Source organism: Meles meles, chromosome 5, assembly GCF_922984935.1.
Source record: "Meles meles chromosome 5, mMelMel3.1 paternal haplotype, whole genome shotgun sequence".
NCBI lineage: Eukaryota > Metazoa > Chordata > Mammalia > Carnivora > Mustelidae > Meles > Meles meles.
In genome coordinates, this window is record NC_060070.1 from 46,731,980 (window position 1) to 46,876,158 (window position 144,179).

The window sequence follows — 144,179 nt, forward strand, 5'->3', positions numbered from 1 at the left end:
TCAGGGAAATACAAATCAAAACCACAATGAGATACCACCTCACACCAGTCAGAATGGCTAAAATGAACAAGTCAGGAAATGACAGATGCTGGCGAGGATGCGGAGAAAGGGGAACCCTCCTACATTATTGGTGGGAATGCAAGCTGGTGCAACCACTCTGGAAAACAGCATGGAGGTTCCTCAAAATGTTGAAAATAGATCTACCCTATGACCCAGCAATTGCACTACTGGGTATTTACCCTAAAGATACAAACGTAGTGATCCGAAGGGGCACGTGCACCCGAATGTTTATAGCAGGAATGTCTACAATAGCCAAACTATGGAAAGAACCTAGATGTCCATCAACAGATGACTGGAAAAAGAAGATGTGGTATATATATATACAATGGAATACTATGCAGCCATCAAAAGAAATAAAATCTTGCCATTTGTGATGACGTGGATGGAACTAGAGGGTATTATGCTTAGCGAACTAAGTCAATCGGAGAAAGACAACTATCATATGATCTCCCTGATATGAGAAAGTGGAGAAGCAATGTGGGGGGTTTGAGGGGTAGGAAAAGAATAAATGCAACAAGATGGGATTGGGAGGGAGACAAACCATAAGAGACTCTTAATGTCACAAAACAAACTGAGGGTGGCTGGGGGGAGGGAGGGACGGAGAGAGGGTGGTGGGGTTATGGACATTGTGGAGGGTATGTGCTATGGTGAGTGCTGTGAAGTGTGCAAAGCTGGTGATTCACAGACCTGTACCCCTGGGAATAATAATATATTATATGTTTATAAAAAAATTAAAAAGTTAAAAAATACAATAAGAAGAGGAATAAGGAAGAGATACATATAGAGAGTAATAAAGGGTTTTGTGGGCTTAAAGTGATTAGAAGAGGATTGAAGAGAAAAACGTTTAGAAAAGATGAGAAAACTTTTGGCTGGGGTGGAAATGACTGATATATTCACTAATAAACTACAGAAAGGTCATGCCCAGAGAGTTTACAATCTCTCTGAGGAGAAACAGGAGGTGGCAGGGAGTTACAGAATGTTCCCGTTAACCACCAGGGAGTGCTGGCAGCCAGGACAACTCAGTGGGCAACCAGGCCCAGGGAATGACGGAGGCGGGTAGAATGGGCTGCAGGAGCAGGAGGCCCAGGAGATGAGTCCCCAGCCACCAGAACACGTGCAGCCATATCAGCTAGGGGTGTGTCATTTCAGGAATGTTAATACTGGGAAGTACCTCATTCAGTGAAGATGTAGCTATTTGTAACATTTTCAGGGAAATTGGAGACACCTCCCACCCCTCCCTTATCTGAGAAAACCGGGCTGCCGTACTGAGTAAGAGGGAAAATCTCAGTTCCTGCAGCAGCCACCTATGCATGCAACGGTTTCCTCATGGAAAGCTCACAGTGACTTTTCTGGATGTCCTTTGCTAAATCCCAGTCTGGGAAGGTACTTGGAGGCTGCAGGCAGCACGGGGCGGGGAAGAGAATGAATTGCCCACACACCAGAGCACCAAAGGGCTCCCTGCTGAACTGCCAGGTGTGCAGGAAGCAGCCAGCCAGGGAAGGCAGCATTTAGGACACAGTGTGCCTCTGGATGGGCTCAGAGAGAATTACAGTTTAACCCATCCCCAAGCACCAAATGATTATTTTAGGTCATGGGACCAGATGCCAAACTTTCATGATCTTTCCTGACACCTCTAATTTTGGTTAGGAATCAAAAAAGTTGTTAAGAGTCTCTTCCACTCTCTGACACATCTAATTCAAAACTGCATATGTGAAGTGTCTCCAGAATCTTCTATCGTTGCCTTTTAAATGCCCCTTAGACACAGACTGGATATTGCTGCATTCAAACACATTTCCACCACAACAATTAAAAAGTACTAAGTATAATTTTATTCTACTCTGTATCAATGCCACACACACACAAAGACACACACACACACACACACACAAATGTTTGGATCACTTAATAAGTTGTAACATTCCAAGTTTTAATAGTATTACAAGGACATAAATGATCATTTCCTGAGTTAACAGTGCAATGTAAAATTTAATCTGTATTGCTAAGAAGACATTTTACGGCATAGAAACATGATCAAAATGATCATTTACTTTATCATGTCATAAAACACAAGAGCTTACTGTAAAACAGTGATACACTTTAAATGGTAAGGAAGTTTGTGACTCATCACAAAAGACTCCTGTATGGACTTGTTGCCATGATTGATTCCAGGTCAGAGATCAGTAGTAAAATAAGTTATGGTACAAAATAAAGTCAACAAGTCATCTGTACGGAAGGAACGGTTGATTTCATTGAAGAAACTGAAACCTGGATTCTAGTTGACCTTTTAGTTAGTATGTACAAAAACGTGCTCTTAAAAAATTCTAAGTAATCACAAATTTAGACAAAAACAGTTGAATAAAGGACAATAACAGCTCTTCATTATGCTGTAAAACTATGGACCTCATCTTTGGAAAAGTTCAGCTCATGCAGCAACCTGAAAAACAAATACAGAGTACACGTTTCTTTGGGAAAATGTTTAAAAATAAGTAAGATCAAATTTTATCATCTTAACCATAGTATTTTTTTCATTTTCCCTACTTAGTATATATTTTCTAGAAAAAAAACCCGACAATTAACACTTCTAAAAAAATTAACTATCATTTTTTGGTATCACCAAATATCTAGTCAGTGTTCAAATTTTAGATTATCTAATAAGTGCCATAATTTTTAAGTTTGTTTACTGCCAATTTAAGTCTACTCATTGTGATTGGCTAATGTCTTTTAGGTACCTTTTGATCTACAATATCTCTTCTCTGTCTCTTTGTTCTGCAGTTTCTCTGTTGACAAAACCAGGTTTTTATGTGGTGAGCCTCCCAAAGTCTTCATTTTGCCTCATCTTTGTGGTGTACTTTAATGATATGTTCTGATGCCCTCTTTTTAAAAAATATGTTCTGGGATGCCTGGGTGGCTCAGTGGGTTAAGCCTCTGCCTTTGGCTCGGGTCTTGATCTCGGGGTCCTGGGATCAAGCCTCACATCAGGCTCTCTGCTGGGCAGGGAGTCTGCTTCCCACCCCCCACCCCCGGCCTGCTGCTCTGCTTACTTGTGATCTCTTTCTCTCTGTCAAATAAGTTAAAAAAAAAAACAAAAACAAACAAAAAAATAAAAAAAAAAACAAACAAATTTAAAAAAATATGTTCCTAAGTCCTCTTATTTCCTACAATTTAATAACCAGATCCAGAGGCTTGATTAAATACAGGTTCCATTCTTTTTTGATAAGACTACATCATAAAGGGGCGCCTGGGTGGCTCAGTGGATTAAGCCACTGCCTTCGGCTCGGGTCATGATCTCAGGGTCCTGGGATCAAGCCCCGCATCGGGCTCTCTGCTCCACAGGGAGCCTGCTTCCTCCTCTCTCTCTGCCTCTCTCTCTCTGCCTGCCTCTCTGCCTACTTGTGATCTCTCTCTCTGTCAAATAAATAAATAAAAAATCTTTAAAAAAAAAAAAGACTACATCATAGGTGGTGTTTTTCCATCAGAAGGCACATAATACCTGACTGCCTCTCTTTTTGGATGCTAACAACCATTGGTGATCTACGTACACATCCATTAATTCATTAGGGACAGAAGTTGGTGACACATACTACAATTCTTTCTTCATTTATCACCTAAGGAATTCTACAGAGAAAAACAAAACTTCTGCAAATTTATTATGTAGTTACTCATTAGGAGAGCTCATACAGAAAAGGCAAATAATTGCACATTTTCTCCCCTTTATTCACCAGTTTTCAAAGTAAGGAGCTGATCCTCCTGGCATTCTAATCTTCATTCTCCCAAACTGAACAAGACAAGCAGAAATACTGCTCAATTGTGTTATAATTCAACTTGGAAAACATTATAAATAGAGACTGAAATCTTAGAAGTAGCTCTGTTTAAAATGCTGCTGGAAACAGAGAAAGACAACGACCATAGGGCTTCACTCATGTGGAGTTTAAGAAACAAAAATGAACAAACAAAGAAAAAAGACCAAAAAAGAAAAAAAAGACTCTTGAATACAGAGAACAAACCAGGGGGTTGTCAGTGGGGATGGATGACATAGATAAAGGGCTCAAGAGTCCACTTATTGTGATGAACACTAAGTAATCTACAGAAATACTGAATCATTATCGTATATGCGTGAAACTAACATAGCACTGTATGTTATAAAAAAGAAAAAAATGTTGCTGAAAATAAAAACATTTATTTAGTAATCACTGTATGTAGTCCCTGTGCTAATCATTTCACATACCTAAGTTTATTAGGCATGTGAAATAACTTATGCCTAAGTTATTATTATTCATTCCCTTGCACAGATGAGTGTACTAGCTTGGGAAGGCTGAGTAATTGGCTCTAGGACACCCACTTAGTGATTTCAAGATCACTGTAAGTGGTAGAGCTGGGATTCAGACTCAAGTTAGCAGCTTCTAGACATACACACATATTGAGGCAAAGTAACAGTCTGGCACAGGAGCCATAGGGCCAACGGGGAACAACAGTCAAGCCTCTCACTGGCTGAACTCATCCAACCCTTCCAGCCACACTCGCTGTCCCTCACTGGCTAGTGGCTTCCCACTGGCCATGCCAGTCTTATTTTTGGAATATCTGAGTCCTCAGTGTGTCTGCTTGTTCCTCTGCCTACCATACCCTTCTCCACCTCCTCTGACCGGCAACATTTTGGCCATCACTCAAAGAACGGGTCTTCCTCCTCTCTCTCTCCAATACATACCCCTAGGTGAAAGTAAATTGCCTCTTCCTGAATTTTCAGAACACTTTGTTTTTACCTCTTGTAAGAGTATTTATGATATTCTGAGTCCTATTTTAGTTATCAGTATGTGCATCTGTTTCTACCACTAGACAGTGTGGACCTCAAAAGCAGAGATGGTTTTATTTATCTATGTACTCTACAAGTGGGTACTGCATAGATGAAAGCACACTCACTGAGCAAGTAGTTATCTTGCTCTTTATCTATATTACAGTAAGATCCGTTTCTGAGTCTTTCTCTGTTATCATATCACACAAATTTAACCAATTTTCACCAACATGGAGAGCATGTTTGATATGGTTACACATACGTAGCAGACATGAGATTAACTTTGGAGGGCCTCAGGGAGGGGGCCTCAGAGTCACTTTTCAGGACAGCAAAAACTATGATAGAATAAGGGACCCAAGTAACTGCCAGGTAAGAGATACAGCACATCCATTAAGATGGTTAAGGCGAGGAAGTCAAAGAAATGAGAGACCTAAATGAGAAGCCACAAGGGCAGGTGCTACGAACTGCAGGTACAGGCACTCTTCAGAGATACTGTGGACTCGGTTCCAGATGACTGCAATAAAGCAAATATTGCCAAAATGGCAAGGCAAATGAATTTTTGTTTTCCAGTGCATACCAAAGTTATCTTTGCACTACAGTCTAGTAAGTGTGCAGCAGCACTGTCGAAAAAAACAATGTACATATTTTAATTAAAAAAATTCTCTCCTGCTAAAAAACGCTAGCCATCATCTGAGCTCTCAGAAAGCTGTAATCACTGATCACAGATCACTGTAACACACATAATAATAATGAAGAAGTGCGAAATATTATGAGAATTACCAAAACAGAGACACAAAGTGAGCAAATGCTGTTGGGAAAACAGCACCGACAGACTTGCTCGCTGCAGGGTTGTCACCAACCTTCAATATGTTTTAAAAAAAAAAAAGGCAGTATCGGCGAAGCACAATCAAGTGAAGAGGAGCGATGAAACGAGATGTGCCTGTACTGATGTGAATCAGGCCACATCTCACAAGCAAGTCCATGCAGCATGCTTGAAGGTGAGCAAAAGCAGGGACCCATAGATGACCATCAGTGACAGTCCCGAGCAATCCTAGGCAAGCCAGCTGGGGAAGCACAGAAAGATTAGCTCAGAGGTAAAGTTGAGAAACTAAAACTGGAGAATTACAGTCAATTTAAAAAATGTAGGTATACGAGGATCTTGGCTACCTTCTATTTAATTCCACACCCACCGAGGCTCCAATGTACAAGGAAGTGGGCTAAGCCTTGCATACACGGCAGAAGAATGAGAGGGAAGAGTCTGCAAATAGCCTGTCATTGAGGGGAGAAAACAACCCACTTCGTTAGGAGGCTGGACAAGGGATTCTTCCTCAGTCAGTTAACTGTACTAAGTGGTCTAAAAGACAGTCTCTTTCAATGCTGAGAAGTTTATGATTCCCATCATTTAAAAGGATTATTATGCTGCAATCTATAAAGTAAGCCTTAAGATACATCTAAAATAGCAGTGCCGATAAAGTTGAAGAATGTATCTCTTAACCTTTTTCTTCTGGAAAATTATTTTACTTCAAATCATATAGTCCGTCTTCACTATAATTTTAATAGTTTTAACTCTAAAAGATTAAAAAGTTTAAATTATAATATTTTAAAAAATTTAAGTTGAGAGTGCTAAAGAACATTTTCTGAAGGTATTAAAATCCACAAACACACTTAAATTTAATTAAAATACTTTTAAAATGCAACATGAAAAGAAACAGTTCTCAATGTCTTTATTTATTGAGGTTAATCTTTTTCTTAATTAAAATTAAAAATAAGATAGCAAGAGAGGAAACTATCCAGAAAATGTTAGGGGTAGCCATATTTCAAAAACAAGGAAAAACCGGGCATTTAAGGCAGTCCTATTTTAAAATCACCTAGACATTCAATAGTAGCTACATTTAACGAAATATTTTAAGTTGTCATTTTAGATTTAAATCAGGGCAAGGTGAATTTCAGATAAGACGAACACCACCACTGATGTTTCATTATCCAGACTCAATGCTTGGTCTTTGCTTATTTATGTTCTAGTCTCTCCTGTCTTGCTGTCTGGCTTTCAGTTCACTAGCTTTTGCCTAATTGCAGAGAATGAAAAAAAGCCAAAAGCTACAATAAGCCAAACAATGCTTATTAATTACTCTATGTTCTGAAGCTGTGGTGTAAGAAGAGGTTGAATCCAATGTCCCACCTAAGACTGTGGCACCAAACTCATGAGTATGTATCCATACTGCCTGTCATTAGCAGAGATCTTCACTCCTATCTAACTCCATGCATAAACCTGGCCTCCAACCTCCCCGCTGCATGACAGTTAAAAACTTTCCTATTTTCTTAGGCTGTAAAAGACTGTTGCAGTGCCACTGTGTATGAATGAGAAGAACAGAGAGCTAAGTCAATTGCTTTTTATAGAAGATGTGCATTTCAGAGTTTTGGATATTCTTTTTTTTTTTTTTTTTTTTAAGATTTTGTTTATTTGATGGATAGAAATCACAAGTAGGCAGAGAAGCAGGCAGAGAGAGAGAGGGAGAAGCAAGCCCCTGCTGAGCAGAGAGCCTGATGCGGGGCTTGATCCCAGCACCCTAGGATCATGACCTGAGCTGAAGGCAGAGGCTTTAACCCACTGAGCCACCCAGGTGCCCTGACTGTTGGATATTCTTTTCCCTACCACAGTACTACTCACCTTATCCCTTGTTCTGTGAATGGTGTTGGTCCACAAATGCAGATGAGGACTTTGGATTTGTCTAAACTTCTTTTCAAAAATTCAGAAAGAAGAGCTGGTGAAATGTGTCCCCGCTTGCCATTCCATTCAGAAGTAGGTGCTGAGAGAACAAATTCCACATCAAATCTAGAGAAAAGAAACATTTTTAAAAAATCTATTATTTTAAACATATTATTAGCATGTTTAAAGTTCATGAAAATGTTTTCTTTTTCCCCCTTGAGGACAACTTAATGCAAGAAGAGTGAAAAACACTAGAATACATTGGAAGCAAAGATTTAACAGAAACATATAGGTAAATGCATATTTACTGAGGATTAGCTTTTGCTACGGATAAGAAGAGTAGTCTGGCATTATTTACTAGATTCACTAGAAAGAGACTTCCAAGGGATCTCAGAGAACTCCACATTTCTATTAATAATCTGCTTATATAACCATTAGAGACTCTTAATGTCACAAAACAAACTGAGGGGGGCCAGGGGGAGCAGGGTAGGTACAGGGCGGTGCGGTTATGGACATTGGGGAGGGTATGTGCTATGGTAAGTGCTATGAAGTGTGTAAACCTGGCGATTCACAGACCTGTACGCCTGGGGCTAATACATTATGTTTATAAAAAAATTTAAAAATTTTTAAAAATCTGCTTGTATAAATCATAGCACAGAGCAATTACCAATGACATGTGCATTTTAACTCCAACTTGAACCTCTCCAATGAATTCCAGACTCAAGGGCCTATTTGACTTCTTACTATTGCTGTCTAAATCGCTTCAACCTCAATTTACGACCTCGCTACCACACACCTGATGTTATCCTTTGAGTGGTGCCATTGAACTTGGTTGCCAAAGCCAGGGATTTATCCTGGAGACCTTTTCCTGCCTCACCCCTCACAGGCACACCCTCGCCAAGTCCTCGCTCCTAACCGTGTGTCTGATTCTGTCTTCACATGCTGCCCATCCTCTTTCTTTCTGCCAATGCTCCTACCATGCCCCACTCTTCAGTTCTTAGCTTAAGCATCATTTCCACAAGGGGAAGCATTGCAGCCCATCAGCCCTTTGTTACATGTGGTAGGGAAATGTCTCCCTTTCCCTTTTCTTCAGCTTGTAAATATGTGGTCATCAAGATGACTAGTCCATGAAGTCCACCTTCCCCATTAGATCATGAGCTCCATGAGAATAATGCTTTGGCTGTCAATGCACCCCTAGTGGCTAACACCCAGGAGGTGTTCAAACACTAAGAAATGATACACAGGAAAAAGGAAAGGTACAGAATTAAAGTCAGAAAGAAGAACATCAAGCTAAGTCTCACCACGTAACTAGAGACCATTTTCCCCCGTAGTTCTGTAATCTGTTGAGTGAGCTGCTGGTAAAGAATCACAGTAAATTCAACATTTTATGTTGTACCTGCTCTCCAATGTAGCAAACGCCAATTAATTCTTCCCACTTTTAGTAGCATCAGATCAAATGATTTTCTACCATTTCCAGTGAATAACTGAGATATTTTCTCAAGACTAGCAGAAATGGATCATCCATTAATGTCAATCTTAAGAAAAAGCGGAAAGGAACAGTTTCCCTTGTGAGGGGGCTGGGGGAGCCAAGGATCACAAGAGAAACGAGAGGGACCTGGTGCTGCTCTCCCTCACATTGCTCTGCTGCCGCTGAGTTACAGGTCCCCAAAACGGACTGGCACGACAGACCAACTCAGAGTGTCTGCTGGGGGTGAGAAAACCAGTCCTAGTTTTCATCCAGACCCCAGCCTCTAGGTCTTATTTGCCCATGTGTAGGACAAGGTGGGAGAACTCTATGATCCTTATTCTAGTATTCTGATTTTATATTTAAGAACCCTACAGAATTACCTTCTATTTTTTACCTCTGAGGCTCCCAGGTCATTTTAGCAGCACTCTAATCTACTCTGTACAAAAGAGCTTCCTAAAGACTTCCTTTTACTAACCGATTTTTTTCCTTGCTAGCATGTAAAATTAAGATAGTTTTAGATAATTCTAGAATGTTGTATTTGTTTACTGCTCCATGAGGGCAGGATCCTTGCCTGCCTTATTTAATACTGGATCTAGGCTTGGCTTGAGGAAAGTGTGCAAAAATGCCTAATGAATGAATAAAGAAATGTATTTACAAAGCAGCCATATTGGTCAAAAATAAAAACTGTACTTATTTTTTTTTTTTACCTTGGGATCATGATCTGAGCCGAAGGCAGAGTCTTTAACCCACTGAGCCACCCAGGCGCTCTGAAACTGTACTTATGTTTAAAAATATTTTATTTATTTATTTGACAGAAGAGAGAGAAAGCACAAACAGGGGCAACAGGAGAGGGAGAAGCAGGCTTCTGGCTCAGCAGGGAGCCTGATGAGGGGCTCAAGCCCTGGACCCTGGGATCATGGACCTGAGCCCAAGGCAGACCCTTCACCAAATGAGCCAACCAGGCACCCCTAAAAACTGTACTTAGAAGAACAAAGTCGTGTGTTGGCATCTATGAAATCACATTAAAAAATGTACATGAACTCGTAAGTGCATTTTTCTGGGAAGACAACCCTTCATCAGATTATCAAAGGAGACCCAAAACAGCTGCTGAACTACTATCTTAAGATATTCCCAATTACACATAGACAACTGGATAAAAGATAGCAACTGCCTTGCTAAATTAAAGATAAAAAAGTGTCTCCTCCAGCTCTATTTCCAACAAGTCTGTCACTGGAACAAAACTGCGAAGATATATAAATCAATAGTGGTGTCCCTCTCACTTGAAAAAACAACTCACAATTTTCTTTTACTGAGATGTTTAAAAAAAAAAAACCAGTCTATCATTAGCATACTTTTCTGCCGGTGTCCACTGAAGGGTGGTAAATAACTGAGATCCTTACATAAATGGTGTAAACTTCTCATGCATTTCATATTTATTCACACAATGGTCCCTTGACTATAACTTTTGGGCACTCAATGGAAAAAGTGAACGGCCACATGGATGCAATTTTTAGGGATATTTTAAAAGGCTGCTATCTTGCTTATCCCCTTCATAGGACTAGAAGAGCTTACACTGGAGTAGGAGCCATGTCAAGTTAAGACTCAAGAACACTTAAAAGAGGGACTCCTTTTTACCCTATCAAGACACAGATGGTTACTATGGAATCCTCTCTTCTGGTTTATTCTGGAAGAAGGCCAAATTGACATCTGAAACAATTAGTCTTGAGGCATAAGAATAAAAGTTCGGAAATTCCTTCCTGCCCTACGATTTCAAAAGGCAGGAAAGGACTAGAACACTTGAAGACGTTACCTGAAAATAAATTTAGATAATCCATAAAGTGCAAAGCAACATAAAAAGAGAATGAAGAGAGAAAAGAGACCTGCTCCTAGAAAATGCCTGTGTGTTCTAAATGTCAATGGCAGTAAATAAGCTTGTGAAAAAAATTCTTTTAGAGTATGTGGATAATGATCTGAGATGAAATATCTTGACATACAAATGTATTCATTCAGTCTAAATCCTATGCAGAGCCCGTAGTCATCCAATAACCAAGTCCCTTCTCCAGGCAGTCAGCTTCTGAAACCTACCTCCTTCACATTTCTTACATGCGTCCCCTACCTTTCCATGTTACTACCACAACTTCACATGAAGCCCTTAGACCTCTTATCTAAAATACTGCCCTAGGGGTGCCTGGGTGGCTCAGTCATTAAGCATCTGCCTTCCGCTCAGGTCATGACCCTCAGAGTCCTGGGATCGAGCCTCACATCTGGCTCCCTTCTTGGCGGGAAGCCTGCTTCTCCCTCTCCCACTTCTGCTGCTTCTGTTCCCTCTCTCGCTTGTGTGTCTCTCTCTGTCAAATAAATAAATAAGATCTTTAAAAAAATGAAAAAGTAAAATAAAATACTGCCCTAATACCCTCATCCCAAATCTATCTGACACATCATTGCTATTAGTTCTCCTAAAAACCCTGATCCCATCTTACAACTTTGTGCTTTTGAAGCTTCCGTGATTGGTAACTGCCCAGAGAATAGTATTTTAGGGTATCCAGGGCCTAAAAGAAAACTGGATCATATGGTATCTGTCTTTCTCATTTTCTCTATTCCCCTTACTATTATACTCTCTCGCTCCATCCATGTTGTTGCAAATGGCAAGATTTCACTTTTTTTTTTTTTTGTGGCTGAATAATACCATATGATTTCACTCACACATGAAATTTAAGAAACAAAACAAATGAGCAAAGGAAAAAAGAAGAGAGAGTGAAACAAACCAAGAAGCCAACACTTAACTATAGAGAACAAACAGGTGGTTACCAGAGGGCAGGTGGGTGGGGGATGGGTGAAAAAGGCAATGAGGAATAAAGAGTGTACTTATCATGATGAGCACTGAGTAATGTACAGAATTGTTGAATCACTATAGTCTATACCTAAAACTAACAGAACATGTTAACTATACTGGAATCAAAATTTAAAACTTAATAAAAAATACCAGGAACAAGAAGACTTGTTATTTGCACACAGGAAAAAAAACTCACAAAATAAATAGCTAGGGATTAAAATTTGATAAAATATATACATTATGGAAACACTTCTCAAAATTAATCTGATGAAATACTGTGTGCTTCCTGATGTTGAATGGTAATCTATGAGAAAAGGCTAACCTATCAAATTGAGTTTGGGACTACTGGATTAAGAAAACTTAAATAGATTTCTTCAGAATTTCTCAAAACCTTGAATATGATAATTTCCCAGCAATTCTTCAAGGAGGTAATATGATGTATATCTTTCTCAAATTTATTTATTCACAGAGCCCTTTAGTGGGGAACACATGAACATTCCAAAAAACACATTCAAGAAACACACCATTTGAGGACCATCTGGGAGGAACAGAGTGCTTAAGGGTCCAGATTAGGGGTCCACATATCTGAACACATCATAGGCTGGAGAAAAAGAAAGGAGCTCGGGCACATTTTCCATTTACTTTTGACTCTGAAATCATCGGCTTTTGCTAGATCAACTGGACTGAAACATTGCTAGTCCTAATGCAGACACCAGAGTACAGAAACAGAGCCAGTCATTACCGACAGAGACTGTGGGTAATAAAGGGAGACAAGCTTCCTTCCCTTGTGGCCAGAGCTTCCCATGCCCACTTTGTACACACTTACTTAATATATGAATTACACTTAAGGTCTTCCATTCCCTGATTTTAACCTACCCTGTTTCTTTGGCTGCAAAAGGAGAGGATTTGAAGTGATCGCCACTAAGATTCCTTCTAAATAGATCTAATTAATGGTTTTATTTTTTCACAAAGTTATTTCACATTGTTCTCCACTATGCAATGTGTATAGTTCAACAAAACTGGACCGGGCTCTTTTGCTAAATGCTAAATCACTCAACATACTAGCCCTTATGGTTTTTTGCTCCTAAAATCCTAACACCCAAATTTCTTCCAGTGTTCACAGAAATGCTAATTGCTTCCCAAAGCTCAGCTCCAGAGCCCCTTCTTCCATTGAAGTTTTGTCATCCCCACCCTCACAAAAACAGAATCACTCTATAATCTTTGTAACATAGGATTTGTACCTCTCAAAAGTACGGACTTTACCGATACTACTGACCTTCAGGACTTTTCCACCACTAGGTCCTCTTACTCGCTCTGTATCTTTCCCAACATTAAGAACGCTTTGCAAATGGTGAGCGCACAGACATGTGAAGTGAGGCACGTGATCCACTGGTGCCTATAATGGGGTACACAACCCCGTCCTTTGTGCCCCATTCCTTTGCTGCTTGGAATCCCTTTCCTTTTCTCTTTCCCATATGTCCTAAACATTAATCTCATCCTTTCCAAAGGGAAAATAAGGACACTAACATATTGAGTGTGTGGGGTGCAATATTCTGAGCTGGGTATTTTATCTTTCTAGAGCCTATTTGCCAAAATATATCAATAGTCTTGGTATTCTCTGACCTGATGATTCTTCTGATGAATTTTTATCCTGCATAGAGAGGTACAGAACAACTTCTAATCTCTACACCAAACAGCAGGGGTTAAATAAATCATGGTATGCTTACATGATCAAATACAATGCAGCTATGAAAAATCATGGTATAGTGCAGGTTTTCCCAACTGGCACTACTGGCCTTTGGGGATGGGATTTCTTTGTAGTGAGAAGCTGTCCTGTGTGCTGTAGGAAGTTAGCAGCCTTCCTGGCCTCTACCAACTAGATGTCCTCAATGGTGATGATAAAAATGTTTTCAGACATAAATGTCCCCTGAAGTCATGGTGGCAGACAAAAATTACTCCAGATGGAGAACCACTGCTTAAAAGTAGTCTATGCACAGAACAGGCATAATACACTAAGTAGGAAATGTAGTTATAAAACATACAGTCAGTATGACATTATTTAAAAAATACAAAACAAAAAGATGAGTGTGTGTCCGTGCACACGTGTTTGTGTGTCAGAAAGAGAAAGAGCGCTTTACTAAAAGAAGGTTATTTTCTCCAAAAATGACTGCTCTGAAAGTGAAGGAAAACATTTGTTACTACAAAATGTTGTCCAGAAGTCAATCTCCTTGTCAAGCTATCCTACCCCTCAAAGATCATTCTGCAAAAGCCGAGAACTCACAGAGCTAGGGCATTCTGCTGGGATGGGACCTCATGCATAACACTGTTCAGTAGTCAAGAGAAAGATAAGTGAAGTTCAATTTGCATTCCAGTTTACATGGTAATTAGCTACATCTACTACCATACATATTTGCTGTTTTCTCTCAGAAAACATTCTTAGAAAAATAAATATGTGAGATTTTGCTAGATCTGAATTTTTTTTTTTTAAGATTTTATTTATTTACTTGACAGACAGAGATCACAAGCAGGCAGAGAGGTGGGGGCGGGGGGGGAATCAGGCTCCCCATTGAGCAGAGAGCCCGATGCAGGGCTCGATCCCAGGACCCCAGGATCATGACCCAAGCCGAAGGCAGAGGCTTCAACCCACTGAGCCACCCAGGCGCCCCAGATCTGAAATTTTTTGAATGGAGTCTTAACCACTGGAGTTAAGAGTCAAGTGTAAAAACATATTTGGATAAAATTCAAGTAAGCTGTTTTATGTTCAAATTCTACACTTACTGGAACTTGATTGAAATAGAAATATCCAAAAAAGTATTTATGATATACCTGTGTTCTGCAATTCTGTGAAGTTTAGCAATGTGGGTCAATGAAGAGATATATCCCCTGGATTGCATGGGAAAAGAAGCCAACACAGTATGTTGTTCACTGTTATGCCCCTGTATACAGGGGCACATGGTAGAAGCTCCCATGTATTTAATGAATGAATGAATGCAACACATATGCTAATTCTGGGTGAGGCACCTACATATACAGTACCTCATTGACCTCCATACCCAAACAATATGATGTAGGTATTGATATTCCTATTCTACAAATGGAAAAACTGAGGCCTTAAATGCTAACAGAAACACAGATGTGAGTAACTAAAATAACCTTATATCAAATCTGAACTTTTACTTTCCTTTTTCGTATGGGACTTAACAATCAACAGTGCTACAAAACCCATCAATAAGCTTCTAAGTTTAGCTTTCTCATAAAGCTTCAGAATATGGTAACATTGCAGAAAGACATTCCACAGCCATCTATACAAGCACAGCCTTTATGTCTCCAGGGACCATAAATCATACAACGCTAGAGGTCAGTGCCTCAAGCAAGGACAGCTGTGTCTCTAGGAAGAAGAAGGAGGAAGTACGTGAGCAGAGAGAGAGTGAGAGCACAAGCAAGAGCAGAGAGCAAGAAGGAGAAGGAGCAGAAGAGGAAGGGTAAAGGCAGGCCAGAAGTCAGAACACTAGCACTTCTCTCTGCAAGGTGGAGAGGAGCACAAGCCTGGTGAGTGCCATTAGCCCAGTCACCCAGATGTGAGAAAACAGAAGTGGGGCCTTTCCTCATCCTCAACACTCCAGCCTAGGCAATCTACCAACCCAGATTCTGATCATGTACACCAAAACAAAACAGAATGAAAGGAAACACACTGTATATTCAGAGGCTGTCAACAGATTTCTTTATACCAAATACTTCTTAAATCAAGTTTAACTCCTACTGAAAGACTATCTATGCTATTTAAATATTTGGTTAGGAAAACAGGAGCTCAAACAGTTAATACAGAAACAAAACACAGTAGGTAGAGTTCTTCGAAACCAAAATCCACATATCTGAGGTAGGGCTTCCCAGTTTTCAAGGCACTTATACAATCTTCTCTAGTCCTTGCATTATAGCCTTATGAAGTAAGTAGGAAATACGTCATTATTTTATTTTGAAGAGACAGGCTCAAAGAGCTAAGTAATTTTTGAATAAGTCCCAAATCACTGAAGGGTAGAATGAAAACTCAAAATTAGGGCTTAAGGCTTTTTGATATGTACTCTTCTAATTTTCCACTTTGAAAATCGTGAAAAAGACACTTGTGAACCCACGAACTGGTATTTCTTTAAACCATGATTTAAACTGCCATAGAGCTACCCGAATCATAGTAAATATTCTTAGGTTTATGGCGTAAGTTTGTAAGAAGACTAAATACTTAAGGATAAGTAAGTTCAGGTCATCCTTAATTTGTGAATGTTACTTATGAAGAGAGAAAGATGGAGGGCAGAAGGAGGAAAAGCGAGGAGGCCAAGGCTTCCCTTAGCTAGGACACTCAGAAAGTATTCTATGAGAAATGGAGCCCCAGAATAGCTGAGTTTCTGATGTCTTTAACTCTAACTTTCAAAAGGGCCTAGAATTTTATCTGTACTGCACGATCCTCAACATATTTACTTCAGATATTTTGTGTGAAGTCCTTTCAAAGGACTGAATTTCTTACAAATAGCTTCAGAAATGCTTTAGAAAGTATGACAGCTAGTCCGATCCACTCTTCTAAAAAATTCCTTTAAAATTTCCTACCACTTTTAAATCTGTTTAGGGGACTTGGGGATATGCCCGTTTCAAAAATCTTATTTCAGCTGACAGTGCTAGGGCTTTTTTTCAATGAAACAGATTTTCATGTTCTCTCGTTTTACCAGTTTGGCCTGACTCAAACTTTTCTCTATTGCCTATCCCAGCATTTCCCAAGGTGTATACTGAGAACCACAGCCATTAATAAGCATTAATGAAAATAGACAAAAATGAAGAAAATCTTAACAATGTATAAAGAAGCCCCCATCTTGAAAAGTCACAGTGGACATTAGCATATTAAAGGCTCTAAGAAATTCTGTACTAAAGAAAAATACTTATTTTTGCTTGGTCCATCTCATCGCATTTATTTGATTTGCACCCACTATAACAAGAATATCTTGAAATATCAAGTTGGGTACACTATGTCATTTTCAATGAAACCCAACTCAGTATAAGTCACACAATGTAAAGCCCAGTATATATTTTATTGACACATATATGATGTCATGTTAATCTTATTGAACAGTACTTCTTTGGGGGAAGGGTATTAACATTACTTACATTGAGAGAATTATTGATTAGCTTATTTTGTTTTTGAAGGAGCTTCCTGGCCAATTAAAAACTCCAATCAAAGGAGATAAGGCCTAGACTGACTACATACTTTTGAATATTGAAATGCAGAGCTAATACCAGTTTAATACCTTTTATCTTTAAATGCTAATTTCTCCAACTGGCTTCTCCAAATTATATCATCCTCTGTTTTATTGAAGAACATCAGCTTCACTTTCCTTAAAAGAAAAAACAACAACAACTCAAAAAGAACTATTTCGATTACATTTAAAATACGCATGAATGGCAAAGTCTTAACATAAAGTGGCATGAAATGTTTTCTTTAATGCCAATTAGGTAACCCAAAGTACCCAAAATAAAAGAATCAAGTTAGTAAAACAGCTAGGACTGGAGGACATAGGGTAAGAAATGATAAATGAGGGAATGAGCATATGTCTATTAAGGTCCACTGAGTAATTAATTTAGAAGACCTTATACTAATCTAACAGCCTCACAAAGGATAGTAATTAAAGATAAAATTACATACCTGAGACTGGGTATGTTAGTCAAAGCATAATTCAGTATTTTAACCATTGGTGTGAAGCCTGTTCCAGCTGCCAATAAAAAGAGATCTTCTAATTCTTGGAACTGGGATGTTTTAAAATTGCCCTCAGGATTGCTTACAGAAACAGAATCTCCTAAACAATGAAATATAAACTAAATCAGAAAAAAAAAAATCAGAGAAACTGAAGTTAAGCTACTTGCATTTTGAACACTGATGAGTAAAAGGGTGAAAGCATAACTTTCAGACTATTAATCTTAAGCCTTTTAAAATGTATAAGGAGTTTTGAGAATATGCATTAATGTCCCCAAGTATACTTGGATTATATCATTCTAACCAAATTAATAATGCTCATTTCCCATCATTATTTTCCCAAACCATCTGGAGTATCCAATTTACAAACTACTGACAAGCATTTAAATATAATTTATCAGCAGAAATTTTATCACTAAATAAACTATAAGCACCTTAAAAAAGCAAAGTCCAAGTATACCTGCTTTGTACACTACAAGGTGGAGAATATATACTCAACTACTTTCATATTGATTCTTAGCCAGAGCAATAAAACTAGGAGAGAAATGGAAATAGAAATGTATTCTACAGTCATACTTCAGTAAATGGGCTAACTTCACCTCCATCAAATCTTTGAAAAGACCTATTGATTAGAACAACAGCTCTTCTGAATTTAATACCTATAAAAACAAAGGCCAGAAACCATACTTAGAGCATGCTACTTCACAATCTAGAATAAGTATATTCGAGAAAAATTATTTGCAGTGAATTTGATATAATCACTATGTACCACTCATAGAAGAGAACTGCCTTTAGGACATTTCAGAAATTTCCAATGTAATTTTAAAAATAAAAAGAACAAAGTTAAACATTTTAAAAACATTTAAAAAATTTCAAGTATTTTTCTCCTCTCCCCATGCTCATAAATCTTCCTTCTCGTCCATAGCAGGATAGTAAGAATCCTGCAGTAACTGATGAATTAAGTATTATAAAGGAACAGAAGCTCCCTGTTCTAGTTTAAAAGGACCGTAAGATCAGAATATCTTCAGGAAAAAGTCAGTCGGTTTTTTACTAAAGATGCCTCAAAGAATGATGCTAGCTTGAGAACTTTTGTCAGCACGCCAGTCCTCCCAATGTCAGAAAACTGATTAGACTCAGGCAAGGGGCCCGATTTTAATCAAGTTCACAAGATATTAAAGTAGACCTGCCAGAACAGTGACTGATTTACGGAAGGCTCTCTGCACCCAGCGACCTGAACCTTACACACCCCAACCAGGGCATCGCATTCCCAGGAGCAGGGGCATTTGGAGGGCCAAAATCATCATTAAAGAGCTGCCTGGTGAAATGCAATTGAAACAAAGAAGTGGATAATTTCATAGGGGAGTTCATTTAGGCCGTGATGAGGCTTCGTGAGTGATCACTACCCTCTAAGTGGCACAAGTATTTGTGCTATGTCTAGCTCCCCTGGATGAAGCTGAAAAAACCACTGACCTTATTCTTTGGGCTTTCCCCTTCCATGCTCTAGGCTACTTCTGCATCCTGCTCCGTTTACACAGTCTCTATAATTAGGGTATGATAACACGGGTTCCCTTTCCACAGGCTGTGTTACAGTCATGTGTCCATCTACCACAAGAGGAGAGTCACTTTCGCTAGATTTGCAGGCATTCCAACATTCTTTAGGCTCACATTTGACTTATGTAATCAAAGAGGACTAACCACACCCACTAAGTAAAGACTGGCTTAACTTTCACAACAAAACAGATTTTCTTTATTTCCAAATTTTAGTGAGCTACTTCACTGGTACCTCGATGTTACTGGTAATGTTGTGTTAGAAACGAGAAGAGCACTTTTACTATTAAACAAAAGGCAGTGAAAAGTTGCAGATGCAGAAAAAGGAACAGAAAAAGGAACAGGGGGTCTTGAAATCTTACTATATTTCATGATAGTCTTTTTTATTAATTCTTTCAAAGTACATTTATTGAGAGTTTATGCGCGAATTGCCATGCTAGGTATAGGAACTACAAAGACAAGTTAGGACAATCTTTACCCTCAAATCCATTCTGTAAAGAAGGAATGTTATTTTTTTCTTATCCTAGAGCTATGAACACAGTGTTAGTTACTGAGGGGTTCAGGAGAAAGGAAGATTCATAAAGGACGTGATATTTTGTTTGGGTCTTTAAAGAAAAGGCTACCCGACAGGTAGAGAAAGGGGTGATGGGCATCCTATGTGGGGTACTTGCATGTACCTACGAATGAGGATGATGAACTTGTGGAACTCTGAGTAACATTCACATGAGTAGTTACGGCAAGAGATGAAGCTGGACAGATCATGAAAGTCTGTGCTGAGAGATCATGATGTGCAGAGGACTTCGTCAGTCAAGTAGTGATCACCCATGAGAAGCTTCAAAGCTGGAGAGCAACCTGATTAAATCTATCCTCAGGACAGTTTGGAAAGGCAGACAAACAAAGAGAAAGATACCGTTAAAGGCAACTGAGAGAGAACAGTTGTAGGTCATGAGAAAGATGATGAAGGATTGATCTGAGAGGGTGGCAGAAGCGATAGAAAAGACAGAGTAAAAAGTCACTGCGAGGTGGACTCCCCAAAACTTAGTGGTGGACTGGACTGGGAGGGAGAAAATGGGAGTCAAGGATGACTCCAGCCTGCAGATGGGTCAAGGCTGACCCAGTTATGCTGAAGAATGCGGGAGTAAGGATAGGCTGGGTGGGACCAAGAGAACATGACTTTGGTCGTAAACATGTTGAGTTTCATTATTTCATGGACTCCCACATGAGGTAACTAGAGGACAGTGTGACACATGCTCCCATCTAGAACACATATGAGGTTTACAAAAGAATACTAACCAATCTGAAGATGATCAAGCTCTGGTGTGAAGAGTCCATCAGGATAGATTTTGATCAAAAAGTAGATGTATTTATTGTTGAGAAGAACTGGTTCCTTGTACTCTGAGAGTAAGAAATCAGATACAGGTGTATATGGCTTCACAATTTCAGTACCTATAAAAAGTCATGACAAAGAAATTCAATTCTAAAAATCTCAAAAGCTCTGAAAAAAGATGAAACATACTGATTTTATGATGCTATCAGTACAAACTTAATCTAATGTGTATATAATTCTATATATATTATATATATATGTATATGTGTGTATGTATGAGTGTGTGTGTGTGTGTATCCCAAGCCTAAGCACGCTGAAATAATTTACACAAATCAATACTTTACCCATCATATAAACACTGTATGTTTATTAAGCAGGGTATAAGATGATAGGGGTTTATGGTAATAAACTTAGACAACCATCTGTTCTACCAGGATATAAACGTTATAATAGGCTATGAATAAAAAGGCATCAAAAGTTTACACAGAGATGTAAGAAAGTACTCACATAATAACTTTAATCATGCACCAAATTTTAACAATGGTTACTGATGGCCACAGGGATCATTTGGGTTGAGAAAGGGAAGAATTTCACTTTTTACTTTATATATTTTGAATTGTTTTAATGTTTTAATACACAATATGTTACTTTGGTAACTGAAGGAAAAAGATATTAATCCAATTACCTCTAAGAATATAATATTTTTAAAAAAACAGGGTAATTTTAGTAAGAATTCATGTTATATTTTAACTAGCCAAATTCCATACAAAGAGGAGTCACCACACATTGACAAGACCATTTTTTTTATGTGACTCCTTAACATATATAGAATTAATCTGCGTGTAAATTCTAATCCATCATACCAGTTATGGAATGACACCTTGGCACTGGTGATGACGACGGGAGGAACATCCTAGCGCCATGGTAATATGGTGTACCGACCAAGTCAGCTAGACTGACTGAGACTGATGTGAGAATGTGACCTTCTGCAGCTCCAAAAGGCCAAGAAAACGTTAGGCATGGTTAAGGGCATTTAAAACAAGTACACAAGGTAACTTCAGGATGAAAATGAGGGGAAAATTTCCCAGTGAAATCTTTACAGAGCTTCTTATCCCAGGGGCACATGTAAGGACATCATTTATAATCATGCACTCATTTTGAATTTCACAGATTCAGCTCCATAAATGACCCAAGCAGACATGGTTACTAAGAGATACTGGCATGTGTTTCTAGTAGTTTCCCCCCACAGGACCACTGGGCACTGCCTCACCTCTTCCCTTGAGGGTTCTGTGAGGAATATATCCCAGTGCTGATGGAACCCTCTCTCCCTGACTAGCGGCAGTGTCTTTGTTCTCCACATTGCATGGTGTGGCTATGGCTCCCACACATTGGAACATTGCACTGGATTGGACTATCACTCAATCAGCTGCCAGAAACACATATTAATAACCTAAGCGGTTATTTCCTAAAAGATAAGTACTGATTTGGAACTGCTTACCAATAAATAAAATGTTTCCCCAAAGCCTCTATTTACCTTACCTGTAATAGTTAGCTTGAGGTAAACATGTTGCCCAATTGGCACCTGGAGATGAGCGCTTGGTGGTAGCATCAAGCAGAAGAGCTTCGTATCATGAGTAACACCTTCCTTGGAAATTAACTGGCACTTTCTATAGTACAAACCTAGAAAGCGATTCATTTTCTCTTATTGATGAATAAATTAAGTAAGAAGTAACACCAGACCCACTAAATGAAAGCCCAGATTCAGCTTCTATGCTTTTGCAAACTTGAATTTCACTAAAATGCCTATGTACTTTAAAAATTCATCAGGAATCTGAAAATCTTACAGTTAGAACTTCATTTTATTTCCTGAGATAATCTATTTTCTAAAACCTGTTAATACTTCAGTAGGTTGAAAAACAAATCTACTGAGTCTTATTTCCTCATGTCTAATTACAGCATATTATAAGCATTACATTCTAAGAAATTAAAACCTAACTTATTTCTTCATAAATTCACTTTTTACATAATTTCATCTTTTAAGCCTCATGTTCATAGTTACATAAATATATTACAGATGTAAAAAATATTTGATAATCAACAAATTTACATTCTAAAGTCTTTTCTTACAGAGTGGTCTTGAAATTTAAGTATTTAACATTTAACAATAGTAAGACTATTAAATTTAGAAACACTTCTTTGATAAATCCAGGAAAAATAAACAGTCTATTTCTCTATGTTTGTGTATGAATTATAGAACATTTTAACAGTCAAGAAATGATTAAAATTTAAAAATGAACTTTTATGTTTAAGGCTGTATATTCTCATTACCTGGAAAATTAATTTTTTAAAAGATTTTATTAATTTGAGAGAGAGAGAGCACACAGACAGAGAGGGAGAGGAAAAAGCAGATTCCCCATTGAGCAGGGAGCCCAATGTGGGGCTCGACCCCAAGACCCTGAGATCATGACCCGAGCTGATGCCCCACTGACTGAGCCACACAGACATCCCTACCTGGAAAATTAAGTGAAAAATGAAAATTCCCGATTTGTGCTACTAATATACAAATAAACAAAAAGGAACAAAGTGTTTCTATTAATACTGAAAATACTTGAAATTAATATCCCAAGCTCGAGAAATATATACTATTTTTATACAGAGAAAAATAATACCATTTAGGTTAGAAGAACTTGTTATAGAAATTCTGAAAGCATTAATAGTTTCACTTACAGAATTCCTGTAGACCTAAAGAGCATGTCAGACTACGCTGATAATATTGGTTTGTTATTTCCTGTCTTATAAAACAGCATTTATAGAGATGGAAAGGGATTAACTCTGATAATGTATTTCTTTTCTTTTTGGGGGGGGGCACATCCACGTTTTTATTTCGTTTCTAACCTCCATTAACACTAAGTTAATACTGCAGAAAATAGATACATTTGGAAATTGGTCTGAAAAAACAGAACCCATTGGAATAGAAACATGGAAAGTCCCAATGAGAACGACTGTGATACTTCATATTTGAAAGGCACTTCTCCCTTATCTAATTAGTGTTCATGATTAGCCAACTATTCCACGTTTCTCGTCTGTCCTCTGTACAGTCCACGTAACAAGCAGGAAGGGTCCTAGCTCTGGCTGTGAGCACCCAGGAATTCTCTAGAAACTTTGTTCTGCATCCAAGCCCACTGGAGAGCTGGCAATGGCAATGTCCTCACAGGACAGATTCTCAGGAAGCCTTGACCATCCGTGGTGGGGCTCCCGGGAGCAAAAAACAGATGCAGCGGCCCCACAGCAGGAATTCCAGTGAAGGTGAAAATATGGGCTCCATCGCTCACATAATAAAAAGAAACAGTGCCAAGATTCATGTCCAAGAAAATCCCTAGTCGGTGTAAGTGGGGGCTCACCGAGAGAACAGTCACGGGCTTGGTGCTGGCTTGGAAGAGATCTCCTTTTCTCAAGCCCACCATCCAGAAGCCAAGTTCTGCCGATAGCAGAATGGGCCCTTGTCTGTCAGTGGAGTCTCTGCAAACACCCATGTCCCATTTCTTGCTCGTCCCCACATCCACCTCCCAGTAGTGGTGGCCAGAGGGGAACCCAGGGGAGCCTAGGACACAGAGGGCATAATATAATCTCTTGGCTCTGGCCCTCCGGTTCTGTCTGGAATACCCACAGCGGACACTCCTCAGGTCCTCAGAAACGATGAGGTAGTAGTTGATGGTGTTGACATCCAGGGTCACCTCCATGTGACCTTGTGCATGTTTGGGTTCTTGTGCAGAATGGCTTTCTGCTGGGGTTCCAACTCTCTGATCCTCAAAACCAGCCTCGCAAGATGGGTGCCGGGCCAACGGTCCTTCTTCCAAGAGAGCCCGGAGGAGGAGGGGCACCAGAAACCCTCCTCGCCGAGCTCCCTCTGCAGTGAGTCGAAGCAGCAGAGGCAGCAGGTGAAACCACACTTCAGGTACACAGGCCTCTCCAGGTAAGTCAGGCACACAGGATACCTGCTTGTCTCTTGCAAGTGTGCGGCCATGACCACTCAGCCCTGCCCTGGCCCCAGATCTCCCCCTGATTGCAGTTCTCTGATAATGTATTTCCTATCTTAATTATTCCCTCTTTTTTTATTTAATTAAAAATATTTAAGTAGGTAAAGATTGACTCCAGATCTTAGGAAGTGAATGCCTAACACCTAATAATGGTTTGTGGAAAAATTAAATTCACTTATAATCCTAAGAAATCATTTTGGGCATAGTTTCATCTAATTTCTCTTCTTCCCTTGTCCCTTTGGATCTTAAAGACCCTGGTCACTAAATCTTTCCACCTGCCCCCTTGGTAGCTCAGTATGCAGATGCATTTAGAGTGCAGCATTACACATTACACGAAATGGAGGAGCATTACTGAAGTCACCTCATTCCAGGGCCAGGGCATAGCTCAGACCAAATTAAAGCTAAAGGAACGACTGTAACATTATCCTAAAACACCTAATCCAGTATTAGACTGACAATGGGATCAGTGGACACAGGCTCACCTAGAAGGACAAATGAAGGTTCAAATGATCTTGTCCCTTCCTTTCTGGGACAAAGAGTGAGAACACAATCAGAGACCCACATACTATATGTCTGAACATTTAAAAGTTACAAGTCAGATGAAAAACTGTTAAATAAAATATGTTCTATGCTGTATCTTGAAATAGACCTTTGAGGGTTAGGTTCAAATTCAGGATTCCTGAACTCCTGAGTTCTATACAGGAAGATGGCAGAAGGATGAGAGCTGTACCCCCAAATGTCTGGCGATGGCTTTCCCCCCACCCCTTCTTCTCTCACCTCAGGCTCTCTCTGATACTGAGTGGAGACTTAATGTGGGTGTGGACACTCTAGCTCATGTTTAAGCTCATCCTTTTGCTTTCCTCATAAACAGCCTTGGCCACTCCTTGAATGCAAGTGGATTTGGGGCCATCTGAGCAGGAATTCTGGGTTCCAGATAACTAGAGTACAGCTGCTGAAGGAGAGGGTGAACTGAGGTAGACATTTCTTGGCCTTACATACTTCTCATCCTGTGGGAGGGGGTGGGACCAGTAGCTCTCTTACAATGATATTTAACACATGCCCTTCTGAAAAACACTACTGCTACATGAAAGGTTCATCTTCTGACCTTCAACTCTAGCATTTGTCAGAAAGGATTTGCTACACGAGGTATGCATCTTTTTATTTACATTTCAAACACAATGAAAGCCTAGGTTACAGTAATTTACTGACACTTCTTGTTAAGTTCATAGAGTATCCTTGCTATTTAACAAACAAGAGATAATTTCAACATCTTGCCTATTAGTTTGCCATAATTTTAAAGAACATCCAGGTTCTAAAAGTTTAGGAAACACTGAAGAAAGTTTTCATCTTTTAATTACACCGAGGAGAGAGATGGCACAGACAGACAGCTGTGAAACATATGAGGAGAAAAGACCAGGGAGGAGACACGCTGACTACTTCAGGCCACATGGTGCCATTACTTAAGTGTCAAGTTTCTGGCTTGGTAAGCATAAATAATTATATAAGAAAATAAGAAACTGAAATAAATATAAGATGGTGAAACAGAAGCATAAGACAAAAAAATTTGTGTTCCAAACACCTAACTTCTCTTAATAACACACATACGATATTACTCACGGTAATAAATATTAAGGATAACATGATTAATTTGGGCATACTCTTTTCTTCTGGTTGAAAAGAGATGGTATTTTTCCTTCTAAAGAATAGAATTTCACAAGGCTCAAGTCTAGACAAAGTCTTCAGTGGGAGAGAGAACACAAAAAGAACCCTGGTTATGAGTCCACACTGCCTTCCATCTGGTCTTCCACTCCTACTTGAACTTAGTACACTTTTAAAGCACCTGTACACTCTACTTTCCCTACTAGAAAAAGAGGCTTAGAGAAGTTAAATAGCTTGTGCAGAGCTTGAGCTCTGCTCTCACAAAGCAGCTGGAGAAGATGTGGGAAGAGGCAAGATGTGATTAAGAGTTTCTTGCTCCAGTTCATAGGCTTTGTTCAAAAAATATGAGAAGCCACTGTTCTAGACTAGCTTATGGTTTGGTGTCTTCCTCCCTGCTCTAACCACATCAGTTCAAGCATAAATATTTACAGACTATCCCTCCACCCTTTACAACCCAAGGAATCAGTTCAGCAAGTCAAAATTCATCCCAGGTATTTCTCTTCTTGAACATTTCCATTCTCTACTGTTCTCATCAACTGTACTTCTTCTTAGCACTCATTACTACTTTCCATCACCTAAATGTCATTTACTTACCTCCTAATTTGCAATCCACCTTTATTCATTTATTCCTCCAAGATCTTCCAGAACCAATGCAGGGCAACCAATTAGTGGGATTACACACTTAAAAATGCAATCCATAGAAAAGAAACAACCCCAAACATACTAACGTCTATAATAGTTAAAAATGTATTTACGTACATACCTAGATATATCCACATAGGAAAAAAAACAATCTATAACCATTCAATAAAATACACATTCCACTTAGAATCTGTCACAATTCACATAGCAGGGGCCAGGCTGATTTAGTCTTGCTAGCTATTTCTGCCAAGACAGTGATCTTGAGGAGCAATGAAGCTGACTGCAGGGATGATGTCCAGAACACTTAAGTATAAACTATTTCCAAGCACTGTAAAATGTTTAACATTTTGACTACTGATAAAATAGTTCAAACTTATGATGTTATTAGAATATCTTCCTATGCTGAAGATGCAACAAAGTTGGAATATTACTCTTAAAATAATTACATAAGTGCACTTATTTTGTTGTTTTTAAAAAATTATTGAGGCTTTTCACTAATTCTGATAAAGCTTCCACTTAATCTCTAGTAGTTTAGTTTTAATATCCTCACTCAAACCACTTTGTATATATGAATAAGAACACATAGGCTTCCTGGCTGGTTCAGTCAGTTAAGCATTTGACTCTTGATTCGGCTCAGGTCATGATCTCAGGGTCATGAGATCGAGCCCCACACTGGGCTCTGTGCTAGGCATAAAGTCTGCTCAAGATTGTCTCTCTCAAAAAAAAAAAAAAAAAAAAAAGAATACATCCACAACTTGTTGTCAAATACTAAGGATGATAAATAACTGTGGACACATGTCTATTCATATATTAGAATAAAACACAATGAAACAGAATGCTCAAATACTGAGAATTTTCATACATAATTGTTAAATTAGTATTATCAAATCAACAGGAAAGCACAGATTCCTTCTTGTTTCATATTAAGATGTTTTACTACCTCAAACTGATGGGAACTGAACCTTCCAAGGTGAGGATTTTGTGGAGTTAAACTAGAAGAAAGGCAGCTCTTTCTCCAAGACTAGATTCAGTGGAGTTTTAGAGCACACACCATTTAGCAAGATTGTCACGAAATCTGAACACCGCTATACCTAACACCTTTCGTCTCTTGTTCCATAACTAATAATGCAGCCAACACTGTATACTCGAGTGCCGAATCCCCTGCATTCTAAGGTTTTAAACCTTTTCCATTTTATTTTTTAATACAGTAAATATTTCTTACTCAGTTAGAGCCTGCCCCATCTAGTCTGTGTTTCTTCAGATATCACATTTGGGCCATTCTAACAGAGATGAAAAAAGACAGCAAGATGCCAAAGCACTGTATGGTTACCACTGTATGGACAACTCCATGAGTGCTGGGCAGAGGAGATAACTGAAGAGAAAGAAGCACACGGAAGTTTTTCTTTGCTACTTACAAAACTTCTTCATTTCTCGTAATTTTGAATGCTTATTTTGGGCAGCAAAGAAACATGGATGTACAGGCAAAGACTGGGGAGAGGTGTGAGGGTGGCTCTTCTGACCCCAGCAAGAAAATCTGTTCCATAGCGGGCAAGCAGCTTGCCTGCAGAGTCACAGGCCCCACAAAAAGACTCAATTAAACGATTGCTTATAGTGTGTGTCCACAAGCACATTTATGAGTACAGATAGTACCTCAGTGTGTGAGTGCACCCATGTGTGTGATATCTGCAGCTAAGAAGCCATTAAGACAGTATACGTCAAACCATGTGAAACTGTCAGCTTTTTAGGTTAAAAATAGTAAAATATGAATAATTTCACATAGTTCAAATTAGATTAAAAAGACTAAAGTTACAGATTCAATGCATATATTTAACACAAAGGTTTATAAGTGGCTGCTGACATCAAAATTATGACAAAATTTTTTAAACTCTTCTTTACAATTTTGTATCCTGATGTTCATTTACTGAGGTGTTGTTGGCAAATCTATAAAACTAACTCTGTCTCGTGATCAAAGGCCCCACACTAAAGGCAATTACAACTAAAATAAAATTTTAGGTTGGCTATAGAAATAGTAACCCAATTACCTATCAGTTGCGTGCATGCACACACATACAGACACACACGCACACACACAACTTTTCACTTATAATTGTCACTTCTGGGCGGGGGGGAATGAGAAGCAAACAACTTAAAAATGGTAATCTAATTCCACTGATATAGTTTATGTTATCACCTGTTACATTTGGATTAAAGGTAAAAATGAAGTAGTTTCTCTTCTCTAATTATGTTCTTTGTTTTATTTTAAATCTTTAGTGTAAGTAAATTCTGAATTTGACATGAGAAGGTATCGCATTGTAAGTTTTAGATTTAAATGTTTATTTTCAAAACTTCATTTAGCTAAGAAATTTTAATAAGAGGAAGCCAGCATGCTAGTATTGTAAGACTCAGTAATTTTAACATACTGAAAACCTAGGACCACGTGACAGACTATAAACATTTGACATTACTGACAGCAAGTTAATCATAATAATTTGATAGAAGTATTCAGCTTTACTAGTGACTAATCGACAATTTCTGTCATGATTTAAGGAATGGAAAGAACAAGGAAGAAATTACCTTTGCTAATTCAGTCACATACATAAATGCCTCCCCTAAACTCCAAGTCATTTTCCAAAATGGAAAACCCAATTCAATGAAAAATACCCACATTGCTCCAATTTCAGACAAGAAAGATAAAACTTAACTGTGGGGGTTCGTGACTCAAGAAGAAATTTATGGCAAAGATAAAGAGTTCATGGGAAGCCTCGGGAAATTACTGAGAAAACCTGAGTGATGCCCATTCTAACAATTTCCAAATGGAGGTCACCCTTCATTCTTAGTATCATTTATTTCTTGGACTTCACTTTTATCTGGTTTGCTATGATTTTTCAATCACTAGATAGATACTATCAGGGCAAGAGATTTCACTTTAATAATACTTCTTTTCATTGCCATGGTCTTCTATCTATTTTCTTCTGATCTGCTGGATCACACTATTATTTCTCTATGTTCTCTCTCTCTTGCTAATACCACAAAATTCAGACCTCTGCTCCTATAAAAGAATTCCATTTGGCCTATAACCACTTGTGGCTTACATTTTTCTTTCTCTACAACTTGCAAAATGCCTGGCATAATAACTACCTAGTAACAACCTGAAGCTCTTCCTGGAAAACCATTCTTAGTTCTTGTTATTTGTTTGAAAGTTATTTTCACAACATTGCTGGAAATTCACCTCTTTCGAGGAGTGGCTCCCAATGAAACTCATCTGCATCTGTTTGCTTGGGGTTACCTTGGAATATGCTCAGTCTGTATTACAGAACTTGCTCTTGTTGGTCTGCTGCTTTATAAAAAAGTATTCTTCAATCTCATGTCAGTGTGTGTTCTTTCACTTGGGAAAATAATTAGCACAGTGCCTAAAATAGCTTTCTACTCACCGTGGCTATGCAAATTAATGCTACCTGATAACTTCTCTGAAATTAAATATCCACAAATATAACTTTGTAATTTTTAAAGTATTTATAATAATTTTAAATATTTAAAGATACTAAAGTGAATACATGTAGTTAATTCCTTTTAACTCCCCTAAAATAATAACAAAGGGGTGTGTGTGGGTGTGTGTGTGTGTGTGTGTGTTTGGTTATTTTTTAAGGCATAAGCCTGCAAGGACATAAAGAATGGAAATAAGAAAAAGCAGCAAAACTTTAAGAGCTGACAAGGCAAAGAAATGACTGGTAACTGACTCATCAGACTCAATAATGCTGATCTTAAATTAGAAGTAAAGAAAGCCAAGATTTGACTCACTTGTAACAAAAAATCCCTGAAGGCTCAGAAATTGGCAGGACCAATTATATCTGAAATAAGAGTGAAGCTGGAGCTGAAACCACTTTCTGGGTGAAAGTTCATTTAAGAAATCTAGATGCCAAGATGCCCTTCAACGGATGAATGGATAAGGAAGATGTGGTCCATATACACGATGGAGTATTATGCCTCCATCAGAAAGGATGAATACCCAACTTTTGTAGCAACATGGATGGGACTGGAAGAGATTATGCTGAGCGAAATAAGTCAAGCAGAGAGAGTCAAGTATCATATGATCTCACTTATTTGTGGAGCATAACAAAGAACATGGAGGACATGGGGAGATGGAGAGGAGAAGGAAGTTGAGGGAAACTGGAAGGGGAGATGAACCATGAGAGACTATGGACTCTGAAAAACAACTAGAGGGTTTTGAAGGGGCGGGGGAGTGGGAGGTTGAGGAACCAGGTGGTGGGTAATAGGGAGGGCAGGTACTGCATGGAGCACTGGGTGTGGTGCAAAAACAATGAACACTGTTACGCTGAAAATAAACAAATAAAAAAAATAATTAAAAAAAAAAAAAAATCTAGATGCTCCCACCTCTACCTTTGCTCAAGTCTTCCCCTATTTAGCATAGCCACATGACTAAACTTCTCCTATTCTGGGAAAATATTAGAAGTGTACTCTCTAGAGTGGGTAAAACAAAGGGTCTTTGGATTGGGTATATGTTATAGGCTGAATTGTGTCCCCCTCAATTTTCCTATGTGGAAGTTATAACACCCCATACCTCACAACGAGACTAGTTGGAGACAGGTTCTTTTGAAACATGAATTAAGTGAAAATGAGGTCATTAGAGGGGGTGATCCCTAATCCAGTGTGATTGATATCCTTGTAAAAAGAGGCAATCAGGGCACAGACACACAGAAGGAAGATCATGTGAAGATGGCCACCTACAAGCCAAGGACAGAAGCATCAGGAAGAACTGACTCTGCCAACACCTTGATCTTGGACTTCTGGCCTCTGGACAGAGAAAATAAATTTCTGTTATCAGGCCACTCAGTCTGGTACTTTTGTTATGGCAGCATTAGCAACTAATACAGTATTCTAGGCAACAAACAAACAAAAGAAATTAAGTTTACAGATACCTAGCCTTCTTTCCCCATAAGACTTCTGAAATTCTGGATGCAAAGTAGGAGACTGTCCATTCTCAAGTCTCTGACAAAATACAGTCATTGAACTTGGGAACAAGAAAGCAATCCACCCATACAGTTAATATAACTGTCAATAAGTCACACCTACAGTCACAATGTTTCTGCGTACCTTTTAGAGTGACACCCCCAGAAATATGAGCACTTAATCAAGGATCAGCAGACCTTCAAAGAAAGCATCTAACATGAAAGATAGACTAAAACAAACAAATGAACTTTGGGGGCACAGGTTACATGGGAAGAGGGAAACTCAAAAACTCTATCAAAATATAAGAGATGCTATTAAGAATAGGATACTAGGGGCACCTAGGTGGTTCAGCTGGTTAAGGGTCCAACACTTGATTTCACCCCAGGTCATGATCTCAGGGTTCTAAGATGGAAGACCTGTGTCGGGCTCCATGCTGGGCGTAGCACCTGCTTGAGATTCTTTCTCTCCCTCCGCCCCTGCCTACACCTCTCTTCCTCTCTTAAGGAGAGGGAAAAAAAAAGGATGCTAAAACAAAGGAACAGAAATCAAGAGTTCTTAGAAGTTAAAAATAGGACAGTAGAAATGAGTAACTCAGTAGAAGAGCTGAAAGATACAGCTAAAGAAATCACTCAAAAAATAGAGCAAAAGGGCAAAATTGAAAATAAGAGACAAAAAATGAGCTATTTATAAGTTTAAAAGGTTTAAAGTAAGAATACTTCTAGACAGCAAAAACAGACTATGAAGAGAAGGAAAATCAGTATTTCTCAGAACTGAAGGTCATAAGTTTCCATAATGAAAACACAGCACAAAGGAGAAAGAGCCAGCATGAGAAATGAAAACAGACCCATATTAAGGCATATCAAATTGTGAAATTTCTTAGAACAAGGATTTTCAAAAAGAAAATATAGTGCCCACTTACTATGTGAAAATTCATCAGGTAGAACACTTAAAAATATTCAACCCTGTCTATAAATGTTATACTAACATTAAAAACCTAAAAAAAAAATAAAGGAAAAAGGGAAATGAATGAAGAAGGAAATGAATTATATCCTTCTAAACTGAGACAATGGTTTAGATAATCAGAAAGACAATAAACATATCTTCCTTAATATAAAAAAATGAGATGTGTATACAAGGTATAAACTTAAACTTGGCTATACACCTTTTATAAAAAGGAACCTGAAAGAGTAAATGGTTGAACAATAGTCTAATCACAAGTTTGCTTCCCCATTCAGGTATCACTATCTAATAACTTTGTAATGCCTAAATATTAGGTAGTAGAGGCTAAAATTTAATCTCTATTAAAAAAAAAAGAGTTTTGGGGGCGCCTGGGTGGCTCAGTGGGTTAAGCCTCTGCCTTCGGCTCAGGTCATTGTCTCGGGGTCCCGGGATCGAGCACCACATCGGGCTCTCCGCTCGGCAGGGAGCCTGCTTCCTCCTCTCTCTCTGCCTGCTGTTCTGCCTCCTTGTGATCTCTCTCTCTCTCTGTCAAATAAATAAAATTTAAAAAAAAAAAAAAAAGAGTTTTGCAAACAAGTAAAAGCTAAAGGAGTTCATCACCACTAAACTAGTCTTAAAAGAAATGCATGAGGTACTTCATTAAGCTGAAAAGAGAGAGCACTAATCAGTAACAAGAAAATATATGAAAGTATAATTTCATTGGTAAAGGTAAATATATAGTAAAGGTAGTAGATTAATCACTTACAAAGCTAGTATGAAGGTTAATGACAAAATTGATAAAAACTAATTATAATAATTATTAAAGTTTACATAAGAAAAGGTTCTTATTAAATGTAACATCAAAAACATAAAACGTGGGTGTGGGGAAAGAGTAAAAATGTAGAGCTATCGAATGCATTCAAACTTAAGTTGCTATCAACCTAAAGCAGACCATTACAAATATAGATTTTTATATGTATGGCCTCATGGTAATCATAAAGCAAAAGCCCACAGTACATATATTAAAGGTAACAAAAAAAATCTGAAGTGTAACACTAAAGAAAGTCGTCAACTCTTAAAGGAAGAGAGCAAGAGAAGAAAGGAACAGAAAACTACAAAACAGCCAGAAAAGAATTAATAAGATGGCAAAAAGTATATACCTATCAATAATTACATTAAAAGTAAATGGACTAAATCCAGTAATCAAAAGATATAGAATGGCTGAATGAATTAAAAAACAGGACCCATCTATATAGTGCCTACAAGGGACTCACTTCAAATGTAAGGAGACACACAAATAGAAAGCAAAGGGATGAAAAAAGATGTTTCATGAGAATGGAAACCCAAAGAAAGCTGGGGTGGCTATATCATATCACACAAAATAGACTTTAAAATAAAGACTATAATCAGAGACAAGAAGGATTATTATATAATGATAAAGGGGTCAATCCAGGGGAGCCTGGGTGGCTCAGCAGATTAAAGCCTCTGCTTTCGGCTCAGGTCATGATCCCAGGGTTCTGGGATGGAGCTCTGCATCGGGCTCTTTGCTCAGTGGGGAGCCTGCTTCCTCCTTTCTTCTGCCTGCCTCTCTGCCTACTTGTGATCTCTGTCTGGCAAATAAATAAATAAAATCTTTTTTTAAAAAACGGGTCAATCCAACAAGAGGAAATAACATTTGTAGACACCTATGTATCTAACAGAAGTTAGAGTACCTAAATATATCAACCAAATATTAACAGACCTAATGGGAGAAACTGACAATACAGTAATAGTAAAGGACTTTAATATCCCACTTATACCAGATAGGAAATCAATAAGGAAACATTGGCCTGAAATGACACATGAGACCATATTGACTTAATAGATAAACATGGAACATTCTAACCAAAAGTAAGTAACAGAAAACACATTCTTCTCAAGTAAACATGGAACATTCTCCAGGACAGATCATATGTTAGGTCACAAAACAAGTTTAATACATTGAAGAAGATTAAAATCGTATCAAACATCTTTTCCTGCTATAATGGTATGAAACTAGAAATCAATTACAAGAAAAGTGAAAAATTCACAAATGTGTGGAGATTAAACAGTGCACTTGAACAACCAATGGATCAACAAAGAAATCAAAGGAGAAATCAAAAAAACTTCCGGACTTCAAGCTCTATTACAAAGCTGTCATCATCAAGACAGCATGGTACTGGCACAAAAACAGACACATAGACCAGTGGAACAGAATAGAGAGCCCAGAAATCGACCCTCAACTCTATGGTCAACTAATCTTCGACAAAGCAGGAAAGAATGTCCAATGGAAAAAAGACAGCCTCTTCAATAAATGGTGCTGGGAAAATTGGACAGCCACATGCAGAAAAATGAAATTGGACCACTTCCTTACACCACACACGAAAATAGACTCCAAATGGATGAAGGACCTCAATGTGAGAAAGGAATCCATCAAAATCCTTGAGGAGAACGCAGGCAGCAACCTCTTCAACCTCAGCCGCAGCAACATCTTCCTAGGAACAACGGCAAAGGCAAGGGAAGCAAGGGCAAAAATGAACTATTGGGATTTCATCAAGATCAAAAGCTTTTGCACAGCAAAGGAAACAGTTAACAAAACCAAAAGACAGCTGACAGAATGGGAGAAGATATTTGCAAACGACATATCAGATAAAGGGCTAGTATCCAAAATCTATAAGGAACTTAGCAAACTCAACACCCAAAGAACAAACAATCCAATCAAGAAATGGGCAGAGGACATGAACAGACATTTCTGCAAAGAAGACATCCAGATGGCCAACAGACACATGAAAAAGTGCTCCACGTCACTCGGCATCAGGGAAATACAAATCAAAACCACAATGAGATATCACCTCACACCAGTCAGAATGGCTAAAATTAACAAGTCAGGAAATGACAGATGCTGGAGAGGATGTGGAGAAAGGGGGACCCTCCTCCACTGTTGGTGGGAATGCAAGCTGGTCCAACCACTCTGGAAAACAGCATGGAGGTTCCTCAAAATGTTGAAAATAGAACTACCCTATGACCCAGCAATTGTACTACTGGGTATTTACCCTAAAGATACAAACATAGTGATCCGAAGGAGCACGTGTACCTGAATGTTTATAGCAGCAATGTCTACAATAGCCAGACTATGGAAAGAACCTAGATGTCCATCAACAGATGAATGGATCAAGAAGATGTGGTATATATACACAATGGAATACTATGCAGCCATCAAAAGAAATGAAATCTTGCCATTTGCGACGACGTGGATGGAACTAGAGCGTATCATGCTTAGTGAAATAAGTCAATCGGAGAAAGACAACTATCATATGATCTCCCTGATATGAGGACATGGAGAAGCAACATGGGGGGGTAGGGGGATAGGAGAAGAATAAATGAAACAAGATGGGATTGGGAGGGAGACAAACCATAAATGACTCTTAATCTCACAAAACAAACTGGGGGTTGCTGGGGGGAGGTGGGATTGGGAGAGGGGGAGCGGGCTATGGACATTGGGGAGGGGAGGCGAACCATAAGAGACTATGGACTCTGAAAAACAACCTGAGGGTTTTGAAGGGTCAGGGGTGGGAGGTTGGGGGAACAGGTGGTGGGTGATGGGGAGGGCACGTTTTGCATGGAGCACTGGGTGTTGTGCAAAAAGAATGAATACTGTTACGCTGAAAAAATAAATAAAAAGGGAAAAAAAAAAAAACTTTGAGACAAATGAAAAGTAAATACAACATATCAAAATTTATGGGATGCAGCAAAAGCAGTTCTAAGAGGAAGTTCACAGTGCTAAACCTTACCTCAATAAACAAAAAAATCTCAAATAAACAAACTAGCTTCACATCTCAAGTAACCAGAAAAAGAAGAACAAATGAAGCACTAAATTAGTAGAAGGAAGAAAATATTAAAGATCAGAGTGGAAATAAATGAAACAGAGACTAAAAAGACTAAGAGCTGGTACTCCAATTAGATAAATATAATTGACTTTTAGCTAGACTTACCAAGAAAAAAAAAATAGGGCTCAAATAAACAAAATCAGAAACAAAAGAGAAGATGTTATAACTGGTACCACAGAAATATAAAGGATCTTAAGAGAGTTCTATGAACAATTATATACTAACAAATTAAACAACCTAGAGGAAGGAAATAAATTCCTAGAAACATACAATCTTTCAAGATCAAATCATGGAAAAATAGAAAATCTCAATGAACCAATTACTCGAAAGGATTGAAATCAGTAAGTAAAACCTCACAACAAACAAAAGTCCAGGACCAGATGTCTTCACTAGTGAATTCTACAAAACATTCAAAGTAAAGTTACAGGCTAATACCTTGATGAACATAAATGTAAAAATCTTCAACAAAATATCAACAAACTGGACTCAACAATACATTAAAAGGATCATATATAATGATCAAGAAGGATTTATACTAGGGACACAAGAATGGTTCAACACCCACAAATAAATGAATGTAAATTAATTAATAGAAATCATATGATCATCTCAATAGATGCAGAAAAAGCATTTGACAAAACTCAACACCTATTTATGATGGAAACTTCTAACAAAATGGGTAGAGAGGGAACACACCTCAATGTAATAAAGGTTGTGAATGACAAGTCCACAGCTAACATCATCCTCAACAGTAAAAAGCTGATCAGGAACAAGACAAGGATGCCCCTCTCACCACTTTCATTCAACATAATACTAAAAGTCCCAGTTACAGTAAGCAGGCAAGAGAAAGAAATAAAAACCATCAAATTAGAGAGGAAGAAATAAAACTATCACTATTTGCAGATGACATAAAATTACACAGGAAAAAACCCTGAGGACTCCACCAAAAAGCTGTTAGAAATAATAAATGAAGTTGCAGGATATGAAATCAATATACAAAAATCTGCATTTCTAAAAGTTAATAATGAACTATCAGAAAGAGAAATTGAGAAAACAATCTCATTTACAATTATATAAAAAAGGAATAAATTTAACCAAGGAAGTGAAAAACCTGTACTCTCAAAACTGTAAGATATAGATGGAAAAAATTGAAGATGATATAAATAAATGGAAGGAAATAGTATGCTTATGAATTGTAGGAATCCATGAATTTTGTTTTAAAAAAATGTCATACTACCCAAAGGAATCTATAGATTCAGTGTAATCACTACCAAAATACCAATATCATGTGTCACAGAACTAGAATTAATCCTAAAATTTGTATGGAATCACAAAATCCTCAGATAGCCAAAGCAATCCTGAGAAAGAACAAAGCTGGATGTACCATACTCCCAGTTTTCAAACTATACCACAAAGCTATAACCACAAAGCCATAACCACAAAGCCATAGTAAGCAAAACAGGACAGTAGCCATAAAAACAGACAAATAGATCGACAGAACAGAATAAAGAGCCCAGAAATAAACATATATTGATACATATATATGTACAGATGTATCAGTATACATATACAATATATGTGTATATATCTAAATATTTATATATAGATATCTCAACTGATTAGATATATTAAATATATACATATATTTAATATATATATTAAATATCAATTAATTTATGACAAGAGAGGCAAGAATATATACAATGGGGAAAGGACAGTCCCTTCAAATAAATGGTGCTAGGAAAATAGGATACTACAGGCAAAATAATGAAAATAGCCTATTATCTTATATCATACACAAAAATTCAAATAGATTAAAGACATGAATGTAAGACCTGAAACCACACACTCCTAGAAGAAAACAGATGGTAAGCTCCTTGACGTTGATCCTAGCAATGATTTTTTGGACCTGACATCAAAATCAAAGGCAAGAAAAGCAAAAATACAGTGGGACACTACATCAAACTACAAAAGCTTCTACATGGAAAAGAAAACCATCAACAATATTTGCAACAAACTCAATACCAAAAAACAAATAATCCAGTCAAGAAATGGGCAGAAGACATGAACAGACATTTCTCCAAAGAAGACATACAATGACCAACAGACACAGGAAAAAATACTCAACATCACTTGGTATCCGGGAAATACAAATCAAAACCACAATGGTTAAAATTAAAAACTAAGATGTTGGCAAGGATGTGCAGAAAGGGGAACCCTCTTACATTATTGGTGGGAATGTGAACTGATACAACCACTCTGGAAAACAATATGAACTGGTACAACCACTGAGGAAAACTTCTTCCTCAAGAAGTTAAAAATAGAGCTGCGCTTTGACCCAGCAATTGCACTACTGGGTATTTATCCAAAGGAGATTCGAAGGGGCACATGCACCCTATTGTTCATAGCAGCAATGTTTACAATAGCCAAAATATGGAAAGAGCCCAGATATCCATCAATAGATGAATGGATGAAGACCATCAAAGCTAACATCATCCTCAACAGTAAAAAGCTGATCAGGAACAAGACAAGGATGCCCCTCTCACCACTTTCATTCAACATAATACTGAAAGTCCCAGTTACAGTAAGCAGGCAAGAGAAAGAAATAAAAACCATCAAATTAGAGAGGAAGAAATAAAACTATCACTATTTGCAGATGACATAAAATTACATAGAAAAAAACCCTGAGGACATCCATCAAAAAGAATGAAAGCCAGCCATTTGCAATGATGTGGATGGAACTATAGGACATTATGCTAAGCAAAATAGTCTGAGAAAGACAAATAATATATGATTTCATTCATATGTGTTATTTATTTAAGAAACTAAACAAATGAACATAGGGAAAGGGAAGGAAAATAAAATAAGATGAAAATAGAGAGGGAGGCAAACTAAGAGACTCTTAACTATAGGAAACAAACTGAGGACTGCTGGAGGGGAGTTGAGTGGGGGAATGGGGTAAGTGGGTATTAAGAAGGGCACTTGATGTAATGAGCACTGGATGTTATATGCAACAATGAATCACTAAATGCTACCCCTGAAACTAGTAATACAGTATATGTTAACTAAATTGAATATAATAAGAAAATTTTTTTAAAAAGAAAACCATCAACAAAATGAAAAAGAAACCTACTGAATGGGAAAAAATATTTGCAAATTTTATATCTGATAAAAGGTTAATATCCAAAATATATTTAAAAAACTCATACAACTCAACAACAAAAACACAATCTGATTAAAAAATAGATTAAAAATCTAAAAACAAAATTCAAAGGACCAGAAGAGATATTTTTCCAAAGAGGACATACAGATGGCCAACAAATACATGAAAAGGTACTCAACATCGCTAACCATCAGGGAAATGTAAATTAAAACCACAATGAGCTATCGCCCCACACCTGTGAGAATGGCTATTATCAAAAGGACAAGAAATCATAAGTGTTGGCAAAGATGTGGGGAAAAGGGTATCGTTATGCACTACTGGAGGGAATATAAATTGGTGCAGCCTCTATGGGAAACAGCATGAAGGTTTTTCAGAAAATTAAAAATAGAAGTACAATATGATTCAGCATTCCACTTCTGGGTTTTTATCTGAAGAAAATGAAGACACTAATTTGGAAATGTATATGTACCTCCATCTTCATCACCGTATTATTTACAGCAGCGATATGGAAGCAACCTAAGCGTCCACTGATGAATGGATAAAGATATGGAATATACACATATAGAGAGAGATACAATGGTATACTATTCAGCTAGTTTAAAAAAGAATAAAGGCCTGCCGCTTGTGACATGGATGGATCTTGAGGATATTATGATGGGTGAAACAAGTCAAACACAGAGAGACGAATACTGTATGATCTCACTTACATATGGAATTGAAAAAACAAAACAAGGGGCGCCTGGGTGGCTCAGTGGGTTAAAGCCTCTGCCTTTCGCTCAGGTCATGATCCCAGGGTCCTGGGATCGAGCCCCGCATCGGGCTCTCTGCTTGGCAGGGAGCCTGCTTCCTCCTCTCTCTCTCTCTGCCTGCCTCTCTGCCTACTTGTGATCTCTGTCAAATAAATAAATAAAAATCTTAAAAAAAACAAAAACAAAACAAAACAAAACAAACAAACAAACCCAAACTCATAGATATAGAAAACAGACTGGTGGTTGTCAGAGGTGGAGGTGGTGGGGTGGGCAAAATATGTGAAGAGGGTTAAAAGGTACAAACTTCCAAATATAAAATAAACAAATCATGGGGATATAACATACTGCATAGTGACTACAGTTAATAATACAGTAATGAATATTTGAAAGTAGCTAAGAAAGTAGATCTTAAAAGAGCTCATTACAAGAAAAAAAAATTTTTATGACCGTACAGTGACAGATGTTAACTAGACTAACTGTGATGATCATTTCACCACATCTATAAATATCAAATCACTATGTTATATATCAGAAACTAGTATATAATATTATATGTCAATCATATCTCAATTTGAAAAAAGGAGGAAAACAGATACCATGACCTTTTATAACTTCTTACAGGGAGATATGAGGGCCCTTTGGCTCCTCCCAAAATAGCCTTCCAAACTCTGGTACAATTGCACTACTGACACAATTTCATCAATACAGGACTCAAAATAATAGCTCAGCATACCTGTATCTTTCCTTGGAATAAGTGAATTATGATTCTCTAAGGGGTGACCAAGACGTTTCCAAGAAGTAGTCTCTTTTTTCTTTAGGACAATCTCTATTTTTCCCACATTCTCAACAACTCGCACTAAAAAGAAGATAAATTCCATTTGTATTCACTGAAACTAAATATAACACATTACTTTAAAATCAGTCTTCCTCAAACAATACAAACTTTCTGATCTGATATGAATAACAGGGATCAATAGTAAGATAAGGCTTCGTATACATATTTGTCAAAACTGTTTATCCCTTAAATGATATTAAATCAACTTATTTTATTATACGAATCAAATTAACTTTTTTCAAACTAATTTATCAAGAGCCAAACTAATAGGTACTGCTAGTTTTCATACAAGCCCAAATATGGCCATGGCAAGTACTTAACACACAGTTTCAGGAGGGAAAAAAAAGGAGTGGGCTGACATACACAAATTAGTCACTGAGTGGACCTATAAAAGCAAATTTAATTTATACTCTTCCATATCTTAATTGGGATCTGAGGCGTTCTTATGAGTATATTCAGTAGATCAATTCTGAATGAATAAACAAAAGAAAAAGCTTCATGAATAATTATGAAGTACATATGAATCTTAAATAATTAAAGGTTTTAGGGTATCTTTTAATTTTTGACTGAGTTCAGAATCTATGGGTATAATATAATAATAAAATACAGACTTTTATATACTGGTTACATTTTTTGAATTGAATATGCTTTTAAGGCCCTAAAGTGTATTTCAGTTTCAGTCTTCAGAAAAAATCTGTTCTTCCTCAAGGTAAACACATAATTCAACAGCAACTTAACAATAACTTTTTAAGACAGATTAGTCAAATACATTCATTTCAATGAACACTGATTTGAAGCTTAACAAATATAGAAACATGGTCCTTGACTTTATACAATTTACAGAGCTTGCTACCATATATAGGAAAGAGAAAGCACAGAACCAGTATAAGGTATTCTGACAGTACTTTGAAACAATAAATTACATATATACACACATATATATATATTTAAGTATATATATATTTACACATATATGTGTGTACTTATCTCTATATATCTATATAGTGAAATATAATTCAGCCTTAAAAAAAAAAGGAAGAAAAAAATCCTCCCATTTGCAAGAACATATGAACCCGGAGACATTACACTAAATGAAGTAAGCCAGACAGAAAAGATAATACTGCACAGTAACACTTACATGTAGAATCGTTAAAGAAAAAAAAGTCATGTACTCATTAAAAAGGGAGTAGAGGGGCACCTGGGTGGCTCAGTGGGTTAAAGCCTCTGCCTCCGGCTCAGGTCACGATCCCAGGGTCCTGGGATCAAGCCCAAATCGGGTTCTCTGCTCAGCAGGGAGCCTGCCTCCCCTTCTCTCTTTGCCTGCCTCTCTGCCTACCTGTGATCTCTGTCTATCAAATAAATAAATAAAATCTTAAAAAACAAAACAAAACAAAACAGAGTAGAATGGTGGTTGTGGTGGTTGCCAGGCCGGTTGGCTGGGGGGGAGGGGCGCAATAAGGGATGGGGAGAGGATGACAAAAGGGTACAAACTTTCAGTTAAGACATGAATAAGGTCTGAGGATCTAATGTATAACCATGGTAACTACAGTTGATAATATTACAATTCCAATTTGCTAAGACAGTATTCAAAAAAGTAAATATGTGAGGTGACGGATGCATTAACTCGATTGTGGGAATCTTTTTTACAATGCATACAAATCATCATGCAATTAAATATATTACAATTTCATCAATTACACGTCACTAGAGCTAAAAACAAAAGACAAAAAAAAAAAAAAAACCAACAACCAAGAAACTACCATTCTATGAATCTTCTGCTGTTAAACAACTTTATGAAATCCACACTGTACTTTTATATGTAGCAATATTATAATTTAATATGCTCTGTCAATATTACACATTTATATTTATACACCTAAGAAAAATTTGTCTGGTCTAGCATATTTCTACATATTGCATGTCAGGAGGAGGGCAGAGATAAGGAGATTCGAAAGAAGAGAAGAATGTTCTTCCAAGGAGAGAAAAAGGAATGGTAAAAAGATGAAAGGAACAAAGAGAAAGAAAAAACAGAAAAAACCTGAAACCAGCAAGAGAACATATTTATAAAAAAATTAATGTATTTATTTATATAGAAAATGTTACATCTTTGTTTTGTAATATGAAAATACACATATGAAAAATAAGACAAAGGTTGATTTTTCTCTTTCTCTCTCTCTCTTCCTGTGTAGGTATGTATATATGTACATGTATACATACACATAGTTATTTTTTGGTAGCTTACCAGAAAAATCTTCCTCAACTTCATGACTTAGCCCTAGGAAAGAAAAATAGGTTTAGTTAAAATCCAACTTCAATTCATACGATCTATGAACATAATGTAAGATCATCTAAACAGTTCTTATATGCACTATGTACTATTTCAAATCTCTCCAGCTAAATAAAACATATTTTGACAGCCAGGAGAAAGAAACTGTATACAACCAAAATGTTCAACTATCTGAATATAAAAAGACATACAGTTTTCAACTTTTCAATTTCTCTCCTTATTAAAAAGCAAATACCCAATTGCCCATAAGTGAGTAGCCACTCTAGTCCAAAGATGGTTCCAGACTGACAAACCTACAAACCAACAAGTGAGCAGGCAGGTAGGGACGCAGCCCCTGCAGTGCGCATGCTCTAGCATGTTCGCAAGTAGATGTGCGTACAGGCCAGGCTTGGGTCTAGCTCCGTTTTCTCTTATTGTTCTCTAAGGTTGCCTATGTATTCAGTTATTGAAAGAAAACTGTTGAGTCTCTGTATGTTATCTTCTAGGCATTATGGATACAACAGTTAATGAAAGAGAAATACCGCTGCCTTATGGAAATCGCATTCCAGAAGGGTAAGAGAGATGAAAGAAATATTTTTATAGACACCTGCTCTAAACTTCACTATGTTAATATGGTTATCTAGAACTTATAGTTCTGCATTATTTTAGCCCTTCTGACCCAATATTGGCATCCAAGAGTCTCATATTTTTTGACTGTGGAATTTTTTTTCTTTTGTATTGTGCGTTACATATTGTTAGCTGTAGTGGGAACAAAATTGGCCATAAAGCATTTGAAATATAGTAGATGGTGGCACAGAGGTTTTACTTAAAGAAAAATCATGCAGTGCTAATGAGTAATGTATATTTTTTTAGACATCTGAGTGTTTGGTTAAAACTCTCCCAATATACATTAGATCTTTTATTTTAAGATTTTTTATTTATTTATGAGAGAGAGAGGGCATAGGTAGGGGGAACAGCAGCGGGAGAGCGAGAAGCCAACTCCCCTCAAGAGTGGAGAGCCAGATGCAAGGCTCAATCCCAGGACCCTGAGATCATGACCTGAGCCAAAGTCTGACACTTTACCGTTAGAGCCACCCAGGCAGTCTTCCCTATGTGTTAGATCTTATGCTAAAAAAATTGGACGAGTTATTTCTACAAGAAAAGTTTAAGGTTCCAGTTTGATTAATCTACTGAATGGAGAAAATAGGAAAGAAAAAAACATTTATCAACTCTGATCAAATTCAAGACAAAAGGTACATCATTAATACAGTAAAGCAGTGAACAGAATCCTCAGTCAGCTGATGTCTGGGCAATCAGTCTCTGTTTTGCAAAAGTAAATGATATAAGAATACCTGCTTCACACATAATTTTCTTGTTATCATAGTTTCTATGTGCTTCATTTCTATCTTCTAACTAGAATAACATCACCTTCATTAGAGTAGAAGAGGGTGAAATCCCAAAGTCATTTGGGTGAAAAGTGGATTAAGAATCTGGTACTTTAGATTCCAGATTTTAGTCCTAGTTTGTTTTTTCTGATCTCTAATTTCTCAAAGCAGACAGAAGTGACTGTATGGTTGATCTCTGGTCATGAAGGAACAGGAGGCTGAGGAATACAGTACAATCTTACAATCTCTGCTGCAGCCTCTTACTTCCCATGACAGAGCAGGCAAAAAAACAGGCCCACAGAACTAGCACTTGGTGATGGCTGTTCGGTAGGAGCTCGTGCTGGGCCTCCAGAGATCTGTCTGTAGGTGTCAAGTAAAAGACACTTAACAAAGCCAGGGCAACAAATACTTCATATTATGATTGATTTTGATTGCATCCAATTATTTAAACTTGGGAAAATGAGGTCATGCTGCCATTTCCTAGCCCCATCATTAGTATAAAGAAAAAACAGAGTAGAAATTGATCAGAAATGACAAACCAATTGACAATATCAAATAAAATATTACAGCTATCTAGATTGCAGACTGAGTTATTGTCAAACTTAAAGAAAACTGGTGTTGTTTCCATTAATATAAAGTACTTACCAACATGTATGATATATGAAGAATCCTTGATAATTGTTTCTGCTCTAAAGGAATTATCCTGATGATCAACTATTATTGAGTCTAAATTAATATCCTTAACAGAAAGCAAAAAGAGAAAGATTATAAAGTAAAATTTTCCCCAAATTTTTAAATTAAACTTTTAAGATAATCCACGGATATTCATATTGCCCTTCTTTATAGTATCCACAAGATGAGTAAAGGTTACATCTGTTTTTTTCTCATACAACACAGTTCTCCTTCAAAACACGCAGTGCAATTTTAATTATAAGTTTGTCTCTCCTTAATATATATGTCATCCACTCATCTCTAAGCTCTAAATGTATGGGACTGTCTAGAATAGTGCTTAGTACCTAGTAGGTGCTCAATAAATATTTATTGAATAAATAATTTGGAAAAAATTAGAATCAGACCAGCAATCAAGATATATGTTGATTTTAATCTTTCTACTATTATGTGATGCTGGGCAAATTACACCACCTCTGACTTCAGCTTATAAAAGGCACTAACAAACTTTTAGATAGCTCTAATTTCTGCATAGCCTTTTCCAAGCTATTTTGGTACCTATCTTTTATACCATACACTGAACACATTATTCCACATAGAAATCTTCCCCCTTCTCTCAGTCATTCATCCCCGTGCCTCACTGATACTACCAAAAGGAGTAGACCCCAACCTCCCTAGGCTGTGCCCTCTTGGTTTTGGACTGCGTGATGAGGAGAAGACAATAACAAGACGGAGTGGAAGGGGTTCAAGTGGTGTCTCTAGCCCTCCAGGCTGTATCAGGCAGAGAACAGAGCCTGGTCACTCCACAATTCAACAGCTCATATGTGATTCTGCTATTACAGAAGTGACATGCAGTCTCAAAAAATCCTAGCTGCCAGAACTTATCTTTAAATTTACATAGTTCAAGTGTGAGAACCTTGCCAACTGCTGAAGGATCTATTTGGAGATGTTATATGTTGTCTGTGTACTTATCTGATTTCCCAGACAGACTAATAAGTCCCATGAAAGCCAAGTATCTACATATCTGGCTCATCATTAGATCCCTGAATTCTTAAATAGTATTGCAAATAAAGTAGGAGTTCAATAAGTACTTGGTAAATCAATTGTGTCCTTAATTTTAGTTTCAAGGGGGCATTTGAATCCCATTAGTGGTTTAATATTACTAAGCCACAGTAATGCAGTCTCTACTGTATTCTCAAATCCCAATTCATGTGCAGGAATTAGTTCTTACAATAAAGTTAACTCCAATTCCCACTTTCGTTATCCATGCTTAAAACAGACACATACAAACACACACACACACACACATGAAGTGTATAATACACCTCCTAGTCTAGCTTTTTAAAGAGGCTACAGCATGGTTGTTAAGAGTGTATACTCTGGAGCCAGCCTGCCTGGGTTCAAAATGCTAGACCTGCCACCACTTACTGTGTGACTTTGGGTAAATTATTTAATCTACCCCATGGAGTTTCTCTGAGTTAAAAAGTTAATATAGGGCGCCTGGGTGGCTCAGTGGGTTAAGCCGCTGCCTTCGGCTCAGGTCATGATCTCAGGGTCCTGGGATCGAGTCCCGCATCGGGCTTTCTGCTCAGCAGCGAGCCTGCTTCCCTCTCTCTCTCTCTGCCTGCCTCTCTGTCTACTTGTGATCTCTCTCTGTCAAATAAATAAATAAATAATCTTTAAGAAAAAAAGTTAATATAAGAGTACTTAGAAAATAGCTAACATTTATTGAAAATTTACTTTTTTTCTGATTTTACAGTTTACCTTCTGTTTAGTATATATGACAATGGTGACTAAAGAGTCTGTCTGGAACCAGTCATAGCTGTGAAATATTAAAAGAATGAATAATTACATTGACAATCATGTACTAAAATATTAAATCATTAAATATATGACTTAAAATATATATGGTTTAAAATATACAATATGACTTAACATAAATATATGATTTTAAATATATGGCTTAAAATCTGCCGTGAGAAATGTATTTATCTAGGTAAACATTTTTCTAAATAATGGGGTGGGGGGCATCTTACCCTTATATAAGTGGTAATTATTTCTGAATTTAAAATACCTATACTAACATGTATTCCAACTTAGATTAAAACAAACAATATCCTTGACAAGATACTTTTTAGAAAGGTTACAAGTACTACTAAAATCTTTTATCAGAGTAGTAACACAACATATTTTCTTAAGAAGCATGAAAAAATCTACATACTTATTACCTTCACTCCCTCCCTGTCACAAATACATGATTATTCAAGATATTAATTCATCAAGGTCTTTTAATGGCTCAACAGTAAAACTCAAGTTAAAACTAACTTTTGTTTTGTAATAGCGGTTCATCAAACTGATACTGTTTTTGCATTTCTTACATATAAGAGGACACCCACAGGTAAACCTTAGAGGTGTTATGTCCTTACATTAAAACTGTATATGAAATACTTTAATAGATTTAACAAATATAGCAGGATGCTGCTGTTATAGACTGGCGGTAGAGAGAAAAGCAGAAAGAGAAAAAAAATCACAAAGAATGTTTAGAACCCTGAAGGCATCTACAATGTTAACATTAACAAAAATATATATGGATCAAATAATTTACTAAGACTGTTGCTGTGCAGTGCATTTTAAAAACAAAATACAGTAATTGAGTAAATAATGGTATGGTCATTTTATGGCAGGTAGACAAAAAATGCTTTTGCAGAATATTTAATGACATAGGAAATTGCTCATAGAAAACATTGCAATGCCAGTATTATCAAAATAGAATACAGAAATGGTGTAATATGAATCTAAGTGGGTAGAATAAACCAAATATTAAGTATATATCTAGATAGAATATGACTGATTTTATCACTTGCTTTTTTGTATTTCTCCATATTTTTCAAGTTTTCTACCATGAATGCAGACTTTATAATCAGATAAAAATATTTTTGAATAGTTTGTTAAAGTGAAAAATATTTTTAAGTTTAAAGTTTTTTAAACACAAAGATTTAAACACAATGGTCTTTAAACTGGATCAAACTTCAGTTATACTAAAAATTCACATTTACAGGAAACAGCTCATTCTCCAACAATGCCTGATAAATGGGACACTACAGCTCTTGTGTCAAAGAAGCATGATTAATATATATTAATATAACTTTAATATATATTAATATAAGTTAATATAACTTTGAGGCAATAACTCAAAGTCAGAGCTGTTTATTTTTTTTTAACGTGTATGTTTTGGTGTAGAACTGATTTAGCTTTAAAAAAGCATAACAAGAATGCATACCTTGGAGAACTAGGACCTTCTTTGGCAAGTGTATCTGACACTTGGCTCTTGGGAAGCATGCCTTCACAAAGAAAAACAAAACAGCTAGTTTTTTCATCTAGAAAGCATCTATCTTTTTTGTTTTTAGTAAAGGTATTAAAACATCATAAAAGGACACAAATCACAGATATACTATGTAATGAATTTTCATAAAGTAACACATACCCTTGAAGTTAGCACCATTCCTCTGCCTCCTTCCAATCACCAGCCCTTCTCCAAGCACCCATTATTCTGACGTCTAGTAGCATCATTAGTTTCTGCCTATATTTGACCTTTATAAAAATGTAATCATATAATATTTTCTCTTTTGGTCTGGCTTTTTTTTGTCCTGCATTACAGACCTTACATTAAATAAGCATGATTGATAGTGAGCAATAAGTCAAACTTTGAGGTTTCTGAGATTTTACCCATGCTGTTTGTTGACTCAAGTCAACAGTAGTTTGTTCCTTTTTATTACTAAATATTACTACATTGTATAAATACATAGAATTTACACATTTTCCTGCTGATGGACATTTTGGCTGTTTCCAGTTTTTGGCTACTAGACACAAACAGCACTGTTAAAAACATTCTTGTGTATGTGCATGTACATTCTTAAAGAACGTGTATGTACATTTCTGGTAAGTTTTTAAGGTGTGTGTATGTTCAGCTTCAGTAGATGCTGCTAAACGCTTTTCTAAAGTGGTTTTACCAAATGACGCTTTTTACCAGAAGTGTCTTGAGAGTTCCAGATGTTCCACAACCTCAGTGACACACGGTATTGTCCTTTTCCCATCGCAGTCATTCTTGTGGGCATGCGTCAACACAGCATTTTAAAAAGCCCACTAAAACTGCAGTTTTCAAATGAAAACTCTGAGACATGCAAGAACTCTGGAGATTCTGGAAGCACTGTTTCCCTCCCACAACTGGAGTGCATTGTTACCTGCAAGGTTCAGTTTGGGAAAAAGGAGGCCTGCTGCTAAAACACTTTTGAAAATCACTGTATCAGTTAAACTTCTATCCCTCAAACTCGGCAGGAAAACAAATATTATGTTTAGTCTCTGGTGAGTCTTAGAATTCCCACATTAGAAGTCACAGTAATTAGGGGCACCTGGGTGGCTCAGTGGGTTAAAGCCTCTGCCTTCGGCTAAGGTCATGATCTCAGGGTCCTGGGATCGAGCCCGGCATCAGGCTCTCTGCTTGGCGGGGAGCCTGCTTCCCTTCCTCTCTTTCTCTATGGGTCTCTCTGTCTACTTGTGATCTCTGTCTGTCAAATAAATAAATAAAAATCTTAAAAAAAAAAAAAGAAGTCACAGTAATTAGATAAGGTCAGAGAGGGGAGGCACCTTTCAGACAGGTTAGTTGAGAGGTTTAGTTTAGAGGTTTCCAGGATTCTTTCGGGCCAAGACACTTCTGTTTAAATCCAACTTAAGTGCAAGCACAGGATATCAAACAGCCATATTTTGGGGGATGAGGCTGATCACAAGTTCTGAGCTCAGGCCTTACTCAGTTTCCATCTCTTCCTATGTAACTCCACAGGACACAATTAACTTTCAGGTAAACAAAAGAAGTCTCAGAGATTTGACATAACAAAGCCAAAGTTATGAACTAACTAGTAGTGAACCCTAAAGAAGAATGTTTTACTAGGAAACTGAAAGTATAACAAACGAACTATAATAATTAAAATGTATTTTTGTCTAAAATGACAAAAAATAAGAAAAGATAACCTTATTAAATTATTTGAAAATCATTGGAAAGATATTTTACTAAGAGATTAATGTCATTTATCTTTTGGAGGCCTTATACGATGTATCACAATCTAACAATTTGTGTAAGAAAAAGCCATCAGCAGGATTCATAGATTGTTAGTCAATTTTGATCTTATTAGGACCTGATTAGGACCAACAAATCTGGATTTGAGGTGTCAGCACTATGACCTTACAAAAACAACCATATCTGCTTCCTCAAATTCAAACTAGTAAGAAAATCTGCCCTGCAATCTCATGGGAGAGGAAAGGAGCCAACTTCCACGCCTTCTAAAAACCTATACAGTATCACACAAATACAACTCTTTAAAACAGAATAATGTCACAGGCTGTGGAATGTGTCTTGAGTTCAACATTTACCAAGCAGAACAAAACACCTTATATATAATATTCTTCTAGAAATGTTGAAGAAATCTGTGGTGACTATGGGATGGAGCAAAATAATTAAAGTTAGGTGGACTAAATGAACATTCTTCTCCATAGCAGCATAAAGTGCTGCTTTGTGACTGATGTTAATTTGAAGGGATCAGGTCTCTTATGGAATACCACAGCAGTTTATCTCATCCAGTATTTAAAACAGCTGTTTGAATAATGACAGAGCAGGCAGACAACACATCTCCAAATACACAGACTTACCACATACTTAAATGAGCCAAATATGAGAAGCAACTAACAAATATAAATATTACAATCTCATAGAATCCCAGATCATAATAGGTAGCTGTGCTGACCAGATCACTTGTGGAGTGTCAATATTCCATTCTCAAGACCACCTTGAACTCAGGTCTAAGTTAAATGCAGTGCATCCAGAGGAGGGCAATAGGAAAGTAAAGGTTCTGGAAGCCATATGTGGTGGGAATGGAAATGCCCAGTCCATCATCAGTCTTTAAGTGATGAGTCTTTAAATGAAGCTTGTATGCCTAGTATCACTAAAGAGTCAATCATCGGATGAAACCCAAGATGGGCCCTTCATTGAACGCAGCCAGCATTACACTATGAGACAAAAAGCTTCTGGTATTACATCACAAAGGGCAATATATCATTCTACAATACAGACTTGTTTATTCAAGTTAAAAAAGAAAAGGTAATTCAGTAATCTACTTTGTAGCTGTATTTCTGTAACTTTCTTTTATAAATATGGAGAAAAAAAAACTATAAAATAGTGCAATCAGAGCAGTGCCAGGCATATCCTAGGAGTCAGTACTGACCACTACACCATACTTATTTTGGTTTCCTTGGAGGGCGGGGGTGGAGGCAATGCATGGTGGACAAAGGTAGCTATAATTCTGAGTCAAACGTAATGGCTGAGTAAGCCAGAGCTGCTGAGCCTGGTAAAGTAGTTTAATAGGCTACTCAGGATCTGAATGCAAACATCAGTGTTGAGCTCCATGCCAGAGGGATGCGACTTGCTCAATATTGCTTCTGTGGGTAGAACTCCTCATCACTACAAATATTCAAGATGAGGGCAGATTATCACATATTTGGGGATGTTACAGGAGGGACAACTTACTGTAAGAGTAATGGCTGGAAAATGGGATCAAAAATGTTCTGCCAAATCCCCTAAGTTAGGCAAGTGAAGACATCTTTTGTACATAAAAAAAAAAAAAAAAAATCTAAATACTAACCCCAAATAATCGTGTAAAGCAATTATGTATGTGAATGAACCCATGTGAATGTGATCCATTTTTTTTTTTTACCATAAATATATATGACTTACCATTTAAGACTTTCTTTTCTTCATGATAGTCTGTACAGTGATTTAGGGGAAAAAGCCAGGTGAGAATAGTATAACATCAAAGAGAATATCAGTTAATATTATATTTGAAGATAACAGCCCTGTTTTTGAAGGGTTCTCTTTTAAGGTCTAAAGAGAAAAACAAGGCTAATAAACAGCTGGCCTATGTTAGAAATAAGGAAAATTCCTCTCTGAAAATTATCAGGCCATTTCTTCTTCAGGTGTTTACTTCCCACTTAACTGAGTTTTTTCTACTTCTTTAAACATTTTTTTTCTAGCATCTAGGTTAATTTCTTTAGAAAGCAGATAAAAACACAAGTTTTTCCCAGGTTATCATACTCTAAAGTAGTCAAAATTATCCAGAATTTATTACATTATACTTTATAAATAAGACATACATTTTAACAACCCAAAGACAGACACCTTATTATCTTTCTTATCTAGAACAGTACTTAAAAATGATTATTGTTACTCCAAATTTAAATGGCAAAATAATAAAAATATAAGACTTTCACTGTATATACAGTGCACTACAATTAGTGTTACAACCCAGGAAAATTTACCAGGTATTTTCTTTCAGGATGGCAGCCAACTCACAAATCTACGTTGTATTTTGATCACCACAGGTACCACACCATATGGTCAAAATAAAACCCTCAGCAAGTTAACAGAGTTAAAAAAAAAAAAAAAAGACAAGCCAACAAAATATTCAAATAGAAAACTGACATATCGTTAAAGTGAACTTGTTTATAGAAAAAGAAACTCAACTACTTAAATGAAAGCTTTCAGATTCTTTATGTTCTGATTTTTCAATCAACCAGAGATCCTGTAATTACTTCCACTTCACTTAACTATCATAAAATAATCATGATTTAGGAGGCCAGATGAATACTGTTTTTATTTTCCTTATTTTACTGAAATAATTTCATAGCTGAAAGGGATCCTTAACAACATACAGCAAATTACCATCTGATCCCCTCATTTAAGACTGAAAACCAGAGGTCAAGGACTTGGATGAAACCCACAGCTCTTCAGCAACAGAGTCAAGATTGGACTTCGTCTTCTGAAACTCAGCATCCTACATCTTACTATGCCATTGCTAGTGTTAATACTTAATACCTCCTAGAAAGACAAAAGACCTAAAAATCATTTAAATTATACCTCAAAATGAGCTTTATCAAGTGCCAAGTAAAAAGCTAGTCATTACAGTTCCCAAGGGATCACTGATGTCGCTGCTTGATCACTTACTTTCATCAGTGGGTTTCATCTGTCTTTCCCACTGCAGTTGTGATTGCTTTATCTTAGAACAACAAACTCACAGATACAAGTATCTGTGCACCACATAGTTGGCAGTTTGAGGAATCTCATTAATCAAGAAAAACAGTTTGGTTTTAATCGAAGAGGGTCACAGATTTTTGAAAAATTGCCCCAGGTAATTTGTTTCTAGGGGAAAATGTACATTTATCTCATATGACTTACTTTCTGCCTGATGTGAACTGATTGAACCTGTCAGAACTTTCTGGATCCTACTAAATAGGTAATTTTTTCCCAAGTCTCTTTTTTTTTTTTAATACAAAGTACCAGGAGGAAGAAATCTTCTACTTAAATAATCTAAATCATGTTTAAAAACTCTACTAGTCCTGGGGCGCCTGGGTGGCTCAGTGGGTTAAGCCTCTGCTTTCGGCTCAGGTCATGATCTCAGGGTCCTGGGATCGAGCCTCGCATCGGGCTCTCTGCATGGCAGGGAGCCTGCTTTCCTTCCTCTCTCTCTGCCTGCCTCTCTGCCTACTTGTGATCTCTCTCTCTGTGTCAAATAAATAAATAAAATCTTTAAAAAAAAAAACCAAACAAACTCTACTAGTCTTTGCAACTCTTTTAATAAGCTGAAACACAGAAATAAAAGACTATTTTGTATTATTAAGCATATTTACATCTGAGTCATCTTAGTCACATAAGACTGACAAGAACTCTGATATTCTGCCTAGATAATTAATTCCACCATTTAACTGGTTCCATGACCAAAAAAAATTTGTATTTTCTCACAATGTTGGTTAAATTGCATTACTCTGGTAAGAATCTCTGCTTTCTGGAGAGATCACAGTCATTTTGAAAACAAACACTGCAATTTATAGACCAAATGCAACTATTTGTTGGTAAGAGGGTGGTTGGGAATTTTTAATTGTGACCCCAGTCTAGTTTACCTCTGCTGGGTGGAGCCATGGAGGACTCCTCCGAGATAAGAAAGAAAAATTCTTTTACCAGTATCCTCATTCTTTGATAAATATTTATTGATCATCATCTTAATAGAGATATTGGTATAATATAAAACCATTTTGATAAAAAGTTAGGAAAATATAAATATGTTCAGTGTGCTTACTGAATTACTAAAATTACCCCAAAATTTGGAAAGATTCATAATGAAAGTAGTGACGTGGTTAACTTTGGGTGTGTATGGGAGGGGGAACAAGTAGATGGGAGACAGGTATGACAAGGGCACTACTGATACTTGAATCACGTGAATGCATTATTTACTCAAATAAATTAAATAAACAGAATTTAAAATAAAATGATATGTTCTTTTGAATACATACAATATGATAATGCTTTAAAAGAGGTATGTAGGTTAGGTATAGAAGCATAGAGGAGGGTATCTCTACTTGAAAGGAATCTGAAAGGACTCCATTGAGGAGGTAATATTTTAGCTATGTTTTGAAAACATGCAGACATTTGTCACAAGGTCCTGTAGAAAAGCATTCGAGACCTCAATGTGAGACAGGAATCCATCAGAATCCTACAGGAGAACATAGGCAGTAACCTCTTCGATATCAGCCACAGCAACTTCTTTCAAGATGTGTCTCCAAAGGCAAAGGAAACAAAAGCGAAAATGAACTTTGGGGACTTCATCAAGATCAAAAGCTTCTGCAGAGCAAAGGAAACAGTCAACAAAACAAAACGGCAACCCACGGAATGGGAGAAGATATTTGCAAATGACAGTACAGACAAAAGGTTGATATCTAGGATCTATAAAGAACTCCTCAAACTCAACACACACAAAACAGATAATCATATCAAAAAATGGGCAAAAGAGATGAACAGACACTTCTCCAATGAAGACACACAGATGGCTATCAGACACATGAAAAAATGCTCATCATCACTAGCCATCAGGGAGATTCAAATTAAAACCACACTGAGATATCACCTTACACCAGTTAGAATGGCAAGACAGGAAACGTGTGTTGGAGAGGATGTGGAGAAATGGGAACCTTCTTACACTGTTGGTGGGAATGCAAGTTGGTGCAGCCACTTTGGAGAACAGTGGGGAGATTCCTCAAGAAATTAAAAATAGAGCTTCCCTATGACCCTGCAATTGCACTACTGGGTATTTACCCCAAAGATACAGATGTAGTAAAAAGAAGAGCCATCTGTACCCCAATGTTTATAGCAGCAATGGCCACGGTTGCCAAACTGTGGAAAGAACCAAGATGCCCTTCAACGGATGAATGGATAAGGAAGATGTGGTCCATATACATGATGGAGTATTATGCCTCCATCAGAAAGGATGAATACCCAACTTTTGTAGCAACATGGATGGGACTGGAAGAGATTATGTTGAGTGAAATAAGTCAAGCAGAGAAAGTCAAGTATCATATGGCTTCATTTATTTGTGGAGCATAACAAATAACATGGAGGACATGGGGAGATGGAGAGGAGAAGGGAGTTGAGGGAAATTGGAAGGGGAGATGAACCATGAGAGACTATGGACTCTGAAACACAGCCTGAGGGTTTTGAAGGGGCGGGGGTGGGAGGTTGGGGAACCAGGTGGTGGGTAATAGAGAGGGCATGTATTGCATGGAGCACTGGGTGTGGTGCAAAAACAATGCATACTGTTACGCTGAAAAGAAATTAAAAAAAAAAAAAAGCATTCTAGGAAGACAAAGGCTGAGCCTTTATATCTGAATGTTTTACATTTGTCATGGAGCTACACACCTCATCTTCTCTTATTTCAGAAACCCTGTGGATTTGGGGTTAGATAATTTGGGCTGGATAATTCTCTGCTATGGGGGTCTATCCTGTGCACTATTGGGTATTCAGGAACATCACTGTCCTCTCCACTTGCCACTAGAAGGCAAGTAGCACCTACTTTAGTTGTGACCACCAGAATGTCTCCAGACATTACTCCCTTGTGGATTTTGGCATATATAAATATTAGTATAAATATACATATAAATATAAATGTGAAAAAGTGGATAACTTTAATGAGGTGATTCTCTGCCTTACAAAAGGAAGCATCCATGTGTTCTTCAAATGGCAGAATTCTCCAGTTGATAACTATAGTTTTTAAGTAAGATACATATAAATACAAACCTCAGTATCTTCACTTTTATTTTTATTTAAATTAAAAAAAATTCTTGGGGCGCCTGGGTGGCTCAGTGGATTAAGCCGCTGCCTTCGGCTCAGGTCATGATCTCAGGTTCCTGGGATCGAGCCCCACGTCGGGCTCTCAGCTCTGTAGGGAGCCTGCTTCCTCCTCTCTCTCTGCCTGCCTCTCTGCCTGCCTCTCTGCCTAGTTGTGATTTCTCTGTCAAATAAATAAAATTAAAAAAAAAAATTAAAAAAAATTAAAAAAAATTCTTTTGTTTCAAGCTTTTATTGAAATTCCAGTTAGTTAAAAAAAGGCGGGGGGCAAGTGGGAGGGGGAAAAATTCCAAATTAATTAACATACAGTATATCTTCACTTTTAAAGTGAAGGTGTTAGAACAGCTCCTAACTCCTCTTTCATCAGTAGTAGGCTACTGATCTATGGTACCAAGTGCGTTATTGTCAGTAACTGCTTGAGTGAGTGGGTGTAAAAATGAAAAAAATAAAGTATTAGAAACCATGATAAAGCAGTGAGAAATTAAGAAGAAACATTTGTGACATTGCACTATGACTTCCATTAAAATTTCTTAAAGTATACTTATGGTCTAAAACAGTGCTGCCCAAAATAAATATAATGCAAGCCACAAGCATAATTTTAATTTTTCAAATAACCACATTAACAAAATAAAAAGGGGCTGGTTAAATTAATTTTAATAATATATTTTTTACTTAACACAATATATCCAGAACATAGATTATCATTTCAACATGTAATCACTGTAAAATTAATGATACATTTTACATTCATTTTTCAAATTAAGTCTTGAAATGCAATATTTACACTTTTAATGCATCTATGTTTGAAGGAGACATATTCTAGCACTTGATAGCCATAGGTGTTTTGTGCCTATAATAATGGCAGCAAAGGATTAAAATAAAGGTAAAAAGCAAGAACATTTTTCATCTTTGCCAGAGAATGAAGTGTTCCACATAAATAAGTAATCAAGAACTGAAGCTTTTTAAGCAAAATTTCTCCTTTTATTCATTATTAATATCTTTCTAAAGCACAATACAAACCATAATACTTTTTAAACAAAGGATTATTTTAAAAAGCACTGATTCCTTGCTTGATAAGGATTCACTAGTATTATGTTTTGGGGTTTCTTTGTTTTTGTTTCTGTTTTTTTAAGATTTTATTTATTTATTCATGAGAGAGAGAGAGAAGCAGAAGCAGAGGGAGCAGAAGGGAGCCTGATGCAGAACTCGATCCCAGTACCCTGGGATCATGACCTGAGCTGAAGGCAGACATTAACTGATTGAGCCAGCCAGGTACCCCCACTAGTATTATGTTTTATATTCTACACAGTTAAGCTCCTGTTTTCTTCCTAGACACTCACGCATTTTGCCACTGCCATACTAGAAACCACCAGATAAACTGAAAATTACCCTTCCAAAATTGGCCAACTGTAGGGATGCCCATAAAATGCCTGGATTTTGGATTCCCTTGGTTTGGGGTCTGCAGGCCACCTACCAAAAAGAGGGTGCCAGGGATCTTGTATTGAAAGAAGGGGATGAATAAAATTCCTCTTTGCTGTAGCCCCTGTCGTCCCACCTCCCCCCCACAAATCCTCAGGCTGGCAATAGTTTCTTTTCACCTACTGTTCACACCTCATCTCTGGTTTCAGTCTCTATTCCCACTTCATCTGTTTTTATCCTCTGTTCCCATCTCATCTAGAAGTTCTAACTGCAGATTGAACACATGTTCTGGTTTACCAGAGTCACAGTTTATCCCCTGTCATCCCAGCACAATTACTAACAGAGCCTCCCTGCAAACTCAGAACTCCCCCAGTTTGGACAACACAGCTATCCCATTCTAGTAAAAATTTTTTTTAATGGAAATGCTTTTTTTTTTAGTTTTAACTCTAATTACTACTTAATTTTTTTTTTTTAACTATTAGGTTAGTCACCACACAGTATACCATTCTAGTAGTTTCTATCAATAAGGCCAGCTGAGTTTGATGATCAATCCCTGCCCAAGGGCACAAGTGGTACTTACATTAAAATGGTACTTCACCTTAATTATCATGAATATTCCTTATTTCTGACACATTTAGATCTTCCTCTTTAGTTACTCTGTTCCTTTTCATATGCTCTACTCCTGAGGGCTAGCCTGGAGTTCAAACTGTATCTTGTTAGATCTTACGTCTCAACTATTAAAAAAACCCGATCCCCTTACTTGCAGTCAACACCTTCCTGATTTATGAAATTCTAGTTTTTGTTCCCTAATTCTTTGCAAGTTGTCTCATCACTACCCACTACTGGCCTCACCCTAGCAAAACATAGATATATCCAAAAAGGCTTTATAGCAAAACACAGATTCACAGCCCTCTTCTCACATGTCATGGCAATAGGAATGGTAACACTTTCGTTTTCACAGAAACAGAACTATCTTTCAGGTGAAACACACTAGTTCATGCTAGTTTATATGTAATAATTGTAGGAATACAAGAAAGAATAGAAAACGGAAGCAGCCTCAGTCCTGCAGGAGTGGAGGGGCAAAGGGAGTTAGGACAGCAACTGCTAACTATCTCTACCATGTATGGGTCAGCAGCTTCTCCTGTGCTAGGTGCTCAGCAAACATGACTTCTCTGAATCCTCACAATGACAGGAGGATGTTTCGTTCTTAAACCCCATTTTACTGCTAAGGAAAACCCTCAGATCTGCTCATTGATGTCAAAGAACATAACAGCTTATGAGTGGCAGAGATGCGATCTGAACCCATGTTAGTGTCTATGAAACTTGTACCCTTTCTGTAGATCCTCTGCTGCCTCAGTAATCAATATCAGGGCCAGGAAAAGTGCTAAAAAGGAAACTTTTAATTTATGAATACTTAATACCTACTCCATATCTCATTCTGGGTAAGAAATGTGTTTGCACTCCCCTGCGCCAGGAGGAGGAGGAGGAGAGAGAACGCTCATTATGGTGTCACTTCTTTATGATTAGGATTTAATTAGAAAGTCTGTTTCCTAGACCCCTCAAACCCCGCTGATTTGGTTTCCTGGTTGTTTTATTTTTCTTCCTTGTCTTAACTACCTGTATTTCATCTTTATTGTTACTGAATGATTTAAGTTGCCAATTATTTTCTCTCAGCATTTTTTTTCAAGATTTTTTTTTTTTATTATTTATTTGACAGACAGAGATCACAAGCAGGCAGAGAGGCAGGCAGAGAGAGAGGAGGAAGCAAGCTTCCTGCTGAGCAGAGAGCCCGATGGGGGGCTCAATCCCAGGACCCCCGGATCATGACCTGAGCTGAAGGCAGAGGCTTTAACCCACTGAGCCACCCAGGCACCCCTCTCTCAGCATTTTTAAGATACTGTTCTATTGTTTTCTGGCTTCTACTGTTTTTCTGATAAATAAATGGTAACAGCTAACAGATTACAGCAATGGCCACAGTCGCCAAACTGTGGAAAGAGCCAAGATACCTTTCAAAGGACAAATGGATAAAGAAGATGTGGTCCATATATAAAATGGAATATTATGCAGCCATCAGAAGGATGAATACCCAACTTTTGTATCAACACAAATGGAACTGGAAGAGATTATGCTGAGTGAAATAAGTCAAGCAGAGAGAGTCAATTCTCATATGGTTTCACTTATTTGTGCAGCATAAGGAATAACACAGAGGACATTGGGAAATGGAGAGGAGAAGTGAGTTGGGGGAAACTGGAGAGGAAGACAAACCATGAGAGACCGTGGACTCTGAGAGACAAACTGAGGGCTCTGGAAGGGAGGCAGGTGGGGGGGTTGGGTGAGCCTGGTGGTGGGTGTTGTGGAGGGCATGTATTGCATGGCATGGAGCACTGGGTGTGGTGCATAAACAATGAATTCTGGAACACTGAAAATAAATAAATTTTTAAAAAAAGGTTACATGAGTTAGCTGTCAATTCAGCAGGCACTGGTTTGTCAGAACATCTGTCTCTGGTGGCTGTTTCCAAATTTTCTCATTGTCTTTAGTGTTCTGCAGTTTTACTACAAAGAGTCTATGCATGGATTTCTTTTTATTTGTCTTGTTTGGAATTGCTGAACTGCCTGAATTTGAGGATTTATGACATAATTTCTGGAAAATTCTTAGTCATTATCCCTTTAGATATCCTCCTTCTCCCTACCAGGGGAGAAATCCGAATACAAGTGGCAGATCCGCCACGACTCTTGACTGTTTTTCTACCCATTTGTTTTTCTGTTCCACATTCTGTATAATTTCTGCTGCTCAATCTTGCAGTTCACTGAGCTCTTCTGCTATGTCTAAACTCTTTGGCTATTTGTGCTATGTAGTTGTCATCAGCTCTATTTTTCACTTCTAGACGTTCTATTTATTTTTATTTTTTTAATTCAACAGGATTCTTTTTAATCGTGCTTTTTATTTGTTACTAACACATTCTTTTAAATAAAGTATTTTAAATATGTTTCTGATTATATTTATTCTGTATGCAAATAATGAAGTCCTGGGGTAAAAATCTGCTTGTTTCTGCTGCCCCATTTCCTCATGTTGCCTAATTTATTATCTGTACTAATAATTACCTATTGTGTACCTGTGGATATTTTGAGGGTTTTAGGTTGAAAGTGTGTTTCGCCATTAAAAATTTGTATATACCTCTGCCAAACAGCCTGGGAAACCACTAATGAGAGGCCATTTTACTTTTTGATTTGAGGTTTCTGAGACCACATAGGTGGAACATATTTGAATTTCCAACTCTTATGTAGGCAGGGCTGTGGTTACAAATTCTCAGGAGAAGTCTCTCTTTCCTCCCTATCACCTCATAAACAAGGTCAGGGATGACAAGATAACCTAATATCTCCCTTGTTGTTGGACAATTTTTCTTTATTTTAAAGCTTTCCCATTTCACTGACCATCTAGACCTTCAAGAGTCCAAGCCATAGGCAGGTGTCTCAGTTCCAACTTCCTTCCTTTACAGACCCATAGTCTGGTCTCCCATTCTGTATGACCATTAAAATTCCAGTGTGGCTCTTAAGTTGCCAATATCTAGATCATTCCTGGAGGGAAACAGAGGTAGCTTATCACCCTGGATTGCTGCTTTTACTTACTCTTTTTGTATGGAGAAATATCTGGAAATTTCCTTTTGAACTCATCTGCTTATTTTAAATGGTGTTTGTTGTATTTGGTGAAGCATTCTGAGGATGATCTGTCTTTCATTTCCAGGGAGGTGGAAGGAAACCAGTAAAGTCCTTTTACTAATTTCATGTCTCGTATGGACTAAAAACCTAAGGAGCCTGCGATACTTTCTGTATTACCCTGATTACCCTGAATGGTAACATAGAAGAACACATGACAGCTAGTACAAGATTATGTAAATGAGTTAAACAACAGTCAGGATGAGGTAACAGTAGTCATTTAGAAACTTCAGTTAATATCATGTCTCCTGCTAACAGTGAATCGGTGAACTTAGGAGTCAATTAAAAGGAGAAAGGAATTGGTTTACAAAAGGAAATGGGTTTGGGCACCTGGGTGGCTCAGTCAGTTAAGCGTCTGCCTTCAACTCAGGTCATGAGCCCAGAGTTCTGGGATCAAGTCCCGAGTAAGGCTTCCTGCTCAGCGGGGAAGTCTGCTTCTTCCTCTACCCCTCCCCCTGCTCATGATCTCTCTCTCTCTCTCTCTCACGTAAATAAATAAATAATCTTAAAAAAAAAAAAAAGTAAATGGGTTTACAAGAATTTCCACATACTAGAGGTCAGACAAGGTCAGACTAGTATGCTTTTGGTATACACACATATTGGTTTGTGTGTAGGAAGATAGGAAGAAAAAGAATCCTTTCTGAGCATCTGTTACAGTGGCGAAAGGAAGTTCACTCACGTTAATACTTAGCCCTATTTATCATTTTATATATATATAGATAGATAGATATCTGAGATATATATCTCTGAGGCTCAGAGATAGAAACTGGCCCAAAGAAGGTACAGCCAATAGGCCATGGAGCCAGGGTTCAAGTCTAGGTATTCCTGTGCTGCTTCCACACTGCTGATGAGGCCTCTGGCAATAAGGCCTTGAATTGTAAGACTCACTGAACTAATAAACAGAAGACTCAGGTCAAACAAGCCAATTTACTTCTAATTTGAGTGTCAAAGTCAGGAGTTATTCAAAAGAAACAACTACCACTTCTTCCATAGTAAAGAATCAAGCAAGACAATTCTGCTATTCCTAATGCATGTCTAAAACTTTCAGAGAGTGTTTTTCTGAAATAAGCTTGGGAGGTAAAGAGGGGATCTCCAACACCATACAGATTACAGAGTCAGGTCAGAAGGTAAGGGGAAGAAATCGGTATATTTTAAAAGCAGCTTAAAATCAGAACATGTTTTCCATACTAAAGGAGGGAGAAGGTTCAAAGCAAATGGGAGACAAATTTTGGAAGGAAAAAATTCGCTGTATAACTTTATATATTTTCTGATTGAGTCATGTGAATATATTGCATATTCAGAAAGCAAAATTCTAAAAAACTAGTCTAAAAGTCAACTCTAACGAAATGTCCTGGCTAATCTATATAACAACAGAATAAAAGGCTAATGAAAACTATCTAAAGAGTAAATAAAGTTGGTTTACTTCCATTTAATGCTCATTCCTCACACTGGGATTCCTCAAAACAGGTCAAAATTAAGATAAAGTCATTGCTTCATTCTAAAGAACTAAAGTACAATCTTTACAGTCACTAGATCGAGAGGCCAGTGAAAAATAAGAATAATACTGCAATTTATTTAAAACTATCTGTTGAAATCTTAGTAAAAAAAAAAAAAAAGTACATGCATGTCACATGTCACTGCCAGGTTAGCACCAGGATCGCTTACCTTTAGGAATAGCAGGCTTAATGGCCATTCTGCCAACCAGGCATTCTTTCAGCATTGATTCGTAATTGACCCAACGATGAACCTGGTATGGGATATAAATGAAAGAAAAGCAACATGACTCCAATTCCATGAGATGCTCTAATTTTATTCGCAGTCAAACTAACCATTCTTACATTGACTGTTCTGGAAAATTAAAAAGCAGGATTCAATTAGCCAATAAGGGAGCAACAGGAAGGCAGCATACAAAGGGATTCCTTAGAACAATGTTCTCTAAGTGTTGTCTGCAGATCTCTGGAGGTTCTTGACACCCTTTCAGATATCCATGAGGTCTCAATTAGATTCATAATAATACTGAGATGGTATTTGTCTTTTTCGCTGGTATTGACGCTTGCACTGATGTGGAAAAAGGAATGGTGGGTGAAACTGCTTGGATGCTGGCATGAGTCAAGGCAGCGGTTTCAATCTTTATATTCTTCACCATCACATACCCATGGGAGTCACAGGGGATTGGTTTCATTTAAAAATATCCTTCATGGGGACGCCTGGGTGGCTCAGTGGGTTAAGCCGCTGCCTTTGGCTCAGGTCATGATCTCAGGGTCCTGGGATCGAGTCCCGCATCAGGCTCTCTGCTCAGCAGGGAGCCTGCTTCCCTCTCTCTCTCTCTGCCTGCCTCTCTATCTACTTGTGATCTCTCTCTCTGTCAAATAAATAAATAAAGTATTAAAAAAAAAAATATCCTTCATGAAGGGGCACCTGGATGGCTCAGTCAGTTGAGCATCCAACTCTGGATCTCTGTTCAGGTCTTGATCTCAGGGTCATGAGTTCAAGCCCTGCATTGAACTGCACAGCATGGAGCCCTCCTGCGCAGCACGGAGCCCACTTTAAAAAAATCTTTCATGAGGTAGAAAAATGATTAATTTTTTTAAATCTAAACGCTTGAGTACAGGTCTTGTTGACAAAATGAGAAGTTCTCAAAAATATTTCTGCTCAAAGTAAGATGGTCACCTTGAGGAAAAATACCGAAGTAATTATTTGATTTGCAAAAACTGAAATGAACTTGTATCTCAGAAGTCTGTTTATATGTAAAAGAAAGAAAAAGACTGATAAACTGGTTATTCAGACTTGGGTATCTGACAGACATTTTCTCGAAAAGGAACAGACTGAGACTGTCACTTCAAAGAAAACAACTGACAGTATTTGTTGCCAGACTCACCAGTGGGAATTAAATTTAAATACCCCCTGGAGGACACCTTCTCAATATACATTAAAAGCCTAAAAAAAAAAAAAAAATTAAAAGCTCTTTCACTAAAATATTCACATATACACAAAGTTGTGGGTACCAGGATATTCATCATAGCAGTATTTATATTAGCAAATTACTGGAAATAATCTAGAGTCCAACTATAAAAGACCAGTAAAGGAAAACTAATACATTATTCAATAAAATACTAGATCATCAATAAAACAATCAGGTCAAATAACACTGACATAAGAATCTTTATGTACACTTCTAAGTAAATAAATATATACTAAAATAGCAAATACATACTACATAATTATAAATGGGCACTCATTTATTAATAGAAATTAAAATTTCATTTACCAAATATTTACAGAACATCCAAAGACATGTAAAGCAATATCCCTGGGGCTATAGCACTGGGTAGAATTTTGCAGTTAAAGAAGGAGAAACATACTCAAGGAGGCAAAAGTATGAGGTTTGTGAGTCATGGAACTAGTGATTTGCTCAAAGCACTTCAGTTTGCTCAAAGCAAAATGCGTGTTGAGAATATTTGCCTCAATACAATCAAATGCTACACTAAGGACTTTCAATTCATCCCACTGTCAATGGTGTGCATCTGAAGATCTGTAGAATGAGGTGCTAAGATGACTGTCTTAAACAACACGCATCCAGCTGTCATGTTATTTACATTGGTACTGAAGGCAAAGGATCAGGGCAATATTAAAATAGTAGGGCCAGAGAAGGTGATGATGACTTCATCTAAGGCAGTGGGAAGAGAGAAAAGGATGTAATGTTTAAAGATAGCATCACAGGATTTCGCCAGTGACTGGATATTGGTGAGTAATGAGGAAGGCAAAGATTATTCAAGTGGCTTCAAGTCCCGGATACCAGAAACAGGAAACAGCGGAATTTGAAGGCAAAACGACTAAATACCTACGGGTAATCAAACTGCCCATTAGGCATTTGGAAATAAAAACACAAGGTCAGAAGCACGATCTAAAGTAGAGACAGAAATTTGACAGTGAAAAGATAATTTAATATTTGTTGTACAACTCAAATACTAGCCCTGAATAAATACTTAAATATTTAAGGATACAAGAAGCTTGCCCACAGTTTCTAGAATATAAAGCTGCTTACTTCTGTGGTAAGTAAAGACTTAAATAAACATCACTGGTCCTGTTAAAGGCAAGGGGAATGCAGCAATCTGATTACTAACGTACTGTTTAAACTGCTAAAGAATTTAACAGTACAGCAGTTCTTGCGACTTCTCCAAAACTTAAATAAGGTTTACTTAAGTAAGTAAGGTCCACATAACCTCACAACTGAGATCACCTCTGTAACCTCCTGAGGCTGAATATACTCTTCCAAAAGAAGAGTTTCCCGTAAAATCTAGGTTATAGAACAGAAATAAGAAAAAGGTATGGCAGACAATTTTTCACACAAATGTTCCTAAACTTTTCTACTTAGCTTGCATTGCTAGACAATAACAAATAACAAATGACAATGGGAATTTGCCTTAAATCAGAGATAAGAACCTCCCAGGGGGAATGCTATTATGACCAATGGCCAAACACGACTTTCCTCCAACCCATGAAGAACATGAATAACAAATGGAATTCTGCTATTTAAGTAGATGCATTTTAGTACATTTAAATATAAAACAAATTTTATTTCTGGCAACCTGGTCAAAAAATAAATTCTAAAATAGATGAGAAGGTAGGAGAGACAGATATCAAATTGTATTTGTTCAGGAGTCAACTTGGGGGACATAGGTGGCTCAGTCAGTTGAGCATCTGACTCTTGGTTTCAGCTTAGGTCATGATCTCAGGGTCATGAGATACAGACCTGTGTCAGGGTCTGTGCTCAGCAGAGTCAGTTTGAGGATTCTCTCCCTCTGCCCCTCTATCCACTCACTCGTGCGCTCTCTCTCTAATAAATAATCTTTAAAAAAAAAAAAGTCAACTTTAAAAATAACCCAATCTCATTTTACTATCTTAATGGTAAAATCCCAGTACCACAACATGGATCATCATCATTAAAATACAAAGTAAACTGCTTCCTCCTCTCTCTCTCTGCCTACTTGTGATCTCTCTCTCTGTCAAATAAATAAATAAAATCTTTAAAAAATAAAAAAATAAAAAAAAAATAAAATAAAGGGGCGCCTGGGTGGCTCAGTGGATTAAGCCACTGCCTTCGGCTCAGGTCATGATCTCAGGGTCCTGGGATCGAGCCCCACATCGGGCTCTCTGCTCCGCAGGGAGCCTGCTTCCTCCTCTCTCTCTCTGCCTACTTGTGATCTCTCTCTCTGTCAAATAAATAAATAAAATCTTTAAAAAAAAAAAAAAATACAAAGTAAAAAAAAAATAAATAAATAAAATAAAATACAAAGTAAAGCTTATGTGAGACAAAGGCAAAGTTCTATTCTTCTCAAGATTGTTGTTTCAAAATACCAGTTCAGCTGACTGACAGTAGTTAACATATGTATGTTACTATGTTACACATATATATATGTTACATACGTAAGTTTCATCTATGTAACTTTTAAATTATATTATATAATATATAATTATATATATTTATATATATTATATATATAATTATAATTATATATATAATTATATAATTATATATAATTATATAAATTATATTATATAATTATATTATATAAAATATATAAATTATAGAAAATAAATTCTATAAAATTATATAAATTATATAAATATATATTATTAATTTTAAATAAAAAATTATATATTTCTATTATATATAATCTATTTCTATTAATATCTAATTTATATATGTAAATATACATATATTACATATATGTATATATGTATATTATAAATTATATATATTAATAGAAATAGATTTTCTATTCATTAATCATCTAACTTTCTATATGATATGCAGATTCAGTATAGCAAGACAGGCCAGTTACTTAACATTCCCCAAGGGAGAAAAAACTGAGTGCAGAGAAGCTAAATTTCTTGTTTTGTCTTCTATTACTGCCTTCCATGACCCAAACATCATCATCATCAAAATCAATCCAAACTGAGTAAATAGCTGCAAGCAGAGGAGAGAGCAAGCACTTAAGAGCAGATGCCCAGATACAGATTTGAAACTAGCTCTAAAATTTTATTAAAATCATTCAAAGGCAAATTAAACAAACAGTTGTTACTTACGAGCATCTTTCTACCTTTCAAAATTCAAGCCAACACATGTGAGAGTTGTGCAACTATTTTCTTTTTTTCTACAACAATCACACTGTTAAATCTAAGAGAACTTTTTCCCCTGTGATACTAAGATTACCTTCACCACCTTACCTGATCGAAGAGGTCAGTGCCATCGGATCCTGCTGCTCTCATTAGCTCATCTTCTCCACCGGGATGATACTCCATATATGGGCTAACATTATAAACAAAACCTATCCAAACAAGGGGAAATAATATCCTAAGTGAACTTTGTAAAAGTTGTACAAACTAGAAGTGTAAATTTCAATATACCTTTTCAAATACATTCTATTTAACAAATCATTATTTCAAAACAGTAAGTACATCAAGGGTCTAAGATTTCACCAGACTCAAAAGTTAACAAGTTAGCCTGCCAGTTTCATGGGTCCTGGTCAGAAACCGTCAGAAGCAAAGGGTAATTTACTACACACATCACAAGCAGTAGCTACAATATCAGCATGTGTGTGAGTTCTCCGAACCCCAATTCCTACAGACCTAAGTGAAGAGGCCCAGATAATACCTGTGCACAAATGTGCTGTACAACAGGAAGGGAAGTCTGAGTTTAGGAAAGTTGAATCTTTTATAATGAACAGGAAGTACATGCACCCTCTGTTCTGGGTGGAGGAGACATTATCTTTACTATACTAAACAGTAGGCAAGCCTGTCCTCTATACTCTAGCGGGAGTCTCAAGTTCTACTATGCAAAGTTGTTTACTATGCCAACATCCCCAAAAAGACTGCCCTTGCTTATAAGATGTGCAGGTTATCTATAAAACCTAAAGAGAACTGCCTCCTAACACAAAGGAATAATGAAACACTGTTTATGATTTTCAAAAGTTCTCTCTCTCTACTCCATTCTTCTCTACAGTCCTGGTAGGAAAATCTGATGAGAAAGAATCAAACTGCCACCCATGTGTCTGATCATCTCAGTGACCGCTGGGCAAGCAAGGGTGACTGGGCCACTGAGATACGCTCTGAGAAAACAAGCACAATCCTTCCCTGCAGCTGTCCAAGGAACAAAGATTCTTGTTGAGGTCTTTTTTTTTTTTTTAAGATTTTATTTATTTCTCAGGAAGAGAGAGATAGGGAGAAAGAATGAGTAGGGGGAGTTGCAGGCAGAGGGGAGAGCAGGCTCCCAGCTGAGGAAGGAGCCCAATGTGGGACTGGATCCCAGGATCCTGGGATCATGATCTGAGCCAAGGGCAGCAGCTCAACCAACTGAGTCACCCAGGCGCCCCTATTGTTGGGATCTTAATAATCCTTTTATCTTTTCCAAACATTTATCTCATCTGTTCATACATTTAAATATATCTTTATCTTAAAAAAAAAAAAAAAGGGAACAACAAATGGAGGAAAATTCACTCAATGAATAGCCTTCCCAAGGAAATGAGTTACTTTTTAATACTTTACTTGAAAAACTAGACAGTAGACAAATCCAGCCCTGAAGACATCTCAAGAGTACAATGAGAATAACTGGTTTTCTTTTTTTTTTTTTAAGATTTTATTTATTTATTTGTCAGAGAGAGATCACAAGTAGGCAGAGAGGCAGGCAGAGGGGGGGGGGAAGCAGGCTCCCCGCTGAGCAGAGAGCCCGATGTGGGGCTCGATCCCAGGACCCTGGGATCATGACCTGAGCCGAAAGCAGAGGCTTTAACCCACTGAGCCACCCAGGTGCCCTAACTGGTTTTCTTATACCTAGGACTATTCCCTCTTTATATTACGACCTCCATGAATTTAAATAACTTTAGGTAACTTAAAATTTTCATCCTGTATGATAATCTTGGGAGGAAAGAAGAGATTGGATTTCAGGCCCAAAAAGGTATTGTAGTTTTTCCATAAGTTTAATTTTAGAGAATAACCAACTAGGTAGATTTCTTTATAAGATGGCTTAAAAGCAACTTAGGCAACAAAAAGAAGTAAATTCACAAAATCTCTTTTAGCAGTTCTCCAAATAAGTCTGAGAAAAAAAAACTAAAATGACTGCTAGAGTTCTCTCCTTTCTTCTTCCCTATCCACCTTCTCTACCAAATTTGGAAGGAATTTTTCCTACTGTTTGTTGCTTAAAATCCACAGACCATAAATGCCAGAGGTAATGATTAGGATCAGAATTATTCCCAATAGGCTTTCTTTTGGTTTTTTTTTTGGTTTTTTTTTAAATTTATTTATTTTTATTTGCTTATTTACAGCATAACAGTGTTCATTGTTTTGGCATCACACCCAGTGCTCCATGCAGTACGTGCCCTCCCTATTACCCACCACCTGGTTCCTCAACCTCCCACCCCACCCCACCCCCTCCCGCCGCCCCTTCATAACCCTCTGGTTGTTTTTCAGAGTCCATAGTCTCTCATGGTTCATCTCCCCTTCCAGTTTCCCTCAACTCCCTCTCCTCTCCATCTCCCCATGTCCTCCATGTTATTTGTTATGCTCCACAAATAAGTGAGACCATATGATACTTGACTCTCTCTGCTTGACTTATTTCGCTCAGCATAATTTCTTCCAGTCCCGTCCATGTTGCTACAAAAGTTGGGTATTCGTCCTTTCTGATGGAGGCATAATACTCCATTGTGTATATGGACCACATCTTCCTTATCCATTCATCCGTTGAAGGGCATCTTTGTTCTTTCCATAGTTTGGCGACCGTAGCCATTGCTGCAATAAACATTGGGGTACAAATGGCTCTTCTTTTCACTACATCTCTATCTTTGGGGTAAATACCCAGCAGTGCAATTGCAGGGTCATAGGGAAGCTCTATTTTTAATTTCTTCAGGAATCTCCACACTGTTCTCCAAAGTGGCTGCACTAACTTGCATTCCCACCAACAGTGTAAGAGGGTTCCCCTTTCTCCACATCCTCTCCAGCACACGTTGTTTCCTGTCTTGCTAATTTTGGCCATTCTAACTGGTGTTAGGTGGTATCTCAATGTTGTTTTAATTTGAATCTCCCTGATGGCTAGTGATGATGAACATTTTTTCATGTGTCTGATAGCCATTTGTATGTCTTCGTTGGAGAAGTGTCTATTCATATCTTCTGCCCATTTTTTGATATGATTATCTGTTTTGTGTGTGTTGAGTTTGAGAAGTTCTTTGTAGATCCTGGATATCAACCTTTTGTCTGTACTGTCATTTACAAATATCTTCTCCCATTCCGTGGGTTGCCTCTTTGTTTTGTTGACTGTTTCCTTTGCTGTGCAGAAGCTTTTGATCTTGATGAAGTCCCAAAAGTTCATTTTTGCTTTTGTTTCCTTGGCCTGTGGAGACTTATCTTGAAAGAAGTTGCTGTGGCTGATATCGAAGAGGTTACTGATATTTTTCAAAGAGCTGGAGCAAATAATCCTAAAATTTGTATGGAGTCAGAAGAGACCCCGAATTGCTAAGGAAATGTTGAAAAACAAAAACAAAACTGGCGGCATCACGTTACCCGATTTCAAGCTTTACTACAAAGCTGTGATCACCAAGACAGCGTGGTACTGGCATAAAAACAGACACATAGACCAGTGGAACAGAGTGGAGAGCCCAGATATGGACCCTCAACTCTATGGTCAAATAATCTTCGACAAAACAGGAAAAAATATTCAATGGAAAAAAGACAGTCTCTTCAATAAATGGTGCTGGGAAAACTGGACAGCGATATGTAGAAGAATGAAACTCGACCATTCTCTTACACCATTCACAAAGATAAACTCGAAATGGATAAAAGACCTCAACGTGAGACAGGAATCTATCAGAATCCTAGAGGAGAACATAGGCAGTAACCTCTTCGATATCAGCCACAGCTTTCTTTTGTTTTTAAGACAGAATGCCTTACTTGGAATTTCAAACTTCCTCAGCAACCAAACCTCAACTAGAGTTTCTCAAGAACATGAAACCTACAACACACAATCATGAACCTTCTGTGACAGAATTTCATATGTTTCAGCAACTGGCAGAAGGATAAACGGGGCTTTGCCAGTTGTCCATAATCAGCATATAAAACCTAGAACATCCCACATGTGTTCTCTTCAACCTCTCAATCCTTTAGATTGACCCTTATCCTCGTATATTCTCACTCCAGACCTGAACAGCTTCCACGCTATTCAAATGGACAAATCTAGGAATGCTATAAAATCCCTCACTGTAAGGAATTGAGAATGTTAGTGTCTCTGTCCAAGGAATATTAGAGCCAACCACACTTGGCAGTGTTTTTAACTGTTTATTATGAGACGGAGCTCCCAAAATGCAACTGATGTTTTTCCTCTGGTACAGAGGGCTCTTTCTTCTCTTTTTTTCTTCCTCTATCTTATCTCCTTCCTTTTCCCTTTTCAAAAGCATTTCCTAACACTAAAACTTCAATGTGGCAGAAGAAAACAAATGCAAAGAATCTAACTTATGATTTTCTTTCATGCTTGCTTGTATTCTATTTGTACTATACTTGGTTTTTAGGCAGTAATTTCTTACATATAAGCCTCTAGCCCCCTATGTATTCTTACCACCTGGTTTTCAAAACTAATTTTGCTTGCAACTTCCTAAATTTTGTGATGACACAATTAACTTCTTCCTATAGCTCTAGTTGCTCAAGTATGGCAGATTTATAGAACCAACTTCCCATTAAATAAAAATACATGGTGTTTAAGGACCCACAGGCATAATCTCAAAGCTAGGCTATTAATAAATTCTGCACAACCTAAATCCTAATAACGACATTAAGAACAAAAATGGGCAGGAAGATAGTCATAAAACACCAACCTTGAATGGCACAAAACTGCTCTGACAAAGATCTTCTGGTCACAGACCAACAGGTGCTTTTAGATCATTTACATGGGTCACCTTCAGTTGCAGAGGGGGAGTTAGGGAGAACATCTACTGACCCATCAATCCATCTACCTAACAATGCACCCACCCTCCCAACCACCCATCCATCCATCTTATCTACCCAACCTGATATTTTATTTTTGGTTTTGTATTTTGTTTTTAAAACTCTAACCAGGAGTGGGTAACAAGGATTGACTGAGTACTGTTAAGAAGAGCAAGTTAATTTCAAAATATACAGACATACCAATCACAGTTTAAGTTACACCCTAAACTTATAAAGTATTATGTCAAGTATCTCTCAGTGTAACTGAAAACAAAAAGATAAAAAGAACTTATTAAAATTAAAATAGAACAGTTTTATTAAGAACATCTACTCTAAGGTTTAAAAGACATCACTTTTTAAATGATCTGGCAATATTCAGGAGTACATTTTCTAGCTAATTCATCCCAGCTGAGCTGCAGCGGAACCGAAGGCACACATTCACAAAAACAGCTACACTGAGTTCTTTAGGCAATGTACTGGTAGTACCTGTTCTAGTATTTTCACTCTAAATTATCTCTTGTATTACATATCTAGAACTCTGAGCTCTCAAATAAGTTCTTAGAATAAAAATTACTCACTTTAAAATTACCACTTAGTGCTTTGTATTACCAGAAACTTATACAGCTAATTTAATCACAGAATGAAAGAATCTCAAGATTGGGAGAGCTCTAAAGGTAATTTTGAGTCTGATTTCTGATCCAATACAGGACTTACCTCTATAAGATCTACAGAAAGACCACTGTTCAGCATCTGCTTTAATAGTACCAGTGTCTAGGAGCTCACTGCTTATTTAAAGACTAATAGTTTAAGGATCAATATCATTTTTATACTTAAAAATTAATGTTGCCATTTTTCACAGAGAGAACTCTTCCTTCTTGGTAAATGCTGCCCCTAGTTTTTCACATAAACTTTTTATATTGATTGTAATTTAAACTCTAGCTATTACACAATGAAATATTTGTGTGTAAAAATTTAAAAAACCCACAGCAAAATGTGTAAAAGAAAATATACTAGTCACCTAACCCAACTAACAATACTACTATGATTGAGCATTAAATGTCATCCTGAACCTCCTAGAAGCCAAGGCTAAAAAGAGACATTAGTAATACTGGTTGCATTGCCTGATCTTAAAAATTATTAAAAAGAAACAAACAAACAAAAGGAGACTCCTTACTTCTTTAAAAAGGAGAAAGCCCTTTGAGTTTTTGACATTGATATTGTGAGGAACATGAGTCCCTATACGGGGGTCACTGACTATGCAGCAGATAATATGATTTAACAATATGCAGAAACCTTCTTCAGGCAGCATTCCTACCAGCCTTCCCAGCCCTGCATTACCACGAATGTACATTCTGTCTTTGGAGACTTGCAAATTTGGGGCATTTCATATAAATGGAAGCAGACAATATTGGGTCTTTTGTTTGTCTTCTTTCACTTCAAGGTTCATCCATGTTGTAGCATGTGTCCATACCTCATTCCTTCTCATGGCTGAATAATATTCCATGTATGGATAGAGCCCACTTTGTCTACCTGTTCCTCTGTTCATTGACATTTAAGTTGTTTCCACTTTGGGGTTATTACGAATAATGCTGCTATGAACATTCATGTATACATTTTTGTGTGGACACATATTTTTATTTCTTTTGAGTATATACATAGGAGTAAATCTGCTGGGTCATATACAATTTATGTTTAACTTTTTGAGGAACTGCCAGAATGTTTTCTATTCTCAGCAGCAATGTGGGAAGTTTCTAATTTCAGAGCACTCTTTTCTAGTCACCACTCCAACTTCCCATAGACAGAAAAAGTCTTTTCCCACCTACAGAACCTGAATCACTTATCTCAGATAACTGAACTAACAACTGGATTGCAACAAGCTCCAACTCATTCTTAACCCCAGCCCACATCTAACACCACAATGTAAGCCTCAAGAGACAGTTATACCTAATTAATCTATCTCCCAGATGAGGCTCCCACAATTTTTCAGGATGGGTAACCACATGTGAACCGTAATAGCCCACTGGTAGGGAATAAACTGCATCCCCATGGTTCAAGGTTACACCCCCATGGATAATTTGACATTTTCTTTGTTCTACTTTACATCAGAGAGTCTCAAAGCATGAGCCAGAGCTTCCTAAGGGAGCTTAAAAGTCTTTTGGTGGGTGGTCCAAGGCCACAACATTTTTGTAGTAATACTAACAAGATAAGATGTCATCTGCCTTTTTAAAAATCTTTCTTCCACAAGTGTATAAGATTAAGTGCTGAACCATTGTTGATTTTGTTGGCTCTAAAGTCAATGAAGGAAAAAGGTATGTTCACATAATAAAGTTATAGCAATATTTCTCTGAATTCAAATGTAGAGATCCATTTTTGCAAGCACTGTGACCACCTTGCCATCTTGTGTTCACTAAAGAAATAGCACAGTATTTTAATTTTAAGTCTACTGATATTTATCTAGTTCTATCGACTGCTGAGAGAGAGTGTTAAAATACGCAACAATAACTGTGGATTTTAATTCTACTTTTCAATACTATCAATGTTTGCTTCATATGTTTTGAAGCTTTGTTATAAAGCATAAACAGTCTTCATAATGAACTCTTAACGTTACGAAATGTTTTTATCTCTAGTAACATTCTTTGTCTTTGGTAATATACTTTAACCAATATTAATATAGGCCAACCTTGTTAGACTTACTGTCTAGATAGTATACATTTTCCTACACATACACTTTCAACCTATCTGTGTATTTATATTTAAAGTGTATCCTTTCTACAGAGCATCTAAATAGACATTTCTATAAAGACACACAAATGGCCAACAGACACATGAAAACATGCTCAACATCACTCATCATTAGAAAAATGCAAAGCAAAACTGCAATAAGAAATCACCTAAAGAAAATTCAAAAAAGAAAGAAAGAAATCATCTCATACTGGTCAGAATGGCTAAAATAAAAAACACAAGAAATAACAAGTGTTGACAAGGTAGTAAGAAAAAGGAATCCTCATGTACTGTTGATGGGAATACAAATTGTTGTAGCCACTCTGGAAAACAGTAGGAATGTTCCAAAAAAAAAAAAAATTAAAAGTAGGAATACCATATAATCCAGTAATTCCACTCTTGGGTATTTACCCAAAGAAAACAAAAACACTAATTTGAAAAGATACGTGCACCCCTACGCTTATTACGGCATTATTTATTTATTTTTTTTTTATTTTTTTTTTTTTTTTAGTTTTCCACAGTCCACTTACATGTTTTTTTTTTCCCTTTTTATTAATTTTTTCAGCGTAACAGTATTCATTCTTTTTGCACAACACCCAGTGCTCCATGCAAAACGTGCCCTCCCCATCACCCACCACCTGTTCCCCCAACCTCCCACCCCTGACCCTTCAAAACCCTCAGGTTGTTTTTCAGAGTCCATAGTCTCTTATGGTTCGCCTCCCCTCCCCAATGTCCATAGCCCCCTCCCCCTCTCCCAATCCCACCTGATGAAACAAGATGGGATTGGGAGGGAGACAAACCATAAATGACGGCATTATTTAAATAGCCAAGTTATGAAAGCAGCATTAGAGTTCATCAATTGATGAATGGATAAGATGTGGTACATATACACATTGGCATATTAGCCACAAAAAAAAAAAAAAAAAAGAATGAGATCATGCCACTCGCAACAAATGGATGAACCTAGAGGGTATTATGCTAAGTGAAATAAATCAGACAGACAGACAAATACCATATGATTTCACTAATACTTGGAATTTAAGAAACAAATCAAATGAACAAAGAAAAAAAGAGGCAAAAAAACCCCTGACTCTTAAATATGAGAATTAACTGGTGGATGCCAGAGAGGAGGTGGGTTGGAGGATGGGTGATAGATAAGGGGGATTAAGAGTACACATACAGCGTTGAGCACTGAGTAATACATAGAACTGCTGAATCATTATATTATAGATCTGAAACAATATAACACTATATGTAATTACACAGCAGCAATGTCTACAATAGCCAGACTATGGAAAGAACCTAGATGTCCATCAACAGATGAATGGATCAAGAAGATGTGGTATATATACACAATGGAATACTATGCAGCCATCAAAAGAAATGAAATCTTGCCATTTGCGACGACGTGGATGGAACTAGAGCGTATCATGCTTAGTGAAATAAGTCAATCGGAGAAAGACAACTATCATATGATCTCCCTGATATGAGGACATGGAGAAGCAACATGGGGGGGTAGGGGGATAGGAGAAGAATAAATGAAACAAGATGGGATTGGGAGGGAGACAAACCATAAATGACTCTTAATCTCACAAAACAAACTGGGGGTTGCTGGGGGGAGGTGGGATTGGGAGAGGGGGAGCGGGCTATGGACATTGGGGAGGGGAGGCGAACCATAAGAGACTATGGACTCTGAAAAACAACCTGAGGGTTTTGAAGGGTCAGGGGTGGGAGGTTGGGGGAACAGGTGGTGGGTGATGGGGAGGGCACGTTTTGCATGGAGCACTGGGTATTGTGCAAAAAGAATGAATACTGTTACGCTGAAAAAATAAATAAATAAATAAAAAGGGAAAAAAAAAAAAAAAAAAAGAAAGAAAGAAAAGGAATTGACCTAAATAATTTTGGAAACAATGTTTTGACTGGGAATGTGAAACCAAAGACAAATAATTATATAAAATGCTGCAAAATAAACAAACAAAACAAACAAATACAGTGTATCCCTTCTAGCCATCATGTAGTTAGTTCTTGATACACATAAACACACAATCTCTATCTTTCAATTCAAATGACTGTTCCATTTACAGTTAATTATTGATGTGGCTGAATTTAGAGCTACCATTTTATCAGTCTTCATCCTTACCCTCAAATTTTCTTTTTCTTCTTCCAAGTTTTCTATCCGTGTCTCTATACCTCTATTCCTGCCTTCTTTGGGGTTAACAAAGTATTTTTTTAGAATTTCATTTTATCTATTGACTTTTTTGCTATACCTCCTCTCATTATTTTTAAATGATTGTTCTAGGGATATCTATATATATCCTTAACTTTAACAAGTTTACTTGAGCTAATACTGTACACAGCTAGATGTTGTATGGTAGAGTACCTTAGGATTTCAGGATTAAAAGCATTCATTTGTCTCTTGCGCTCCTGGAAAGCTTCTAAAATGACTGGAAAGGATAGATAACACTTAAAACCAAAAAGACATATCAGGGAGATCATATGATAGTTGTCTTTCTCCGACTGACTTATTTCACTAAGCATGATACGCTCTAGTTCCATCCACGTCGTCGCAAATGGCAAGATTTCATTTCTTTTGATGGCTGCATAGTATTCCATTGTGTATATATACCACATCTTCTTTATCCATTCATGGAGAAGCAACATGGGGGGGTAGGGGGATAGGAGAAGAATAAATGAAACAAGATGGGATTGGGAGGGAGACAAACCATAAATGACTCTTAATCTCACAAAACAAACTGGGGATTGCTGGGGGGAGGTGGGATTGGGAGAGGGGGAGGGGGCTATGGACATTGGGGAGGGGAGGCGAACCATAAGAGACTATGGACTCTGAAAAACAACCTGAGGGTTTTGAAGGATCAGGGGTGGGAGGTTGGGGCAACCTGAGGGTTTTGAAGGGTCAGGGGTGGGAGGTTGGGGGAGCAGGTGGTGGGTAATGGGGAGGGCACGTTTTGCATGGAGCACTGGGTGTTGTGCAAAAAGAATGAATACTGTTACGCTGAAAAAATAAATAAAATGGAAAAAAAAAAAACCAAAAAGACACAGAAAGCAGAAGAGGATATGACAGCAATAAGGTTTTGGAAGCCTGAAGCCAAATGGATGAATGATAATATACTTAGCAGAATGAAGAAAGGTGAAAATAAAGCCTGTGTAAGGTGGAGGGGAATCTATAAAAGCCAATGTGTGCAACAGAACACCTCCCCCCCCCCAAAGTGTAAGAATCAAGGATTCCAGGTTAGGGGGCAGGAAGATCTCGAATTCAATAGAAGCAGCAATACAAGCCTAATATTGCCTTCCCTATCCTAAATACCAAGCAAGCAGCCCCTTCCCTACCCTGCAAGAAGTCTACGTTTATTCTTTAGAGAGCATGAACCAAAGAAACATTATACTGAAGGAAACACGCTTGGGAGTGGGGGAGAGGTTTGAACTAAAAACCAGAAGCAAAAGTCACAACATTAAGATTCATGTCCTACCACCACCATCTCAGCAGCTTCCATCCCAGATAACCTTCAGAACACTTACCTGCAGATGACTTGGGATGGGGGAGGGAATTCCAGCCCAAAAGACTGCTTGCATACAGTCGGTTGGGGACACCTGCCAGTGCAGCCAAACCCATGCATAAAAGAGTTCTGCCCACACACGTGGAACTTCCATTTAGCTCTCTGGTTCATCACTCTCAAAATAAAAGGACAGACGTTTAAAGAAAAGCCCTCTAAAATTAAGATTAGTATCTAAGCAACTTAAATTGTGGACCTCTGTTTTACAATTTTAAAAAGAAAAAGAAATAAGAAAAATGAGACCAGCACTGCCTCACAGAAACTAGAAAAGAGTGAGGTAACAACTGTCCTGAATATAACTTGGAGTTTCTAACTCCACCAAACAACTTCAGTGATGGTGAGTCCAATTTACAAAAGAGCTAAAATGATCGGAACTGAATGCCTCAGTCTGCATGGGAAAATTTAAATAGGATGTGATAAAGTCCTCTATACACTTCAGAACATCGACAATTATCAAAGATTATCTTATGCGACATTCGTATCACAAAAAACAGCCCTGACATTTAACTACGAAATTGATTTAAAAGGAAATTGATCAATAAAAGCATTAAAAATTAACCAACAAACAGCCTGAGGGATCAGTTACACTCTAAATATTTCAAAAAAAATTCACAAACCTCTCCTAGGGAGAATAATGACCAAACATCATTAGCAACAGCCACATTTACTATACCCTTAGAGTCAATTTACAGTTTATGTCAATATTAAGCAAGACACCCTCTCTCTAAAAATTAGTTTTCCCTATTCCATGAGATCATTTCCCTCTGTCTGCCTATGCCTTAGGTCTACCACCGACAGCTACCAATCAGCCCTTGACTGCACTGCTATTAATTACTTGGGCGGAAGGGGAGCAGATATGTCCTTGTGTTTTGGATTATTTCTTATTTTCCAAAATAAGTTAGGTGCAAAGATTATATCAAGAAAAATGTGTTCCTACCTTTAACCAAAAGAAAAACCAGGAGTGCTTGAGTAGCTCAGTTGGTTAAGCATCTGACTTTGGCTCAGGTCATGATCTCAGGATCCCGGGATGAGCCCCACCCTGAGCGCCGCATCGGGCTCTGTGGTCACTGGGGAGTCTGCTTGTCCCTCTCCCTCTGCCCCTGCTCTCTGCTTTCTGCTCTCTCTGTATCTCTCTCTCAAATAAATAAATAAAATCTTAAAAAAAAAGAAAAAAGAAAAAGCCAGACAATCCATAAAAACCATAAGTTTTTGAGCCCATCAAGGAATGGAGCATACAAGGCCATAAGGCAACAAATAATTTAAAATCCAGAATGATAAGCCGGTCTGAGGAGATGGGGCACATGAGCTGTGTCATCTTTGATAGAGCACAGAAAAAAGAGACATTGCTATAACACAACTGAAATTTTATCACACTCCTTAAGGGCCAAATGTGCACTGATGCTATTTTAGAACCCTGAAGGCCTCAGAATCGGGATTCTGTACCCACCCACTCACAAATTTCTTTTTCACACTTTCCCACCTCATGAGATGCTCATGAGAAGTACGAGCAGGGCAGGTCTGAGAAATGATACTGTTGGTACTGGTGTATAATGCCTGCTCCAAGATTTGCAGGTAGAGCAGGATCCAAGAAGTCAATATACTCTTTTGGACTGCCCAAATTATCAGCCACTGGTGAAGCAGAAGAAAGAAATTCACCCCATGCTTCAGAATGAACCCCGCATGCAGCAAAAGTTATCCATATGCTGGGAAGGTACAGTAAAGCCTCCCATCCTTGAGTTCCTGCACGGATACCAGGAAGAAGTTAGCTGCTGCTGGAAAGGGAAGGAAACAACACATCCCCCTGTGCTCTGGTCTGACACTAGGTAAATGCAAGATAAACACTGGGGGAGGCACCCAAAGACTCCCGGGCTCTGGGCTGATACAAAATGGAGGTCTTCTAGCACTGGAAGGGAGGCAGGGCAATTGCTTACAGCCTTCTCCCTCTGCCCTGTCCTCCCCCTCCAACCCTACTGATAGAAGGCAAAGCTCTGCTGTCAGGAGAGGGGGAGGTTGGGCAGAGGCAAAAAACCCGTCTGTGTTCTAGATCTTGTGCCGAGGATGACGCAGAAGAGAATGTCCACTGGGGAACTGACACAAGCACTGAAAAGAGTTCAGTCTCTGGGGCTCAAGTGCATATAACCCACCTGAGTTGGAGGTTCAAATAAGGAAATCGCACAAACCATTCTGCCTCAACCACAAGTCTTACACCAAGTAACAAGCAAGAGCATCCAGGAGCACCAAGGGAGCCGCCCCTACACAAGCAGTCTGGCGGGCTGTCGGCTAAGAGTGCAATAGGAACAAGGAGAAAGTCCAACCACTGCAGGACCCACACAACAAACAAGCCTAGCAGCAACCTGCTCTGGGAGGAATTTGAAGTCTGTGGTATACTGATGGTAACAGCGGCAACAATAAACCCCCAAACCAGCTCAACTGCTACCCAGACTGACTCAATTGAATTGTCTGCCAGAAAAAGTGTACTCGTTTCTAAGTGTAAATACCTCAGGTTCTACTGTGCACATTATGCAATGTGGGACATTCAATCAGACATTACAAGTCACACTGGGGGAAAAAAAAAAAAGACAAGAACCCATTGTCAAGAGAGAAAAACAGGGGCGCCTGGGTGGCTCTGTGGGTTAAAGCCTCTGCCTTTGGCTCAGGTCAAGATCCCAGGATCCTGGGATCAAGTCCCACATCAGGGGCTCTGCTCAGCAGGGAGCCTGCTCTTCCCTCTCTCTCTGCCTGCCTCTTTGCCTACTTGTGATCTCTGTCTGTCAGATAAATAAATAAAATCTTTAAAAAAAAAAATAAGAGAGAGAAAAACGTAACACAACCAGACTTTAAGGTGGTGTATATGTTAGAACTATTACCCAGGGATGTTAAAATAACTATAATTAATATCTTTTAAAAAGTCTAGTAGAAAATATGGATGACATTTAACAAGGAAAATTTCATCACAGAGACAGAAACTATAAAAAGGAGTTTAATGGAAATACTGACACATTTTAAAATCAGTCTCAAAACTCAATGGACCATGGATCTATATAAGAAAACTATCCAGAAATAACAAAGTTTCAAACTAATTAAGGAACTCCAGGGGCCAATAATCTAGAAACATTAAATATCAAGTTTCAACTGGTTACTACTTTGTGAAATAATTAAAACCATACCATGGTTTAAAACTCCTACACATATCAAAATATACAAATGCTTCAAGGTACATTTACTGAACACTAAACCAGGAGTCATGCCCTCTGCTGGAAGCTAGGGATAGGGTGAGAAGAAGTATATTAGTATTCCGAAACTCAGTTTAAATAGGAAATACTAAAAATGGCCAAAAATTTATAGATGTTCTCACAGAAGTCCAACACCAAGTGCTAAGGAAACACAGCCCGAGAGGGCAACGTCATGAAGAGATTAAAGGAAGAAGCTGTTGGCAGAAAGAAAGCAAAAAAGTAAAGGGTGTTAAATAGTGCTAGACAGACAACTGCCCAAAGTCATAAGGAGACTGGAGAAGGCTGGTAAGAGCACATGGAGATGAGCCGTAGGAAGGAAAATGGTCTTAGAAAGAGTGGGATCTTTAAAAAGAGTGTGTCTTGGGAACCTGGGAGACTCAGTGTGTTAAGCATCCACCTTTGGCTCAGGTCAAGCCCCACATCGGGCTCCCTGCTCCGTGGGGAGTCTGTTTTTTCCTCTCCCTCTGGCCCTAACCTGCTCATGTTCTCTTCTCTCTCTAATAAATAAATACAATCTTAAAAAAAAAAAAAAGTGTGTCTTTTCAATACAAAGGAGAGAACAAAGATAGCAGACATCACTAACTTTAAGCACCTTCTATTCAAGATGAACTCCTACATGTGTGTATGTGATCTCTCTCTCACAAGATCACACCACCCAGCCTTTGTACATGCTCCTTCCCAGAGCCCCCAAGTGCTGTTCCCATTCCTCTTTGCCTAGTTAACTCTCATTTAGTTTTCAGATCTCAGCTCTATCTTCTGTAGTCATCAGTCAGCACAGTGTACCTCTCCTTCACAATCCTTGTCAGACTTGATTAATGCTTTGTGCTCCCCATCACATTTTAAATTCCCTAAAATCAAAAGTCATCTCCGTTTTATATTTCCATGTTGTCCCCAGAGCCTCATAGAGTGCATGATGAGAAATATTGATTAAATGAGGGAGCCAAGATAGAGCAAAAGTTCAAAACTATCTTCTCTATCTTTTTATGGATGACGACCACACACAGGTAACAAAAAAAGCAAAAGCAATGCTTCATTAAATTACTAGAAATAAAAACTGCCCCAGAAGGATATCCTATATGACTGTTAATTAACATAAAAAAGAAATACAAGTAATAGGCACTTCATGGTAATTTCTTAATGAATTAATTTACATATGGCACTCACAGTGAGCAACACACAAATGCTAAATCAGGATTCAATCCAGAGTTAAATATAATAAAACCAGAGAAAGTATACTGTAATAGTTTAAGCATAAAACCTTAGAATCAGGTAATTCAACAAGAACACAAGAGTAACTGCAAGTTATCTCTGTAAATATATCGATGCCAATACTGCAGGAAAAAGTCTTAAAATAACCATCTTCCTAACTATGATAGGAGTAAAAATTAATGAAATAGAAAATGGGCAACCAACAAAGAAAATCAAAACCAAAAGTTAATAAAATTGATAAACTTCTAGTAAGACTGATCAGTTAAAAAAAAAAAAAAGAGAAGCCCACATTAGCAATATCCGGACTGCAAAGGGTTTATCTCTACAGAACATAAAGACACAAAAGATGTAATAAGGGAACGCTATAAACAACTTTATGTCAATAAGGTCAACAACTGGAATTAAAATGAACAAATTCACAGAAAAAAACATAATATAACAATTGACATAAGAACAACAGAAAATTTGAACAGCCCTATATCTCTTTTTTAAATTAAATTTATTATCAAAAACATTCCCACAGAGGGAAAAACTTCAAAACGTTGGCTGAAGTTTGTAAACTGCTGTGTCAAGCAAACAAAAACCCTTGTGGGTCAGATGAGACCCCGAGACCACCAGTTTTCTTCCACTACTGAATTTTTAGTGGATGAAAGGGAGGGATGGAAAGAAGAAAACTGAAAAATAAAAACAAAAGGAAGGAAAAGACTGACAGCTTAGGAGATAAAGTAAAAGCAAATCGTCTTGGATGTCAGCAGGACAGAATGATTAAAATCGATAAGGATGAGATTACTTGCATTTCATAGGGGAGAATAGACAACATGAAAATCTATGGATCAGATTAGAAATGAGTAACAGGAAATGTAGCTGTAAAAAATGTTGATTTGGATTTCCTAAGCAAGCAAGCGATAGCAGAAGAGAGGTGTTTGGCAGTCTGCATCGAGAAGTAATAAGGACTGCGTACAGAAGACTGAGCTACCTGTGATAGTAAGTACATTACTACTCAGATACACTCTGTACAGCTGTCATAATACACTGCATTTAAATTAAAAGGTCAGTCCCAAATTTGAAAAGCTGTTCTTAGAAGAAAAATGTTTCTCTGCTAGAGACAAATAATACTGCAGTTTCTCAAAATAAAAGTGAAGCAAGGAGCTAAGGAGACTTCAGGAAAAGAGCCTACTGTTGGAAAAATCAGCTCTGTTCTTGGCCGACTTGAATCTAACCCCAAAAGTATAAAACTTATTTTATTTCTGGAGTATCAATAAAAAAAAAAAAACCAGCCTAGTTGTTTCTCTTTTTTCTTGGCAGTCACGGTCTACAAAGTCACTGTGAACACCGAATTAGCAAACACTGAACCATTGCTCCTTGGAGGAAAAAAGGCAGCGTTAGGTTCCTGCAATTTTGTCAAATTTGTAAACATTTTTGTCAAATGATACATAACCGCGGTACTCAAGGTATATTTCCGTTTAAAGACACCTTAGTCAATATGTATTGTGGCTTCATGAACATTTAATTCACAGCCAACAGCACTGAACTCATGCTGGAACAAAGCTTATTTAACATACATATTTTCTCTGTGAGGCACAGCACAGTCTTTAGCACTATACTTGGCGGGCTCTTTAAACCAAAAACATCAACAAAAAACACAAAATATGAAAAACATGGTGCTAAACAGACCTCGAAAAAGACACATCTTTACAAATCATTATGCAAATCATTATGCAAACACTGAGAGTATTGATTTCTGGGGTTACAAAGCAATTTTAGTGAGCAGGCAAATTTGCAAATTTGGAATTCACGAATAATGAGAATTGACTGTACGTACAAAAATTCACACTACCGGGGCGCCTGGGTGGCTCAGTGGGTTAAGCCGCTGCCTTCGGCTCAGGTCATGATCTCAGGGTCCTGGGATCGAGTCCCGCATCAGGCTCTCTGCTCAGCAGCGAGCCTGCTTCCCTCTCTCTCTCTCTCTGCCTGCCTCTCTGTCTACTTGTGATCTCTCTCTGTCAAATAAATAAATTAAAAAAAAAAAAATTCACACTACCATCCTACAATGTAAAATTTAAAAATGTTTACTGTAAATGTATCTAGAAATCTAGGAAGTTGGACTAGAAATATAATAGGACAAAATACTCCTCAGAATCAATTTACCAAGATTTTCTTTTTTTTTTTTTTTAAGATTTTTTATTTATTTGAGAGAGAGAGAGCAGAGTGAGCCAGAGAAAACACAAGTTGGGGGAAGGGCAGAGGGAGAGGGAGAAGCAGGCTCCCTGCTGAGGCTCGATCCAGGACCCTGGGATCATGACCTGAGCTGAAGGCAGACTCGTAACCAATTGAGCCACCCATGTGTCCCTCTTTTTTATTTTTCTTAAAGAGAGAGAGAGAGAGAGGGAGAGCGCATGGTGGGGAGGAGTAGAGGGGGAGGAAGAAAGAATCCCAAGTAGGCTCCATACCCCACATAGAACAGAGGCAGGGTTCGATCTTAAGACCCTGAGATTATGACCTGATCTGAAATCAAGAGCTGGTCACTCAACCAACTGAGCTACCCAGGTGCCCCAAGATATTCTAAATAGTAATGAAACACAAAAGTATGGACCCATTCGAAGTCACTTTTACAGTGATCTCAAGCAGGCCTCTTTAATTTACTAGGTAGGATATGATAATCAGCGTTAGGAGAAATCAAAGCATGTTTATTTCTAAGTTATAAATGAAATCCATTAAATCCCTTATGAGTAACTTAATCTAATAAATTGTTTAAAGATTTTACTTATTTATTTATTTGAGAGAGAGAGGGCACAAACATGCATGTGTGTGTGCGCGCACACCAGTGGGGGGAGGGGCAGAGGGAGAGGGAGAGATCTCAAGCAGACTCCCCGCTGAGCACAGAGCCCAACCCCGTCTACTGACCATAATCAAATTTTTCTAAATGCCATTCATTCAAATGACTGTTACAGAGTATCAGGCTGCACTCACTCTCACTCTCACTGAGATCAAAGGCCATATACCATGCTGCCAAAAAGTGATTTCCTAACAATGTATCATTACCCACACTGACTATATCCTGCAATAAAATATACTACAGGGGAAACAAAGTCTGATCTAAGCTCTACAGAGCTTTCACAGATGAGTGATTCAGATGTTTGCTCACAGTTTTGCATATTTGTAAATCACCTTTAGTTCTCCAGAAAGAAAAGCAATAACGGAGGAAACCAGGAAAGTATGACTTAATGGTAAATTCAACAAGATTTTTTAAAAAGCATTATCACTCCTATTGATTCCCTCAACATTCCAATTCCTTCTTACTGCATTACAGTAATTACATACTTCACAGAAAATGGTGATTAACTGAACAAACTGGAAACCCCTTACACTGCCTTGCAGATCATTCTAAGCCGTGTTCTCATTTTAGTTTACATTTTATAGTCTGCTGCCAGCCAATTGTTCTTTACACACTATTATTTTTAGGACTTTAACTGGACTCAACACACCTGAACAAGTGCATAAATACTGATATATACTCAAGAAAAGAAAATAATCTCCATAATATTAGCCATAAAAACCCATACCAAAATGTATATTGTCTAAGATCTCTTAGAAAAAACTGTGTCTACCTTAACCCGATCAGCTGAAATTAGAACAGATCTAAATATGGGGCAATTATCAGACAAATGAGGAATTTATTATTTTACCAAGGAGGGAAAAATGATACCATGATACCATATTTCCCTATGATACAGCTTTGATTAAAACTTAGGCCCAAATATTATCTCTGACCTTTGAAGCTAAATTTGGCATAACTTCCCCTTTTAAGAAGATATCATTTATATTTTAAACTAGAACAATAAGAAAAAGACAATAACATTGTCATATGCTTACTTTAAATTAGGATTGTCTTAGAAATTACCAGTAATCTATTTAATCTTTTTGCCTCACATTCATCTTACTTTCCATTGTCTTTGTCAACATCCTGGTTCCCCCATACCACCTGAACTTCTGTAATGTGCTAAATGCTTTTTGTCCCATTTAATTCACCATACTCACCACAAGACTAATGTTTCTAGGGCATACCCTTTCACATTGTCCCCATACCCATATACCTTCTCACTCTGAGGCACATACATACACATGCTCTCTCTTTCTCTCAAATAAATAATTTTTTTAAATTACATAAATAAATAAAATAAAATGGCAAAAGGAGTTTTTTCCATGTAGCAGAATCCTCGTTCCAAGTTATGAGTACTATCCACAGCTGTATTTCTCTGAGAAACTTTGGGGAGTTGAGCAGCTGTTCTTCTATCTTAGAACAAGCTATGTCATCACCTGCTGAAGAATCCACCCCCTTTGCCACTGAAAAAAATTTCACACTCTAACTGTGTCTTTTATGGGTTGAACTGCGTACCCTCCAAATTCATATGTTGAAGTCCTACCCACAAATACTTCAGAACTTGACCCTATTTGGATATAGGTCAATGCAGATATAATTAGATGAGGTCATTCTTGAGTAGGGTAGGGTCTTAATCCAAATGACTGGGGTCTGTATTAAAAATAGGAAATTTGGGGGCGCCTGGGTGGCTCAGTGGGTTAAAGCCTCTGCCTTCGGCTCAGGTCATGATCTCAGGGTCCTGGGATCGAGCCCTGCATCGGGCTCTCCGCTCAGCCTCTCTCTCTGCCTGCCTCTCTGCCTACTTGTGATCTCTGTCAAATAAATAAATAAATAAATCTCTAAAAAAAAAATAGGAAATTTGGACCCAGACAAGTATACAGGAAGAACGCAATGTGAAGTTGAAGGCAGACGGGTGTTGCTACTACAAGCCAAGCAACTTCAAAGATTGGCAGCAAACCAGCAGAAGCTAGGTGAGAGACACAGACATTCTTCTTTTTCACAGCCTTGTGAAAAAAGCACCTTGATCTCAGGCTTTAGCCTCCAGAATGGTGGGAAGGTAATTTTCTGTGGTTTAAGCCACCTAGTTTGTGCTGTTTTGTTTGGGCATTCCTAGCAAACTAATAGCGCCTACTGATATCTTTCCACCTTTCCAATCTACTACGACAACCACACAACCTCTTTAAGTACCAAAACTTCTTTAAAATGTTAAGCAAATTCAAACAAAAAGTTTAATGAGAAAAAAAAAATGTTAAGCAAATTCATTCAACAAACAACACATATTGATGACCTCTATGTGCCAGCCACCAAGGACAGAACAGTCTGACTGCCATGACATGGTCTCTACCCTCATACAGGTCACAGTATAATCAGGATAACTGACAACATACCATAATTATACTATAATAAAATTACAATTGTGTAACACCAGTGAAGGACTAACTGAAACTTTAAAGACCGTGCATATTTAACCATGTCTGAATGACTCAATGACATTGCTACAGAAGTCCACTGTACATTCCCATGCCTTTCATTGCCTTTGTTCCCGTGTGAGATGCGGGGTTGTTGATTACCATGAGGTCTGCTTTTATCAGCCACTCTCCTATCTCTCTGCTCACTCTCTCCAATCCACTCATTTCTAGTTTGGTGCTTGTACTTTGCTATGGGCTACAAAAATCAGGTAATTAATAAGCTAAGAAACTTACATTAAATAATAAAAATGGCTTCATGCAAGAACTTAAAATTTGGCTTACACACAGGCTTTCTGATTTACTTTCGATTCTCAGAGACGTTTTTTCTGGCAGAACAATTTCTCCCATTCAAAATGATTCTGTTATGAGGCACTAAGGTGGGACATGATTGTATATAAACTAGAGTGTTATTGAATAACTGCCTGGCAAGCACTTGCTTTCTTGCTAAGGGAGTACGAGTGCCGGTATGCTATGTAAACAGGTACCTAAGAACAAAATACTGTTGAAACTCAGAATTATATACTTTGTGGCCTAGTTTAAGGCATATTTTTGTTATCTAATTGTGAATCTTATCATCAAATAATATGACCATGAAGTCATATGGCATTACAACTGGAAAGCCCAGCCAAAACCTTTTGCAGTACATAATAAATACCACATACCTCTTATGCATATCCAACAATCATCTTTCTTGTTGTGTTTTTTAAGTTGTTCTTCAGTTACTTCAATTAACCTTCCTTTTAAGCCTGTTAGATCCTTTCCACTTTTGGTGAGGCGTATCCAATCCATAAGACTTCTGCCCTGTTTTAAAGGGACCTAAAAAAGAACAGGAAAGAATTCAATGTGGCTTCTTTGAGTCAGCTGCTTCCTTCTGCCCAACCTGCTGTTTCTCTGTGGGCTGCATCATTACTCTTACTCTCATTCAAAAAGATAAGAAAACTCAAAACTAACAATTCTATAGTTTTTTTTAAACAGATTTAGGTGGTTGTCAAAATCATCTCTGCTGTATTAAAATTATAAACAGAATGATATAAAACACATGGACTAAAAGGTAGGGCTTAGAAATTCTGGCACACAAACATTCACCATAATGGTATCTAATAAGACAAGAGCAGTATTGAACCTGGAGGCAGAAAACAAGTTTTGGTCCTGGCTCTGCTTTGTCACTAATATGTTGGAGTCACTTACCAACTGGAACCAAAAATTTTTCCCCTTAAAAATTACAAGAGATTTAACAGGTAAAATATAAATGGCCAGTTAAAAGTCGATTTTCTTTGTCAATATACATAGAACATTAGAATCATGAGGCAGCAATCTGTTCTCTAAGAATTCACAAAGAAACACAAGTTCTCAAATAATGGAAAAAAAAATGTAACACTCTAGGGATGGGTTTGGCAAACTGGCCCATGCCTGTCTCTGTATCACTCCGGAGCTTAGAATCATTTTCACATGTTGTGGTGGTGATGGTGGTAAAGACACTCAATTGTCGTGTGGCCCTAAAATATTTATTATCTGGCCCTTTGCAGAAAAGCTTTCCTACCCCTGCACAGAAGATTTGGTAAAGGATGTTTGGTTTTGGTAGTTTTTTGCTTTTTCAAAATATACTTTAAAGGCTTCTGGATGGGAGGTATTACTCATATTTTAACCAATTAAGACAACCTAGTGGAAATTTTTCAAGGACGGGATTGTGCTACTGTCTGAACTTGTACAACTCATTTGTAACGTAGTACCAGAGAAATGTTTAATATAAAAGAAGGCCCATTTGAAGAAGTATATTGCTACAGACTGACTGACTGTGCCCCTCCAAAATACATGCTGAAATTCTAACCTCCAATGTGATGGTATTAGGAAGGTCTCTGGTAGGTGATTAAATCATAAAGGTAGAGCTTTCATGAATGCTAATGCCCTTATTAAAAAGGCCTCAAAGAGCCCCCTCATCCTTTCTGTCATGTGAAGATATGTGGAAAAAATGGCTGTGAGCCAGGAATCAGGCCTTCATCAGAGACCAAACTCACTGGTGCATTGACTTTGGAATTCCCAGTCTCCAGACCTGTGAGAAATAGATCGCTGTTGTTTATAATCCACTTTATAAAGTATACGGTTCTCTGTTATAACACACTGAATACACTAAGATATTTATATACCTCACTTTCTGGAATCTTGTCTATTGTAGGCATTCATTTACCCCAAATAACCAAGTTAATAGGTCTGCAGTACCACTGCAATTTCACCTTCCTTCCTACCAATTACATCATCCCATTCTCACCATCCTGAAACTTTCTAGGTCTCTTGGTCCCCATAAATGAAGTAAAGTACAAGAATATGATCATTCCCATCCCAAACCAAAATCACTCATCTCATCTCTCGTTTGTGCGGATTCCATAATCCACTGGGTAGTTAATGTATAATCTTCAGAAAACGCAAATCTAACTATGGGTCCTCCCTCCTTCAGTGGCTCCCCATACTACCTTATAACAATGTCTTTAAATTCCCTAGAGTGGTTTACCAGGCCTTTTATATCTGCTCATAGTTTACCTTGCTAGCTCTGAGTTTTAATTTCTGCTCCTTCCTATTAAATACTTTAGCTAAATGGGAACTGATTCCTCGATTGCTAGGAAATACCTGCTTCTTGGCCTGGCCCAATTCCTTCCCTTTCTTCTACAGACATTGTCTCCTCCAGAAGTCTCCTCTGACCCCAACTGCTCTGTAGTCATAACACACAGTTATAGTACATATGACATTTATAACCAACTCTTTATTAGTCTGTACAATCTATTAGACTAAACTCCTTGGAAACAGAGACCACATCTCCAACATACAGTAGGTTTTCAAAAAATAATTATTTACTAGTATTAGTAGAATAATAAAAAAATGATACGTAGAATACATACTCCGTACCAGACACTGTGCTCAAGACTTAACCATACAATAATCCATGGAATCTGAATGAAAGTCTAAGAGCAAGTAACACAGTGAGTGCTTACCACATACCAAAAAACATCTCATTTAATCTTATGAATGGCCCTATAAAATGGGTACTATTATTCTCTTTTCCACCTGAGAAAATTGAGACTCAGAGACTAAGTCACGGGAGTTGGGAAAAGAATCTGGGTCTTTCTCACCCAAAAGTCTATGCTTTTCACTATTATGATATACAACTTCCTGAACTGGCTTCTATCTTCTTCAACCTCTTCCTATTTCACACAATCCTGAATCAGGTTCTGATATGTGCAAGATTACCTCATTTCATAAAGGGGAAAAAAAAATTTCAGTTTCCCTTCAAATTGTGCAATAACTGTACTTCGTTCTCTTTTTGGATCTAAAGACTCACCTTTGCCATCACCTCCTGTGGACCTTCTGTCTTTGCCTCCGAGCTTTCTCCTTTAAAAGGATGCTGAGAACGTGGTTTGCAGTTTTAGTACAGAAGGCCAGCTACTCTTATATTTTAATTCAGAAATTTTTTCTCCAAAAAGACTATACTATGAGCCAAGCGTTTAGTTCAAGGACAGAAAAAGTCAAACATCAAGAAGGAGGGGACAGATGATTAGATAGCTGAATGATGATGGAGCTATGGAGCAATAAATGTGATAAATAATATCACAGCCAGAGTCACATCACATCAAACTTTTAGGGTCCAAAGCAACATTTCTTAACCAGTTCTCTTTTCTGTGATATAGAGATAACAAAAGCAACCATTTTGTGGGATTATTATAAGATTAAATGAGTTAATACACTACACATGAAGCACTCAGAATACTTAGAACATACCTACATACCGTAAGCACCGAATAAATCCCAGCTTTATTATTCTTATATCTGGAGTTACAAACCTCTGAAAAGCTAATGAAAGCTACAGACCCCTGAATCCACAATTCTGATTTAGAGTCAACTCCAAGTTTAAGTGGAGAGAAAAAAAAAAAAGTCAGCAAATATCCTAAATTATGCTAAGACATAAGAGTCCAGAAATGCGGGGTTGGGGGAAGTGGTCCAAGTAGGTGGAAGTTTCAAAAACAAAATATAAACAAAACATGAAGATGAACTTACAGAACGAGGAACTAACAAATAACTGCACAGGAGACAATTTTATTAAGTTTTATAAACATAAAATACATTTGCGTTCCACCTGTTGCTAACAGTAACTATGTTCAACAAAGAGAGTATTCTATTAGCTTCAAAGTCAGCAAGAGATATCAATAGTAAAGACAGTGTGATAAAACAGGTACCAGAAGAAGAAAGCCAGCATGACTTAGAGAAGTGTCCGTAAAACCACGGGAGGATTGTAGACATTTGTTCTGGCTCCCCTCATCTTCCCTAGCTCTGGGAGACCCCACCTTTGGAGAATGGTCACTGGTCAATGTCGCTACTGACCAACCTTTCATTCGCCTGGGGAACCCAGATCACTCACAACTCCTTTCAGAAAGGACAGTACAAAAGACGGAAGACGAGGATAGATTGAGGGAAGGAAGCTAATACTGAGTACCTATGGTAACGGCAAAAGCACGGTGCTGGCCCTGTCAAATACAACTCAGTTTAATTCGCGGGAAAAGACTTCCCAGAAGGGGAAAAGAGGATGGGGGGAAAGGGGCCAGTAGATGAGAGAAAGGGAGGTTAGAATAGTTCAAGGACTGCAGACGGCCGGGGAAAGAGATAACCAGCAAGGGCAGGAGGAACGAAGGCTAGGGAGGAGGACAGGAGGCGGAAGAGGGGGCCGAAAGAGAGAATGGACCGTTCGGTAGTACCGAACGCCGGCGGGAGGCGAGCTTAAAAAGAGGCACGGTGTCACCCGCTTACCTTACTACGCCCCCCGGAGGCGACGCGCTGCTGCGAGCTGGGGGCCGGGAAAGACTGGGAAGGGACGTTCAGCATCTTGGACCCCTGGCCCGGGCCCTGCCCGGGGCCTGTCGCCTGACAGGATCGCTCAACTCGAGCCCTCTAAGGTAACACCTCCCGCTCCGGCTCCGAGGCCGGGCAGAGGCCAAGCCCCCATCCCACTTCCGGGGTCGGCCGGGGTGAGGCACGCCATGACGCAGCACGTCGAGGCCGCGGGGGGCGGAGCCAACGCGACGAGCGCCGCGCAGGCATGGGAGGAACCCGACAGAAGTACGCGTGCTACATTAGCCCTGCACCCTGAATTTCAGCACCGTAGTGAGGTGACAGCTATCCCGTGGAAGGGTTAAAGACTGAGCGAAGCTGTTCCTTAGCCTTGGTGCTGACAGAATCTGAGTATAAATTCTTCTAGACTCGTCTTAACCCAGAACACCAGTGTTTGTCTGTTGTTAAGCCCTACCCTCACACTACTTGAAATACCGAATAAAATAACACTATCAAAACATTTTTAGTTCTCTGAAATTCTCTCCTCTAAAGCACCTGGCTGCACAGAAAAGCAAACTTTTAAGAGTTAAGGCGTCAAATGCAAACAGCCACAGAACTCTAATGAGGTGAAGCTTCACATTTAAGAACACTCGCTAATGACAAACGAATGAGTCAAAGAAGTTAGTAAAGTCTCCTGCTCCATTCACCCACTCACAAGTTCTTCCTCCTCATCTAACTTCCTCTCTTCGCTGAAAGCTACAGGGAAAGTGACAAACAGTTATGTCAAAGAGGTTTAGTTTGAATGCCATCTCTGCACTTAATAAATGAGCAGGCTTGTGCAAGTTATTTAAGAATCTCAAAGTCTCATTTTCCCCGTGGACTTAGGTTTCAGTAAGAATTAAACAAGACGTCATATGTAAACTACCTAGTACAGTGCCTGGTTAATAGTAGGCACTCAATAAATAGCAGTGGCTCCTCATACTATTCCGACAGATTGAAAGAAGCTCAAATACCGAGCACCTAAAAGAAGTCCCTAGGTGCCAAGGCACCACTGGGTGGCTCAGTGGGTCAAAGCCTCTGCCTTCAGCTCAGGTCATGATCTCAGGTTCCTGGGATTGAGCCCCATATTGGGCTTTCTGCTCGGGGAGCCTGCTTCTCCCTCTCTCTCTCTGCCTGCCTTTCTGCCTAGTTGTGATTTCTCTGTCAAATAAATAAAATATTTGAAAAAAAATAAAAGAAGTCCCTAATGATCAATGTCGAGATTGGAGACCTGGTGGGTTTTTTTGCATATCCCTTGCGGAACACACACATCCTGAGTGTAGAATCCAGTGAGGGGAAAGTTTTCAGAAGAAATACAGTTCTAAATAACTCTCCCTGTTCACCTGCCATTACTAACTTTTCCTGACTCTGACACATGATTTGAACTTGCTCTATTTCAACTGCCTTGTCCTTAGAGTGCCTGTAAATCAATGTTTGTAGTATCTTTTCAGTTAGAAGGAAAAGTGTGTGATCTATGTAGCCATTCAAGTAAGAGGCATTTCTTAGCCAAGTAACCATTTCTGACCTTCACCTCTACCCATTATCATTCTGGGATACTAAGAAACATTTGCAATTAAAATGTTTATTGTGAGATGCATTTGAGTTAAAGAACTTCATGACCATAGTCTAGGTTACCTCTACTTTGCAATGTGCTCCTATTTTCTCTGTCATTAAATGACCATGTATTCTTCTGTAAGTCTACATTTAAAAAAAAAAAAAAAAACTAGTCACTAAGAATGTCTTATTTCACTTCCCACGAGAAAATCTGTACATGACAATACCAAGAGCAAGGAGCCAGAACAAAGGAGGTGATGCTATAGAAGAATGTTTCATATTTGCCAAATGTCTTAGCTCCCCCTTACACAGAAATGGAAAAAAAGATCAAATTCTAGCCTTTTGACTCTCATTTTTAGATTCCATATAAGTCATGTTCACTTCAACTTTTTTTTTTTTTAATTCTGGGGGTCCTTCAATGAAGTGCTCTAATTTCTGTACACCAGTGCTATTTTACTACTGGATTTAAGGGCAGCAGAGGAGTATTAAAGTGAGCATTACTTGATTCATCATTCATTAAAAATCCCTAAGATTTAATAACCATTGCATTAATTCCCATTCTCAATTATGGACAATGACTTAAAGTGTTTTTCACCATCTGCTAGCAAACACATAGTATTGTGTGATTGGTAGCATGACTTATAGTGTAGGGGTAAAAAAAGCCAAACTACTATAGAAATACAAAATATTTCATTTTATTAATAATTTATATACAAATAAATTAGTTTGAAGGATTATGATACATTTGTACACTAGATTTAAATCCTATAAGCTTTTAATGTCATCGCCAAGTAACTAATCAGGCTAATTTTCACAGATCAACTCCTCAATATCATCTTCGCTATCAGAATCTTCATAAAATGAAATTGTGGCTTGAATTGGAAAATTTTTCAGAAGAGCTTCTGCTTCTTGATATAAGTAATCATAACACTTTGATTTTGGCCAAAATAGTCTGAAAGAAGCAGACAACATAATATGTTTTATTTTTTTTCACATTCAGAATCCTTATACTCATGAAATGTTCAAATTTTAAGAGTTCCATATACTTAACAATTGATGAATGCCTTTAGATAGTTTAAAATTGCTACAATCTCAGATGTCATGGGAGTCTAGTTGCCAAAGTATCAATAACTAGTTAATCATTTTAAGTCTTTATCCAAGCTGTAAACTGGATCAAAAAAATTCACACCCTTTGTGGCAAACATTTAGCTCACTTCAGGTGTTATAGATATACTTATTCTTAATAATATACAGATGAGGGATTGTCTTCCAATTTCCAAAATCCTTTGGAAAAAAAAAATGAATCCTACAATTATATTAAAAATTCTCAAACCCAACTTTATAAAGACAACAACATATTATGCACCTTCCAGAAAAGCAGAAATCACCTAGTGAGCTTGAAACTCACAGATTCAAATGCTAGTCGCAGAGGTAGCTAACAATGTAAGTCCAGAAGAGTACAAAAAGCAATATTTTAAAGTTTTTCTATGTACTCACACCAGGGCTATAAGAAGGCTTCCTCTGGGACCAGCCTTGATCCCATCTCTCTTCCCTTTCCCCATACAACTGAATTTGGAATACTATATTGGGATATTGAGAATAATTCTGGCATTATACAGTTTGCATATAACACAGTTGCCTCAGAATTTTGAATTTTTCACGAATATTAATCTTGCCATCTAGTCTTCTTTTATTTTCCTCCAAAGCAAAGAAGGAAGAAGGATATGGATTTTATATGCATTTTAGTATAGGGTAGTTAGCCCCATGTACCCATTTGTAACAGAGTGCTTCTAACAGAGAGAAGGTTACATTATGCTCAGTATACTCCATTGTAAAGGACAGAAAAGTAAGCACTGTAGTTTATAAATGTTTCTAAGCAAATGACAAAAAGAGTTTTAATTTTGGTGCCTAAATAAGCAACCATCAATAATTCAGTCATTCAATGACAATTTTAGTGATCTCTTGTGCCAGATGAAATTCATAATTCAAAGATGAAAAAAGTCACAGTTTCTATCCTCAAGAAGTTGACAACTGAGTAAAAAGAATGAGAAATACTCAACAGTATTGAAGATAGAAATTAATGAAAATAAAATTAAATTAAAAGAAGTACAAATAAATGTCCATAGTAGTTCAGAAAAGAAAGGGATTTCTTATATAGGAAACATGATTTTCTAATGCTAGAATTGTCAAACCCAAAGAACGTTGTTTAACTGTTACCACACTCTGCGCAGAATCTCTGAGTAACCACTTCTCTTTCAGGGACTTCACACTTTCCTGAATTCTCCCCTGTTCTGAGTGATTTTTCTCAGTATTCTTTGCGGAGGGCTTTTTCTCTGTATACAGGTTGGTACTGAACTTCCCCAGTGTTTTATCAACAGTGATCATCTCTCCTCTCTCACTCCCCTGGAGACTTGATCTACTGACATGCTTTCTTCAACTGTTCATTTATTGAAGACTCCCAATTGTCTGTATTTCCACTTAAGATCTTGACTCCGGGCCCCCTACGTGTGTGGGTGCACAGCTCTTTACTGGACAAATCTATTTGAAAACCCCATAGGCACATTAAATACAATATATGAAAAATTGGACTCATTAACTTGTTCCTCAAATCTGTTTTAAGCCCTGCTTTCCACTCTGTTAATACAGCACTCATCTGGTCACTAGCCACAAACTTGGAAGCCATTCTGTCTTTTCAACTCTTCCTTACCTACCATATCCAATACATTATAAGCCTAATCTATTATGTCACCTAAGCATTCCCCAAATTCACCCAGTCCCATCCCTACTTCTAATGCCTTAGAATGGCTTTTTATCATAGCTTGCCTGAATTACAGTAACTTCCAATTTCATTTTGGTTTTCTAATTAAGTCTATACACCATTTTCTTAGTGGATTTTTCTGAAACATAAATTGATCATACTAGCATTGAGTAACCCTAGTACCATCCACAAAATAAAGGCCATGGATTTCCAATGCCACACTCAGGAATAGGACAAAAGTCTACACCAAGGTGTAGAAGATCCCACCTATGGCTTACCTGCTGGAATGACCACAGCTTCATGTACCCAATTCCAGGTCCTTGAGGCTCCCATTGGGAGCCATGTTGTTCCATGATTCTGTATCCCTTCACCTATGCTATTTCTTCTGTGCCATTTCCCCACCTACCATCCATCTGGCTAATTTCAAGGCTCAGCTAGGTAACCACATCGTGTCATACACACTTCCCAGACCTTGCCCCACTCCGTCTGGCCCAGTTAGGTACTTCACGTCCTTTACATACTGCTAAAACTGACCAAACTAAACTATTACAACACCTGCCAAAGGGGTGTCATTATTTTTTTTCCTGTGCCCATCACTACATAGAAAATTAATCAACATTCATCGAGCTCTACAAGCTATTTATGAACATATACATACAAATACCATGGGCTCTGCATTTCACAGGCCTCTGAAGCCAGCAAACTGCAGAATGAACATTTCACCTGAGTAAAAGCTACAAAGATTTCCACCGAAAGGCCTACTTCCCTTCCCGCGGCTAGCAACGGGAAACTAGCTCTTCACTGTCATGTTAAGTAACCTCGATCCGTTTCAGGAAGCTTCGTGGTATTTACGATTTTCATTACACTCCATTTTCTCTTCCACGTCAAGCACGATCTGCTGTAAAACTGCAACTATGAACACCATTCTTCCTTCTGGTTTGCAAAAGAGTAAGAATATACACACTCTGCCCGTTGTGAAGTCAATTTCATTCGAACCCTTTAGCATTAAACAACACAAAACTGGCTTGCAGACACAAGATGTCACCGGTCGGCTTGGACGATGCCAACCACTTTCCCTCTTTATAATAGACTCTTGAAGAGTTTGCTGAGTGGGCACGGATTAACAGTTCTTTTAGGTGAGAGCGTGAACCACCTTTATCAATTCGATGAATAAAGAACATCTGGGATCCCTGAAGACAGATTTTCCCAGAGAGAAGAACCGCAAGGCCAACCAGAGATCTAGGCGCTGCGATTGCCGGCTCTACCCTGCGCGGGAGGAGCGGGAGCCCTTCAGTGTGGCCTGTCACTCACCTGACTGGGTGTCTGTACTGGGAAGGCTTTCCTGAGGCTTTGGTCACCCCGGTGTCGTCCGGCATCTGGGGATGAAAGAAAATCAATCACAGCGACCACTCACCTTCTAGAAAGGGGGAAAGTGGTCTAGTGTTCCTCGCGCTCGCGGGGAACGGGGACCCCCGGGGCTCTGAGCAGCCTCTCTCCCGGCCGGATCCGTGCGTCGGTGGCTCTGGAGGACACCCTCGCAGCATCAGGACCCACGGGGCCTCCGGTAGGGCCCCGGGCGGGCGCGAGCATACGCGAAGGGCGAGCGGGGCGTGTGTCTCCCTCGGGCAGGGCATACCCGGAGGCTCAGCCGCCCTCCGGGGAGGGACGGCCCGGGGCGCGCGCTCACTCACCGCCTCCGCGGCGTGCTGCGGCGCCCCCTGCTCCTTGTAGTCTCTGGCGTCAACCCACGGTCTCCAGAAGCTTGCGGATCTGCGGGGTGGGGGGCACAAGGCGCGCCGAGGAGACGGGAGCCCAGACCCCGGAGGACCGCCCGCAGCCAAGCGCGGCCCCGGGGCCGGCGGGGGGCGGAGAGCGGAGGGGAGGAGCTGGGGAGACGCGGGAGGTAGGGCCGGGGTGGGGGAGGCGCCGCCGACGGAGTCCGCGCCCCGGAGCCGCGGCGAATGGTCCGGGCCCGCGGGCGGGAAGCGGTGGCAACAGCGGGGCGCGCACTCGCCGGCTCCGCTAGCCGAGGGCTCCCCGGTTTCCATGGCGCGGCGGGGCCCAGCAGAAGGCGGCTGCCAGCTCGCGGGCCAGCCGGGCCTCTTCCTCCGCCAGACCCAGGACCCGAGCTTTATATATATACCCTGGCTGCCTGCTGCATACTGAGAGCTGCGCTCCCTCTCCGCCCCTCTCTCCCCAGCTCGCCGCATAAACAAAAAGGTTGCGCGTCAAGGCGCAACGGGCTGAACCCCGGGTGCGAACGCGTGCAACTCCCAAATGGCCCGGGAATGGGTTTTGTTGAGCGAGTGTTAATCGCTCTTCGACACATGGCTGCGGGGGGAAAAAACAACATTCGCCCGAGCGGCCAATTTCCAAGTGAAGAGTCTAGGAGGAGATAAAATTAAGCAATTCTACACGTTTTGTGTATTTCTGCAAAAAGGCCAAGTGGCTCATCATTGTTTGACTCGAGGCTTTTTGGGATGTGGTCAGTGCAACAAGCTCTGCATCCTGTCAGCTAAACGCTGGGATGGGGACCGAATTAAAAGGAATGGCCTTAACTCCTCTTTCGGAGGAATGAGAGCTGGGAGAATGAACAGATTCCTGTCGAAAGAAAAATTTGTATTAATGTAGTGACAGACTAGGGTCTGCCTATTGTTATTCGTAGATAATAATTTTTTAAAATAACAAAAGATAAATTGTAAAAGACAATATTCCAGCCGCGAGAGCCTAAGATTGGAGTCATGTGATCTAGGCTTAGAGGTCTATATTATTTTCTCCTATCTTTGTGATTTTCTTCAACATCTTACCAGTGTCCCCTGAAGAGAAGCCTTAAATTTCCTGTATATACAAGTCACGACTTGGCATTTTGTCCCTCATTGGTAATTAGAAATTATTTTGTGGAGGCAGGGTGTGTGTAGAATGATAATGAAATCTTGAAAAGTTATGGGACAAGTTGTCAGCCTCTCTGTGACCCTGTTTTTTCTTATTTCAGTTGAACTTCACTTATTACAAAGGTCCATTAAACTTGATAAAAAGTCTTATGCTTCAAAGGAAAGATGATGTATAAATGCCATAATTTTTTCAAACTGTTTTAAATAATAGAGCTGAACTTCTTAAAAGTTGTAGATAAAAGCTTTTAATGTAAGTAACAGTGTCTCAGCTGTTCATTCAGTTACTGTGTAGGAAAATAATCTATCTAATTAACACTTAAGGATCTATACTGATCTCCCCAACAGGAAAGTGAGATATGGTTTGTTTCAGGTAATGAAATCAGTAAGGACGGGTACCTAATACATTTCTCAATGTCCTGGAATTATTGTTGGCAAAATAAAATAAAACTTAACACAATGCTTTGTTACAAGGCCTCACCCATAGGAAGCTCTCAACAAATTTTAAGCTATGTTTAAAAATGAAAGTCCTTAACCAATGTTAAGCTACCTGATGAAATGTTCACCATTTCAGTTTCATAAACATCTTTTAAGGAGTCTGTAATGTGGTAAGTACTGTGCTTTCCAGGCGTAATAGTGTAATGGTGAATATCTCCCCCACCCCACCCCCAAGAAGGTTACAGCCATTGTGATCTATGACCATCACAATGGCCACATAAGCTAAAGTTTTTTGAAAGTGCCACGTTCAGTAACAAAAGGACATTTTAACCAGAGAAGTGGTATAAAGGAGGGAATTGATAAGTCTTTTTGGGACAACCACGAAAACTTTTTAGAGTAAAAGAAATCTAAATTGGGTTTTCTAGAAGGATGAAGAAATGGTGTGGTCTGTGTGTGTGGTGCAGGAACAGAAAGAGAAGATAGGAACGGTGCTTCTAGGGAGTAGGGATTGCTGGTGCAGAGATGTGGCTGAAGAGATAGAAGGGCTTGAGCTAACAGGAACCTGATGTACCATGATAAAACATTTTGGATTTAATGTGTAAGCAGTGGTGAAATATTTTAAGGAGGAGAAGGGAATGGTCAAAGTTTTCATTTTTAAAAATATTATTTATTTATTTGACAGAGAGACAGCGTGCAACCCCACACAAGCTGGGAGACTGTCAGGTAGAGGGAGAAGCAGGCTCCCCACTGAGCAAGGATCCTGATTCAGGGCTTGATCTTAGGACCCTGGGATCATGATCTCAGCCAAAGGCAGATGCTTAAATAACTGAGCCACCCCAACACCCCTAAAGTTTATATTTTATAAAAGTCTCTCTGGCAGCCATATGGAAGACAGATTTAGGGAAGGCTGATACTGGAAACAAGGAAATCATTTATTTCCATAGTTCAGGCAAAAGGTGATGAGAAGATGTATAGTAAGGATGGGAATGAAAGAACATATTTGAAGGATACTTAGGAAATAGAATCTACAGTACTACCTGCATCATAAAATGTGAGGGGATGAGAGTGGAGTCTAGATATGCTCCTGGGCTTCTAACTTGGTTAACTGGGTAAATGGTGACACCTCAAACAAAGACTGAGAAGACAAGGAATAGAAGAGGAAGAACAGGTGAGATGCTTTTACGTTGTTTTATTCTGTTAATAGTGTTCAGGGAAAAATAATGAATTTGGTTTTGGATTTGAATCCATCACATCAGCCTGGGCTACACAGCAATAACAAGGAACCCTAACTCTCATGGTCTTAGAATATAGTTTTATTTCTGACTCATGCTATATTCCATTTTTGGTGGGTAGGATTTACTCCAGTCATCTTCACTTAAGGATAGTAGCTGATGGACCCTCTTTCCACTGTAATAGTGCCATTTGTCATAACGGGGGTGGGGGGGGAGAATAAAATTAACCGGTTTTTAAAGACTTAATAACATGTAGGTGGAGAAACTATCCAAGAGACAATCAGATATGAGGTTCAGAATTCAGTAGAGAGTTTAGGACTAAAGATTTAAATGTGGGAGTCACAAGAAAAGTAATAGGAATTTAAAACAGTAGAGATTGATTCATTTTCTCAGGAAATTTTGTAGCTTGGGAACAGGACCAAGGACAGAGCTCTGGAGAGCAACATTTGATTGTGGAGTGAGAAGTGCAAATCAAAATAATGCAAAACAAAACCTCCCTGTAAAGGAATGATGAAGGTAGTAGAAGGTGCATTTGTACAGCAGGTATGATGGGGCCATGAGCTGAAAGAATTCCAACAAAGAAGGAAAGGAGGAAAGGCCTAAGGCATTAAACGCCACCACTGGGTCAAACAAAATAAGGATGCGTGTTCATTGAATTTGGCAAGTAGGAGTCATAAGTGACTTTAACTTTAACTTTTTTTTTTTACAGTAAATTGAGCTGTAGAGGTGAAAAAATAAAATAGTAAGTTGAGCTACCTTTTTGAAAGGAAAAAGGGGAGAGAAGAGGAATGTTGCATCAGTAGAGGGGTTTTGTTTGTAGAGGACAAGAGGCAAAAGAATGTTTATAAGATGAAGAGATGAGGCAGTAGTGGAGAGGCCTCTAGAGAAAGACTGGGCAATGGCTCCAGGTCCCCTAGGAGGAAAGAAGAAACGAGATCAGGAGCTGTGGGGAGGATTCTCATGCAGTTGAAGGGTATGAACCAGTGACTACTCAAGAAATGAGCTTAATCAAGTTGGCTGGATCTGGCATGAAGAAGGAGGGGGTAATGGGATGATGAGACGTGAATCTGAGAGAACACCGATTGTCTTAAAATTTTGAAAGAAATGAATTACTAGAAAGTCAAAAGGGAAAGCCAATTAACAAAAGTACGGTAAAATGTATATTTGATCAGGGGCACCTGGGTGAGCCTCTGCCTTCAGTTCAGGTCATGATCTCAGGGTCCTGGGATCAAGCCCCACATCGGGCTCTCTGCTCCACGGGGAGCCTGCTTCCTCCTCTCTGCCTGCCTCTCTGCTTGCTCGTGATCTCTCTCTGTCAAATAAATAAATCTTTAAAAAAATGTATATTGGATCAAATTTTGGTAAACTGAGAAGTAGAAATGCGTATCGCTGGAACGAGACCATTTATATATTTATGCATCTGTTCCACCTATTTATACAGATGCTGCAGCTCATTTCCAGTGAGGCCAAGACCAAAAGAGCTTACTCATGTTACATTTAAATTTATTTAGAAATCTATATGAGTACCACTAGTGCATTTAAAACATGTGCTTTTTTTAAAAAATTAAGATATAATTCACACATAGCATTATATTCATTCTATGTGTACAACATGATGATTCAGTATGTGTATATATTATGAAATAAAGATCACAGTAAGTCTAGATAATGTCTGTCACCACACATAGTTACAATTCTTTTTCTTGTGATGCAGGATAAATTCTATTAGCACTTTGAATATACAGAAGATTATTACTAACTATCATCACCAGGCTATAGATTACATCCCAGGACTTATTTATTTTATAACTGGAAGTTTGTACCATTTGACAACTTTCATTCATTTCATGAACACCCATCCCCCACCTTTGTCAACCACCCATCTCTTCTCTGTATCTATGAGTTTGGGCTTGTTTGTTTGTTTAAAGATTCCACATATAAGTGAGATCAAATGTTATTTGTCTTTCTCTGACCTATTTTATTTAGCATAATAATGCCCTCAAGTGCCATCCATGTTGTCCCAAATGTCAGAATTTCCTCCTTTTTCATATCCAAGTATATATATTACATAATATTATATATTAATATAATATATATAATATAATATTATATAATTATATAATAATTGTATAATAATATAATATTATATAATAATATAATATATTGTATATATTAATATATAATATTATGTAATATATAATTGTAATTATAAAATTATAAAATATAATTATAAAATAAAAATAAATAAAATATATATTACATTTTTATATATTTTATATATTACATTTTCTTTATCCATTCCTTTACTGATGGATAACTGGATTGTTCCCATGTCTTGGCTTTTATAAATAATGCTGCAGTGGGGGTGCAGATACCTTTTCAAGTCAATTTTTTTTTTCCTTTGGATAAATTCCCAGATATGCAATTGCTGGGTCATGTGGTAGTTCTATTTTTTATTTCTTGAAGAACTTGTATATTGTTTTTCATTGTGTCTGCACCAATTTGCTTTCCTACCAATAGTGTACAAGTGTGTCCTTTCTCCACATGTTCGATAATTTTTTTGTGCGTGTTTTTTGTAGTAGCCATTCTAACAGATGTGAGGTGATATCTCATTGTGGTTGTGATTTTCGTTTCCCTGATGATGAGTGATGTTGAGCACATTTTTCATTTACCTACTGGCCACTGGTACAGCTTCTTTGGAAAAATGTCTATTCAGATCTTCTGCCCATTTCTTAATTGGCTTGTTTGAGTTGTAAGAGTCCTTTATATATTTTGGATATTAGCTTCTTATCAGATGTATGATTTGCAAATATTTTCTTTCATTCAGTAAGTCCCCTTTTCATTTTGTTGATGGTTTCCTCCTCTCTAGTTTGATGTGGTCCCACTTGTTTATTTTTGCTTTTGTTGCCTTTTAGTGTCCAATTGAAAAAACTCATTGTGAAAATGGATGTCGAGGATCTTACAGCCTAAGGGGTTTTTTCACCTAGGAATTTAATGTTTTCAGATCTTATGCTCAAGTCTTTAAACCACTTTGAGTTGATTTTTGTATATGGTGTGAGATACTGATCCAGTTTTATTCTTTTGCATGCGTCAGTCCAGTTTTCCCAACATCACTTATTAAAAAGACTCTTTTTTTCTCATTGCAAATTCTTGCCTCCTTTGTCATAAGTTAATTGACCATACATGCATGGGTTTATTTCTGGGCTCTCTATTCTCTTCTATTGATCTATGTGCATGTGTTTATGCCAATATTGTATTGATGAGTAACACTTTGTAATATGGTTTAAAATCAAGAAGAATGATGCCTCCAACTTTTTTCTTCTTTCTCAAGCTTACTCTGGCTATTCAGGGTCTTTTGTGGTTCCATACAACTTTTAGAGTTGTTTGTTTGGTTTCTGTGGAAAATGCCATTGGAACTGATAAGGATTGCCCTGAATCTGTAGATTGCTTTGAGTATTTTAAGCATTTATACAATATTAATTTTTTTAATTCATGAACACAGAATCTTCCCATTTATTTGTGTCTTTTTCAGTTTCTTTCACTGGTATCTTAAAGTTTGCAGAGTGTAAATCTTTCACCTCCTTTGTTATATTTATTCCTAGGAATGTAATCTTTTTAATACATTTGTAAGTGGGAATGTTTTCTTAATTTCTCTTTCTGATAATTTGTCATTAGTGTATAGAAACCCAACTGATTTTTATGTATTAATATTGTATCTTGCTACTTTACTGAATTCATTTATTAGCTAACATTTTTTTTTATTGGCAGAGTCTATAGGGTTTTCTATATATCATGTCATCTTCAAATGGAGATGGTTTTATTTCTTCCTTTGCATTTTGGATACATTTTATTTCTTCTTCTTGCCTAATTATTGTGGTTAGGTTCCAATTCTGTGTTGAATAAAAGCAGCAAGAATAGTTATTCTTGTCTTATTCCTGATCTTGAAGGAAAAGCTTTCAGATTTATACCTGTTAGAAATAAGCTTGTCATCTGTGACCTTTATTATGTTGAGGTATGTTCCCTCTATAACATTTTTGCTGAGAGTTTTTATCATAAACAGATGTTGAATTTTGTCAAATACTTTTCCTGAATCTTTTGAAATGATATGATTTTTATTCTTCATTTTGTTAACATTGTGTATCATCTTGATTGATTTATGGATGTTGAACCATCCTTGCATCCCTGGAATAAATCCCACTTTACAATGGTGTATGATCCTTTTAATGTGTGGTTGAATTCAGTTTTTTAATATCCTGTTGAGGACTGTTGCCTCTATGTTTATCAGGAACACTGGTGTGTAATCATACAAGGATCCTTGTCTGATTTGGTATCAGGGTAATGCTGGCCTCATAAAATGAAGTTGGAAGTGTTTCTTCCTCTTCTGTTTCTGAGACTTTGAGAAAGATTGGCATTAATTCTTTGAATGTTTGGTAGAATTCACCAGTAAAGCCATCTGCTCCTGGACTTATATGTTGGGAGGTTTTTGGCTACTGATTGAATCTCCTTACTAGTAATTGTCCTGTTCAGATTTTCAGTTTCTTCATGTTTCAGTCTTGGTAGATTGTACATTTCTAGGAATTTATCCATTTCTAAAATATGTACTTTATGTAACATAACGACATGTTCTTCATAACATAGCAATGAGGTAGACAGATCTACATAATCTTTTAGGATTAAAAATATTTTTAAAAACCTCATTCAATCAACAAGTATTTATTGAACACCTACTATGTGCCAGGTACTGTTCTAGGAGCTTGAGCTATGCCAGGGAGCAAAAGAGACAAAACTCCTTACCTTCGCAGAGTTTATATGCTAACTGCCATCTAAGCCACCAATGTTTGTAATTTACTAAAAAGAAAGTATTATAAACTCACCTTACACATGGTGCCCATGTGCCTGACATGTTTGTTTTTTGTTGTTGTTTTTTTGTTTTTTTAGTTGTGGGATTTTTGTATGACTATAAGATAAGAGAAGGGAAGCAAACCCTGGAGAAAGGATGCTAGGCAATGGTCCTTGAGGAAGATGAATGGAAAAAATCAAAAGCCCATAAAAACAATGAGTATGTGCTTCTCTGTTATACAGAAAATAATATTAAATGAAAAGATAAATTAGAGCTAGAACTAGGTTCCCATTTTGAATGTAAACTGATGTTGCCCCAACCTTTTCAATGGAGAGAATGACCTCAACTAGAGTATGACTTAGTCTCTACTTAGAGACTAAGGTGAGAAACAGAAGTGTGAAAGGATGAGAGGAATATAATGACTCACATCTGCTATTGCCACCCTGTGCCTCCCAAATGCCAGTTTTGCTTGTATGAAAGCAGGGCCAGTCTCAGTTTATGCACCTCCTTTTTTATCCATGATTTTGTGAATATTATTTAAGGAAAATTATAACATATGCCTTAGAAGCTAGACTCCTTTTTAAAAGACTGTACATATAAAGTGTGCTCCTTTCTAGGATAATTATTCATTTGTGTCTGAATGCCAACAGAGTCAAATTTATTAAATTACTTATTTGGGGTATTTTATTTTGGTTATATAATTATGTCTTCATGGAAAAAGATAGTGAAAATCCAACACAAAACCCTACACATAATATGTATAAGGGATCTTTTTGGAGTGACAGAAAGGTTCTAAAATTTGATCACAGTGGTAGTTGAGCAACTCTGTAATTTACTAAATGTCATTAACTTGTTCAGTAAAAATGGGTGAATTTTATGGTGTGCAAAATATAGCTCAATAAGAAAACTTTAAATATGACATTAAAGTATTGATTCCTAACCATACTCAGTCTAGGCTTGAGAAACTAAACACTGCAGTCAGAATCAAGCCTATTGGAGGTCTTTCTGATTTGGGGCTTTAAAAAATATGCATCTTGGATAGAAAAAGTGGTTGTTACAATGTCTGTTATAACTTCGGAATTTGCTTTAAAGCATATGTTATATTCACACTGGCCTGGACAGTTCTAGTTTTATTACACTGCAGTTTCTGTAAGGCTCCACATCAATGCTTTGATGCCTGGTGATCACAGCAAAATCTTTGGAAAAAATTGTACTGGATCTACAGTAAGGACTTAAGGCCTCCAAACTATTGAGTGCAGTGACAAACTGTCGGGTTTCTGTCAATAAATTCCCCACTATTGCTGATTTGTCAGGAACCAGGCCCTCATACTGAGGCTATTATAAAAGAAATGTCTGCTTCACTTCAATTTGAGATCGAACTGAAGAGCAAGCAAATGTTTTCAAGTAACTAGAATTTTAATTGTGCATTATCAGAAGGTTAAACACATGAATGTGTTCTAAACTTATTAGTAAGCTAAAATACTCTTTTCCCCCTTACAGTTGGGTTGAAACTTCTGTGGTCAGCCCTTTATGCCAATAAAATCTTATTTGAGATAAGTGATTGCATAGAGGTCTTTTTTCAGTTTGAAGATTAGATTCTTCGTGAAAGGTGGCATTTCCAATCTTCAGGCATTTGAGGCTCTTCCCAGGTTTCAGATAAAGATAACAGTGGTGGTAAAACTGACTTAGAACTGAGCAGAGCTCCCGTGTGTTGTTTTAAACCAAGAAGGTGCTCACAGATGGCTCAGAGAGAGATTTAGCAAGTCTGTGCTAATCACACTCATACATGGGAATATCTCCATTGAAAACAGCCAGATTTCATTGTGCTCCTTAAGTAACTTTCTTAGTTGGTTAATAATAACAGTAAAGTATAATATGTAATGGCCTAAAAACAATATACTTTATATTATAGTTGGATGTATATTATTAAAGCCACAGTGAGAGTTTATGAAAGGTGATTCTAATTCAAAGTATACTGAAGATACAAAGTATTTGCAGAAGTTTAACTTTGGACAAGTAAACAATTCAGACTTCTTAATGGCTTCGCTTCTAGACATTTCTAAACTTCTATGCTAGCCCCAAAGAGACTAATTTCTCCTACCTAATCAATTATATATAATAAAAACACAATATGTAAAAATACATTCACTTGACATAAAAGAAGATTGATCTTCTCATTACAAAACTGTATTTTATGAAGTTTTGTCACTTCTGACACTTTATATTAAATGTCATTAACTATGCAATTTTAATATCCTATATTATTAAATGTCAGTGGTCAAAATACAATAAACATCAAGATTTAGTTCTAATTTTTGTTTTTAGAATGGAACATAAAACAGAGAGGATTCAGAAAAGAAAATTAAAATCAGTTAAAGATTTATTGATCAGCCACTATGTACCAAGCACTGTATTAAGCATTGAGCATACGGTTTGAATAAGACCAACATGTCTTATTTCCAGCTTTCATAGTGCTTGTACTCTGGCTGGAAAACAGAAAATAAATAAATGAAGGAGATAATCACAGATTTGCAAGAGTGCTATAGACAGAATTGAAAAGGGATTTAATATAGGGTAATTGGAGGAAGCTTCTCTTAAGCAGGATGGTAAGGGAAGGCATAGGAAGAGATGACATTTAGGCTGAGCTTTGAATGAAAAATGAGACAGGGCCATTTTCTAAATGATCTATAAATTATTTCTGCCACATCCAGACCATATAAAATCATAGCAGAAAATATGTATCTGTCTTGGTTGGTTTATGCTCTTAGCGGGAGACCAGATAGCTGATGGTTGTACCAGATAATGAAAAATATATTGAATAGTATTTTTCTGTGTTTGTTTCTGAGTTTTATTAATTACTTAGAGAATTACTTGGATTATAGAAAGAAATTCATTTTTCTTAAATATGTAAATGACTCCCAGTTTAATGAAGAGCCAAATCTTAACTAAAAGTATTAAGTTTAAGAGGTGTCATACTAAAATATGGCAGCAACAATATATGCATGATATTTTAGTAGAGAAACCAACAGGTAGTAGTATGAAATTGAGCAGAATTGAGTTTTTGTTATTACTGAATGAGATATATATGAGAATTTATAGATAGCTATAAGCTAAGAATGAACTATCAGTGAAGATATAAGAAAATGAGACTTTGTACATATTTAATGCTGCTTGGCATTCATTAGGCTCTTAGTGATGACTAATTAATTGAAAGAAGAAAAGCAGGCAAGTGTGGTCTTCACAAAACTTGTCTAAATTTTATCTGTTATCCCATACTTGTGTTGGTTACTACAATGAGACATTTTCCTTGTCATGACAGTTCAAGTACCTACTGGTTGCCTATCCCATAACTGTTCCCCACCCTCCACTCTCATTCTTGATAAAGAACCCCAATTTTGTGCAGATATGAAGAAGTCAAGTGCTTTGGGAAAAACTAGTCTCTTCCTCAATTACAAAGAGAGGATCATGATGTGATCTTGCCAGTGACTAATTTAGGCAGTCACGTGACCCAATTCTGATCAGTGATATTTAAAAAATAGTCTGTATTATGGTGGCAGGGTGATTGTGGGAAAAGTCTCTCTTACTGCCTAAAAGAAAAGCATGGGAGGAAACACACCAGTCCTCCATATTCTACCGCTCTGTCCTGTATTTACTTTTGATACCAGGATTTGGGACTCATGAAAGCTTATATGGGCTAAGATCCTGAAACTAGTGGATTGGAAGGATGTAAACATCCTGGGAACATTTTGATACCTATCTGTGGAAATATCCAACATCAGGATAGTATGAGAATGAATTTTGGTATGAGAATGAATTTTATTATTTGAATTTTACCCCCTAAAAAGGTGTTTTTGTTTTTTGTAGCTGCATGTATCTTCATTCAGTGACTAGTTCTATTTTCAGGTAATAGTCAGTAGATTAACTGAGTATACTCTTTTGTAATCCAAATAGCCAGCTGATTTGAAATTTTATATAGGCATGCCAAACTACTCTTCCCAGCAATGGGATGTGGTTCCACAATGCAGTGCTCCTTGAGTAGGTAAATACAAATTGTTATCATTATCTCACTGATCATTAAAATCTTCATTGTAGAGGAAGTGTTATTTAGTTGTTCTATCTTTTTAAAGTTTACACTGAAATTTAACAATGGGGTATTATCTAAGATGGTGGTTCTTAAACTTGTTGTCCTTTAAAAAAAACAAAAAGCCAATTATTTTACCAGCAAAATGAGTTTCTTTGGGAATAGCAGAAAATTGCAATTTGAGACAAGCAAAACTATGGTGAACTCTGGGCTAGCCCAGAAAACAAGAGAGGGGCTTGCTTTTATAGGGGAAAGGAAGAAGCTGGAAGGTCTATGAAAACTTCTCATTGGCTGAGTGTGGTAATTTCCCATTAGCGGAGCTGCTGCTAGTCAAGGAGAAATTCTTCTATCCTCCCACCTCCTAGGTAAAGTAAGCTTCTTTCTGTTGGGGGATGCAAAGTATGCTTCTTACTGTGAGTGGTAGTGCACAAAAGCTCCCCCCCTCCAGGGCTTCCTGACTCCATTTTAAATGAGGGTTCCTTTAATTTACTTTCACAAGACTTTTAGCCTCAGGACCCCTTTAAATACAAATGGCTAACAGACACATGAAAAAGTGTTCATTATCATTAGCCATCAGGGAGATTAAAATCAAAACCACATTGAGATACCACCTTACACCAGTTAGAATGGCCAAAATCAACAAGACAGTAAACAACAAGTGTTGGAAAGGATGTGGAGAAAGGGGAACCCTCTTACACTGTTGGTGGGAATGCAAGTTGGTGCAGCCACTTTGGAGAACAGTGGGGAGATTCCTCAAGAAATTAAAAGTAGAGCTTCCCTATGACCCTGCAATTGCACTACTGGGTATTTACCCCAAAGATACAGAGGTAGTGAAAAGAAGGGCCATCTGTACCCCAATGTTCATAGCAACTATGGCCACAGTCGCCAAACTGTGGAAAGAGCCAAGATGCCCTTCAACCAACAAATGGATAAAGAAGATATGGTCCGTATATACAAAGGAGTATTATGCCTCCATCAGAAAGGATGAATACCCAACTTTTGTATCAACATGTACGGGACTGGAAGAGATTATGCTGAGTGAAATAAGTAAAGCAGAGAGAGTCAATTATCATATGGTTTCACTTACTTGTGAAACATAAGGAATAATATGGAGGACATTGGGAGAAGGTGAGGAGAAGTGAGTTGGGGGAAATCGGAGGGGGAGACAAACCATGAGAGACTGTGGACTCTGGGAATCAAACTGAGGGTTTTGGAAGAGTGGGGGGTAGGGAGTGGGTGAGCCTGGTGGTGGATATTAAGGAGAGTAGGTATTGCATGAAGCACTGAACGTGGTGCATAAACAATGAATTTTGGATCACTGAAAAAAAATAATAAAATTAAATTTAAAAAAATCATTGAGAATAATTATTTCAAAATGAAAAGTTAAATCAAAATTATTGAGGACCCCAAAGACCTTTAGCTTATGTTAATTATATCTATCAATAGTGACTTTATTAAAAATTAAAACTGAGCAAATCGTAAACTATATGTTTATTAATTCCTTTAAAATAACAATGACCCTTTGCATATTAACATGAAATATGTATTCATATAAAAGTGACTATATTTTCCAGAACAATTTCCTTTGCAGATTTCTTTAATTTCTTGCTTAATAAAAGATGACTGGATTCTCACGTCTGTTCTGCATTCAATCTGTTGCAATATGTTGCCTTCATTGAAGTGAAGGGAGAAGAAAATTCAGTCTCCACAAACAGGTATGTTAGGAAAAGGAAGCATTTTGTGAACCCCTAACTGCATTCTAGGGACACCCAGGAGTCCTGCACACTTAATGAAGCACCGATCTGAGGTAACAGAGACTACACTGACCTGACAGGACTTTGAGAAGTCATGTTGTTTAGTTTTTCATCAGCAGGTAGTTACAAACAAACACTGGCAGATTAGGAGAGTTAGAGCTAAGTCTCTATCTCCTCAGGAAAATTTTACTCTCCATAATCATAATAAATGGAGCTGGGCATTCTATTAACCAATCAGATTTTTCTTATATTTAAAAATTACTGAAGGCACGGGCACCTGGGTGGCTCATCGGTTAAGCATCTGCTTTCAGCTCTGGTTGTGATATCAAGGTCCTGGGAAGGACTCAGAGGGGACTCTGCTTCTCCCTCTCCCCTCAACCCCTCCCCACTCCTCGTTCTGTCCTTCAAATAAATAAGTGAAGTCTTTAAAATCTTTTAAAAAATGACTGAAGGCAAATTCAGGAAAAGACTGAAATGAGAAGATGTGAGCTCAGAATTAATTATGAAATCCTGTGTCTGATAATCATTAGTGTTCTCCAATAATTCTGGAATGCTCATCCTGGATATATAGCAGGATGCCCTCCCTGCCCCTTGAAGTCAGGTGTGGCCATGTGATTTCTTTAGCCAGTGATATATGAGTGGAAGTGATCAGAGTCGTAAGAACAAATAAACAATCTGTCACATTCCTCTTCCTCTTGTCCAGATGGAGGGGATTCCATCAGCTGAATAAGAAAGATAGGGAGCAGGACCCTCTGCTGAAGTAAACCCTTGTGGTTTTAAACTAGTGAGATTTTGGAATTGTTTGTTCCTGTAGGATAATTCAGCCTATGTTGCCTAATTCCCTTTACTTTGTGATCCATTAAAGAAATATGCCATGAAAGCAAACAGTATAGTCATAAAATTCTGCATTTAACAAGCTGAAATACTAGATGAGGATTGTACTCTTTTGACCAAGATTCATAGGGAAAGAAAAATATTTAATGTGATCTTTGAAGCAAATTATAATCACCAAAACAATACCAAATTGGGATGAATTACTAATGTTGCCATAGGCAACATTTTGGAGTTATTTTTACAAAAAGAATTTTCATTCACCCACAGAAATATTCATCACCTAAAGTTATATGAAGCCTCTGCTAGGCTCTAGAGAGAGACATTGATATGAAATGAATCATGTCCAGAAAACTTTAGAGAAATTATTAGTCTAAGTCAGATCTTAGCCTCTTATTTAAGAAAAAAAAAAACATTTGTTTTATGATGCATAATAGAAACTTGAGTTAGCAGTGACTTAAACAAAATGGATGTTTATTTTTTTCTTGCATATAGTTTACTAGATAGATATTCCAGGGTTGGTATGATACCTCTTTTTTTTTAAATTTTATTTATATTTAGAATGCCAGTGGGGAGAGGGGAAGCAGGCGAGGGAGAGAGAGAATCTCAAGCAGACTCCACACTGAGTGCAGAGTCTGATGTGGGGCTACATGTCATAACCCCGAGATCATGACCTGAGGCGAAATCAAAAGTTGCCCCCTTAACTGACTGAGCCACCCAGTTGCCCTGTGAGAGTTTTTTGTTTTTGTTTTTGTTTTAAATGAGGGATCCACATGGGTTCCTTCTGTCTCTCTGTGCCATCATCCCTAGGACATAAATCTTGTTTTTGTTGCACAAGATAGCTAGTAGAAATCCAAAGATCAATTTATACTCCAGGTAATATTTTGTTAGAAAAGACAAAGAAGAAGGGGAAAAGGGCCAATGGCATATTTTAAGGAGGTATCTTGGAAGTTGTTCTATAATTTTTCTTTTTAGGCTCTTCGATCAGAATTTAGCCATATAGCCACATCTAGCTGCAAGGAAAGCTAGGAAACACAGCTTTTATTGTGAGCAACCCTATCCCTACCTAAAAACCAGGAGGTTTGTTACCAAGAGAGAATGGATATCGGGGTAGTAACTAACAGATTGTGTCACACTCTTCCACATCAGGTCCAACTTAAAACTACTTTCAAGAAATTTAATCAGAAGAATAATTCATAAAACAGTTGATTCCCTTCTTCATACTTACAAGTTCAGTGGACTCTGGGAGTCTGGAGCTATCTTGCTTTTGATCATAGCATTGGGTATAGTTTGAAAGCAAGTTTTCTCTGAGTTTCAAATTTGAGATGGCAGGATGAATTGGTCTTTTGGGATCACCCTTAATCATTGAATGCTAACTGTAGAATATTCTATCCAGGAAGCAAACTTTTGGCTATGGTATATTTATTTTTTAATAACCTTTAAAATTGTATCATTTCAAACTTATGAAAAGATTGCAAGGCTCCTATACTGTATGCTCTTTACCCAGGTTCACCAGTTGTTAAACATTTTGTCCCACTTGATTTATTGTTTTCTTGTCATACACCCCCTGCCCCCTTCCACATTTTTTTCTCAATTATTTAAGATTAAGTTGCAGACTTCATGTTCCTTTATGCCTAAATAATTTGTGTGCATATGTTAAAATCAAGGACAATTTCTTTTGGAAACACAGCACAATTAACAAAATCAGGAAATTCTACACTGACACAACAACTATTATCTAAACCCCAGTCAATATTCAAATGTCACTAATTATCCCAGTTATGCCTTTTATGCCTGTATTTCTTTTCCTGGCCTAGGATCCAATCCAGAATCATGCACTGAATTTGGTTTCCTGTCTCTTTATTCCCCTTTAATCGTGGCAGTCCCTCAGTCTTACTTTGTCTTTCATGACCTTAGCATTTTTTGAGAACAATTATTTTGTAGAAGTCTCCACAAATTGAGGGTATCTGACATTTCCTCATGATTAATTCAGGTTATGCAAATTTGGGGGGAATAACTCAGCAGTGATGTTTTATATCTTTTAAGGCAATCTAATAGGTGGTACACGGTATGACTTTGTCTCATTATTTGTGATATTAAACTTAATCACTTCCTTAAAGTAGTATTTGCCAATTTTCCCCATTGTGAAGTTATTTTCCCTTTATAATTAATAAGTAGCTATGGGGAGATACTTTGAGGCTATATAAACACCCCATTTCTCACCAAATGTTCACCACTGGTTTTGGAATCTGCTGATGATTCTTGCCTAAATCAATTACTCTGATGATGGTTTCAAAATGACAACTTCTTGCACCATCATTCCTTCCACCTGTATTAATTGGCATTAATAGTGTTTTGATTAAAAAAAATCCAGATATCCTATTATTCAGAATTCTGTTTGATATTTAAGTCTGCAGGCACAGAAAGGATAAAGCAATCCATGGTTTTGTAAACAAAGGGTCTTAGTTTAGGCCTCTTTGACAAATTGCCATAGACTGGGAGGCTTATAAACAATACAAATGCATTTCTTACAGCTCTGGAGACTAGAAGTCTGAGATCAGGGTGGCAGCATGGTTAGGTTCTGGTGAGACCCTCCTTCCTGTTTTCAGACTGCTCTTCCTATATCCTCACATTGAGGAAAGAGTCGAGGATCTCTCTGGGGTCTCCTTTATCAGGGCATTAATCCCATTCTTGAGAGCTCCATCTTATGAACTAATCACTTCCCCAAACCCCTATTTCCTAACACCAGAACATTGAGGGGTTAGAATTTCAACGTATGAATTTTAAGACAGCACAAATATTTACTCCATGACTGGAAGTTCTTAAAATTCCGTCTCCCAGCACAGTGTGATTTTGATGGGTGGTTTTTTTTATAGAAAAGCCTGAAATCTTATATAGATATATCTATATCTATATTTTAAGATTTCATTTATTTATTTGACAGACAGAGATCACAAGTAGGTGGAGAGGCAGGCAGAGAGAGGGGAGGAAGCAGGCTCCCTGCTGAGCAGAGAGCCGGATACGGGCCTCAATCCCAGGACCCTGGGATCATGACCTGAGCTGAAGGCAGAGGCTTTAACCCACTGAGCCACCCAGGTGCCCCCCAAAGTTATATTTTTAAATGATAGTTAAGAAAGGCTATATTGAAATAGACACTTAGATAGTGAAAATTGTGAAATTTACATGACAAGTAATTATTTATAGCCTATCTAAAGTTTTTAGAATGTAAGATGCTTCCTTGTCAAAGATACATTTAACCCTCCTGTCATGTCAGTCTAGCGCCTCACCCATACCTCAGCTATGCCCATTGCCCTCAAATCTAAAACTTGTCAGGGTTGACCTTTCTAGCCTTCAGCCCTGGTCAGGGAGGGGTATTTGCCTGGTGCCTATGCTGGGGAAGTGGTGTCTAACTGTGGCAAACACAGACTTTCCACTAATTCTTCTGATTCCAGCATCACCCCCATTCTTGTCTCTAAAGATAAATGATACCGCAATTCTTGAGACTGCCCAGGGGTCTGCAGCATGAATCAGCTTGTTTCTGGGTGTTGTTTTTTTCCACTGTTGGCTCAGGTGTCCACTTTCTTCAAACTGATGACTCAGTTACTAGTCCTCCATACTTTCCTTCTCTTTGCCCTTGAGCATGTGTGCTTTTGTTCCATTCCTTCACCATCATCCGAGTAGGGTGTTAAGAGAGACAAACGTATGTATTTGGAAATATGGAAATCCATATTTCCCGATATGTCTTTAATAATATCATTAAAGGTCAAGTTAGACTGACGCAGAACCAAGAACAAGCCATAGGTCGGTATAAAATCGGGTGTATACTTTTCTTCTAATACAACAATTACTGATAAGCTGCTGAGGCAGAAGTTTAAGGGTTTCTTTTTTTTCCTTAATGAATATTAATTCTAGCAAGTTATGCCAGAGCTGGTTTCTAGAGACAATAGAATTCTCCCCAGCCATATAGCTGGCATAATATTCATAATGCATACATAACACACATATTATATACTGGATATTGAATCCAGTGATTTGTTCCGCAAATTAGGGCAGAGTCACATGATGAGTTCCAATTTGTTTAGAAAGAGCAATGGTGTTACTTCTCCACCCCCCGCCCCACACTGTCTTCTATTTGTTCACTGATTGTTCTATCAGGCCGTGACTATTTTAAGGAAAAGGGAATTTATTGAAATGCGATCAGGGGCTCATAGACCCAAAGGGATGCTGGAATTCAAGCGAAAGAATGATGAGAACCAGGAGACCCAGGAAGTAGGGAACACAGACCAGCACCCAGGAAGAACAGCCCGGTGGGAATGTTGCTGCTGACACCTGCTTTCTAAGCTAGATCTTCAGAGCACTTCTGTTTGTGCTGTACTCCCTGGGGATTCAAGGTCTGGGCCGTCCTTCACCCTACCTAAGCCACCACAAGGGAATGCTATCACGTTGTTCACAACCATGGGAAACTGAACTCAGTCCTTGCCAGGACTTTCTGTTGTGTACAGCCTGCCTCCCAGAGTCAGCCACTCACTGACGAGGGGAGCTTACATCAGGGAGAAGACATATCTATAGCTTTGGCTTTCAGCTTCCAGGAAATGGGAAATAGGAGCCAGGAATTCCTGCCCCCACTCCAGAATTCTCCATGAAGAGATCAGGGTATTTTGGGAAGGGGACTCTCTATCAGATACCTGTTGGGCCCTGCCTCACATCCCCTCAGCCTCACTGCTTTTCTCGAACTTGGCCTTGGGAAACTGCTGTGTGGGCTTCCAGGAGCTTCCTGCAGATGACACGTTGCCTTCAGCTCGCCCTGAAAGTCTTTGGCCGCCTGCCTGGGGCAGCTGTTCCAACACCATGGGCATCTGCAAGGCTTGCTTCCCTGCACAGCCTGGAAGTCAGGGGAGTTGTGGCCTCCTGGGCTCCCCTCAGCCAATGGGTTACGAATCAATGTTTCTCCCTGTAAAATCATTTGGTAGACAGTTCTGAAACTGTCTAAGTATTTCTCAGCAGGCCTTGGTGGGTTCAAGCCTCAGTTGCCAACGGTAAGTGAATAACTTCATAAAATATCTTTGAAGTAATTTTTTCTTCTTCCTGGCTTTATACTTTCTGGTCCTTTACTCTCGTTCCCTGCGACCACATACTAAATAAACCTCCTGTGCACAGATGTTTGTTTCAGGCTCTGCTCTGGGGGGGACTCAGTGTAAGACAGAGCACATATTACAGAGTCAAAATAAAGTTGGCTTCAGGGATTAGGTCCATGAAGGCATTAAGCAGCATTTATGTGGATCCTGTTTGTTCTAATACTAAAAAGAAAAAAAAATTTCAGCATATCCAGCTGTGGATAACTGCTGTCCCAACTTAGAGGTCCCTTGCATGGGCTGACTTTGCAAGTACACTTGCGACCCCTCAGTACAGGTCAGACCTTCCCACCACCCCAGTGTTTTACTAGGTGATTAGGATCTGACCCCTCTCGGGTTCACAGGCATCCTGGGGTTCCATGACCAGGGTCGGGGAGAGGGTCAACCTAGGGACAATCAGAAAGAACCCCAGAAAATCAAACATCTTCCCAAATGTCCTACCCAGTGTAAACTTATGGGGTCTGGTGATGGTGTCTGCAAAGTGACAGTCTCTTAGAGACTCAAAGTACAATCAGTTGGTGTTTTAGTCACAGTGGGCAAGGTCATGCTGCATTAACAAATATACCCAAGATTTCAGTGGCTTAGATAATAAACGTTTATTTCTCCTGTATGCAGAATCCAATGTAGATACTCCTCACCACACAACCTTCTAGGATGGGTGTCCTCCAAGTTCTTCCTATCCTATATATTCACTGTCTTTTTACTTATGATCCCCAGGGTGCAGTGAAAGGGAAAGCAGGATCAAACATAGGTGCTTTCTTAAATTCCAGGTCTGGAAGTGGTACTTATTACTTCCATCCACATCCTATTGGACAGAACCAGGCACATGGTCCCACCTAGATGCGGAGGCCTGGAGAATATAGACTCCTTATGTGTCTAGGAGGAAAAATGAAATGACTTGGTGAGCCTCGGGAGTGTCTCTGCCTTATCTTGCAAGAAGTTCTTGTTCAGTGATTGCTGGGCTGTCATAAAAGAGGATAGAAGAGGACCTAGATCCTTCCTCAGGCCCATTCTCTTAGTACTAGGCTTTTCCCTTCTTGGGCCACTTCCTCCAGATGAATTCCTAGGCATCTGGGGTTCCATATAATATGCCCATTTCTTCCTCCGCTCTTCAGTCTGCCTATTCCCACAGCCTCTCTACCCCTTCCATGCCTTATACTCACTTATAACAGACCTAAATGACTCACTAAATCTAGAGCCTCAATCGAAAGCAACCAAAATAGTCAAATCTCTTTCTCTAAAAGCATGAAAGTCCTGGTCTTTGAACTCTCCCAGAGGGGGAAATAATTACATTCCATCCCTCTATTTCAGCAAAGAAAAAGTTGAGAAAGAACAGAATAGTGAAAATTTCACAGTCAGAATGATTGAACATTTGCATTCTACTATGAATGTCCCATGTCCCTTTTTCTCCCTGGACATCGTACCCTTCCCAGTTCAGATCCTCACCAGCTTCCACCTGGACTTGTCCAGAATCTTTACCTCTATGCTACAGACATTGTCTTTTAACATAAAAATCTGACCAAGTCATTTTACAGTATAGAAACCCATGATGGATCTTGATAGTCCTACATATAAGCTTATACTCAACAGCATGATTCTTGTGATAGGCAAAATGATGCCTCCCCTCCCTCACTCCTCAGCCCCCACTGCAAAGATATCCATACTCTCATCCTCTGGATCTGTATGTTTTGGTAGTCTCTCCATAAACTTGAAAGTGTACAAGGACTTCAGGACAACATAATAGTCATAACAAAGTTCCATGTAATGAAGTTAACTAATTTCTTTGAGTGAACATTTTAAGCAATTTAAAATCTCACGTTTGGGGTGCCTGGGTTGTCCAGCGGATTAAGCCTCTGTCTCTGGCTCAGGTCATGATCTCAGGGTCCTGGGATTAAGCCCCGCATCGGGCTCTTTGCTCAGCGGGGAGTCTGCTTTCCCCCTCTCTCTCTGCCTGCTGCTCTGCCTACTTGTGATCTCTCTCTCTCTCTCAGTCAAATAAATAAATAAAATCTTTTAGGTTAAAAAAAATAAATAAAATCTCAGATTTTAACAAGTCAAGTCTGGTTGAAAGATAGGTTTTATGTAGACATTATGAACAGATATAAGCTCATAACATCAAACATCACATTATATTATCTAGACACAGCAGTTAAGGAACCAATCTTGGGCAAAGCTTTCCAAACTTCTGACTTAAAAAATCAGAACTCTGTTTATAAAAACACGACTCAAGAAATTTTGGGGCTTCCCTAGTGTTATGCCATCCAAGAGAGACATACTGGGTGACATGCTGCTATAGCAATCTGACCCTTCTGGAATTTACAGAAAGAGCAAGAAGAATTGCACAATAGCAAATCCGTCTACAGTCTTAACAATCCTGAGGACTCAGGCCGGCGGTATTTTTCATAGTAATTTTATTTGCATTTTACAGATAAGGAAGTTGGCACCAGGAGGCTGAGCAAATTAACTGCAGATCCTAGAGCTGGTAAATGACTGTGATGGGATTTGAGCTCAGGCAATCAGGCTCAGTGCCTGTGGTCTCCAGTATGCGTGTGTCTATCACCCGCTGCTGCCTCCAAACAGGGTCACCATTTCCGAGGTAACCTCCTCAGCAGAATGGTTTCTAAAAACCCCAGTGATCACGATGAGGTAGGGGTTGCACTGGACTAACCAGACATAGCAGATATGAACACTCCTGTCTCTCTCGTTGGCTGAGGCCATTCCAGGCTGTGAAGTCTGACTAAAAATCCAGAGGCTCCAGGCCCCTCAGGAACGTCTCTCTGCCTCAAGGCTGACTTTATAATTGGAGGTTCCATCCCCAGATAAATGAGTGCTGCGTGGTAGTGCTCTTCCTATGAGAAATAAAAGATTCTAGACTTCACTCTCCATGGCATGTTTGCTCTGTAATATTAGATTTAGTTATTTGAATTTTTTTTTTGAGAGAGAGAGAGAGAGAGAGTGCATGCCCGAGAACGAGTGGGGGAAGGGGAGAGAGGTAGAGGGAGAGAGAGCAGGCTCCACGCTCAGCCCAACGCGGAGCTCAATCTCATGACCCTGAGATCATGAGCTGAGCTGAAATCAAGAGACGGATACTTAATGGACTCAGCCACCCAGGCACCCCTGAAATTCTTAATAACAATAGTTTCCTCATAAAATGAAACAGGAAAGTGTTACCTTTGAGAAAAGCCCCACCTTGATCAGGTTCTTGTCCCAAACCACATTTCTGGTTCTCTCTTTGCTGTTAGTCTTGACAGTTGAACCAGGGGCGTCTCCTTAAGAGTCTCTCTCTTCCTCTCCTTCTGCCCCACACCACGCGTGCTCTCTCTCTGTCTCTCTCTAAAGTAAATAAATTTTAAAAAATCACTCTGAGGCAGGGGGTGAAATGGGGCTGAGCCTGGTAGCTTCTTCCTCATCTGGCCTTTTGAGCTATTTCCTAGAGGAGGAAACCACGCTGCGTAGAGCTGCACAGGCCTGTGGCCATATATAATAGTTCCTATACTAGAAACAGATAGTCTGGGCCCTGGGTCTGGCCAGGGGCAACCTGCCCTACAGCTCCAAGCATTTAGCCACCAGCTCAGCAGAGGACCATCTGCGGTGTGGTGACTCAACCCTCTTCTCCTGTGGCTAGAGCCCTGAATAGCTCTGCTCCTATTCTCTGGTTTCAGAGTGAGCATGGGGGAAGGCTGTCAGCCATCATCTGCAGCTTTCCCAGGAATCTTGTCCTGTCATTTCTGAGCATGGAGAATGGTGTCTATTAGAGCACTTTATTTTGCCCTTGGCTTCTTTTTTTTTTTTTTTTTAAGATTTTATTTATTTATTTGACAGAGAGAGAGAGATCACAAGTAGGCAGAGAGGCAAGCAGTGGGGAGGGGGAAGCAGGCTCCCTGCTGAGCAGAGAGCCCAATGTGGGGCTCAATCCCAGGACCCTGAGACCATGACCTCAGCCGAAGGCAGAGGCTTAACCCACTGAGCCACCCAGGCATCCCTTGCTCTTGGCTCTTCAAGGGAAAATGAGACCTGGTTAGTGAGAACTGTGTTCTCCACATAGAACAGAATGCTTTTCCCTGAGAGACATAATGGAAAACGGAATCCATGTTTTACATGTGGTTAGAGGGAAGATACGGAGAAAAAGCCAGAGCCTCTTACTCACAAGGAGCATAAAAAGATGCATAGGATGTGCATAAGTAAAGAAATGATGGCATAAACCGTGCTACTTCAGAACAGAGCTTTTTCGACGCGTGAGGAAAATCTGTCAGTATCGAAAAGTAAACAAATCTGTGACACGCTTTTAAGGGAAAAAACAAATGATACAATTTAGGTTTAAAAAAATCCCATACGTGTGTATGTATAACGGCGTGTTTTTGTAAAAACAAATGTCTGTAAGGCATGTGTAAAAAAATGTATCTGTTGGGTAGAAGATAATTTTCACATTTTTGTTGTTCATAATTCTATCTTGCTTAAATTTTTAAACAAGCATCTTTGTTATTTAAAAATGAAAAATGGAAGAGGGGATCCTGGATGGCTCAGTGGGTTAAGCCTCTGTTTCCCGCTCAGGTCATGATCCTGGGGTCCTGGGATCGAGCCCCATATCGGGCTCTCTGCTCAGCAGGGAACCTGCTTCCCCCTCCTCTCTGCCTGCCTCTCTGCCTTATGATCTCTGTCTGTCAAATAAATAAATAAGATCTTTTTAAAAAAATGAAAAACTGAAGAAAAACTTAACAGAAAAAAAGAGAAATGGTCAAAGAAAATGAAAAATTTTTCAAATTTTAGTTATTTGAATTTTTTTTGAGAGAGAGTTGCCATTCACCAAAAATTCTAAATGTATATTTTAACTGATTTTAAGGAAAAGCAAACTAAAGTAACAACAAAATGCTATTTCTAGCACATCAAAGTAGAAACTAATTTTCTAACCGTATTAAGTAGTCTGGATGAGAATGTAGTGAGAGAGACAGGCACATTTTTTTTCACTGGTGGTGAGAGTTTAAACAATTTATATTGGCACCCTCATTCAGTACAATAAAGGCAAAATCTGTTTGAACTTAAAGAACTTACACTTTCTTATTACTCAGCAATTCCAATTCTAGAACCTATGGGAAGGAAATCATTTATGTATCAAAAAATTTATGTAGCAAAATATTTACCATGAATCATTCACAACAGAAATTAACAATCTATTCAATAATACAGAAATTATTAAAGGATAAAATCAGGGAGCCATTTAAAATCTTATGCTCAAAGAATATTTAATGATATGTCAGAATCTCCTTTTATAATTCAGGGAAATCGGGGGCAAAAACTGTTTAAGGTATGAAATCAGCTTTGTAGGTAATCAAATATCTTTGTAGGTAATCATACTCATCCAGACATAAACAAGAGACTGGAAAAACAGACCAAAACATTAAACTTTGTGATAACTGGGTTTGCAGTTACAGGTGATTTTATTTCTTTATAATTTTCTACACTTTCCACTTTTTCAACAACGTTCTGATTTTCTACTTCTCAGGGAAACTAGTGAAATTAAACCAAAATAATGTGAAAAGTAACGGGGGAAAAATGTACTATGCTTCTTTTTGACTAGCAGCAAACAGATACACTATTAGCTCTGTTTATATGGTGTATGACTCTTAGTGAAGTATGTTTTAGGGAAGAGAAGATATTTTAAGAAGTCAGTAATGTCTACTTATGATTTTCCATTAGCTTTTAATATAAAATATCTTGGGGTTGTTTTTTTTTTTTAATTTGGAATCGCACAGCTCAAATAAACATATAATTGTCTTTGAAAGGTCCATAATTTTTACATCTGGGGAATTTAAACAGATTTGGCCAGGTTGTATCTGCAATGCACAGCCAGTCATATATATAAAGATTTTGTTACAAAGAGTCTGTGTTTTCGCTGTTCAACTCCAACTCTGATTAAGCTCTGCACCAAAATGGGATTTAAGGCATCTGTATTTTGGATCTGGAGGATAAAAGAGCTCACTTTATCTCACCACACTCTCCAGGCAACAAATGCTCCAGATATGAGGCCTGGCACCAGCAAATGCTCGCTGGTTGTTTTCACTAATGCCTTGTCTTTCCACAAATGTTACTTTTGCTGGGAGTTTTTGTTTTTTGTTATTTAATACGAGGACAGAAGATTCTTGGGGCTGGGGGGGTGGATATTTTTTAAAACACTTGCCTTAAGTATTTCTTAAAAACATAACTCTGTATACCTTAGATGGATGATTTATACAGTCACAATCCTTGATAAGAAAATTCCTGCCAGTTTCTTCATCTTTCCTTGAAAGGCTCAGATCATAGGAGAGAAGGTATCCAAGTGACTCTCCTGCTCTTTTCTGTCCAACACTGTTCTCTCTACATTGAAACACATTTGAGAAAGAAATCACAACCAAACTTATTTGGGAAAGAGGGAGTTGAGTCCAGATTTGGTAAACATTTATACTTTGCACTTCCTTTAAAATAAACAGAAAGCTCTGGAGATCTGCTTCTGAGTGCTAATGAAAACATCCCACATGGTCCAGGTGGCATGTGACAGGCAAGTGTTACTCACACAATTACCTGGAAGAATACGGTGTTACCACATAGCAGGTCCAGCAAGCTTTGTCCATTAATATGATTTGCTAATATACTTTAAAGTTGTTGACATTAAACCTTTGCTGTCTCTAGTCCCAGTGCATATTTGACCCTCTTCACTGATTGTGCCACACATCACTTTAATATCTCATAGCGAGTAAAAGATAATTCAGTATTTGATGTCAAGTAGACTGGAACTTAAATTTCCCTTTCATTTGGCTCAATCTCCGTGTGACTTTAGGCATCTTTTACCATGGCGGAGGGCTCCTCCTAGAAACTACTATATCAAGGGCACGGTGTAGGAGCTTTCGTTCCTATGTGCGTGTCATTTATCTCTATTTCCAAATTATGTAACCAATGGCAGAATAATCTAAAGGCAGGGCAGTAAACCAAGATACATATGAAGTTTTACCAGAGGCCAAGGCCATGTGGCATGCCCATGACCAGTCTGTGGCGCAACCGTCTTTGCACAGACATTCCTCTCTCACGGGCTACCGAGTTGGCCAGTGCATGGGTTACAAGGGTCCTGACTTCAAGGCATGTGTTCTACATTCACTTGTCCTGTTCCAAATCTCTTTGAACATCCTGAGTGATCAGAAGCTCTTTAAAATAAAAGTCTGGATTCTGTTCCTATTGGGTTATGTAAGTCTAACTTCTTCATCTTTTATATCCTGACCTCAATGTTCTAGTTAATCAAATAAAATGGCATTTTGTGAAAGAAATTAGATCTCGGTGCAATTATGACAGGCTACTTCTTTTTTTCATAAGGAGAAACAAAATGGAAAGGAAAATTGCCTACAACCTACAGAGGCTCCCCGAAGCCTCCTTTGTGGAAGGAAGCTGACCACTTTGGCCAACACATTTAACAACTAGCTCAGCAACCCAGCTGTGTGTGGCTCGTCCTCTACAACTGACCTGCCACATGGGTGAGTTGCTTTCAACATGTCTTGTTGGGAACTGTGCTGTCCCTGGAAGTTTTTCTTAACATAGGAGGCCCAGATACTCCTCAGTAGCCCAAGTCCATCATTTTCCAGGCTCATTTCCCTTAGACTTCTTGAACCTGATTCTGCCATGATGTTGGACAATGTATTTCATCTTAATTATAAAGCCTCAGTTTACTCATCTGTAAAATACCAGTCGGGTCTATGGTAAGAGTTAAACAAGATAAGATATTTATTTTCAAGATTTTGTTTATTTATTTGAGAGAGAGGGTGCATGTGCACATGGTGGGGGAGGCACAGAGAGAAAGAAGGAGAAAGAGAGAATCTTAAGCAGACTCCATATGGAGCACAAAGCTGGATGTGAGACTTGATCTCATGACCCTGAGATCATGACCTGAGTCCAACTCAAGAGTCGGACACTTAGCCAACTAAGCCACCCAGGTGCCCTGAGATAAGGTATTTAAAATGCTGTCACAAAGACCAACAAGCACATGAGAAGATGCTCAGCATTATTAGTCATTACACAGATACAGATCAAAACCACAGTGAGATACTACTTCATTAGCCTTCCATTCAGGAAGACTAAAATTTAAAAAAAAAATTGAAAATAACAAATATTGGTGAGGATGTGGAAAACTTAGAACGCGCATATGTTTCTGGTGACAATATAAAATGGAAACTGTGAAAAACAGCTTGGCATTTTCTCAACAAGTCAAGTAGAGTTAAATCAGGTGACCCAGTAATGCCACTCTTGAGTATATACCCAAAAGAACTGAAAACAGGTGCCCCAAAGAACTTGAACATGAATATTTAGAGAAGCACTATTCCCAACAGCCAAAACACAGAAAGAATCCAAATGTCAATCAACTGATGAATGGACAGACAAAATGTGATCTTTCCATACCATGGAATATTACTCAGCCATAAAGAAGAATGAGGTACTGATACATGCTATGATAAGGATGAAACCTTGAAAATACCATACTAAGTAAAAGAAAGGGGATCCAAAAGGGAACATATTATATGAATCATTTTATATGAGGAATTCAGAGTAGGCAAATCTATGAGATAAAAAACCAATTAGTATTTGCCAGAGACTGAGGGGAGGGAAGAATGGGGAGTGTCCTGGGTATAGGGTTTCCTTTTGGGGTGATGAAAGTGTCCCAGTACTAGATAGTGGTGATGGTTGCATGATATTGTGACGATACTAAATGTCACTGATGGTAAATTTTATATTACATGTGGTATTTTGCCACAATAAAATGTATTTCGAGAGTAAACAGTCAATGATTACTAAATAATTTTGACATTTTTATGTATTCTCAGAACAATATTACTTGATAGTTATTATCTAGTAATATTGTGCACTGGGTTTTATTCTATTAGTAGAATTATTGTCTAATTGATATAATTCTTATTTTCAACTGAACTGCATGCTCTATCATATTGGTACAGGACCTCATTACCTTCCACGAAGCCATTCCTACTTATAGGCAGAACTTCCTGTGAGAATTGACTTCAGAGGCGCCGAACATCTTATCTACCCCTGTGATTTTACCCCATAAGCCATGTTGTACAATGAAATTCCATACCAGAAGGTCTCTTGTATAAGGCCCTGTGTCTCTACCACTGGAATAATAAACTGGAAGAGTTACTACAATGTACCAACAGATGAGAAAACTTAACACCTTAGCAAGAACTAAGCCAGTTACCAAAAAAGCTCAGAAAAAAACAGGACGTTGCACAGGAGATTTGGTGGGGGCTGCCTAGTGTGACAGTTTTACCTGTTAAGGTAAACTCCAGTGATTGGCTCATAATCACCAGGGCAGTGGGAGAAAACAATATTCTGGAAGAGGACAGTTGAAAGGAAGGTGAGAAATTTGAAAAGCAAATTTCACCTAGGTGAGTTTTTACCAAGAGCTTGTGTTGCGCCCAAAGCCATTATACCTGTCCCAATGCAACAGGCACTCAGTATGATAATCAAGGTGCTTTTCTTTTGAATGAAGAAATGAGTGCATGGATGATGTCTGGAATAGATTTTTAAAGGCCCCCTTCCCATACCCCTCTCTTTTATCCCGAGTTATAACTGAAATAATAAATAATAACAATAAGAAACACTTATAGGGCTTATAATGGGCTAAACAATTTTGGGATGCCTTGATGGCTTGGTTGGTTAAGCATCTGCCTCCAGCTCAGGTCATGATCCCAGGGTCCTGGAATAGAGATCTGCATCAGGCTCCCTTCCCTGCTCAGCAGGGAGTCTGCTTCTCCCTCTACCCTTCCCCCTTCCCCCCTGCTCACGATCTCTCTCTCTCTCTCTCTCTGGCTGACAAATAAATAAATAAGTTTTTTTTTTAAGATTTTATTTATTTATTTGACAGACAAAGATCACAAGTAGGCAGAGAGGCAGGCAAAGAGAGAAGAAGAAGCCGGCTCCCCGCTGAGCAGAGAGCCTGATGTGAGGTTCGATCCCAGGACCTTAGAATCATGACCTGAGCAGAAGGCAGAGGCTTTTTTTTTTTTTTTTTTTTTATTTGACAGAGAGAAATCACAACTAGGCAGAGAGGCAGGCAGAGAGAGGGGAGGAAGCAGGCTCCCTGTGGAGCAGAGAGCCCGATGTGGGGCTCGATCCCAGGACCCTGGGATCATGACCTGAGCCGAAGGCAGAGGCTTAACCCACTGAGCCACCCAGGTGCCCCAAGAAATAAAATCTTTTAAAAATTTTATATTATTGCTCCCGAATGTTTATAGCAGCAATGTCCACAATAGCCAAACTATGGAAAGAACCTAGATGTCCTTCAACAGATGAATGGATAAAGAAGATGTGGTATATATACACAATGGAATACTATGTAGTCATCAAAAGAAATGAAACTTGCCATTTGTGACGACGTGGATGGAACTAGAGGGTATTATGTTTAGCGAAATAAGTCAGTCGTAGAAAGACAACTATCATATGATCTCCCTGATATGAGGAAGTGGAGAAGCAACATGGAGGGTTTGGGGGGTAGGAAAAGAATCAATGAAACAAGATGGGATCGGGAGGGAGACAAACCATAAGAGACTCTTAATCTCACAAAACAAACTGAGGGTGGCCAGGAGGAGGGGATGTAGGGAGAGAGTGGTTGGGTTGTGGACATTGGGGATGGTATGTGCTATGGTGAATGCTGTGAAGTGTGTAAACCTGGCAATTCACAGACCTGTACCCCTGGTACATTATGTATTATAATACATAATATATTATATTAACATATAATACATTATATGTTAATTTAAAAAATAAAATAAAAATAAAAATTTTAAAAAAGAAATAAAAAAGATTTATATTATTATTATTTTATTCACTCTGCCCTTAATCCCATGAGACAGTTACTATTATTATCCCAATTCACACACAAAAAAAAGGAAACTGAAACTTCGAAAGGATGAACAACTCACCTAAGTTACAGCCTAGGGGAGCCAGCTTTCAACTCATCCAGAACCTCCCCTCTAACCACCATGCGGACTGTTGAAACGCCCTCTGTCACTCTCTGTGGAAACATCAGCAGGGGCTAATTAAGTCTAAGAAAGTGAGTCGGAGCCGACAGTAGCAAAGAGCAATCATGAACACTGCAGGGTGGAGGGCCATTTTGATAATTTCCCGCTCTGCCCCTCCCAGTCACCCCACACTTCCCATGTGGGCCTGGGGCTTTAATTGTTACTATCAAAGCAGGATCATCACAGCCCCTGTGAGAGCATATCAAGCGCTCATTCCAGTTTGAGTTGGCATTGTGTGTGTGTGTGTGTGTGTGTGTGTGTAAAACAAAACTAAGCAAGAAGGCGTATTGAAATAACGGATAAAATTTACAACACTTATTAGTCATTAAGTGATATTTGTTGCAAGTATTATGTTTAGCTTGTGTGGAATATCTACAGCTCATTTTCTTTTATTGTGTTTCAACATATCTACAGAAGGACCATTCATGAATTAGAGTGGCACAGCTACTCTGTCATCTATATATTTACTCAATGATATCTTAAGACAGTTTTCTGATCAGCAACTTCAGACAAGCCGAAACCTGAGCTGGATATGTCCTAGCTTCTGCACTCACTTTTGTATAAACTGGGCCACTTCTCTTTACACCTATGTGGATTTGTTTACCACATTCATGTACTTTCAAAGCAACTGCAAGGAAGATTTTGGATCCAAAGCATAGAGTGTTATATAACCCAATAATCTGGTAACATTCAGAATTTTTCACTTTCCACAGCAATATTTAGGCCATGCATACAAATTAATCTGCATATGCCTAATTTGGAAATACATTCGTAGACAAGCCTATTTAGCAATCTCTGTTCCTTTTTCTATGTATCGTCCTCTCTGATGGCTTAAAATAAGTGCAGCCATTATTCTCCTGATCTCTAGAATTTTTCTTTCTGAGCTGAGGAATTTGCTAAGCTATAGCTTTTCACCCCCACAATTGTGAAACATTTCTCTCTTCCAACCTGTGATACTTTCCAGAGGCAGCAAGCAAGGAACAGTATCAGAGTTTAAATCCAAGAGTGACGTGACCAGGAGCATCTGTCCCTCTCTTACTTGAGCAGTGGGATGGAGCCACTGGGTCCACAGTAAAAACCTAAGCACGCACATGTGGTAATGTGTTACTCAAAACACCTGATGGTCCTCCACTCCCCCACCCACCCCTCGCTCCGCACACACAAACCCACATGCTGGCAAATGGCAAAATCAACGCAACCAGATGGGTGGCGACCTGGGAGTTGCTGAGACCATATGATGCAATCAGAGACTTGACTTGCTGGAGATGTTAATTACTTTGTGCTCAGATAAATACTATCATGTGCAGGAAAGGGACTATTATTTGGAGTTGAGTCCTGTTTTAAAGCATGGGCTGTCAGGAGGCTGCTCTGGTTGGTCGCTTCAGGATCTGCCCTCTCAACAAGGCTTCCTGAAAAGATAATTAAAGGACTCAGCTCAGCTAAGCACATAATGTTTACATCAGGCAGAGAGCAACAAAGAGAACTCAAAATTTGTATTTTGGCTTCCGAGCTTCTGCAGAAATCCATATAAAGTGTGTTAAATGTATATGTCTAGTAGCTCTCACTGTGTTTGTTGAACCTTTCTTACTTTCAAAATAGGTAGCTTCTTGGGACACTGAAATGGATCAAAACAAAGGCAGAATGTGAGGGCTTAGGGAATGCCCTGAACAGCAGTTAAGGATTCAACAATCAAACAATTAACTGGCTGTTTGGCTGCTATGTTTTCAAGGTACTGTGCACCCTGGGGAATAAAGACATTATTTCTTTAGGAGACAACAGTAGAGCACAAAAATACAAAAGAAGGGCAGACACTAACAAGATGCCTACTCAAGAGGCATTTCTTTCTTTTTCCCAGCAGAACTCTGGTTTTGTTTGGGTAGCAATATGCCTTGCCCCAAGTGGCAAATTATTTAAGTCAATTTTGGCATCCCTTTTCACCTTTCCCAGAATACTTTGTTGTTGTTGTTGTTGTTGTTGTTGTTAGCTTCTCTAATGAGGGATGGCACTCTTGTCATTGGTACTTTCTTTTGACCTTGGGACACTCATGTGAAGATGAAATGCCTGGACCTACAGCAGCCATGTTGTGATGGTGATGCAAAGAGCACAAAGGTGAAAATCCAATAGTCTGAGAATGGTGACACTGAAAGGTTTTTTGAATTGATGAAACTTTGGAAATACACAATAAATATACTTAGAGTTTAACCTTCCATTAATGTGGTCTTCTATGACATATAATCAAAGTCTTTCTAAACTGATATACTATATATTCATAAACTATTAAACAATAGCAAGCTCTGAAATCTATGATGTTGAGGCACCTGGCTGGTTCAGATGGTTAAGCATCTTCTTTCAGCTCAGGTCACCATCTTTAGGTCCTGAGGTCGAACCACATGTGGGGCTCCCAGCTCAGCGGGGAGTCTGCTTCTCCCTCTCCCTCTCCCCTTACTTGTGCTCTCTCTCTCTCTCTTCCTCTCTCTCAAATTAATAAATAAAATCTTTAAAATAAAATAAAACCTCAGATGTTGAGTACAAGAACAAGGATAACTAAGGTAGAAATACTTATCAAACACTATTGTGCCCAGCGTTCTGCTTGATGTTATTAGACATACACTTTGGAAAAGCACAACAGAACCTACTTCTGCTGTAGTAGAAGAGATAGAACTTGAGCTAGGCCCTGAAATTGATGATAAGTGAGACGGGTAGAAGGGTAGAAGGTAAGGAAGGAGATCCTTCTAGAGAGGGAGAGCAACATAAACAAAGGTGAAGTGGTATGAAAGGTCATGACTTCCACAGGAGACAGGAAGTAGGTCATGCCGAAAAAAGGAGAGGTAAAGAATTGGGTGCAAAGAGATGTCAGGTGGAGGAGCTCCATTATTGAAGGCCACGATAGACAGAGGAGTTGGGGCCTTACCATCAGGTAATTTGGGAACCATGGAAGGCCGCAGGAAGTACCATGAAAAAAAAATGATTACAAAACTGAATGCGGGTTGGAATGGAGGTGATAAAGTCTGGGGATAAATGGACCAGTCAAAAAACCCTTTTGAAATAATAATATTAACATACTACTATAATAACAATAGCCAATGATTTAGCATTTATTAGGTGCCAGACTCTGTTCTAAGTGTTCTACATTTGATCCTTAAATAACTCTATGAGATAGGTGTGAATACTTTTATAGATGAAGATCTGAGGTACTGAGAGTTTCCTAACTTGCTAAAGGTAACACAATTAAGAAAAAAACAGTAATAAAATAAGTAGTATTAGGGCTTAGATTAGGGTGGTATATCAGGAAAAAGAAAAAGTCAGACTAGTAGACTCTCTAATCTTAGCAGTTCCCTTCCTGTCCCTGAATTTATTAACAGAAGTTCATAAAAGTTCCTTTGTTTTAGACCCAGTTGCTTCTAGAAACTTGTCTCTCAAACCTGCTTACTTCGTCTTGCAGGTTCTACACTACAACACCTTCCCCACATTTCTCATTGTTGTTCTCAGTCTCCCCCCATAGGCTTGCTGCCTTGACCTCTTATTGATTCATGGAACATGAGCCACAAGTGCTCTGTGCTTTGGTCACACATCATGACCAACCCCCACCTCATTCCCATGGCCAGTCTGCCTTAGCTCTTAGAACCCTGGGCCTCCAGCTTGGCCTGTAGAAAAAGCAGGCGGAGTGAGTATGAGACACATTTACAGGAAGAACTGATGTCACTGAATTGCTTTCAGGGGATGAATGACAAGATAATGTTATAAACACCAGTATTTCTAGTCCCAAGAGTGAAAGAATAGTGTTAACACCCACAGAAGGTAAGATGCAGAAAAAGGTCAATGATAAGATCAATATGGTATAATATGATGGACGTGTAGCCTAATGTGTCAGAAATTATTAGAGGTTTTATCGTCCAACATTCAGGCAGGAAAAAATTTAGTAGCTAGGGTGAAGTAGCCTAATGTGAAGTCTGCAGCTCAAAGATCTGCTTTGGAAATCAAAAACATAGTTATGGAGTGAAAAGTGAATGGAGTGAAAAATGAACAAAGAAACTGAGTAGAATAAGCAGATACCAAGGGAAGAGTTTCCCCCCAACCCCCAAACAGGGAAGAGACCTAAGGGCTCAGGGCACAAAGCCCCAGATAGGAGGCACATAAAAAAGAGGAACCAAGGAACCAGAAATGGAGACTGAGAAGTAATACAAGAGTAGAAGTAGAATCAATTGAGAGCCAAAGAACACTGTAAGAGGAGAGCCTTTCAAGGAATTTTTAGCTGAGTCAAAAGTCTTAGAGAAATCAAAGCTGATTGAAAAAAAAAATTTTTTAAAGGATATCTAAACCTTTAGAGTTAGCTACTTTAAAAATTTAATATGTTTTCAGATTATACCCATTGAATTTAGCCATTCACTTACTGAAGGACATCTTGGTTCCTTCCAAGTTTGGGAAATTATGAATAGAGCTGCTGCAAATATCTGTGCTCAGGTTTTCGTGTGGACAAAAGTTTTCTACTTCTTTGGGAAAATACCAAGTAGTACTACTCCTGGGTCATGTGGTAAGAATATATTTAGTTTTGTAAGAAACTGCCAAACTGTCTTTCGAAGTGGTTGTACTATTTTACAATTCCCCACTAGTAATGAATGACACTTGCTCCTCATCCTCGCCAGCATTTGGTGTTGTCTGTGTTCTGGATTTTTGACCACTCTAATAGATGTGTAGTGGCAGCACAGTATGGTTTTGTTTGTTTGTTTATTTGTTTAAAGGTTTTTATTTATTTATTTGACAGAGAGATAGAGCACAAGCAGGCAGAGCAACAGACAAAGGGAGAGGGAGAAGCAGGCTCCCTGCTGAGCAGGCAGCACAAAGCAGATTTAATCCGAAGACCCTGACATGACCTGAGCCTAAGGCAGAGGCTTTAACCCACTGAGCCACCAAGATGCCCCTCACTATTCTTTTAATTTGCATTTCCCTGATAATATATGGTGTAGAGTATCTCTTCATATGCTTACATGCCATCTCTACACCATTTTTGGTGATGTATCTCTTAAAGTCTTTGGCCCATTTTTTAAATTTAGCCTAGTTGCTTGTTTTCTTATTGAGTTTTAGGAGTTCCCTGTATATCTTCGATAACAATTCTTTATCGGATGTGTCTCTTACAAATATTTTCTCCATTTCCATTGATGGCAGCAAAATCCCTAATTTTATCTCAACTCTGCTACTCCCATGATTTTTCTCTCAGGCTAAAAAAAGAGCTTTTTCTCCTAGGACTATGTTGTCCAATATGGTACCCACCAGCCACCTGTGGATATTTTAATTTAAATTAATTAAAATTAAACAAAATTTCAAATTAGGTTTTTCCATTGTATTTGCTATAGTTCTGGTGCCATATGTACAAAGTGGCTACTGTAATGCACAAAGCAGATGTAGAATATTTTCACCACCGCACATAGTTCTATAAATTCAGGAGATCATATCTGTATAGAATAAGAACATGCTACATTTTCTTTTTTTTTTTTTTTTAAAGATTTTATTTATTTATTTGACACAGAGAGAGAGCACAAGTAGGCAGAGAGGCAGGCAGAGAGAGAGGAGGAAGCAGGCTCCCCGCGGAGCAGAGAGCCCGATGTGGGGCTCGATCCCAGGACCCTGAGATCATGACCTGAGCCGAAGGCAGCGGCTTAATCCACTGAGCCACCCAGGTGCCCCCATGCTACATTTTCTACTTGCAGATCAGAATGTCTTTACATAGTGCCAGAATAACCTCACATTTTGTTCTTTTTCTCCTGGCATTCATTAAACTTTCCACCTAAGCGGATCATTATTAGAAATAACTAAAGTGATTTGTCACTATTCCCAGATGTTTCTGGCAATTGCGAATGTCTATAAAGTTGATATTATCTTTTCATAATATTTATTCATATTTAAGGATCTGAATTCCCTATGTACTCCTCGAGTCTCAAGTTCCAGTTTAGGCTGTAGAAGAAGGACATGAGTGTTCACTAAGAAATCAAGATTTGGTGCCCATCCTTTTGTCTGACTTGAATGTTGAAATATTTTGTAGGAATAGCATGCTTGAGTATAAATAAAATACAATCTCTATTTTAAGTACACACTTAAGAGCCAGTGTCTCTCAGACTAGAGAGGAAGAGACATATATATGGATCAAATTAGCAAGAACATTATATGAATAATTGAAACAGTGTCAATAAATAACCAAGCATAGTAAATAAATAAATCTTAAATTGGCAGGATTTCCTTAGCGCTTCTAAATCCAACCAATGTTTGCTGCATATCAGCATTCTTGTTGCAATTAAAACACAGTAGTATGCATATGTTGTATTCTACATTTATATATCTATAAAACAGAAATGCATGTTGCTCTGCCATCATAATCTATATGTTTATATACTGTAGAACTTCATGATGTTTCTCTTTAAAGATGTAAAAAAGAAATGCCTAAAAAGCCTAGTGATATTTATGTTTTGTTTTCCCAGTCTTATGCCCCTGCCTTTCTTTCATACACACACACACACACATACACACACACCCTGGAGTTACAGCCGAAAAGAAAACCTCCTAACAAATCCACCTAACAATATAACAGAATCTTTTCATACTTCACATTGCATAGACAAGAGGAAAATGTCAGTATTTCTGCCATCTTCAGAACTTGATGAGGATTATCAACTGGTGACTGTGGGAAGACATTTTCTACCTTTTTTTTTTAATCTCCTCAAATCTCAGGATGCTCAAAAAAGTGTTTTATGCTTAGTTTTCGGTTTAAAAATCATCCGGTGTTTCCTGTGAGTCATGAGCCAGAGGGGTAATGTGATCCCATCGTTTGGCTGAGTAAACACAGAGATCTGATTTCAGGCTAGGGACAAATTTCAACGTGCAAATATAAATCACATAGTTGATCCTTTTCTCCCCCTTTTAAGCAATCCTGCCAGCCATCCAACAAGAGGGTGAAAATCACACTTTACTTGAGCACGTGATTTCCCACTTTTAATCACCTTTTCTTGTTAAAACATGACATTTCTTTCTTGAATATTTTTCTCCCAACTTAGAAAATCCTTTTAATTAATTTTTCAAAATTAAATAATTTTGATTATTAGTGTTTGGCTAATGAATGAGGATGTTTCAGGACAAAACATCGGAGTGTATTCTAAGGAAAAGTGTAATATGGGAAGAACTGGGGCAAACTATAAGACACACAAATAAATCCATTTTTCTATTTATGTAGGCATACAGCTGAGAAACAGATGAATAAAAATGGTACAAGTGGGTAAGAATGTTCTTCGCATCTTCTAATCTCATGAGTTTATCTCATTGCCTCACTTCTTGCACTCCTAAAAAAGGGGATGCAAGTCATAACCACCATGAAAGTGAGAACACTAGAAGAAAAACATCTATCTGGTCATTTGCCCATTTGGCCAATTTGGGAAGCTTTATGTGAAAGAAAGAAAAGTACGAGACAAATTAGAGGGTGGGGGAGAATGGAAAATATATACACCTTAGAAGAGAGTGGGTGAGCTGGAGTAGATTTCCTACTCAGAATCCCAGCATCTCCTTGGCCATGGGGAATCAGTTCTGGCTCTAGTTGAACCACTAACTCAGTTTCTGACCAAGGATAAGCCACTTGATCTGTCTGGACTACAAACCTCCTTGCCTCATAAATTAAGGATTTATGAGGCACACAGAATGTTAGGGTTTCACAAATAGAGAAAGTAAGAAGGGTGACCATAAAGGCCCAACAATAACTATCATTTTACTCCTGGGCCTGGGAGGGAGAGTCTTGCTAGAGAACAGCATGATACCCCAGAGCCGTGATGTACACTCAATAAATCTGGCTTCTTGCCGATGCCTCCTTTCCAACTAAGCTGTGCTCTATGATTCCATGTAAGACATGGTGTGCTTAATCATCACAGCAGCTTCAAGCAGGGCGTCTGGATCTTCTCACTGAGCATTTGCTTCTGTGGAGCCTTCACACAAACCGCCATGATGGGAGTTTGTTTGTGGGATAAGTTGGTCTTTAAGTGTTTCTAAGAGTAAGTGCTATGTGGTTATAAAGATTTAAAGTCAAGCAAACGTCCTTCCGAGTGAAAGGCGGAATGGAGAGAGGGGGCGCAGGCGCTGGTGCCGCACACTGGCTGGACCTCCAGTTGCCAACGTCCCTCTGCACCAAGGACCTGCTCTCCAAGACGAATGTGCCTCCTGCCCAGTGGGCCTGACAAAGTTCGGAGATGTGGCCCCTCCCCTCTCCGGACCAGCAGTCGTTCAATAACTCATGGGAGTTGGTGTGTAAATTTCCCAGCTCCATCATCCTTCTGGAGTGCATGGTTAGGATTTCCCCAGTGGGATTAGGTTGCGCTCATCCCTGGAGCTGGCTGCTTCCTAATGCACCCATCTTACCCTGACCGCCTCCCTTGCCTGTCTCATGTCCCCTCTCTCCTCTCTCTGGTCACCGCTTTCTCCTCCCAAACTATCTGCATTTAAATTCTTACTTCACAGTCTGTTCCGCTGGGAAGTCAAACTAAGATTGGAGATTATTAGAAATGTAGTTATAATATATTAGTTTTATTTAAAAGCAAATCTTTAGGAGCGCCTATGTGGCTCTGTTGGTTAAGGACACTGGGTCCTGGGATCAAGACCAATGTGGGACTCACTGCTCAGTGGGGAGCCTGCTTCTCCCTCTCCCTTTGCCTGCTGTTCTCCCTCTTGTGCTCTCTCTCTGTAAAAAAATAAATAATAAATAAATAAATAAAATCTTAAAAACAAATAAAAACAAATTTTTTTGTTTTTTTTTTAGATTTTATTTATTTGACAGAGAGAGATCACAAGTAGACAGAGAGTCAGGCAGAGAGAGAGAGAGGGAAGCAGGCTCCCTGCGGAGCAGAGAGCCCGATGCGGGACTCGATCCCAGGACCCCGAGATCATGACCTGAGCCGAAGGCAGCGGCTTAACCCACTGAGCCACCCAGGCGCCCCCTAAAAACAAATTGTTTAATGGCAATTTGTGCCAGATTACTTGTGCTCTCTCTCTAAAAACAAATAAATAAATAATAATTTAAATAAATAAATAACATCTTAAAAAAATAGAAAACAAATTGTTTAAAGATAATTTGTGCCAGATGTTCCTAAGCACTTTACAGATATGAGGCTTATATATCCTTTCAAGGCTTTCTGAATTGAGGTACTAAATGATATTTTTAGATTTGAATTTCTGGCAATTGTAGAACATAAATATTTCAAATGTTTTATCTCCTCTCTCTCTCTCTCTCTCTCTCTTGAAATCTAGTTGACACAAACGTGACATTAGTTTCAGGTGTGCAACACAGTGATTCACAGCCTTGTACACTATGTTGTGCCCACCGCAAGTGCAGCTCCTGCCTTCCCTTTTTCTTTCAAATGAGTTAAATTTAAAAATGGATAACCCATAATTATATTAAGGTTTTACACTTGATTGTAAAAGTATATATGGTCTGAGATCACTTGAGAGACAAAAGCAGGGTACGGTAGTACTGCCTTACTCATGGTTTCGACTTCCATGGTTTCAGTTACCCAGGGTTAACCGCCATCCGGAAACAGATGATCCTCCTGACTTGTCATCAGAAGGCCTGTAGTAGCCTAACATTATGTAATAACCCATGCGTCTCTCGCCTCACTTCATCTCATCACATGGGCATTTTATCATGTCATGTCATCATCAGAAGACGGGTGAGTACAGTACAATAGATATTTTGAGAGAAAGACCACATTCACATAACTTTTATTATAGTATATTGTTATAACTGTCCTATTGTATTACTGTTGTAGTTAATCTCTTACTGTGCCTAATTTCTAAATTAAACTTTATATTAGCATATATTGTGTTCAGTACTAACCACAGTTTCAGGAATCCAGCTGGGTTCTTAGAATATAATCACCACAAATAAAGGGGATGCCATTATTTTACATTGACCCTCAGTTACAGTTTATTTATGCTTCATTATATATATATAATGTATTTTATATATATGTATAAAATAGTTATTTGTGCACCTCGGTGGCTGAGTTGGTTAAGGCCTGACTTTTGACTTGGCTCAGGTCATGATCTCAGGGTCCTGGGATCGTCAATGTCAGACTCCACCCTCAAAGGAGAATCTGCTTGAAGATTTTGTCTCTCCCTTTCCCTCTGCCACTCCTCCAACTCACTCACACATGTGCACTCTCTTTCTCTCTCAAGTAATAAATAAATAAACTAAATAAATAAATACATAAATCTTTCAAAAAAACTGAAGTAGTTATAATGGTTCACTTTTTTTTTTTTTTTTAAGAACATCCAGGAATGCCTGGGGGGTGGCTCAGTTGGTTAAGCATCAGCTTTGGCTCAGGTCATGATCTCAGAGTCCTGGGATTAAGCCCAGTCAAACACGTCTGACTCCCTTGCTCAGTGGGAACTCTGCTTCTTCCTCTCCCTCTGGGCCTCCCCACCACTCATGCTCTCTCTTTCCATCTCTGTCTCAAATAAATAAACAAAATCTTAAAAAAGACCATCCACATTTTACTTATTTATTTATTTATTTATTTAGAGAAAGAGAGAGTGTGCACACGAGTGGAGAGTCAGAGAAAGGCAGAGGGAGATAGCGACTCTCAAGCAGACTCCATGCTGAGTTAGGAGCCTGACACAGGGTTTGAGATCTCACTACTCTGAGATGATGATCCGAGCCAAAATCAAGAGTTGGATGCTCAGCTGACTGAGCCACCCATGCGCCCCATAATGGCTCACTTTTACTGAATTTTAAGTCTTATTGATGTTTGAATAATACAACCACAGCTAATTCATATTATTCCATTTTTATTATAACAGAATATCCTGATATACATTAAAATGCACTGTGATATAATGATAGCATATAGTAAGAATGGAGAGATTTTTCATTAAGACATGAAACCGGTGTAATCTTGAGCAAATTACCTAACCTTTCCATGCCTTAGTTTCCTTACCTGTGAAATCGGGGTATGGATGGGGGTTATGAGATGTCAGCCTCCAGTTCTTTTCAGGAGCATTTTTCTTGTTCGGGGCTGGGTTATCCCCTGAGAAAATGTGAACAACCATAGACCATCATGCTTCTGTTAGGGTGTGACTATGTTTCTGTGAGCAAATCAGCACGTTTCAATCCTTTCACTTTTCCCTTACCTTTGATTACAGATTTAGCCTAGAAATGAGCAGGAATCATATTATTGAAATACAACAAGCAGTCTTGCTGAAAGGAGACACTTTCCTGTATCTCAGCAACAGGAGGTTGGTAATAATGAGGGGAGAGAATAGTTAATTTAGTCATCTTCCCCCTACATCTTCTTGTCTTGTAGTTTGGCAGTGACATGGCAACTGGATAATCACCATCAGGCCTCTCCCGGCCTCCCCCTCCTCTCCTACCCTTGCAGCTTTGCCATTGTTTCAGACTTTATTAGTCATTATATAATGTGTTGCCTTTTCCACTTGTATCCCTTTTGTGAGTCATCAATTCACTTAATTTGCGTGTTTTTTTCATCTTCTGATTCTTTGGATGGCAGATGGTAGTGTTCGACAGATTTTCTCATCTTAATGAAGGACCGAACAACTGGAGTGTTGTGCGTGTGTCAATATCTTCATAAATCTTAGTGGTTGTTCCCCGTGTTTCAAGAGTTCCTGGAAATTTAATAGGTATTAAGCTCGTAAAGTCTATTTAGACAAACAAGGTTGAAAATAATCACTTACATGGACCCCTTCTTGTACCCTTACAAGAAACAGATGTGTAGAATTTTTCGCGGTGTTTTAAAAAAAAAATGTTTTTAGGGGCGCCAGGGTGGCTCAGTGGGTTAAACATCTGCCTTCAGCTCAGGTCATGATCTCAGGGTCCTGGGATGGAGCCAGTATTGGGCTCCTTGCTCAGTGGGGAACCCGCTTCTCCCTTTCCCTCTGCTCTCCCCCTGCTTGTGCTCTCTTACTTGCTCTCTCTCTCTCAAATAAGTGAATAAAATTTTTTAAAAAACAAACTTTATAAAAAATCCTTTTAATTCTTTAATCTGTACATATTTACTGAGTACCCATTATTTAATGAGCATTGTCTGAGAATTCAAAAAGGAAGGAGAAGGAAGACATTTCTAACCCTTTGTAAGCTTAAGGTCTTTTGGGAGATAACACATGATTAGAGGTCAATAAATAATTAGGTAATACCAGTGGCATCTTACATTAACTAAATTCCTGCTCCCTCTGAGGCTTGAACTCAAATATTAAAGGGTTTCTAACTGTCCTTCAGTTTGTGGGTTGATGTGTGAGATCCCCATAAAGAAACCATTTCTAAAAATTCTGTTGGTACTGAATCTCTAGGGAGCGTCAGGAGTACATTGCTTTTCCCACATTCCCTTTCCCAACTTCCCGGAAATATGGATTAGAAGTGGAGTAGAAATTCAGAGAAGAGTGATACAGCTGAGTTCTGGAAGACCCTTGGTCAATTTCTCCCCCTGGGCCCGAAACCGATGTCAACGATACAACTGTTTTTCCTCACCAGTGGGAAAGCACTGAAATTAGTTGATGATGATTGTTCTTCATTGCAGAGGTCTCTGAGGGCCTTTCCAGGAAGATAAATTTCACAAACTATAACAAATGGAAAAGAAGTTTCTCTTGGCTGTTTTTATTGTCACTTTTAGAGAAGAGAGGGGGCTACCCATTAAACCTTCCTCATATGAGGACATGGAATTATGTTTGTAGCACAAACATATGTAGGCCTATCATTTTGTCACATAAGAGGTAAGAAAGATGGTGTGGGCACCATCTCTTTTGAAGCAGTAACTTGGATGTGCATGTAACTTTATTTCCTCACCACAAGATAAAGGGTCAAATATGCTTGGGCATTTGGAGGAAAAATCTCACCCACACCGTACCAAAACCTGTATGGGTAAAGGTCAAGATAAAGGGTCAAATATGCTTGGGCGTTTGGAGGAAAAATCTCACCCACACCGTACCAAAACCTGTATGGGTAATATCAAAATGCTGTATAAATATGTTCCTAGTAGAGGAATAAATAAAGGGATGGCAGAGAAATTGACAGGCCTCGAGATTTCTTGAAGCCCTTAAACTCTGTCTCCTTTTCCAACAAAATTAGACCTGGTTCAGAGAAGGATTTTGTCACGTGGATAAAATAAGTGCTAATGGGGAAATTCAGGGAAGACTTTGTGGAAGATGTGGGTCATGAGCTAATCTTTGAAAGACAGGTAACATTTGGCTACTTAAAGTATACCATTGGGGGTTAGGTTCAAAGCTTATAAATGGAGAGAAATGGGAATTTATACTGAGAGATGGAAAAGGGGACATTGCCAGTGATTCATTGTAGAGACAGCCTGATATATAAAATGTGACAGAAAGGGTCTTGTGAAGAATTGCTCCAAAATTTATATCCTCTAGACCAACATGGAGTCAGTTTAGGAAGGTTGAGGTTGAGATAGGTTTGAACACTTGATTTTAAGGTCTTGATGTGACTTTGAAAAGATTTGTCCTTGGGGGTGGGTGGAAAAATGAGACTGTAACATACCAGAAGGGTAAGACAGAAGTCAGAGATTTACAAATCGCTCTTGTAGAGGTTACAGCTGGAACTGCAAGAGCCACGGGTTCTCTCCGGAGTTCACAGAGATAAGTAGTGCTCTAGGGATCCATATAATGTGGGAGGTGAGAGAAGACAAGCCAGAACAGGCCAGG

At 38.4% G+C, this 144,179-nt stretch overlaps 2 protein-coding genes across 4 annotated transcripts; both read right to left on the reverse strand.

Annotated features, from left to right (window-relative positions):
* Positions 1-1,952: 1,952 nt before the first annotated feature.
* On the reverse strand, positions 1,953-99,890 carry LOC123942484 (cytochrome b5 reductase 4). 3 transcript variants are annotated; one of them, XM_046006436.1, is made up of 16 exons: positions 99,658-99,890; positions 89,743-89,896; positions 68,260-68,360; positions 63,694-63,775; positions 52,459-52,488; positions 48,958-49,018; positions 47,442-47,499; positions 45,654-45,747; positions 43,600-43,632; positions 41,256-41,378; positions 22,000-22,140; positions 20,427-20,579; positions 17,538-17,688; positions 17,143-17,229; positions 7,515-7,679; positions 1,953-2,494 (listed from the first exon to the last, which is right to left on the reverse strand). In XM_046006436.1, the coding sequence occupies exons 2-16, from the start codon at positions 89,867-89,869 to the stop codon at positions 2,440-2,442; spliced, it is 1,461 nt and encodes a 486-aa protein (XP_045862392.1). In that variant the 5' UTR covers positions 89,870-89,896; positions 99,658-99,890; the 3' UTR covers positions 1,953-2,439. The 3 variants fall into 3 exon arrangements, with proteins under 3 accessions (XP_045862392.1, XP_045862390.1, XP_045862391.1); XM_046006434.1 differs by lacking the exon at positions 99,658-99,890 and adding an exon at positions 93,872-94,072; XM_046006435.1 differs by lacking the exons at positions 52,459-52,488; positions 99,658-99,890 and adding an exon at positions 93,872-94,072.
* RIPPLY2 (ripply transcriptional repressor 2) lies at positions 96,249-100,453 on the reverse strand. Its single transcript, XM_046006055.1, has 3 exons — positions 99,935-100,453; positions 99,555-99,619; positions 96,249-96,437 (listed from the first exon to the last, which is right to left on the reverse strand). Exons 1-3 carry the CDS (start codon positions 100,451-100,453, stop codon positions 96,290-96,292), a joined length of 732 nt encoding a protein of 243 aa, XP_045862011.1. The 3' UTR covers positions 96,249-96,289.
* Between the last annotated feature and the right edge of the window lie 43,726 nt (positions 100,454-144,179).

What these genes read in the sequence shown, in the direction of transcription:
- RIPPLY2 (XM_046006055.1), bottom strand. Translation starts at nt 100,453, where the DNA reads ATGCGGCGAGCTGGGGAGAGAGGGGCGGAGAGGGAGCGCAGCTCTCAG. An exon ending in CGCAGCACGCCGCGGAGGCG is followed by an intron (nt 99,620 to 99,934) that starts GTGAGTGAGCGC and finishes TTTCATCCCCAG; the next exon opens with ATGCCGGACGACACCGGGGT. An exon ending in CAGTACAGACACCCAGTCAG is followed by an intron (nt 96,438 to 99,554) that starts GTGAGTGACAGG and finishes TGCTTCTTTCAG; the next exon opens with ACTATTTTGGCCAAAATCAA.
- LOC123942484 (XM_046006434.1), bottom strand. Translation starts at nt 93,946, where the DNA reads ATGCTGAACGTCCCTTCCCAGTCTTTCCCGGCCCCCAGCTCGCAGCAG. An exon ending in TAAGCCTGCTATTCCTAAAG is followed by an intron (nt 52,489 to 63,693) that starts GTAAGCGATCCT and finishes ATCACTGTACAG; the next exon opens with ACTATCATGAAGAAAAGAAA. An exon ending in GAAGGTCCTAGTTCTCCAAG is followed by an intron (nt 47,500 to 48,957) that starts GTATGCATTCTT and finishes AATATTTCACAG; the next exon opens with CTATGACTGGTTCCAGACAG.